The sequence below is a fragment of the Balaenoptera ricei genome, chromosome 7 (genome assembly GCF_028023285.1).
Source record: "Balaenoptera ricei isolate mBalRic1 chromosome 7, mBalRic1.hap2, whole genome shotgun sequence".
NCBI lineage: Eukaryota > Metazoa > Chordata > Mammalia > Artiodactyla > Balaenopteridae > Balaenoptera > Balaenoptera ricei.
The window spans coordinates 14,546,886-14,691,064 of NC_082645.1; the positions used below are offsets into that span (position 1 = coordinate 14,546,886).

The following is a 144,179-nucleotide window of genomic DNA, read 5'->3' on the forward strand; positions in this document are numbered from 1 at the left end:
AATTGTTAAGCAAAAAGGAGCCAGAATTTGAAGATTTGGAAAGTTCTCAGCCTATCCATTTGACAAATAACTAGAAAGGATACTCTGAAGAAAACACCAAGGGTGTGGCTGGACAACCATTTGCTAAAGAGATTAGGTTTGTGACTTGTGGATCCAATCAACGATCAGCAGAAACCCTGACCACTTGGAAGGACACAGAGCTGGGACAAAATGAAGAAAGGCTGGTAGACATCAGGTATTCTACAGGCAGGAAAAGGATTGATAGAGCTTTTCGGCTGCAAACGTGTTATCCTTGAAGAAAAGGGAAGAACGATTTGAGGGCAGTTCAGATGCCAGCAGGGCTGCTGTTGCCACCACAGGCCCAGAAGAGACAGGCCAGGGTGCAGGTCCGCTGACTCTGGGCCACCTTCTTGGTTCTGAGGGGGCAGTGCAACTACCCCAGTAGGTTCCTTAAGACAGGGCATGGAGCCAGTGAGGATTCTTCTCAAGTCTTAAAATCTAATGAAATGTGCCCTGCTAGCTTTCAGACCTGCTTGGGACTCGTGTCTCTTTTTTCCTTCGGACATCTCCTTTCTGGAATGAAAGTGTCTATCCTCTCTCTGCCTGCCCCACCACTGTGCTTTGGGAGCAGATAACCAGTCTGGTTTCACAGGTTCACAGATGGAAAGGAATTTTGCTCCAGCATGAATCATACCTCTTACCCATAATTGATTTGGATAATTTAGATGATGATATCCGAGTTGATGTGGTTTAGATGAGATACTGGACTTAGAGTTGACGCTGGAACGATTAAGACTTTGGGGGAAGTTGGGCTGGGGTGGAAGTATTCGGTACCTGGGAAAAATATGAATTTTCAGAGGCCACAGGGCAGACTGTGATGGGTTTGTGTTCCCCACAAAAAGGTATTTTGAAGTCCTAATCTCCAGTACCTCAGAATGTGGCCTTACTGGGAAATATAGTCTTTACAGAGGTAATCAAGTTACAGTGAGGTCAGTAGGGTGGGCCCTGATCCAATATGACTGGTGTCCTTATTTTAAAAAAGGGAAACACACAGAGGGAGACCACCACATGAACACAGGAGGTAGAGACGGGAGTTACAGCCACATGCAAGGAATGCCTGGGGCTACCAGAAGCTAGGAAGAGGCAAGGAAGGACTCCTCTACAGGTTTCAGAGGGAGCACGGCCCTGCTGGCACCTTAATTTTGGTCTTATAGCTTCTAGAGCTGAGGCAATAAATTTGTTACAAGCCACCCAGTTGTAGTACTTTGTTGGACATGTAGAACCTCAATTTTGGGCTTTTATGGATATATTTTAGCACATCTGCAATCATATTCCTACACACAAAACTGTTGTGTCAGAGGATATACAAGATTGAGGCAGTTGACTTGCATTGCTAAGTTGCCCTCTTCAGCGTTCCCCAACCTTTTTGGCACCAGGGACCGGTTTCATGGAAGACGATTTTTCCACGGACGGGGGGGGGGGGAGGGGGGGCGGGGGGGATGGTCCAGGCGGTAATGTGAGCGATGGGGAGCCTCCGATGAAGCTTCGCTCGCTCACCCGCTGCTCACCTCCTGCTGTGCGGCCCAGTTTCTCACGGGCCGTGGACCGGTACCGGTCTGCGGCCCAGGGGTTGGGGACCCCTGCTCTATATGCGGCATTAACTTAAATGATCGCCAATACTGTGGGAGCATCCATTCCTTACCCTCTGACAACAGACTTTCTGTTTTTAATCACCGTTGATCTCTGATTTGGGTAATCAAAGTGTCCAGAGAAATATGCCAGAGTATGTTGGGTAGAACATTATAAACTTGTATCCTGGGAAGATTTAATTGCAGTGTTTCTAGGTTGGTCTGTTACTGGTCTCCTACAAAGTGATCAGCTCATGCAAAGTAAAGACAACCGTGAGGGCAATGTGTCCAAGAACCGATCTGGACAAAGCAGTCACAGTGGAAATAAATATCAGCTTTATTAACACTCAAAGTGCCATTCATTTATATTCATTCCATAGTCCAGAAGGTTACTTAGAGTAAGCCTTTGCACCACAATCTTTCAAAAAATGAACTAACATGTAAGAAAAAGCAATTTTCATTGTGCTAATTATTGCAGGCCTTCATGCACGATAAATCTAAACAAAGATGGGTGCCAACAATATACAAATTTCCATATAAACAAAGTCATTGATCACTAACAAAATATAAACATGGTTTCTTTCACATTAGATTAAAAAAAAAAAAGGCTATTTACCAGCAAGAAAAAACAAGTACATAAAAACCTGTAAAACTCAGAAATTTTATACATTTTTACAAGCACAATTTTGAATGAACACAAAGTCAAAATGTGCATGAAATGTGGCACACACCACACTGTATCTGGCTTCTGGTAGGTTTTTCTAATCATATCGGCTCCTTGTAACATAATAAGCTTAGTGACATTCAACTTCAACAGTGGACTTTATTCCTAACTTAAGTAATTTTACATGGTACCACATATTGAAAACAAGGTTTTCCTTAAGCACAACAACATTGTCAGATTGGAACTTTAATTCCCAATTCTTTTTCTGCCAGTTACTTAAAATACACAGTACGGTATAAAGACACAATGTATGTTTGGACATTTCTAAATCAATTTAGAGTCAATTACAGAGAATCAGAATTTGTCAATATATTGTTTTATGAATGAGGTCTGACCTTGCCCAGTAACAAAAAAACTGAAAGTTGAAATCTTTGGGGTAGAATAAAGGAAATATTCAAAAACAACAGTAGGACAGGCCAACAGCAACTGGAGATATAAAAACCTTGACATCTCTTCAAAATAATTTAGTTTCTCACAGTTTTTCATAGTTCTGAGAATTCAAAGACTGTTTTAGTGGACAGTGTTTTTGCTACTGCTTAAAACCTATTTTTTTCTCTTAATTTGCATTTCATAGAATTCTCAGAGAGAATTCAATGTTGTTCTTTCCAAGAGTATTTTAATTGATAGATATCTAAGTAAATCTGCATCCAATTGTGGAAATACAAATACATTTTGAATGGTTAAAAACAAAATTAAAAAAATATTTTTGATCAGCCAGCTGAAAATATATTCATATAGTAAATAATCTCTCAGAAAGCTTTATATATATTTAATTATTCTAACTAAACAGTACCCTTATAAAACAAGTTCATAAAAATGTAGAAGTGAAAATAAGAAATTACTGGGATATATACATGTACCTACAGACAGAAAAAGACATCTCCACACACACATCCCCTGATACACAGAGTTACAAGCATACTTTCCACTTAGTCATGGATTTTAGAATACACATAAAATCAGAAAGTGATGTTGAACTCCTGAGTTCTTCAACAAAGATAGAACCATAGATAAGTATACTTTGTAAAAGCAAGAAAGTCCATTTAAGTCAGTAATAGCAGTGCAGTTACTGACGGCTACATCTTGAAAGAAGTTTAAACGTAGAGACACAGACAGTAGTTCAATGCACGCATTCATGATGCTCATACACCCATCAACAATTATTGGTCAGAGTAGTAAATCAGTGTACAAATTAAACATTTCCAAAAATGTGCAAAAAAGTCAACCTTGATAGGAAAAGAACACCTTTGTACATAACTATAAACTGCCCAGCATTCAACTGAGGTTAAAAACGTTTAGAGAGAGAAACTAATGGATTAAATACAGAGAATTTAATGGCTACATTTAAAAATGTACATTAGGTCAAAGGGTAAATTTACAAATTGATAATCATAGTTTGCAACAATTAAAAGTTTATTCTCAGATTTATCCAAGTTTGCTTTTATTTACAATGATATTTGAATAAAAAGAACCATGTGAAATGTAAGAGATGTCAGACATTAAAAGTATTTTTGGTATTAACTCTTTTATAATGTTTCAGAATGCAGGGTAGCAAATTTTAAAACCAACAGCAATAGAAAAAATGTAAACCTTTTACTTACTAATTAAGATTGTATTAAAAACAACTGTTTGTTTTTAAAGAAGTATTCTTATCCTTAGACACTGTACTTTCACTTGAACAGGGTATATTGCAAGGGTTTGGCCCACTTTTTTTTTTGCCCATAAACCTTTCCAGCTCAAATGTTTCCACTAGTTCTCTCTTCATATTCCAGGTGGAAAAAAGTCTTTGGAAAAAATGAGAACATGACAAATCCATTTTGGAGCCTAAGTATCTAATAGAGTTAGGATGTAATTTTGTTACTTATCTCTCCCCTCCAAGTAATGCTAATGCTAAAGTCACCAATTGTTAGTTACATAAATAAGTGAACACAAAAGTGCTTTTCAGTATAGTCACCAACTTTACTGTTCTCAGCTGGCATGAAGGACTCAGAAACCCTACCTGGGGACAAATTCTGCATGTATGCTGGAGAGCAGACTCGTCCTTACGTTCCAAAGTGTCTATGGCACAAAAAGTCCATAACCTACTTTTCTTCACAGCTTTCCTGAAATGCCCCTCAAGTCAAACACAAGTTCATAAATGTTAAGACATTAGGAAGAAAGTACGCCACCAACCTGAGGCATCATATGTCAATGTACATGCGTTTATGGTCAAGTGACATTAATAAGATTGGCACGTGTACAAACTCAAGCTCGTAATGTCTATATAGTTCCATAATAGTTGAAGTAAATTCCTGCATGTCTAAATGCAAACACTGAGCACCTGTCTTTAACTTGAAGGATAGATTGAGATACAAATTCTACTAGTACCTGTTTTATCATTTTTATACTATTAGCTTACAGGTGGGCAGAAGTAACAGTGCTAATCATTTTGGCTGTGTGTGCAGAGAATATAAAAGCTTTGGTTTAAAGTGATTCTGATAATACAGATTGTAAATACAAACAAGAAGTCATCAGGCATAGGGAATAATAGTACTCACTGATTTAATGCCTTTGCTGTTTTTAACAAAAATATCATTACTGTCAATTAAAATGCACAATTATGAAAAATATGAAGAATTACGTAAGAGACTGTATACAGGCAACAGGTAAAATTTATTCTTTTCTTTACGATAGCTACGACTCCTCCCTCGACCTTCTGAAACGAAACCATGTCTGCTCTCACTATAACCTAGAGAAGGTTCTCTAGACTCCCCTGAGAGCTCACTACCATCTACAGCTCTGAAAGGTGAGTACAGAGAGATGGTTGGCCCTGATACTTTCACACCTATTATGGCATCCTGTCCAGACTGTGGCAGAAGTTAAAGTAAAGCTAAAGACGACTATGAAGTAGGAACAGTGGCTTCACAGCACGCCTTCCCTAGCCAACCAAAAAAGAGGTAAAATTTCCTTTTGAACACTTGGTAAGCTAAGGAAGCTTGTTTTGATAATGTCTGGCAGAATTTCTATTCCAAAGAGCTCATGAAGAACTATGCAAAACCAATTACTTTCTACTTAAGAATTATATATAAGCTATTATACACACATACAAATTCAATTTTAATCTACTTTTAGCAACCAAGAGCTTGGCAATTTACAATAAATACCTTTATTAAACAACCGTTTGTACTAGCTACTTGTGGAAAATGTGCTGGCATTCCATCATCAGTAGGTCACACACATTTGAGCTGTTCTTCCAAGAACAGAGGCTAATCTAACTGGACATTCACACCTTTCCTTCCTTCCCACCCCTGCCCCAACTCCAAACACACACACACACACACACACACACGCACACACACGCACACACACTTCACAGAAAAGTAAGGTGGAGTTTTAGTCAAAATGTTAGTTAGAAAGTAAGGATTAGAATTTGCTATCCCTGGATTTCTTGCTCATTGCCCTAAGTCTCATTGCCTTAACATCTGTAAACCACTTAAACGACCTCTTTAGGACAAAAGCCACCTTTCTAGTTCTGCTTTGAAAATCATAACTGAACCATGACATACAAAGAATTTGGATAGTGCCAGTGTGATTGAAAATCAAGTCATCAACCTGGAAAACAATTCACTATGTCTCTTTAGAATTAGAATACCTCTTTCTATCCTTATCTTAGGAATTTGTGTCTAGTAAAACTGCAATGTGTCTATCACAGAACAATGCTAATGTTTCTCTTCTAACATATTAAAAAAAAAAAAAAAGAGGTAGAAAAGGGTAGGAGGAAGAAGCAGGCGTTAAGAAACGTTTAAGGGCCAATACACAGTCTAAGGCCAAATCAACTCTTGAAGCCTACTGATTTTGGAAAAACCTTCATTTCGGTGGGTAACTTGAATTATTATTGACATAAAACAAAATTAAGGCATACAGAGAAAAAGGCACTACGAAAAATTAACAATTAAATTGCTTTCCATTGACATTTTAACCAATGTTAAAATTCAAATAAATATAAACAGTGCATTTGGAACTAAGGCCAAACTTCATATAAAACAATAAGATCTCAAGAAATTTTCCTGATCTTAGTACAAATAACACTGTTGACAGAATTCAATTTCTATCAAATGTTTTGGGTATTTTAACAATTTAGACCAAAAGAAAATATTTTTTTCTTTAAAGGAAAAAGCAGGAAAAAATACTATCTAATGGAATAAATGCCCCCCATCACTGGAACTGTTTGAGCAGAGGCTGGGTTTTATAAGAGGGAGTCCTGAGAGAGAGGCTGCTTGACCTACGCGGATCCCTCCAATCTGGGGATACTTTTAATTGCTGTTGTTAATGACATTTTAGTTTATAATAGCCAATGGTTACCCAAAATTGCTTTCCCTCACTTCATAAGAAATAACATTTTAAAACATCATTGCTGAACTTTCAGATTCAGGATATGCCATAAAAATAAGTAACTGCCCATTTTTCCTCCTAGACTGTGACCTCCTTAAGGATAAGTTAATTTAGTACCCGACATAATAAGCCACAATACTGAATAAGCAAATGAAAAGGATTCACCACATTAAAAAAAAAAAAATCAATAGATTCCTATACTTGGTTGACACCAGGTGATTTTATATTGCTATTGGTCCCAAATGAAATCAGTGACAAAGAATTCTGCGGTGGGCCAAGGAGTTTGCATCTGGTGAACATCTTGGCTTTTGCACCCAAGCTTAGTTGTCCTATAAACTATTCAGATTTGATTTTCTCAACGACTTCATGTATCTTATAACAACTCCATCTCAGAGATACGACACACCAGACCTGACATATATAAGAGCTGAAGTAGCGAAGAAAGCTACTCTAAAGAAATAGTTTCCTCTTTTTAATGCAGCTTCTACTGGGAATAAGATAAAGACTCCTTCAAGTGAAAGCCAATTCAATTTACTATGAAATAAGTTTTAATTTTTCTTTTATAGTTCAGCCTGTGCGTTAACATTCCAATCTCTTATATAAATTATGTAAGGTTGACTGTGCCTTTGAAAACTTTCTAAGGCAGTAGTCTTTCACCATTTTTCAGGTTAGAAACATATTTTGTAAATGAGGAAAATTAAAGATAGTCATACTGAAAATTTCAAAGTCTGTATATTTTTAAATACATTTTAAAGAATTATCATCAAAACTTCCATTAGTCATTATGATATTTTTCAACCCTTTTATTCAATACACTTTGTTTGCAATGTAAAAGATCTTATATTTGGTCCAAGCCTAAATCATGCCATTTTGAATCTCTCAAGGCCTAAGTAGAAAGATACTTCCTGAAAAGCACATACAAGACTGCTAGTGAATCTTCTCCAGCACCAAAAAGTCTGCCACTATCAAAGCAGAATGCATTTTAAAGGCACAAAGTTAGCAGTCTGGTCATTTTCCAGCCTCAGCAAAGAAACATTACAGTATAGAAGAATCAGTTGTGCATTTAAAAAACAAAATACATTTAGAGTCATCTTAAAAAGTTCAAATTTCATTTGTTGATCCATACCATTATTAGAAAGAAAAAATTGGAGTGTTATTTTAACTGCCCCTGATAGAGGTGGTTCCTGTGAAAATTTTCTGTTTTAAATTTAATTTTGGTCTTTCATACCTCACCCCACTTTAAGCTTTTTTGTTCTAGTAGTTTTTATATATATTAACTTTTACTGTGGTTTTTGGTACCTTTACAACTTGTCTGAAATAAATTCACATCACATTTTTATATAACTCTGTAAACTATTAGTCTATTCTTAAGTCTTTACAATAAAGAACAATACTTTTCCATAGCTAATAATATTTTTTCTTATAAAACAAAGGTCTTGTGCAGCAGTGTTAAAGTAGTAGTTTCTTTTCAGGTGATTTTATTTCCTATAGCATTTCAAAAAGAAAAAGAAGACTGAAAAAAAAGCAAACAATTTTGCTTTGGGTTTCACAGTCTCCCAGGATTTCTCTTTAAAGAGCATCTGTCTCATATTTTGCACTGCTGATTACCCTGACAGACCAAAAATGAGCCAAAAGGAAATCACAACCACACAATACAAAGAAACAAAGGAAAAGCCCACTGGTCCAGATACCATGATCTTGCTCAAGTAGAAGAGATGCCTTCACTCATAAAAGATAAAGAAATTATAATAGATCCACATCCTTGGGGACTATGTTTATAGCACAAGATTTGGCAGTTGATTTCCCAGGGGGAGGAGGCCAGTAATTCACGTTCTTCCTTGCAAGCTGCTTCCTTTCGTTGTAAGGGTAAGTGAGAAGCTTTAACAACTATATTTGTGCTTTGACTTCTTCTCAGACTAGCTAATGGAATTTCAAATACTCCTACAGGGAATGCCAGATAGGACCTTGATACAGTAAACCAAGATCTACTTAACTTCAGAAACAAAGTATTTTAAAAGAGTTCCTAAACGAGCATACCTTTTAGCAGGAAACAAAATACCTGAGTCCCTTATGAATCCCATGAAAGGCATCACAGTTAGGGCCTCCAAGAAGAATACTATTTTCTAGACCTTTAAAAATAAAGTACTTAGCATTTGCTTTAATACGTTGAAAAAAATTGCAAGTGGCCAAATTACTGATGTCATTCATGCTTTCCAGTAGCACAAGTCCCATCAGAGATAGTGGGAGTTTCCCAGCTGTCTCGTTCGCTTAATGTCCTTGCTCTTATGCTAGAAATACCTGGCAGTTTTTAACCTTCCTATAAAGTAGCTAATACTTTGTTTTAATATGCCTTTCTTTTCCCACAATTATGAATTGACTTTTGAGGAAAGAATACACACAGATGACTGAGTTCAATAGGCTCCGTGTTTAAGTTCATTTTGTGTCTAAAATGGAAGTTACTGATTTGGGTGCAATATGCAGCTGGAAGGGAAAGGATTGTTACTGGCTGTCTGTTGAGACCTTTCACCCTCGACTTGAAGTAGTGGTATCTTCTCTTGTAAAACCCTCATTATGCATTACATCACTCTCTGAAACTTACTTTTTGCAAGGAACCTGCTTTGTAAACGGCCATTTTCGTTTATAACTGGGGCTGGTATGTATATCAGGGTTTCTCAACTTCGGCACTTTTCACATTTGGGGCAGGATAATTCTTTGTCGGGGGGCTGGACGTGCTGTTCTTGTATATTTTACTTTCTTTAGCAGCATCCCTGGCCTCCAACCACTAGATGCCTCTAGCATCCTCCTGGTTGTGACAACCAAAAATGTTTCCAGGCATTGCCACATGCCAAGCAAAACTATCCTCACCCCAGCTATGAAAACCACTGTTTTACATGCTAACTGTTTTTTGAGGTGCTTTAGTAGTCTGTGATCCAAAGAACAAGAACAAGGGTTTCATATCATGACACTAGCTTTTAACACATGGCTACTCCAGGTTAAACTCTTACTTCCTAAACAATGTTATCTATGGGGAATCAGGAGCTAGAAACAGAAGGATATAGTATACATGATTTTGATTATTTCTCCTTCCCCTTGATTTTTGGGACTTTCCCCCTCGGGTAAAGAACACAGTTTAAAATACACTAAACAACACTTAGTTCTTCTTTTCATTATTTCTGTTGACTGGCAAATGTGGTCTCTTCTACTGCTTACACATTTAATTAGAGCCATCTCCTTTTGTCTTTTAATTTGGATTTGCTTATTGACTTCCCATATCTGTTTTAAAATAAAACAATATCTTTTCTTTTTTTAAGCAGAAAGCTATCCCTCAAGGTTTATAGATTCCAGTAACATGGATCTATTATAGTGTATTTGCTTATTATACTGGTTAGGATTAACAAACAAACATACCTCCTAGAGATTCATATTTTCTATCAAGAGTCCTACTGAGCAAAAAGCTTGGTAGACAGAGGTTAGGATCTAAAGAATACAGATACAAGAAGGAACCTATATTCTTTAAGCTGAGTACCTATCCTAAACTCAAGTTTAGGGCTCAACCCCACAAACAAGAATCTATTTTAAATACTATCACTAAAAACTACAAATTATACATCATTTTCTTCTCCTTGTTTTCCATGTCTCCCCATCACTGCCAATCTGTCAGTGACACAGGGAAAGACTCTACAATCTTTAGGTATTCCAAATGATCTTTTTGTACTAAAAAGAGTGACTATGTACTAAAGTGCTTTATGTCTCTGAACCACATCAGTACATTATAAAAATTAAAAAAAAAAAAAGTTTCAAGTTCTTGTAAGGGAAAAAAAGATTAAATATAAAAACTTTAGGATACTATTATTATTAATCAAATTTAACCAAGAATCAAGAGAAACACTTTCCCTCTTGTCTTTTTTTTCTCCCCCATCTCTCTTTTTTATAAAAAAGAAAAGTGCAGTCAGAGAGAAGGTGAACGAACAGATGGGAGCCGGGAAGAGGCACGGCAGAGGCTACTGGCTGCTAGTGATAGTGCACGAACATGTGCCTTAAAAGTTCGTCAGCGGAAGGTCTCAGTTTGGCCTCTACAAAGATCCGTTTGAGGAAGTCTCGAGTGTGGTCTGAGACGTGGGGTGGCAGCTTCGGGTTCGTTGGCTGAGTGGCGATTTTAAAGATGGCAGCCATTGCTTCAAATTCCGCCCAAGGAGGCTTCTCCGTTAGCATTTCCACCACAGTGCAGCCCACGCTCCTACGAAGAAATAAAAGAAAGACCTTACACAAACAGTATCATCATGAGGTCAGCTAACTAACCACAAAATGAGAAACAGGCGTGGAGTCCATATACATTTAAATACGGCTTGGTTTCAAATGTAAAGTTTCGTTAAAAGGCTGTAAAAATTGAGCTCTACGGAGCCTCTGGGGCCGGGGTCGGGGTCGGGGTCGGGGGCCGGGGCCGGGGCCGGGGTCGGGGTCGGGGGCCGGGGGCCAGGGCCGGGACCGGAGCCGGGCGGGCCACACGCCTCGGCAGCGGCTCCCTCGCCTCACTTCCGAGTTGCCGAGGCGCCGCCGCCGCCGCCTCCGCAACCCGGGCAGCCCCGCGGGGTCCCCGGGCCGCCGCAAAGCGCCAAAAAGACGCAGGGGTGCCCGAGGCTTCGGCGGGCCCGGCCCGCAGCGCGGCCAGCACCCGACGGCGGGGACACCTGCCCCGCGCCCCGCGCCCCCTCCCGGCACTGGAGGAGAATCCCCTCCGCTCCTGGCGTCGGGCGGACACTGAGGGCGCGAATGCAGACAACCTGAGAGAAGAAGGCTTCGCGGCAGGCATGAGGCGATTAAGATCGACTGACACGGAGACCTGACAGAAAGGGCTGGAGAAACGGGGTTTTCTGAATTTGAGGAGACATCTTTAAGTGAGTTTATGTATTCTTAAGGAAAAAATACGTCCATACTTGATGTGGTATCATTCCCACACCTGACAGATGAGGAAAGTCTGTTTTAAAGATAAATATGCCTGCAGACACTACTGGACCTCCCAACAGGGATTTGTCAAGGGCAGAGGGCACTCAGAGGGGAAGCATTTCATGTATGCAGCCTTGAAGAAAAATTTATGTTTGCAGTCTAGACTTCAATGAATTCTGACAGCTGTAGAAGCAGATGGGAAACACTCAAATATTCCTCTTGCTGCACAGAAAAGTTAATTTGTGGTACCTGAAATTAATATTGTTTTATAATAACTGTTATTAGTGAAATACTTTCTAGTGCATTTTATTGACTCTTCTTAGTTTAACAGTTTAAACACCTATGCAAACTTAAAATGTGCTTTTCTTTCTGAAAGCTGGTATTGTTTTGAAAGAGCTTTCTAAATGTAAAGTAGTGAGAATTTCAATTTGGGTAAAATGTTTGCATAACTTCCAATATTTGAGGTTTGTTAAACTCAACTCTGGGCAATCAAAAATGAATAAAAAAATAATGAGGAAATGAATAGGTGCTTCCCTCTTTTTCCCAGGATAAGGGGAAAGAAATTTACCATATTTCTTTTTTTTAACTTCTTCTTTTGAATTGCTTTGAAGGCATGGTTTTTATTGCTTATTACTTTAGGCCTGTAGTTCTCAATCCTGACAATACTTCAAAAATCTTTGCCTGGGCCCCACTCTTGAGAGATCCTCATATAACTGTTCTGATATGGGCTTTGGGTATAGCTAGTTTTTAAGCACCAATCCTCCTCCTTCCCTCCATTCCTCAAACGTGTGGATAGGTTTGAGAACCACTAGACTAACGGTGGTTTTTCCTGTTTAAAGGAGATAATCAATCTGAGCTTTGTTTTTATATTGCTCTGTTCATGGCTTTGTTACAACTAAATTACTGTTATTACTCTTTCATTGTTAAATAAAGTAAGCAGGGCTTCCCTGGTGGTGCAGTGGTTAAGAATCCACCTGCCCATGCAGGGGACACGGGTTCAAGCCCTGGTCTGGGAAGATCCCACGTGCCGCAGAGCAACTAAGCCCGTGTGCCACAACTTCTGAGCCCGCACACCACAACTACTGAAGCCCATGCGTGGAGAGCCCATGTTCCGCAACAAGAGAAGCCACTGCAATCAGAAGCCAGCATACCACAACGAAGGGTAGCCCCCGCTCACTGCAAGTAGAGAAAGCCCGCGTGCAGCAATGAAGACCCAACACAGCCAAAAATAAATAAATTTAAAAAAATAATAAACTAAGCAGCCTGTGTTTGAGTTAAAAAAAAAAACAAAAAAAAACAAACCTGTAGTTTAAACATAAAAATCAATGAAAATAAACTAAAATTTAAGCTCTCAAATTTGTTAGGCAAAGAATATTATTCATTTTATAATTTTTGCTTTATATAATTCTCTAACCTGACATTGAATATAATTGTTTTTTGTCTTTATCTTACAAAGAATACAAACGCTAGAAATTCTTTGTCTTTAGGTGTCTAAAATGCATATCTCTCAAAAAAATTTCTCGGGGCTTCCCTGGTGGTGCAGTGGTTGGGAATCTGCCTGCCATGCAGGGGACATGGGTTCAAGCCCTGGTCTGGGAAGATCCCACATGCCTTGGAGCAACTGGGCCCGTGCGCCAGAGCTGCTGAGCCTGTGCTCTGGAGCCCATGAGCCACAACTACTGAGCCGGAATGCCGCAACTGCTGGGGCCTGTGCACCTAGAGCCCATGCTCCGCAGCGGGAGAGGCCACTACGATGAGAGGCCTGCACACTGCAGCGAAGAGTGGCCCCCACTCGCCGCAACTAGAGAGAGCCCATGTGCAGCAGCGAAGACCCAATGCAACCAAAAATAAATAAATTTTAAAAAAAATTTCTCGGGGCTTCCCTGGTGGCGCAGTGGTTGAGAATCTGCCTGACAATGCAGGGGACACGGGTTCGAGCCCTGGTCTGGGAAGATCCCACATGCCGCGGAGCAACTAGGCCCGTGAGCCACAACTACTGAGCCTGCGCGTCTGAAGCCTGTGCTCCGCAACAAGAGAGGCCGCGATAATGAGAGGCCCGCGCACCGCGATGAAGAGTGGCCCCCACTTGCCACAACTAGAGAAAGCCCTCGCACAGAAACAAAGACCCAAACACAGCCATAAATAAAAATAAATAAATTAATTAATTTAAAAAAAATCATTAGAAAGGAGGGATTGCTGGTTTAAATTAGAATGACATTGACAGGCTTATAATTAATAGAAATGAAAATTGGTAATTAAAATTATAAAAAAAAAATTTCTCAGTGGGAAGTAGGAAATGGCCATTTTATGTTCTAACTTAGAATTATTAAGTAATTAAAGGTTAACTGAATTATAAGACTAATAATGAAGATTAATTACTTTTAAAGTTCTTCAGGGAAATAAAATGAAGATAGCTTTCTAATGCTGAAATTTGCTCAAGAGGAAATCCTTCCTGGGACTTCCCTGGTGGCGCAGTGGTTAAGAATCCGCCTGCCAATGCAGGGGACATGGGTTCGATCCCTGGTCTGGGAAGATCCCACATGCCGTGGAGCAACTAAGCCCGTGCGCCACAACTACTGAGCCCCTGTGCCACACCTACTGAAGCCCACGTGCCTAGAGCCCATGTTCCACAACAAGAGAAGCCACACCGCAGTGAGAAGCCCGTGCACTGCAACGAAGAGTAGCCCCCGCTCGCCACAGCTAGAGAAAGCCCGCACATAGCAAAGAAGATCCAACGCAACCAAAAATAAATACATTAATTAATTAAAATAAATAAAAATAAAAATAAGTTGTCCTCTGTTTAAAAAAAAAAAAAAAAAGAGATCCTTCCTAAAGAATGGAAGACAGGTTCAAAAGCTCTATTTAGTCACTTATTAAGCCTCAAACACACATAATTAAAATGATATTAATCCCTGTAATCCTGACATCCTATCTCAAAAGTACAAAAAATAAATTTACCTCAGTAAATTCCATCCTGGGTGGAAATATGTTAAGAAGGCATGTGCTTTTGGTCAAATCCCCCATCAAAACCTACCAGATATCTGCTTTTCTGCCATAGCCTTCTCCACTAATCACTTCGGGGCTCATCCAGTATGGTGTGCCTGTGACAGACTTCATTCCTGTCCCCGAAAGACAGATGGTTTGAAGCCGTTTGCTGGCCCCAAAATCTCCTAGTTTGACGTTGCCTGTTGAATCTCGCAGAATATTTGCGCCTAAAATAAGAAATATCCTCATTTCATTATTTTTATTGGCAATTTGGAATACAACATAAAAGAATGGCAGAAAGTTACTTAGCAGACTCTTCAATCTGTCTCCAAAATCAGGCTGCTTTTCACCTTCCGAGCAGTACCTGGCATAATGCCAGTCATACAGTCAGTGTGCGTTAAAAATTTATTACATGAACTCTGAATATTGAGAGTCACCTGTGTGATTCAAGACCTAAGAAGGTTCTCCCACCGAAAAGGACTGGTGCAAGTGGGAGGCGAGGATGAAAAAGAAGAGAAAGGGGGAAAGGACTAAGAATGTGAAGTTCAGAGAAGGATGAAGAGAGCAGTAGCAGGCTCTTGGCCCCAATTTCTCTGTCATAAAGTAAGAAGCCCATGTCTATAGATTGTTTCCCTGAGGACCTAGCATCTCCTCAGGATCCTCTTAAGGGACCTTCATAATCAAAATTTTTTCATTCTTCATTCTCAATTTCTGTACAGTATATTTTAAATCTAATCTAAGCAAGCTTTGAGGTTTCTGTTTTAAAATTTCATTTACTTCTATAGTAAACTTTTAATTTTATTTATTATAAACTGACCTTGATAGCCTGGCTGAGGTGGTGTTTGCAGAGTCCTCCCCTGTAAAGTTACTCTTTCCCCTTTTCCATACTTAGCTCTTTGGAAGAAGTTCACTATGTGTAAAGGAGTGAGAAGTTATGCTCCAGGCTTAGTAGTTACATATATTGGGAATTATTCTGCATGGGAGATTTGTCTCTTCTCTCCCATTTATTTATTCAACCATCCATTTCTATCAGTCTGAACACATGGATATTTGTTTTATACTTTGGGTTATAATCCAATGACTTTTTGCTCAAGCTATTCCAGCTTTGGTCATTGGGAGCTCTCTCTATTGGCTCCTGTGTCCCTCTGCTATACCTCAATCATTGTGTTCTTGCTTGATCTGATTTCTGGATTGTTTGTTTGTTTCTTAGTATCGTCTTACGTTCTGGTACTAGAAGATGCTCCAGGCTCACCTTGTGTATCTCCTGTACCGCTTCTAGAATCAGCCATTTCTCCAAGGAGCACTAGTTCCGTTTACTGAAGAATGGTATCAGAAACCAAGATCTAGGAGCTAGGTTCATTTATTTTTATTCTCTATTTTCCCCCCTTTATCATTCTTTAAACTCAATCTTTTTTCTGGGATTGTAAGTCTAGTTTCTTCATACATAAATTATTTCTATTCTCATTTTTAGCTTTTTCTATAAACTACCTGTTTTTAAATGAGCGACTTATTAGCTTATCTAATTTTAGTTTCTAAATTTTACCTCAATTATTTTTAAGTCTTCCTAACCTTAATCATATTTTATATTAAAAAAAAAAGATTCCCTATTTGTCTTTTTTTTTTTTTTTTAATGGCCTCTAAGAAGGAGAGTGAATAGTGGAAAAAATCTGTATTATAGACTGGAGAGACTACCGACTGTCCATCCCCGCCATGAACTTCTGTACCTGTCTTCCTGTTCTCCCAGCAAATTTCCCAGTCTAGTCAATGAAGGCTTTCCAAAGCCTCTCTCCGGGGAGGGTTAAGGATCCATTCTCTGCTTGCCATAAGCCTAAGTATGCCGTGGTACCAGTGATTCTCTAAGACAGCACTGCCTTTTTAACATCTCCCGCTGTCCAATTCTTAAAGAAGGACTCTGTCAAAAAAAGCCACCGTGTCTAAAATATTTAACCTGGGGAAGGACAAGAAACAAGCCAGTTTTTACTGGTTACCAGCTGGGAAGGAACAGGCCCAGGCAGGTCACAGACAGAGAGAGCTATCTCCGGGGAGTAATCACCAATGCTGAACCAACGGCCAACCATACAAAGGGCTGAGGAGAAAATGTATAGCCAGGTTCCCAATACAGTTATCTAATTTTTTAAAAACTTACTTTGGATATGTTAAAAGTAAGCTATGAAGGAGAGTTTTCAAATATACACAAAAGCAGACCGAACCGCATATGAACCCCTCACACAGCCCCAACCTCTTCCAGCCACTCTACCAGCCACTCCTCTTCCCCTCTCATACTATCTGAATCAGATGGAAGACGTTGAGATCAATCAATAGTTCAGTCCATATCTTTAAAAGATAAAGACTCTTATCACACCTAAGAGAATGGACAGTAACTCCTTCAATATTATTAAATATACACTCAGTGGTTTTTTCAATTTTTCTTTAAAAACAAAAAGTCAGAATCCAAATAAGGTCCTTACACTGAGAATCACTAATACATCTTTTAAGTCTTTCCTAAAGTTCCCTCCAACCTTTTTTTTTTCCTTTGCAGTTTATGAAGAGTCTAAGCTGTCTGCCTATAGCTTTCTTATTGTCTAGATTTTGCTGAGTCCATCCCAAGGAGTCATTTAACATGTTCATCTGTTCTATATATATGTTCTATAACTCTCCAATTTGGTAGCTGAATCTAGAGGCTTGATCAGATTCAGGTTCAAAATTTTTTTTTTTGGCAAAACTACTTTGTAGATAATGATATAGTCTATGAATAGGAAGTATGTAATGATAGACTGTCTGTGTGAAGTGATGTTAACAGCTATTAATATTTAGTGCTTATGTCTACTAATCTGTTAGTCGTTGTAAAATGGTACTATTCTATCATTCCTGCTTCATTTGTTAGCCAAAATATTTTTATAAAGGTAAGTTTCCTTTCATCCACTATTTAGTCCTCAGTACAGTTCATAAAAGAAAGGTCCAATAAAGAAACCCTATTATGAAATAGTGAGTTGGTTCCCTAGCAACAATGATCAATTAATTTTTACCCTAGGTTTCATTATGAACTCATAAGTCTAAACTTAAAAGTAATCAACTAGCTTTCCTTTGCCCTCGCCATTTAAAAACTGCTCATTATAAAAATTTAGGAAATACATAAAAAGTAAAAAGTATGCAGGAGAAAAACAACTATCACTCATTCTGCCACTTGGAAATAACCACTGTTAATCATGTAGAGATTGTTCTTCTAAGTCATACTTTAATTTTACAAACTTGAGATCATACTGCTTTATCCAATTTTATACCTTACATTTTTCTTATCAATATATTTCCCCTATAATGTTTTTAAATCAGCTTGTTTCCAACCTCCTCATTTTACTGGCAAGGTTAGAGGAGGATCCACTTGGGGGGTAGCTCCCCTCGGTTCCTTTACCTTATTATCAGGGGTAAAGAGAAACTGGCTTGAATAGATTATTCCTAATAGAATAATTCACAATCAAATCATTTTCCTATATGTTTTTTTTTTAATTGAAGTATGCTTGACCTACAACACTATGTTAGTTGCAAGGTGTACAACATTGTGATTCAATATTTCCGTACATTACAAAATGGTCACCACCTTATGTGGTTCTTTAAGCTTTCGGGTTTTGAACTTGATAGCTGAGGTCTGCCTAAGCTGGGTAGACCCTGAGGTGAAAGACAGGCTCCTGTTTCTTTCAGATCATGAGCCATGCTGTCATCCTCTAAGACTCACTAGTAAGGTCCATTCGTTACATGTGATCTGGCTCAGGCATTCTGCAGCAGATCCCACTCTATGACCAGACACTGGTTAGGAATGTTCTCTTTAGCCTGAATATGGCCATATTCAGGGTGTGACATACCACAGAAAGGAAGTAAATTCCTGGTAACTCATAAGAGCCCCTAGAAAGACCAATGAAAAAAAAATTGTCAATTTATTATTTATAAATGTGTGTTGTGTATTTGTTCATTATTCTCGTCAAATGATTGAATAAAGTGATCTTTATATTCGGGTCACAACCTGGTTTTTACAGAATGAAGCCTATCAGTGTGCTTTGCAGTACAGAGTTTTATGACTCTCAAACTTACATACCTCCACCACTATTTTGTCTCACTTCATGCAGTTACCTTATGTAACTGATCCATGAAAACAGTTGAGTTTTTGAGTTTTAAAATGTGAGCTTAACTGAGTTGCAGTTTATCAAAGCTCAGTCTTGGTCTCTCTTCTCATTCTCTCCCTTAGGTAATGAGGTCCATTCCCTCAGCTTTAAATATGATCTCAGCATAAAGTACGTCATCACCGTAACTAACTTTTGAGTGCTTTCTAGGTACCAAGAACAGTTTTAAGCATGTTATACGCATGAACTCATTTAATCCTTGTAAGAATCCTGTGAGCTGTTCACTATCACCACCCTCCTTAAAAATGAGGAACTGAGGCATAGAGAGATTGTCTCGTCTAAGGTCACACATCTGGTGATGGATAAAGCCTGAATCTGATTCAGGTCAAATTCAGAGCCCCTATTCTTAACCGCTATGTTCGAATGCCTGTGCGCTATGTGTGAAAACATGTCTCATTTTCATGCTCATTTGAACTTTACTGATTCTGTGAGCCCCAACAGGGGAGCTTCCCTCTTGTGGCGACCTGAACAACACGACTAGCTGGAACTGTTTTCCCCTGGTATTTTAAAGGTGCATGTATTAAATGTTGAATTTCTTAACCACAGCACATGTTTTGTTAAAAGAACTGTGTACTTAAAAAATACCTCATTACTTACCTTTTATATCTCTATGAACAATCATATTACTGTGCAAATAATGGACTCCCTCCAGAATCTGACGGGTGTATTTCCTAGTCACATTCTCAGTAAGAGCTCCATATGCTTTTAGTTGGTCCTTAATTGAACCCTAGGATAAAAGAAAACGAAAGAAAACTATAGTATGGTTTGAAATGAAAACTACTAGTAAATCTTTATCTTTAAAGATGTGTACATGTATATTTATCTGTTATTCTTATCGACTGAATAAAGTGATCTTTATTTTATTTTTAACATCTTTATTGGAGTATAACTGCTTTACAATATTTTATTTATTTTTAATTGAAGTGTAGTTGACATACAATGTCATGTTAGCTTCAGGTGTATAACATAGTGATTCGACATTTAAATGCATTACAAAATGATCACCACGATGAGTCTGGTAACCATCTATCTCTGTACAAAGTTATTACAGTATTATTGACTATATTCCTTATGCTGTATATTACATTCCCATGACTTATTTATCTTAAAACTAGACATTTTAATTTGGAGAGTCCTAGTTCATGACTGGGAGGCTTTAATTGGAGAGCACAGGAATTCTCAGGAAGGACATTATATGCTATTAATTTAACATAAAACTCTACTATATTCCCTGACTAGAACTGTGGAAGGAAGCCTTTAAAACTATTCTTTGACTGATACCCTTGTTTCTATGACTATGCTGGTTCTATCTCCTGTTCCTTGCAACTGTATTTTTTAAAATTCTCCAGTACTTTTATCTTGCATTGTTTTTGCCCCGAATACATTTTTGATTTTCCTACTTGCTCTTCTATATACGTCCTACTTTAATTTTATTTATTTTGTTCTTACTCTGCTTTTAAAACACAGTTTTATTGATACCTGCAAACTTACTTCTCAGGAGAAAGAATGGGTATGATTAGAAGATCTGAATACACATGAGATTTTAAAGTTTTTCTTTTATATACTCACCACTTTAGTTCAAAACATGAGAAAAATATATTAAAAAGGAATTTCTAATTTTCTTACATGTTTTAGGCAGGATGAGGTACCATCTCTGAGAATAGGGAATCAATCTGAAGTGAGACATAGGCACTTGAATTTTGAAAAAGCTTCCCTGATGATTCCAATGTGCAAATTTGATAAATAATCACGACTTTAAAAGATGGAAATAAAATGCTTCCTGAGGGACAAAATCTTTTAGAGATAACATATCCAAATGTTCCTGTGTTTCCTTGAATACTGGTAAACTGTGTACTTTGTCATATAAAAATAGATCCTTGGATTTTACAGGTTTAGCCATTTGCTGTTTCCACTATTCATGAGCAATCCCTGAAGGGACAGCAAGATGCAATTCTGCTGACCCCAACTTGCAAACACGTGTGGAAAGCCTTAGGCAGTGAGTGAACCCAGACAACCAGTCATACGTATAACTCAATGCGGCTTGTTCTTCAGTCAACTTATTATGTCTCTACTTGTAGTAATGCACAAAATAACACAGCTAGAACTGAGCTTTCCAAACCGTAAGCCCCCAGATACTTGTAGGCTGCAAATGAGTGTCAGACTTACAGATCCTCTGGGCCCTCAGGCAGCTGGGCCAGTGGCCCATGGTGCTAACAGCTCCATCAGTGTAGTCTGTTTACTGCTGTATAACATGAAAATATTATCTTCTTCAGTGTGAACAACTGGAATGGGCTGGAAAGCACTGTGTCAGATAAAAACTGTGTGTGTGTGTGTGTGTGTGTGTGTGTGTGTGTGTAAGAGTAACAGAGAGAAGTCAACTGCTAGGTCAGGTATTGGAAATAAAAGAAAGTTATGGTTCCGGTGTGAAAGTAGTTCTAGATAGACTAAGGAATGGAATGTTATGTTGGGAAAAACTGAAGAATGGAATGACAATTTCGGCAAAGCTTGAATCTAGGGCATAAAGGGGTCCATTATACCAAATTTAATGAAAGAAATTATATAGCATCATTTACAGACTTGGAGATTCACGGAAGTCTAGGAACATCTATGTCCATCCCATATATGCCATGGGCTTGCCGTACACATAATTCATTTAGATTGTCAGTGAACTATCATTAATTTAGTAACATGCTTTTCAAATTCAAGGAGTGATAACCTAGACTTTGAAAAGACAGCTGCCTTTACAAAACCTAATGAGAAACATGATCTAATGCCTTTTTCTGAATAGTCCTAGTTTAGTCTTAAGATTGCTAAATATATAAAGATTACCCATATCTCTATTTGCGATGTAAACTGGTTCTAACCAATGAGCCATTTTAATTAATTTTATCTTCAACAATCTGGGTCTCTATTCACATTTATTCATAGTTATTTCCTTATTTTTAATTTAAATATTTGTTGCACAAACAGTAATGGGAATCTGAATAAGAGAAAAGTCAATCACAATCCCAACATAATACATTTTCATTTTTCTAAGTTTCTTCTGTTCTTGTCCAAATACAGATACTTTTAAAATATCATTACCAATATTAAAAAGCATCTTATATTCTTTTTCTCTAAGTACTTCCTCCAACTTTGCTACATTGCTTCACAATTTTAATTTTTAATATATACTCTCTTGGACAATGCCATCATAATTTACTTCCACTGGGGGAATTGATATTTCCACTTTTTCCATCACAGATAGTACTAAAATAAAGGTTCACAGCTTTCTCCTTCTTTTGGATTACTTCTGTAGACTAAATTTTTTTTTTTTTTTGTAGACTGAATTTTAAAAAACAATTTACACTGCCAACATAATCTTTGAAAATAAAAAAGTAGCAATGATGAATAACAGTGGTGTCCCTATAAACAATTATTCATGAAGATAAAAATCAAAGTAAAATTTACTGTTGCTGTTGTAAGACCGAGGATGGTTTAAGACCATTACAATCGGCCTGTATTCGCAGGCCTCACGTCTGGGGATTCAACCAACTGCTGACTGAAAATATCTGGAAAAAAAAATTCCAGAAAGTTCCAAAAAGCAAAACTTGAATTTGCTGCACTGGCAACTATTTACATAGCATTTACATTGTAGTTGTAACTATTTACATAGCATTTACAGTGTATTAGTTATTATGAGTAATTAAGAGATGACAAAGTATATGGGAGGATATGCGTAGCTTATATGCAAATACTACACCATTATATAAAGGACTTGAGCATCTTTGGATTTTGATAGCCGTGGGAGGTCCTGGAACCAATTCCCTGGGGATACTGAGGGACAACTGTACTATGAGATACTGATCCACAGTTTTATTGATCCATAAGATTAAACTGCAACCTGTACATTCTACATACAATTCTAATAAGCTATTTCCTTAAAGACCCATAAATCAAGCCTTTTTCTAACATATACTGCCTATTATGAGAATGAATGTATTTTTAAGGGAGTAAATATACCACCATCTTGAAAATCATTAGTATTAGAATGTACTCTACAAATACTAAAAATAATGAAGAAGGAATGACAGAGTTTTTTGCAAATCACATTTTTCACCTCCCAATGAAATTACTGACTCAGGCAATGACTATCAATCTGTGTTAAAAACATTAGATGGATGGTTGAAAAGGAACTGGATATTCCTATGTGCCACTGCTGTAAGCCCAGATTACTTTCTGGTCTTCAGGAAAAAGAAAACTTTACAATGGAAGAATCAGGACATCAATCACCCTAGTCAAGCAGTCAACCTTAGCATCACTACCAGTAGAACAACCAGAAATTGTATGTCTCCTAATGGGATGCACAGCATCATTTAGGATGCATGCGAATAAATGTTGAATTTGAATATAATTTAGATTTTAGATCTAACTTGGAGTTTACAGGAAATACGGGGGTAAACGAACAAACTAAACACCACCACGAGGATGCAAGGGGAGAAATCTATGAGATGAGACTGTCAACAGAACAACTAGTTTGGTCTCTTTCTTTTTTTTCTTCTTAATGTCTTTATTGGAATATAATTGCTTTACAATGGTGTGTTAGTTTCTGCTTTATAACAAAGTGAATCAGCTATACCTATATGTATATCCCCATATCTCCTCCCTCTTGCATCTTCCTCCCACCCTCTCTATCCCACCCCTCTAGGTGGTCACAAAGCACCAATAGCTTGGTCTCTTTGTCGAATCTGTCACCTAAAACTGTTCTAGATTAAAAGAGGAATAAGAGACATAGTAGCAAAATGTAATGTGTGGTCCTGGACTGAGTCCTGGTTTGGATAAGCCAGTTATTACAGGTTATTTTTAGGGCACTTAGGGAAATCTGAGTATAGACTGCTATGATGTCTGTAACCTATTTTAGTATAATTTAGTATTTTTAAAAACGAGTTAAAAAATACAAAGATAGATGAAGAAGACAGAAAATAAAATTATATTACCCATTTCTCATTTAAAACTCTTCCAAAATGTCCTTAACATTTTACAATCAAAGTTTTGTTGTTTTTCTTTATTCTCAACTAAGACTTTAAATAGAATATCTCTATTTTCAAAGGATGTACTAACTTACCCCTGGCATATATTCCATAAATATGGAAAGTGTTTTTTCTTGGGGATCCCTCAAACAGCCATAATACTGAACAATTCGCTCATGCAGCAAGTTTTTCAACAACTGAATTTCACACTCAAGTGCATTTACTTCCTGAAAGACAGAACTCACTGTTAAGTCTTTACAGCATGGCTAGTAAAAGCAAAAAAATTCTAACTTCATGGACCATCAAGGTGATTTCACTCTGAAATTTTCACTTCCCAAGGAATAAACATTTTAAAGTCTCTAAACAATAATAACTTTTGTAACAGTCCTTGATGGTATGCTAAAGCAACACTAAATCACATTAGGAATATAACTGAGTACTAAAAGAGAAAAATCCACAGTACAAAGTAAACAAACATATCTAGTTATCTATTTTTTTTGCAAATAATTTGTATTGAGGAAAAACAAAAAATTCTATTATGTGTTATATTTATTTTAGTAAAAATGCTTCTTATAATGTGACAAAGTAGCTTATGCAGTGATTCTTACCTTGCTGGTCTCAGGGCTATCTGGGTCAAACTGAACTTGCTTAACAGCCAATTCTCTTCCTGTATCAACATCATAACAGAGGTAGACCCTGCCAAAGGCTCCCTGGCCAAGCAGTTTGCCCAATCTCCAGTTGGTTGGAGCGCGAGGTGCTAAAAAAGAACATTTTCTTAAAATGGAATAGCCCAATGGCACACAATGGTTAAGGACTACTGCATTAGTGATATCCTTAATTGAATATGCTTGGATATTAAGGGAAAATCATGTTCATCCAAATTCATAACGATCATCATCTTTGAAAACTATAAGAACTCTAAACCCAAACAAGGTTCAGATCCCTACGACTAATTTTTTCCAATGAGATTTTTTTTCACCTGATTATAAACGTAATAGCATTTTTCACTCAATTTAAGATGCCACTGATTATGTAAGATGCACTACTTCTAATCTTTATTGCAGTAATATCTGTAATTAGTTTTTCAACTGCCTACAATGTAGAAAGCTGGAAAGACCATCTCTCTCATTCTAACAAGAGGAAATCTTGAAAGCAGCCAGCGGGGGGAAAAGCACACTATATACAGAGGAACAAAGATAAGAAATACAGCAGACTTCTCCTCAGAAATTATACAAGCCAGAAGACAATGGAGAAATAACTTTAAAGTGCTGAAAGAAAAAAAACTGCCCAGAACTCTATACCCAGAAAAATATATCTTTCAAAAATAAAGGAGAAATATGAGTTTTTCAAACAAACAAAAGCTGAAAGAATTTATTACTAGTAGACTCGTACTACAAGAAAAGGTTAAAAACAATTCTTTGGGCAAAAGGAATTTGATACCTGACAGAATCTTGGATCTACATAAAGATCTACAGAAATAAACTGGAGGTATATTTAAAAGACATTCTTCTCCTATTTTTAATCACTTTAAAATATAGTTGTCTAAGGCAAAAATAGCAGCAATGTAGTGAGAGTCACAGATGTGAAAGTAAAATATGACAACACTAGCACAAAAGGGCGGAATTCAGAGTATAAAAATATTGCTGCAATAAATATCTTTGAGCATGAATCTTTTATACACTGCTTACATGATAAAGTTCAAATACTTCACAATCCGGCCTTAGTTACCATTCTAATTCTACTTCGACTGTTTCAAGTATGATACCCTCTACTTCAGCCAAAAATGAACTATTCCCCATTTTCAGAATATATCATGGCCTCTTGCACATGTCACCTCCTTAACTGGTGAATTCCTATGCACATCATTCTCCCCATTAGATTACATCTTAGAGGCCATATTTGAAATCTCAGAGCTAAGCACTCAATAAGGATATGTGGAATGAATGAATGAATGACTTAATTGGTAACAATTTTCCTAATAAAAGCAAAGGACAGAATCATTTAAAGTAATAGCAGTAATACCATGCTTATACCTGACATTACAACCACCTTTAGAAATACCATTTTTACCTCTTTTGAGATTCTGGTCTCACCCTGAAGACTGGCTTGGTATTTATTCTTTTTTAATACTATAAAATTCTGCAAAGGCTCTGCTACACATTTCACTACGCCAATTTCTATTACTCACAGCGGCTGGGTGGGCTGATGTCCATTACAGTCAAAGTAGGATTGTCTATGTCACTTCCCCTTCTTCTTATTCGACTCTCATCATACTCTGGGGTAAAGATACTGCTTCCACTACTAGTGCTTAAGGAGTGGTCTGTAGGACTGAAACTCACAGGAGACCGGAAGCTGGTCCCCTGGGTCCTTCTAGCTCTTGGAAAAGTTTTACGACCTACAAAGTGAAAACAGAATTACCTTGCAACTTTTATTAATATATTATAATTAAAAGTATTTAAAATTTGTAACATAAGGAACAGAAATTTGTTCTGTGACTAGGCTAAGAAACTAAAACAGCAATTATTTGATTATATGTTTTAAACTTAAGAATAGTATTTTTTAAGAGTGCAAAGAAATATCTTTGTTAACACTGAATCATGAAGTAAAAAATAAAAATACAAAGAAGAGAAAAGTGAAAGCAGAAATGAAAAGTGGGGAAAAAAGAAACAGAATCTGAATATAAATTCAAATAACCTCTTATGTTAACACACACACATTCATAAAAGCATAGAACTCCCTCAGTTTTGTATAAAAAGGAGAAAAAATATATTTTATTCTCATTTCCAATAATGATTTAAAATACAAAATAAAAATTGGAAAGTTTATAGGCAGCAATTTTTTTTCCTTAAAAGGACAATGCAAATAGGCATTTCAACATCAAGGAATAGTTTTCTAGTTAATACCATTTTTAACTACTCCTTTTTTTTTCCTAAGGGAAAGATAAGTATTATGAGGTAAGTTGGCATAAAGCTAAGATGTTATTGTAGTTTTAATTATGATCCAATATCTTTAAAAAAAGTTTTAAGCAGAAAACTAAGTGATATAGGAACAAGTTTATTTTTATTGTTTCTGAGATTTTTAACAAACTGTTCTTTGATCTAATAAACTTACCATCATTATAGTCTTGATGATGATATGAAACATGATACCTTCTTGGATATGTTCCTCCTTTTCCAAATTTCTCAAAGATAGGGTTATCATAGTCTATTAAGACACACAAGAAAGTTGTATACAAGTTATACAAAAGTCAAATATTTCCAATGATGAACAACACATTTACTCATTTTTATTTGATTTTTTTAAAAAAGTTCCCTCGCCCTCCCAGCCAAAAGATTATTCAATGGCGTAACATTTAAACATTTAGAATGTGAACAGTCTAACCTGAAAATTCCTGATGATTATCTGGGTAGCTCTGGGCCCTAGGCATTCGTGATTTTGGATAGCTCTCTCTAAAAGTAGAAAAAGTCTTGTTATTTCAAGACAAAATATTTAAGACATTTAAAAAATCTTTATGCAATACCAATATCTATCTGTATGTATGTGTATATATACATACATATATAAAATAACATATATTTTTATATATACATACATATATACACACACACATACATATATATACACATATATACGCTCTCTCTGAAACATTAACTGAGAAAGGGGGAACTTCTTTTCAAACACTCATTTGGTACATGCATCGCAAAAAGCCTGGCTTTTAAAATTAACCCACAGAGTACAGTGGTAAGAATGATACATTTTGGAATTACAGATGCATGGAAACACCTGTGTTTCAATCCTAGCTCTGCCACTTAAACTAGCTATTGCAACCTTGGCAAATCACCTTTCTGAGACTATTTCCGCATTTATAAGAAGGAGATAATAATGTCTAACTCATCAATTTTATACTTATCTACCTCAGGACAGTGTCTTTCAAGTATTAAGTACTCAATATATAGCTTTCACAACACAATTTCCCTGAATTTCTTAAATGTTTTAAATATCTATCTTGAGACAGACATGGGCACAGACAAAGGTTTCATGTATATGGGTAACAAAAAATTAAATGTAAAGTTCCATACAATATTAGTTATATTTTCCAAATTTGCTTTCATAAAGCAATTCCAGAGGAGATTAAATAGGTCATGATCTTAATAAAGATACTGACTTTGCATGCTACAGGTGAACACTGTCCGATTGAGACCAAGAGAGAGGGAGCACTTGTAACCAAAAATTCACAGATGCAACTTGCCCCAGCTTATATTCCTGAACAGTTGTCTCACAAAAGTACTTAAACTTTAATTGACCAAAATACTGGGACATAATTATCAAGAATATATGTTATTTATAATTTGGTGCCAGAATGAACATAATCCTGAACAGGTGCAACAACTCAAGAATCTCCAAAACAAAACCTATTATGAAAAATTTGACAGCAGTTTCACCAACACATGTTTAAAAGTAAACGTACATAAATTCTAAGTTTGCCTTTAGTTTCAAACACAATTTAGCAAGCAGGAAACTCAAAATATTATAATCAGATATCATTTTAACTAAAAAAGATACCGAGCCCATGAAGTTAAGAAATTTGTCCAAACTGAAAAAATCAATTTGCCGTAAGTATAGATGAGTATCAACTACATTCCTCTGAATGCAGCACAAAAGAGTTGATACTTCGACACGTTATATATATGCATATTTACCCATATATATTAAAAAACAAAAACTACAATCAACATTACCCATCCAGAGGGCTATCAAGTGATGGACAACTCCCTGAGCCAGAATTTTCAGGGCTGCTTAAAGATAATGGGTCCAGCATCTAGAAAAATAAATGGGTCCACCTTGAGTCTGCATGATATAACCAGAAGTTACTGTTTTTTAAAAACAGCTTTATTGAGATATAATTCATGTATCATAAAATTCACCCATTTAAAGCATACAGTGCAGTTCAGTGGTTAATATTGAGAATGTATAACCCTCACCATAATCTCAGAACACTTTCAGTACCCAAAAAAGAAACTCCATATCCAACAGCAGTCATCCCCAGAGTTATTCATTTTTAAATGTTTTAAAAGTAGTTGTCCTTGTAGGTAGGCTACAACTTCAAAATTTACAAACAGAAAAATAGGAATTTTCTATCTCTTTCTCTCTGGATTATTATCTAAATAATTAAAAGCTAAAACACTTCACATAATTTTATTTACTGAAAACTGAACAAAGGGGCCACCCAAATGGAAACAAATGACACCATGACTGCTACATGATTAGAAAATGTAAACTCCTGCAATAATATAAGCAGCCAATGTAATGTTAAGAAAACAATAGCAAATCCATGAAAATACTTCAATACCACAAAACTTTAAAAAACATTTTTAAATGTTTTAGAAAGTAGACAAACCTCAGCTTCACAAAGTTAAATATTTATAGTTTTACTGTGTCTTTCAAATGTTAATTTAAAAAAATCCGAATGTTAATCTCAGGATTATAAGCAAATGCATTCATTCACTTATGGATGAGCGAAGTAAGAGAATCAGCCTCATTCCACCTTCTTTATACGTGAATGCACACAGACACATGTAAATTAGTGGGGTTTTTCTATAGTTCTACTACTTTGTTCGCTTATAAAGGAAGATATGGGATTGGAGAAGAGGTAAAACAAATACCCCCTCCTCCATATACCTGCCAAACCACACTATTCCCTGACAACATCCCTTTAAATGAAATTAAAAACCACATCCAAATTTTGCTTACTTGGTCCATGCTCTCTGGAATGAACTCTCCTTCACTGTTGATACTGGTAAATGACCCATTCCGGGCAACCTGGTGTAATTCATCTGGAATGTATCCAGGGGGAGGGGAGCTTCTATCTCTACTAGTGGGACCTCAAAGGAGAAAAATTATATGATTTTATAAATTCCAGCAGGGAACCAATTCTTGTTTTAATTAAATATACACTCAAAATTTCTGGACTATAATACGAATGCTTTTAGCAACTGAAATCTAGTTTTTATTAAAGCTTATCAGAGCACTCATGTCTGTAAAACTTCAAATGTTTTTATTCCTTTCTAAACTCCCACCTACTGTAATTATTAACCTTATTGTAATATTCACTTACATTTTTTAGGTGGTATGTTCTTCTGACTGCTGGCAACTGCATTATGAGTATTGTATTGATAATACAATAAAGATTTTTAGACAAATGCCACTGCTTCTGCACTTTCAAAGGTCACTTGTACCCTGGTATATGTTACCCTTTAATGTAATTTATGGAAGGCATCATGATGTAGTGGAAAGAATATGGGCTTTACAGTCCAACCTCAATTTAAATCTCAGTTCCAGTTATTTACCAGCTCTGCGTCTTTGGGAAAGTTATCCAATCGCCATGAACCTGTTTCCTCATCTGTAAACATGGGACTAAATCTCTCCTTTGCAAGGGTGTTGTGATGGCAAAATTATTCATAATGAACATATGCTGTGCACATCTGTCTACATGATGTTCTTTCCATTGCCACTCTTTAATCTTTAGAAACCTAAAGTGAGGTTACTTCTTAGTCATTTAGTCAACATTAGAATGTTTCCAATTTGGAATCCTGGATTTTATTCTTGGGTACTTAAAATTAGGCTTTTGGCGGCAAGCCATATTCCTGGAATTTAAATTTCTTCATAGTTTAGAAAATTAGAGAATCTAATATAGTTCATCTAATTATGCTATGCTTGTTAACACAGTTTCTCAGCTTTCCTCCTTATTTTTTGAAATTAAACTATAAAAAAGATATGATGAAATCATGTGAGCATTTGAGTTCTGGTCAGATTTAAAGCAAAAAAGGCTTTTGCCTCATGTAAAGGGGTCACTGTAAATACGTGGCGGCATTTGTTAGTGAAGAGATAGGGAGAAAGAGAACAAAATGATTATCAAGAGATATGCATGAAAAAGATAATTTTTCTACACGGGACTCCAAAATTATTAGGAACTACTGAGCCAGTGGTTGATTTGGGCTTTGTAACAACTATGATCACAATGTCCCTAATATTTTTATTTCTTCCATATGACCCTATTTATAAACGAAGATAAATATACTCATTATTCGAAGCAGATAGGGAAGAAAAAAAGCTTAGAAAATTTCTTCATCTTCTTAATTGATAACCCATTTTTTTGAACCTTTGTTATTAATAGGTATGCCAATGCACTCCTGGTCAAAACCTCCACACCAGCATATACTCCCATCCCAAAAGAAGTTCTTCCTCTATCTTTTGTAAAAATAATTGAAGGAGATAATGATCAATAAATAAGGAAAAAAGATAATGGTCATATCTATCAAAGCCATTTCAAGTTTAAAGAGGTGCCAAGAAAAGACTAGTAAATTTTATACTTTACAATTTCCAGTTTCTTCTTATGCTGGCACTGAAGTCAAACAAGAATATTTATTAGTAGAATAAGAGTGAGACATTCAGTACAGTTTTAAATCAAAATGAATTTAAAATGTCAATTTAACTAATGTATTTAGCTTGTTCTGTCTAATGCAACTAAGATGAATTAGCAATTTTTTACTTTAAAATGATAGGTACTATAATGATAAGAAAAAGGATAAAGAAATAAATGTATGATTAATAATAGTCATGCTTTCTAGTTTGAAAAGCAAAATGTAGTTTAAAAGTGTTCTCTCAGGGACTTCCCTGGTGGTGCAGTGGTTAAGAATCTGCCTGCCAATGCAGGGGACACAGGTTCGAGCCCGGGTCTGGGAAGATCCCACATGCCACAGAGCAACTAAGCCCGTGCACCACAACTACTGAGCCTACGCTCTAGAGCCTGTGAGCCACAACTACTGAGCCCTTGCGCCACAACTACTGAAGCCCGTGCACCTAGAGCCCGTGCTCTGCAACAAGAGAAGCCACCATGATGAGAAGCCCAGGCACCACAAGGAAGAGTAGCCCCCGCTCACCGCAACTAGAGAAAGCCCATGCGCAGCAATGAAGACCCAACGCAGCCAAAAATAAATAAATAAATAAATAAATTTATTAAAAAGAAAAAAAAGTGTTCTCTCAATTGACTGCTACAACAATCCCATGATTAAAGATGAGGACAATGTTAGTGGTCTCAGGTTAATTATAGAGCTGGCATTTGAATTCAGGTACCCCTAATGTTCTTTCATCAAAAATTTAAATTATATCAAAATACATCCAAATGAAGACAAGCAATTTTTATTTTACTTGTATATTATCTCTGCTGCTCATACTTACAACACTTCTCAAACCCAAAGTAAGACAAAAGACAGACACTTAGAAGGAAGTAGTCATAAAAAAAGCTTTTGGGTAACAAAACAGAAGATGAATAACAGATTTTTTGGTTGGTTCACATGCTAATTTAATCTTTTCTTTCATTACTAACAATCCTCTTCTATCACCAGTCTTAGATTCCCTTCCTGCTTCCTCCTTATTCATCTGTTTTATGTCTCCTACTTCCCCCTTTAAATCCATCCCTCACATATGTTTTCATGCTACCTTTAATACCCATATTCACTGCCCTGTTAAAAAGATTTATAAGTGTTTTTCGAGCAATGAAATGTTTTTATCATATAAAAATGTAGATTATCAATGTTTTATACAAATTGAAGAAGATACACAGAACTGGGGAGTTCAGAGCACCTCTGCCCAGCCTATGCCTCTCTAATAGGCCCTCCTTTAAAAAAAGAAAAAAGAGGCACACAGGATCCATTTTTCTTTTTACCATAAACTTAAATATAAGTGTATTTTTAATGACTAATAAAGTAATTATAAAACATAATCTGGAAATTCTTAGCAATCTTTATTTTGGTAGCATTCTTGGCAATAACTAAAACTTAGAGAAAGGTTTATGAACTTAGTCCATCCATTAATTTTAATATGTTAGAATTACTTCATTTAATTTTTTTCCCTTCAGCTTATTTGTACAATTAAAACGCTTTTGAGGTTTTCTTTTAACTTGTTAAACATCAAAATACCCTGGGTATATAAAGAAAGGAAATATTTAAACTGGAGACTGCTAATCGTGTAATACTTGACATTAACTTTTCAAGGGACATCAGATACCAGAACATAGTTAACTGAACTAAATTACAAAGAGTACAGAGATAGGCTGCTATTTATCAGGATTATGTTTAGGTGTTGCCCTACCTTAAAGGATGGAGATGAAACCAAGAAATCACCCATTTCATGATTTCGACACTAGCTTTCTTACCTACTACAGAAAGTCTTTTTTTCCTCTCTGCTCCAAATACTGTGTTATCCAAATCTTCTAGTGATGGCAATGGCTCTAAATTAGTAGCCTACGAAGAAAAAAAGAAGATTCATGCTATTCTTCCCCTTTAGGGCTTTAATCAGAATCCTTTCCCCTACCAAATATAACCCAGGCATTCTGTGTAACTATGTTTCATATATTGACTTTTACAAGCATAAATCCTATAATCCTCACGGAAAAAAAAAAAATCCCAATTCATACCTGTGTACTTCCGTTTATTACAAGTAATATTTTGAGGCTCTTCATATGAATACTGCGATCCAGCAGTTCCACAGCTTTGTCCAAGTCATCTTGGGTGGTTAATGGAATCACCAACTAAACAAACGGGAACAGAATTATGTAGCCATCTCACCAGGTCAAGTCCTCCCGGGAGCATCTCCATTACTATGGAATTATAAACCTCAAAATACCTTGCTCTTTGATTTGTCAGTATAATGAAATTCTGAACGAATACATGTATCTAGATTGTTTTGCTCTTCCCATCCTACCATCGCTAAAATCATAAAATGAGTATGGATTAATAAATTTTTTTGCTTTACTGAACATTAAATTCTTCTAGAAAACACATTTAAAGATTAAAGATCAATTTTCTAGGATATTTCCATAATATTATTAAACCTAAGTTATAATATCTTCACCTCAAAACAGCATTAAGGAACATACACAGAAACTACGTAAAATAACAGTACTACCGTTTATCTGCATGATGAAGGGTTTACTTGTCTTACAGCAACACAGATTCTCGCCCTCACCCGGAATGCTTACCAACATACAAAATACAATGAGCATCAGGGACGGACGCCATGGAGGGGTGCCTCCACTAACGTACCTGCAATCTACAGCCTACCTGGCGCTCTTATCTCTGACTTGACCACTACAGTCTAAAACAAGTAAGCTAAATGGGTGAGCCATCCTACAGTAACGCCTGAATGTTGAAATCTGCTTTCATTAGTCCTCTCATGGATCAGATGTTATAAGGGACAAAAGCACCTGAACAGCCTGTGAGGAAAAAGCATGATTCATACTACTTAACAAAATACTTCTTTTTTTAAAAATGTAAACTTAGTAGCTTAAGATGACTTTGTCAATAATCTTCAAAGTACATTCCGTTTCACTGAAAGGACAGAATAAAAACAAGTGAACATATTCCATACTTGTGAGCCGGCACTAACTAACACAGTATATAAGCCAATCAAACGTAAAGGCCTAGTTAGTTAAGGGTCCTCTACAGTACAAATATCTTGCAGGTAAGGACTCCCCCTAAGCCAGCAATGAACACAGAGCACATCAAAAACCAAATACTTGGTAAATATTGTTTAATAAATATCATAGGGTAAAAGCTTCATCTGCACCCAAACCCACTAGCTGACATGGTGTGCATTCATTCCCCGTAGATTTCTTTATGAAAACTATTCCTTGTTTTAAGAAAGGCTGCCAGACACAAATACAAAGCAGAACTAATGTGAATTACATCATACAATCTGCTTACATTTACTTACTCTGTACTTGAAATTATATTCCCAATTTCTGTTCATATAGCTAGTTTTATACTGTCACAATTTAGCTACTATCAGGCCTTTTTTTCCCTGTGATAATTTTTTTCTAATAAAAAAAAGAATATTAACTGTTTGGTATCATAGCACAAGTCTGATCTACTTAAATTCCTTTCATTTTCCTATCAATCATGAACCATATTGGTACACCTTGTTCCCATCTTTAACAGTTTTTAAATTATATTTTAAGCACTAGAAAACATTTTAAAGCAATGAAGAGGATTGTTTTGCCAACTTTTCATTTAGGGGGAAACCTGAATGTTTACTTTAACTACACATTATTTATAATTGGATTGTTTACTTCTCCAAGATACTGCTGCTTTGGAAGTAAAAAAGCACTAATTTAAATCACAGCAACAAAGTATGAACATAAATGATTCCGCTCTTCTTTAGCTTACGAAAGTGAAATCTGGCCATTCTGGAGTACCTGCGGTGGCAGCCTGGACTACTGTCTATATATCACTGATGTAATCCCTCATATGTGCTGAGATCACTCATTACAAATTTTAAAACAAAGACTAAGAGTCACGAACAAGTCCCACCCTACCTAAATTATACTCAATAAGTCACCCAATATTTCCCAGCTTGGTGAATTCATTTTGGCCTCATTCATAAAATCTATTTGCCTCTGGCTTATTACTGATAAATCCAGTTGTATGTTAATAAAAATCATTTCTGGAAAGGAAACTAAAAATTAAGTCCAAAACCCCGTTAAATAGAACCTAAATTTGAAATAAGTTAATTATCTTCCTAACTTTACATAGTGAAACATGAAAACTGTCTATAAAAAGCCTTGTCCTCCTCTACCCATCTAAAATGGGAAAGGTCTTAGAAAACCCACTTACTTTTGCCTGCACACCCCCATTTATCTCCTGTGACAATACACACACACCCGACACTTTATTAGATAAAGAGTAGCCTAACTCACAGATCCAACCAATCCCAGCTTAAATTTGCTTGTTTCCATTCTGGCAAACCAGAAGTTATAGTCTTTTAGAACAGAGGATTTTATATTACAGGAGAAAAAAAAAATTTATAGAACTGGAAAAACAAGCAGTCTAAATGAGTTTTTAGCTTGTCTACAAGTCCACGAAACTAATAACCCTTGTTAAGTCTTTCCCTAGTGCCCCCAATGTCCAAGGACATGCCCTGGGCTTGTCATGATGTGAATCAGGACATGGTTAACTCACAGAATCTCACAGAAACTCAGAGTTGCAAGACAATTTTAAACAATGTAATGTTACCCCAATGCCTCCTCCACCACATTTCTGCCAAGAGGCCACCCAGCGTAATGGCAAAACCACTCTCAGAAATCCTTTAGAAAGCATGAGAAAAAGAAACTGAAATGGAGACATTTTCCAATTTTTAGACAATGGGAGAGGGTTCCTAAAACTACAGATCAATTAGCTTGATGTCAATGCTCAAGAAAACCCTAGAAAAAATTACACGCAGGCACCCCTTGTTTTAGTGTGCTTCACTTTACTGCACTTCACAGATACCGTGTTTTTTACAAATTGAAGGTCTGTGGCACCCCTGCCGCAAGTCTACTGGCACCATTTCTCCAATAGCATTTACTCCCCTTATGTCTCTGTGTCACATTTTGGTAATTCTTCCTAATATTTCAAACTTTGTCATTATTATTACAATTGTTATGGTGATCTATGATCAGTGATCTTTGATGTTACTATTACAAAAAGATTACAGTTTGCTGAAGGCTAAGATGATGGTTAGAATTTTTTAGCAATAAAAGTATTTTTAAGTAAGATTTTTTTTTAGACATAATGCTATTGCACATTTAAGAGACTATATTATAATGTAAGCTTAACTTTTATATGCACTGGGAAACCAAACAATTCATGTGACTAGTTGTATTACAATAGTCACTTTATTGTAGTGGTCTGGAACTGAACCTGCAGTATCTCCAAGGTATGCCTATAAACAAATTGGGAGAACTCAGAAAATAAACAGTAATTTTAGGAGCTCAGACAGGTACAATAGGAACAAATCATGTCAAACTAACTTCATTTTTCTTGATAGAACTACTAAGTTCACAGATTAAGACAATATTGTAGTCAATGTATCTTGGCATTTGAAAGTTTTCCATGATACAATTTTAGACCAAACAAAACCAAAACAAAGATATAACTGGGTTCCTTAGAATCATACCATGAGATAAAGATTCAAGTATGTTTATAAAAGATACTAGGAAACACTGATAGGGGAATGGGGAAGACAGGGAAGAGAAGGAGCCCCATAAAGGGTATACTATCCAGCACTTACCACAGTTGGTAAGTGGGGCCCATCCATCTCCACCTCCCACCACATCCTTGAGCCTCATATCGCCAATCCCAATTCCCCACCACCACCATATGTACTTCAGCTTACACCCTATAGCCATACCTCTGAAAAGCCCTCAGAGTCTCAGGGGCTGGCAGATGGAAATCAGGCCAGCACAAACAGAAATAAATATCAAGATAGGGCCAGGCAACAAGAGGTGTTCATGGCTAACTGAAAACCCAAAAAAGTATTTGAAAAATAACATTTTAAGGTATTACCACAGTATAGTACTCATCACTTTGTTCAGAAATATTATTTGGATATGGATTTTTACTTTATCAAAATATTTTCCACTTTCAGCTATAAGTGGTTTCTTTAGACAAGCTACATTAGCATGTTCTTTTGCTTTAAAATAACAGTAATTCATTTGAAAATCTAATATTTCAAATATTTTTATTAGCACAATGCTTTAATATTTGCAAAGTACTTTCACACTTTCTCAAATTAATTTTTACTGAACTTTCCACTGTCACTCCATTCCCGCTGACACTTTTTCTATTCCTGACACACAAGTCTTTTCCATCTTAGGATCTCTGTATGCTCTGCTCTCAAGCTGCTCTCTCTGTCAGGAATGTTGTTCCCCTCAAACTCTTTGCAGGGTTGGCTTTTCATACTTCAAATCTCAACAACTAAATAGTACCACCTCATTCAGCTCTTCCTTAGTACCACCTAAATAGGACACCTACTGCCCTTGCCTTTATCCTTTATCATAACACTTTATGCATTTCCTTCAAAGAACTTCACATATTTAAACAATTCAATTGTTAACTGTCTGCTTCTACCACAAGTCTATAAACTCCATGAGGGGTTGTAATTCATAAATCATAGCCATCATGCCTGGCAAATTCAACAGTATTTTTCGACAGGGAAAAAAACCAAATTAACCAATTAACTAAATTGTCCCTAAAATTTTTTAAATCTCAAGATCTTGATCTGAGATCACAGGACTTGAAAGAAATCTCAGAGATTTGCAATCCAAATTTTACAGAAGGTTCAAAAGGGATTCCCCAGAACACAGAGCTCCTGAATGTCATAGTGAGCCCTTAAGATTACAAGTACTGACTCCCAAACATAAACATGATGATCTAATCACGTCCTTACAAACATGAAAGTAATCCTTTAAGCTTTAACTAAACTGTCCAACTACCAAAGCTCGGTTGACTCTGTAGACAAGTATACATATATAACTGGGTTCCTTAGAACTCCTTAGAGAGTTCATCAATAAAGAACAAAGAGTAAAAATAAAACACAAATAAGCAGCAAACCTCTAAGTAATACATATATTTCCTCCTTTAATAGATTCTCAATTATTTGCACAGTAGCACCTTTCAATATCTTCCACAATGAAAAAACTCATTTTAATAAGTTAAACTTTACTTCTGTTATCTTATTCTTCTCTAAAATACCATATCCTTATCAAGCCCCAAATAAAAGCACAACCATCCTAAAACAATCTCTTAAATAAACACACTGTTTTCCAAAATAAGAACTATTGAAAGTTAAACTGTACATGTTTACCTCATTATTTGTATAATGTAGGTCCATAGACTGTCCAAAGGCAATTTTAGCTTTAGACCTCAGATCTTCCAGTTTAACTGGTCTGGGAAACTGAAGGATTCTATATAGACAGAATTTTTATATATTTTATTTTCTTAGGCATAGTTAAACAACTTACTTGCAACAGTTATCGCTTGGATAGAGAAATATAAAATTAAGTTAAAATGTAAACATTCACTTAAACACTACAATGGCACATTTTTGATCAAGTGCACCAATATTTCAATACAAAGTTCAAGAACTCTGAAGTTTGTTCTATCTTAATAAAAATTATAAAAAGGAAATTCTCTAAATGTTCTGCACTTTATAATTTGTGCTGCAAGTGTTATATGAACATAAAAGAGCAATGTAAAATGTTCATTGAGGAAAGTGATTAAACTTAACTATGTTGACATCCATACGATGAAATACATCGAAACTGTTAAAAAGAATAAAGCTGTTCTCCAGGGATCCAAATTTTGATTCCTGTACCCTTATCAACTCAACATTTCTGAGCACATATATATATCATGTAAGCATATCTCCCCCAGATAAATATCTTTAAAGGGTTAAAATTTTTAAATTCTAGAATTTTCTTCGTATTTCACAAAGGATTGACTTGTGTTGCCCCTGGGGACCATGCACCTAAGCTTGGAGACTATTCTACTAGACCGTAGGTTTTGTAACAGGAGGGATCATGTCTATTTCACTTACTTTATTCCCTTCATAGCCTAGCATATAGTAAGTACTCAATAAATAGTGCTCAATGAATAAAAAAAAAAATTGAGAAAATATCCATAAAGAATTGTAAATAGGAAAAAAGTAGATTGGACAATACACGTATGGTATATCTGGTATGTTCCCCCCCCTCCTTTTTTTAAACATCTCCGTGTAAAACATTTTTACATCTTCAGGTTGTATGATTTATGAGCCTTTTAAAATTCCTTAAAATGGTTAGATCTTTCATTAAATTAATTTAATGAGACACTAATAATAGAAATAAAATCCCATCTTCTCTAACTCCTATTAGGTCTTGTTTAGCAATTCTGTTGTCAACCACCACTACTACGACTTCCACCATTCCACTGAGATACAGATACCCAGTTGAAGGCTAGGCTTCCACCTCCGCTAAGTAATTTGTAGTCACCATTCCAACTCACTTTCCTCAATGTTATTAATTAAATACAGGTCATATGATTAAAGTCTCTTGAGAATAATCAAAATTGTGAATTTAAGTCCATGCACCTAAATTCTATATGGTATCTGAAGGGCTGATACAATTATAATAAGGAGAAATATATTTAATTTCCACTGAGTAAAAATTTTTTAAAATGGTTATATTTAAAACTGCATTATGCAATGACCTTATTTATTTCCTAGTACTGCAAAGTAAAAACATTAATCATTTCTGATGTTTAGCCTGAATTTTGACAGGTTCTATCTTAAGTCCAAGTACACATTACAGTTACCAAGGACTATTCCATTCTCAATTTGTAAGCCATGAACCTTCATTAAAATTCTAAAAACAACCTCTAATGGTCTTAACTAGGACATGCATTTGATTATATCAATAAACCAACATATAATGTTTCCTTCCTTACCTTTTTTCTCCTCTGTGTTCAAATTTGACTCGGACATCATTCTGTAATGAAATAATAAATCATTTCAGAGATCAGATAAAATTTCCAGAATTTCTAAACCACTTTTTTCTTAGTCACTCATTTAAAATAGAGCAGAGGGGGAAGAAGGTTTCATTTTCAGTGTCAACTCCAATCAATTGATAGTGTCTACCAAAGAGCTGAGCTGAGAACTAGGTTGCTGAATCTGGGCTCAACAGGAAAGAGCACCAAGGTCTATTAGTGATGGCATCATGGGTCTGCGACATTTGCTAATTCTGTTAGAGGGCAATATAGAATACTATATTTCCACTTTTTATGTTAGACATCCCAAACAAATTTTATATTATACTCCAATAAAAATTAATTAAAAAAAGAATCAAAATGATCTTCATCTGTAAATATACAGAATAATAGACTATTTTAAATAAAAACCACTTGGTTGTGTTACGTGCCTTAAGAATTGGATGAAACATCAACTCTAGAGAGAAGTTACCACATTAAATGAAACTACCATTTAACAAAACAAAACAAAACAGACACCCTATGGAAAAATGTATGACAAACAACAAAATACTTGATTCGAAAGTGTAAAAGCTAATCACTTTAAACAAACCCTCTATACGATTAGGATATTCAAAGAAAGTAATTCATAGAATAACAATATATATTTATTAAAATATTATTGAGACAAATACCTGCTTTTTTGGTGATAAGGATTTTGCTTTTCTGGTTTCCTGTAAGGATAATGCTGGTCGACTGGCCTTATGAAGAACAGCCAAATCTTGCATGATTGAGTTCAAAGCTTGCTGATCATCTAGGTATTTTTAAAATAACATATACACAGAATTGTAATTTCAATATGTATTTATCATAGACATCAATACAAAATTTATAGTAAAATTTAATGCAAAAATACATTAATTTAATGCAAAAAAATGCATCTAGAACATTTTCAATGCCTACATTCCTGCTATTTTGGTGAAATAAAAATTTAGTTATTTAAAAACTGAAGACAAGTAACATTAAAACTGCACTAGACTCAAGCACCTGCATCATACTTGCACAGGTGTTCACACGAGACATTTATAAGGCAAGTAAAGTCATTCTGATGCTTCTAATGATGTAACATCCTAGCATATGGGTCAAAACAGCCCTGTTATGACAATTTCTTTTCTATGACTCCTAAACAAAACATCAACAAGACATCTAAAATCTTAATTAAAACAAGTGGGGGAAAAATAAACAACTTTCTGTAAATACCATCATTATTTAACATTTATGTTCAAAGTATGGAATTCCTTTTAGAGTTTTTCTCTTTCATCGATACTTTAAGTCAGAAACAAAGAAACGCTTTATAGGTGGATGAAGACCTACTGATACTTGAAAGTGTTTTTTTTTTTAACTTCTCCACCATAACGTTCAACAAGACTACATTTAACAGACAAACTAATGGTCTCAGCCACTAACAACTTAAAAGGTATCAATGCAAGAAAAAAGTAATGAATCCATAAAACTGAATGAAAGGATCATGAACCATGAACTTTTAATCTCTTCCAAACACATCAAAGATTTCTTTCTAAGACTATAAGCATAAGCCTCCTAGTAATGTCAATTATATGATCTCTGGAAAACTTCAGAGACAATTTAATTGATTTTCACTAGTAAATCAACTCTACTAATGATAATCAACAATTGGTAAATAAAGAAACTGAGGAACTTTACAGCTTACATTTTAAAATGTAACCATTTTGGTGAAGAATAATTTATGTTCCAGAGCAGTAGTAATTAAAACATGCTTTATCCTGTAAAGGGAGATCATTAAAAAGAATGTGGCAATGGGGCTTCCCTGGTGGCGCAGTGGTTGAGAATCCGCCTGCCAATGCAGGGGACACGGGTTCGAGCCCTGGTCTGGGAAGATCCCACATGCCGTGGAGCAACTAAGCCCGTGCGCCACAACTACTGAGCCTGCGCGTCTGGAGCCTGTGCTCCACAACAAGAGAGGCCGCGATAGTGAGAGGCCCGCGCACCGCAATGAAGAGTGGCCCCCGCTTGCCGCAACTAGAGAAAGCCCTCACACAGAAATGAAGAACCAACACAGCCAAAAATAAATAAATAAAATTAAAAAAGAAAAAAGAATGTGGCAAGTCAATGGCTTCATCAGTCTTTCAAAGACACAAATAGCTGACTTCTCTAACGTGTAAATTTTTTATAACACTCAATATATTGTTCTACAGTGAAAAAACTTGCATATTAAAATTAAAATAATGGCTCCAAAGGTTTTGTTAATAAATTCCAGGTCTGGAGAAAATTTTAATCCTTCACAAAGTATTCTTTGTAAAATAAAATTTCTATATAATATTAGCTTAGCCAAACAGTAACTGAGCCAGATGGGTATAATGTAATCACAACATGTGTACTGTATATGGGTCCAAGCCAGATTATGTCATTTATTGATAAAAATAAATCCTCCCTTAGGAAAAGAATAAGCTGAAAATGATCTGAACTGGAATAAAATTATCTGATGTAGCCTTAAGAAAAGTAAGACCCTTAATTCTATACTGGGGAAAGGAAAACTCTTAAACATATCTATGTTTTAATTATTTTCTTCATTAAACACTTGAATTTAGGCATTTTCACAATATTTAATGTTTAACATTACATGTTTAATATTATAACACCAAAATAAATAAATGCCTGGGAAGGCTTTGGCTTAAATCTCTTATCACATTTACATATACTAACTTCCTTGTTTAAAAAAATGAATACCGTTTTCTATAGTACATGTAAAGAAGTAAAGAGAGCCATTTGAATAAAAGTAACTTCTTAGGGAGATGACATACAACTGAAGGGTTATTTAATTGAATTCCTTCTTTTTCTGGAATGAAGGAGAATCAGATGGTAAATAAGTACCCAGCAGGCAGATTCTTAATCACTGCACCAACCAGGGAAATCCGAGTGACTAATATTGATACATTTGTTAAGCAAGTGGTAGGAAAAGTGTGACAAAGACAAACATTGGCAAATACATGTCAGCATTAAGATATCGTTATAAGATACTGGTCTAAGTTTAAAACCTTAGCTTCCAACTACCCAGTCCATTTTTCCCCATTTAAGATCGGACAGGCCAGTTGCTCCATTTGTTTCTAGTGTTTCACTGTCCAGTCCCTGCCTCATATTGGAATGCTCAACCCCAAGGAGAAAAGAGAAGAAAAGAAAGAAAAGAGAGTAAAGAAGAAAACAAAATGATATATAAACTGAACACCCACAATCCATTCCCATACTTTAGCCTCTCTTTCCATTAACATTACGACACCATAGGAAATTCACAAGAGTTGTAAAACATATCCTCTTCGAGCATCAATGATTTACTGCTCTATTCTTTTATAAAGTTTTATGATTTATTATTTTTATGCAGCTATTTTCCTTAGCCTATCTATATTATTACACTGTTGAGTAATTAAAACAATTCATTCTTCAGCATTTATTCAACCTTTAAAAGTCAGGTTTCTTTACTAAGTATTCTCTCTGGCCATCAGGTTCTAAGAAAATCACAATCCATCTTAACAGTTTATTTTGAATGTCCATACTCTGTCCTGCATAAACTGGTTATCCCAAAACTGTAAAAGTCAACACAAAAAGTGCTTTAATTGAAAATCTATTAAGTAAATAAATGTAAATATTACATAAATCTACTTAATCATAAAATTTCTTCATAAAAAGCTTATCATACACACAGAGAAAAAGTTTTCCTTCCCATTTTATCCTTTAATTATAGATGAGAAATGCTTTTAGTTGGAACTCACCCATCATTGGCAACCAGCTTGACTATTTGAAAATTAGGGAAATGGTTCTCTCATCAGCATTCTCTATTGCCTAAGAATATAAAAAGATGAACACGTTAATAAGATGAAGAAAGAGAAGAGACAGCCACAAAAAGAAAAAAGTCAGTATAAATAACACTAATGTGAATGTACAATAGTAATACTTTACACATTTTGCTGGGGAGAAGTGCTTTCTTTTTTCCAGATATTCAATTATTGAGAAGGAACTGAAAATCATTATTATTTTAAATTAAATTTACCTCAGTATTTTTCAGGTTCCCATCTATCTAAGCTAAAGCAAAACAAAACGACACGTTTTTTGAGAGTCAAAAAACTTAAGAGATAATCTAATAAACTCAAGTTCCGGGACTTCCCTGTTGATCCAGTGGATAAGAATCCGCCTTCCAATGCAGGGGACGCAGGTTTGATCCCTGGTCGGGGAACCAGGATCCCACGTGCAGCGGGGTGACTAAGCCCGCGTGCCACAACGACTGAGCCCACGCATCACAACCAGAGAGAAGTTCGCACACCGCAGCTAAGACCCAACGCAGCCAAAAATAAATAAATAAATATCAAAGCAAAAACAAAAACAAAACTGAAGTTCCCACAGGGCAATGGCAGATATAAAGACTGAGTGGCAAATGTCATACTTAGAGACATCAACAAAATAGTAAAGGCCTACAAATCTCCATAAAAGAAAATATTATCACAATCAACAAAAAGGAATTAACCAAAAGCTTGCAGCAATCTGGGCAGCATTTAGGAGTCACAGTAAAAAGAGAACCTTGTGGCATTCTGACCTTCCCTATTCCTATCTTCCTGCCCCTTACTCCCAGCTCCAAAGTAGCAATCTAAACCAACAGCCCACAGTCACCATGAAAATGAGCAGCCTGGCAGCAACTGGAAAGGGCAGAATGTAACCGGAATGCCTTCAAAGTCTGATTCCAAAAAAACTGTCATTATTTGACCTATCTAATGGTTGGTTGATGGACCCCATTTGAAAGGCTGTCTTTATTTAACCTGACTCAAAGCTTTTCCATTGCAAAGAACTTGGAGTGTTTGCTGAAATCAATCAGGGACAACATACCTCAACTGTCTGAGGAAGGGGAAAATAGTTGGGCAAACAATAGGTTAAGAAAAAAATTTTTTAGAAAAGCTGAGGAATGAGATGTCAACAGGGAACTCTGAAAAGCTCCAACAGACTCCTGGGACTCTAGAAGGTACACAAATGCCCAAGGCTGTTGCTTACTCAAGAAAGGCCTAAGAAGGCCCTCAGCTTTCACCTATGACTAACTCTGAGGCTCTGTGTAGCAGTAAGTAAAGGATAAGGTGGAGTTGTAAATGCCTGGGAGAATGTTAAAGGCCAGCCCCAACACACACAGAAAACCACTCAAAAAAGGCTTCAAGACGAGACTTATCTGTTCCAAGTATCTAAGGAAATCTCTGTCTTATCATTAGCTGACAGCTAAACTAAGAGCAGTCTTCAGTGACCATATATGACAAAGAATACAGACTTTAAAAAGTGAGTTCTGAAATGTCACTAAACAAACAAATAAGAACAATAAATAAAAAACACTGGGGAGGGGACTTCCCTGGTGGTCCAGTGGTTAAGACTCCATGTTACCAATGCAGGGGGCAGAGGTTTAATCCCTGGTCAGGGAACTAAGATCCGGCATGCTGCGTGGTACAGCCAAAAAACAAACAAACAAACAAAAAAACACTGGGGAGGGAGAAGAATCTGATTTCCAGAGGTGGCCCATTATAGTATTTTAAATGTCCAGTTTTCAAGAAAAAAATGAGACATACAAAGATATTAGTCCATACACAGAGAAAAAGCAATCAACAGAAACTGACCCTGAGGAAGCCTAAATGTCAGACTAACTAGACCCATGCCAAAATTCCAGATTCCCAGATGAAAAGCAAGTGTTCAGCATAAACTATATTGTTTGTATAAGCAGCTTAGGCACAATAAGCCATTCTTATCAGTTAGGCAGGTGGGGAACTCTCCTGAAATCCAAGTTCTCAGATGCCAGCCAATGATAAGCAGTTCATTCCAAGGATAAGCAGTGAGGCTATGTTAACTCTTTTCTATACAAACAGCAGAAGGAAATTGATAGACAAGTTTAAAGAAACTGCATAAAGCAATAATTATAAGCATGTTGTTGGGTGTACAATATATAGATATATTTTGTACAACAATATACACAAATTTCCCTTTGTATAGTACAAAGGAAAGAGGAGGGATGGAGTTAAAAGGAAAGTTTTGTATGCCACTCTAATTAAGTGGCATTAACTCAAACTACATTGTTTTAAGTTGAGATGTTAATTTTAATCCCCAGGTCAAGGACTGAAGAATACATTTTTTTTAACATCTTTATTGGAGTATAATTGCTTTACAATGGTGTGTTAGTTTCTGCTTTATAACAAAGTGAATCAGTTATACATATACATATGTTCCCATATCTCGTCTCTCTTGTGTCTCCCTCCCTCCCACCCTACCTATCCCACCCCTCTAGGTGGTCACAAAGCACCGAGCTGATCTCCCTGTGCTATGCGGCTGCTTCCCACTATATACACTACCAAATGTAAGAATACATTTTTTTAAATGGCAAAAGAAATGAGAGAATTAAAATAGCACACAACAAAATATCTATTTAACACAAAGAAGGCAGTAATGGAGGAATGAGGAAAAACAACAACAAAAAAGATACAAAACACATAGAACACAAACATAAAATGGCAGATGTAATCTTACCTTATGTGTAATTATATTAAATATAAGAGGAATGAACAAACCAGTTAAAAGGCAGAGATTAGCAGACTAGGTTAAAAAACATGATCTAACTATATGTTGTCTACATCAGACACATTATAGATTCAGGCACAAAACAGGTTGAAAGTAAAAGACTGTAAAAAGATATACCATGCAAACAGTAGACAAAGGAGACATAGCTATACTAATAGCAGACAAAATAGAATATATTATACACAAGCACTGAATATGAAACTGTGATTAAAAATCTTCCAACAAACAAAAGCCCAGGACCAGATGGCTTCACAGGCAAATTCTATCAAACATTTACAGAAGAGCTAACACCTATCTTTCTCAAACTCTTCCAAAATTTGGCAGAGGGAGGAACACTCCCAACCTCATTCTACAGGGCCACCATCACCCTGATACCAAAACCAGACAAAGATGTCACAAAGAAAGAAAACGACAGGCCAATATCACTGATGAACATAGAGGCCAATATCACTGATGAACATAGATGCAAAAATCCTCAACAGAATACTAGCAAACAGAGTCCAACAGCACATTAAAAGGATCATACACCCTGATTAAGTAGGGTTTATCCCAGGAATGCAAGTATTCTTCAATATACGCAAATCAATCAATGTGATACACCATATTAACAAATTGAAGGAGAAAAACCATATGATCATCAAAATAGATGCAGAAAAAGCTTTTGACAAAATTCAACACCCATTTATGATAAAAACCCTCCAGAAAGTACGCATAGAGAGAACTTACCTCAACATAAAAAAGGCCATATATGACAAACCCACAGCCAATATCGTTCTCAATGGTGAAAACTGAAACCATTTCCACTAAGATCAGAAACAAGACAAGGTTGCCCACTCTCACCACTATTATTCAACATAGTCTTGGAAGTTTTAGCCACAGCAATCAGAGAAGAAAAAGAAATAAAAGGAATCCAAATCAAAAAAGAAGAAGTAAAACTGTCACTGTTTGCGGATGACATGATACTATACATAGAGAATCCTAAAGATGCTACCAGAAAACTACTAGAGCTAATCAATGAATTTCGTAAAGTAGCAGGATACAAAATTAATGCACAGAAATCTCTGGCATTCCTATACACTAATGACGAAAAATCTGAAAGAGAAATTAAGGAAACACTCCCATTTGCCACTGCAACAAAAAGAATAAAATATCTAGGAATAAACCTACCTAAGGAGACAAAAGACCTGTATGCAGAAAACTATAAGACACTGATGAAAGAAATTAAAGATGATACAAATAGATGGAGAGATACACCATGTCCTTGGATTGGAAGAATCAACATTGTGAAAATGACTATACCTCTCAAAACAATCTACACATTCAGTGCAATCCCTATCAAACTACCAATGGCATTTTTCACAGAACTAGAACAAAAAATTGCACAGTTTGTATGGAAACACAAAAGACCCCGAATAGCAAAAGCAATCTTGAGAAAGAAAAACGGAGCTGGAGGAATCAGACTCCCTGACTTCAGACTATACTACAAAGCTACAGTAATCAAGACTGTATGGTACTGGCACAAAACGGGAAATATAGATCAATGGAACAGGATAGAAAGCCCAGAGATAAACTCACGCACATATGGTCACCTTATCTTTGATAAAGGAGGCAAGAATATACAATGGAGAAAAGACAGCCTCTTCAATAAGTGGTGCTGGGAAAATTGGACAGCTACATGTAAAAGAATGACATTAGAACACTCCCTAACACCATACACAAAAATAAACTCAAAATGGATTAAAGACCTAAATGTAAGGCCAGACACTATAGAACTCTTAGAGGAAAACATAGGAAGAACACTCTATGACATAAATCACAGCGAGATTCTTTTTGACCCACATCCTAGAGAAAGGGAAATGAAAACACAAATAAACAAATGGGACCTAATGAAACTTCAAAGCTTTTGCACAGCAAAGGAAACCATAAACAAGACGAAAAGACAACCCTCAGAATGGGAGAAAATATTTGCACATGAAGCAACTGACAAAGGATTAATCTCCAAAATTTACAAGCAGCTCATGCAGCTCAATATCAAAAAAAACAAACAACAATCCAGAAATGGGCAGAAGACCTAAACAGACATTTCTCCAAAGAAGATATACAGATTGCCAACAAATACATGAAAGGATGCTCAACATCACTAATCATTAGAGAAACGCAAATCAAAACTACAATGAAGTTTCACCTCACACCAGTCAGAATGGCCATCATCAAAAAGTCTACAAACAATAAATGCTGGAGAGGGTGTGGAGAAAAGGGGACCCTCTTGCACTGTTGGTGGGAATGTAAATTGATACAGCCACTATGGAGAACATTATGGAGGTTCCTTAAAAAACTAAAAATAGAACCACCATATGACCCAGCAATCTCCCACTACTGGACATATACCCTGAGAAAACCATAATTCAAAAAAAATCATGTACCACAGTATTCACTGCAGCACTATTTACAATAGCCAGGACATGGAAGCAACCTAAGTGTCCATTGACAGATGAATGGATAAAGAAGATATGGCACATATATACAATGGAATATTACTTAGCCATAAAAAGAAACAAAATTGAGTTATTTGTAGTGAGGTGGATGGACCTAGAGTCTGTCATACCGAGTAAGTCAGAAAGAGAAAAACAAATACCGTATGCTAACACATATATATGGAATCTTAAAAAAAGAAAAAATGGTTCTGAAGAACCTACGGGCAGAACAGGAATAAAGACGTAGATGTGGAGAGTGGACTTGAGGACATAGGGATGCCGGGGTGAGCTGGGACAAGGTGAGAGAGTGGCATGGACATATATACACTACCAAATGTAGAATGGATGGCTGGTGGGAAGCAGCTGCATAGAACAGCGAGATCAGCTTGGTGCTTTGTGACCACCTAGAGAGGTGGGATAGGGACGGTGGGAGGGTGACACAAGAGGAAGGGGGGATATGGGGTATGTGTATATGTATGGCTGATTCACTTTGTTATACAGCAGAAGCTAATGCACCACTGTAGAGCAATTATATTCCAATAAAGATGTTGGGGGAAAAAAAGCATCATTATGATGTGAGAGCCACCATCATCCATTTTAAAAGTACAAGACAAGCTCTTTCATAATCAGACATTTTACATCATTCCTTTTACTCCTTGAAATTATATTTCCATTTCACTTCCCCCACAGAATTTTATCCTGATGTAATACATTGATATTTTTATGCTTGACAGTCTTTTATTGATCAGTCTCTCATGTATCACAGCAACAAAACATGTATGCAAATTTGTTTAAAATTTGTTTCCTATAACTGCAAATAATAAATAATTATTAAATATAAAAAAGAATATATTACAAAATCATTATTAGTGGCAAATAAGGACATTTATAGTGAAAAAATTACCAACTTATCAACACGATATAGTAATTATGAACATGTATGCACCTAACAACAGACTCTCAAAATGCATGGGAAAAAAAAAGATAGACTTGAAATAAACAATTCAAATAGAACAGTTGGAGATTTCAATGCCTCATTTTCAATACTGGATAAAACAAGTAAACAGAAAATCAATGAAAAACGAAGACTTAAGTAATGCTATAATATGCTATACAGATAAAATAATGCTATATAGATATAGAGCACTATATCTATAGAACACTCAACCCCAAAACAGAAAAATACACATTTTTCTCAAATACATGTACAACATTTTCCAGGACAGACCACTTGTTAGGCAATAAAACTGATCTCAGTAAGTATAAATAGATTTAAGAAATATGATGTATGTTCCCTGACAACAATGCAATGAAATGAGAAACTGATAATAGAAGGAAATTTGGGGAATTTACAAATATGTGAAAATTAAACAACACATTCCTGAAGAACCAATGGAACAAAAAAGAAGTCACATGGAAAATTAGAAAATGCTTTGAGAAGAATGAAAATAAGAACAAAACATACTGAAAATTATTGGATACACCTAAAGTACAACTTAAAGATAAATTTATAACTGTTGGGAACTCCCTGGCAGTCCAGTGGTTAGGACTCAGCACTTCCACTGCCGTGGCCCGGGTTCAATCCCTGGTGGGGGAACTAAGATCTCACAAGCCATGCAGCATGGCCCCCTCCAAAAAAAAGAGACAGAGAGAGAAATTTGTAACTGTTAGTGTTTATATTAAAAAAAAAAGAAAGATCTCAAATCAATAAACTAAACTTCTACCTTAAAACACCAAAAAAAGACGAGCATGTTAAACCAAAAGCAAGTAGAAAGAAAGAAACAATAAGGATGGAAACAAACCAAAAAAATAAAAACACAATCGAAATTTTTTGAATCAATGAAACAATGGTTCTTTGAAAAGATCAATAAAATTGACAAAACTTTAGCTAGATTAACCAATGAAAAAAAGAGGGAAGATACAAATATCTAAATGCAGGAATTAAAGGAGAATTACTACCAACCTTACAGAAATAAAAAGGATAAGGGAATACTATAAAGAACTGTATATCAATGGATTAGATCACCTGGATGAAATAAAGAGATTGAATTAGAAATTTTAAAACTTTTCACAAATAAAAAGTCCTAACCCAGATAGATGGCTTCAAACATTTAAGAAAGAATTACCACCAATTATTAAAAAAAAAAAAAATACTGAACCTAGTATTACTCTGATAACCAAACCAGACAAACACATTACAAGAGAAAACTACAGATTGGTAACTTTGTGAATATAGAAAAATCCTCAACAAAATACTAGCAAACCTAATCCAGAACATTAAAAAAGGGGACTCTACACCATGAACATTTAGGATATATCCCACAAAAGCAAGGTAGGTTCAGCATACAAAAATCAATGTAATAAACCACACTGATAGAATAAAAGACAGAAAGATACATGATCATCTCAACAGACAAAGAAAATGCAAGTGCCAAAATCCAACTGCCTACTCAAAAGACTAGGAAGAAAAGGAAATTTCCTCCAGCTGATAAAGGGGATCCATGAAAAACCCACAGCTAATATCATACTTAATGATGAAAAACTGCATATGTGCCCCCTAAGATCAGGGACAAGCAAGGATGTCCAGTCTTGCCGCTCATATTTAATACTGTACTGGAGGTCCTAGTCAGAATATGAGGCAAGAAAATGAAATCAAAGGAATCCAGACTGGATAAGAAGCAAAACTATCCCTATTTGCAGTTGACAATCTTGTATACAGAAAATCTAAGAAGTTCACATAAACAATATTAGAGCTAATGAATGAGTTCAGCACAGTTGCAGGAAACAAGATCAACACTGAAAAATCAGTTGTATTTCTATACACTAGCACTGAACAATACAGAAATAAAATTTAGAAATAAATTCCATTTATAACAGCATCAAAAGAATATCAAAAAGTCTGTACACTGGAAACTATAAAACATTATTGAAAGAAACTGAAACAGATCTAAATATATGGAAAGACATCCCATGTTCATGGATTGGAACAAAATATTTTTAAGGTGACAAAACTCTCAAAGTGATCTACAGATTCATTATAAAGCAGAAACTAACACACCACTGTAAAGCAATTATACTCTAAAAAAAAAAAAAGTGATCTACAGATTCAATGCAATCTCTATCAAAATCCTCTATCAAAATTCCAATGGCCTTTCTTTGCAGAAATGGAAAAGCTGATCTTTAAATTCATATGGAGCTACAAGAGACCCTGAAGAGCTAAAACAATATTGAAAAAGAAAAATAAAGTTGGAGGACTCACACTTCCTGATTTTAAAAATTACTACAAAATTATAGCAATCAAAACAGTGGGGGTACTGACGTAAGGAGAGAGACTGGTGGAATAGAAATGAGAGTCCAGAAATAAACCCAAACATCTATAGTCAAATGATTTTTGACAAGGGTGACAAGACAACGGGGGAAAGAACATTCTTCAATAACAGGTGCTGGACAACTGGATATCCACATGCCAAAGCATGAAGTTGGACCCCTACTTCAAATGATATGTAAAAATTAATTCAAAATGGATCAAAGATTAAATGGAAAAGCTAAATCTATAAAACTCTTAGAAGGGAACAGAGGTATAAACATCATTTTCTACCAACCACCCTTAGTTTTTAAATGCAGAACTTACCTAAAGTGAACAAATTTTAAATATACATTTTACATATGCATTTACCCACATAACCACCAAACAGATAAAAATATAGACATTTCTGGGACCCATAAAGGCTCCTTTGTACCCATTCCCAGTCACCCTTTCCCCACAAGGGTAACCATCATCTTGACATTTATTGCCATAGATTAGTTTTGCCTTTTAAAATTTCATGTTAGTTGAATCATACAAGACAAACTCTTTGTATTTTTTTCTTTTTTGGCCACACTGTGCAGCTTGCAGGATCTTAGTTCCCCGACGAGCGACTGAACCCATGACCTTGGCAGTGAAAGCATGGATTCCTAACCAATGGACCACCAGGGAATTCCCTGTATTTATTTTCACTTGATATATTATGTCTCTGAAATTCTTCCACATTATCTGTATAAGTATTTTGTTCACTTTCATTGCTGTGTAATATTCCATTATAAGCCTATACCTCAACTAATTTACCCATTCTACTACTGATGGACATGAAGGTTGTTTCCAGTTATTGGCTATTACAAATAAAACTTCTATGAACCTCTTTGAACATGCCTTTTGGTAAACATAAATACATATTTCTGTTGGATATATACCCAAGGAGGGAACTGCTAGATCTCTAAGACATGCATATAGTTAGCTTTAGCAGTTATGGCCGAACATTTCTTCAAAGTGATTGTGTTAAATATATATACTCTCACGAGCAATGTAAGAGAGTTCCAGTTCTTCCACATCCTCAGCAACACTATTAGCCATTCTGGTGGTTGTGTAATATCTCACTATAGTTTTAATTTACATTTATCTGATGATTAATGATGTTGAGTACCATTTTCATTGGTTTACTGGCCACTTTGATATCCTCTTTTGTAAAATGACTGCTTACGTATTTTGCACATTTTAAAATTTTAGATACAAAAACTTTGTTGGATATGTTCATTATGGTCTGTGTCTTCTCCTTACACTCTGTTTATGATATCTTCACTCTAACAAATTTAACGGAGTCAGTAAATATATAGTGGAGAATTTGGGCAAGTCCTTGATGAGGTGATCAAAATTAACATCACATATAAAGGACGGATGAACATCCTGTGTCTCTAGATGTGATACTCTGAGAAGGACACAACATAAACTAAGCAGTTTTCTGAGAATGTATAACCTAAATACAATTCATAAAGAAACTTTAGACAAATAAAAAATAAGAAACATTGTATTTAAACAAAAAGGGAGATTGCATTCCTCAAAAATGCCAGTGAGACAGAAGTCAAAGAAGGGCTATGGAAATGTTGCAGATTCAAGGAGAGTAAAGAGACATGGCAACTTAATCCATCCTGACCCTAGACTGGATCCTGTACTAGAGGGGAACAATGCTATAAAGACCATTATTAGGTCAACTGACAAAACTGGAATACGCACAGTTACTATTTATTCAGAAAGGCTACATTCCAGTTACTACTGTCTCTGCTATCCTTTTTCATTTTATTCCCAACATCAGAGCCTTTATTATTTGCATAATAAATGATAAAAATGTGCATGTGTGTTCTGGTGGTGATTAACTGGCATGAAAGATATTAGAAATGAGTTTTCATTCATGAAACTGGTGGGGTTCAAATAAGTAGACCGGCTAAAATACCAAAGAAACACTCCTCTACTCTTGCATGAACAACATATTCTTCACTCTCTTTTTAAAATTTTTAGAATGTTTTTACTGAATTATAGTTGATTTACGCCGCTAGTTTCTGGTGTACAGCAAAGGGATTCAGTTACACATATATATATACATATTCTTTTTCATATTCTTTTGGTTTATTACAGGATACTGATTATAGTTTATTATGGTTCCCTGTGCTATACAGAACCTTTTTTAAAATCTATTTTATATAGATTAGCTTGAATCTGCTAATCCCAAACTCCTAATTTATCCCTCTCCACCCCCTTTCCCGTTTAGTAACCACAAGTTTGTTTTCTATGTCTGTGAGCCTGTTTCTGTTTCGTAAGTACGTTCGTTTGTGTCATATTTTAGATTCCACATATAAGTAATACCACATGATATCTGTCTTTCTCTGCCTAACTTACTTCACTTAATATGATAATCTCTAGGTCCATCCATGTTGCTGCAAATGGCATTATTTCACTTTTTTTATGGCTGAGTAGTATTCCAGTGTGTATATATACCACATCTTCTTTATCCATTCATCTGTCAATGGACATTTAGGTTGTTTCCATGTCTTGGCTGTTGTAAATAGTGCTACTATGAACACTGGGGTGCATGCATCTTTTTGTCCCAATGTATGTCCAGGAATGGGATTGCAGGATCATATGGCAATTCTATTTTTAGTTTTTAAAGGAACTCCATACTGTTTTCCATAGTGGCTGCACCAATTTACATTCCCACCAACAGTGTAGGAGGGCTCCCTTTTCTTCACACCCTCTCTAGCATTTGTTATTTGTAGACTTTTTTTTTTTTTTTTTTAATGGCTGTGTTGGGTCCTCGTTTCTGTGTGAGGGCCTTCTCCAGTTGTGGCAAACGGGGGCCACTCTTCACCGCAGTGCGCGGGCCTCTCACTATCACAGCCTCTCTTGTTGCGGAGCACAGGCTCCAGACGCGCAGGCTCAGTAATTGTGGCTCACAGGCCTAGTTGCTCCGCGGCATGTGGGATCTTCCCAGACCAGGGCTCGAACCCGTGTCCCCTGCATTGGCAGGCAGACTCTCAACCACTGTGCCACCAGGGAAGCCCCTGTAGACTTTTTAACGATGGCCATTCTGACCGGTGTGAGGTGGTACCTCATTGTAGTTTTGATTTGCATTTCTCTAATAATTAGCAATTTGAGCATCTTTTTATGTGCCTGTTGGCCATCTGTACGTCTTCTTTGGAGAAATGTCTATTTAGGTCTTCTGCCCACTTTCTGATTGGGTTGTTTCTTTTCTTGTTATTGAGCTGTATGAGCTGTTTGTATATTTTGGAAATTAAGCACTGGTAGGTCGCATCATTTGCAAATATTTTCTCCCAGTCCATAGGTTGTCTTTTCATTCTGTTTATGGTTTCCTTTGCTGTGCAAAAGCTTATAAGTTTGATTACATCACATTTGTTTATTTTTGCTTTTATTTCTATTGCCTTGGGAGACTGACCTAAACATTGGTATGATTTATGTCAGACAATGTTTTGCCTGTGTTCTCTTATAGGAGTTTCATGGTGTTATATCTTATATTTAAGTCTTTAAGCCATCTTGAGTTTATTTTTGTGTGTGGTGTGAGGGTGTGTTCTAACTTCATTGATTTACATACGGCTGTCCAGTTTTCCCAACACCACTTGCTGAACAGACTGTCTTTTTCCCACTGTATATTCTTGCCTTCTTTGTCGAAGATTAACTGACCGTAGGTGTGTTGGTTTATTTCTGTAAAAGCCTATATTCTTAAAGATAGTGCCAAGGTCAGTCATTCATTTTGAGGATTCTGGTTATTTGATGCCACCAATAAGATTAACCAACTCCTGCCTCTACAATTTTGTTGCATCTATATATCAAGTGAATCTTTCATGCAAGGTATGGCTGAAGTAACTTAAGGAGAGAAAGTTGGGAAGTTAACATGTTTACAAAGCAAATGGCACTTACTATTTTTGAACTTGCTTGCTAATAAATGTTGGTGAAATAAAAGTCTATTATATTTGACAGAATTTAGTCTAAGGTTTACTGTCATTATAAGCCAATAAATTACAAGGAAGCAGCTGATCTTCACTTAACTTCATTGACTGGTAGCTACTTTTATTTACCTAAAAGAACACAATAATTGTGCATAATCAATTTGACTCTGTTCAATTCACAACACCCAACTTAGGGCCTCTGCACTTGCTTTTTCTACATCTAAGAGTCTTTCCCCAAGTCCTTAAATGGCTGCTCATGTCTACTGACCATCCAATATAAAATATTTCTCCCACTCACTCAATTATTTTTTTTACATCATCCTATTTTTGCTTCTTGATAGAACTTATCATGACACAAAAATACTTCTAATTTAGTTAATTTACTTATTTATTGTATCTCCACCCCCAATGGCACACAAGAGCCTTAAGAACAGAGACTTTATTGATATGGTTGATTACTGCATCTCCTATGCACAGGACAGTGCCTGGCTCATAGAAGGTGTTGAGTATTTTAGAATGAAAGACAGAAAGCAAAAAGGTGGGAGGTGGGGGATAAGAGAAGAGAGAAGTTAGCTTGCAAAGATAAAAACCTAAATCTAAAAGAACAGGGAAAAAAATAATAATAAAAGAACAGGGGAAAAAAGGTCTACACAAATACACTATAAGAAAATAAGCAAGACATTAGTAAGACAGTTTTGCACTCCACACTCAAAAAGCCCATGGACCAATAAAGAAAAGAGGAAAAGACACTGCTGTAGTGTCATGCATGTTAACAGAGATATGTCACTAAAATATAGGTAAGAAATACCCAACTGTGTGACAGTATTTTGCCATACTGTACTATGACTAATTATTTAAAGTGCATTTCATTATAATTAAGCACACCCCCATCCGCAAGCAGATCATGAATTCACTGAGATCAAACCAAATGTTATGTAACTCTTTATCCTCACCAACAAACAACAGTCAAAACTGGTACTCAATCTAAATTTGTTAAACTGTTCTAACAAGATTTTAATGATTTCACGTTTATAGGAAACTAATAATGATTAGAAGACTCTGTCCTGATATGAATAAATTACAAGTTAAATGAGATCTATGAAAGTGGTGTATGAGAAGCTGACAGTAAATTGAGAGCATCTCATGACATTTCAGCCTATAAAGATTCAGTCTAAGCAAAGATGACCTATATTCTATGTATCATGTAAAAAAGTTTTTAAAAATTTTTATCGTATGTGGCTTTATTTTCCAAAATACATCCTTTGTCCTGGAATCATTCTCATTCCAGGATCTAATCAAAATACACTTAAAACAAAGTAACCTATTTCTGAAACTCAATAATTCAAACAACTTTCTCAAACACTAAACCCACAAAAATATATGCTAAAAATGAAAACTATAATTTATATTAAAATATCATTAACACTCTATAATCTTCTGAAGCTTTCCAAACAAAATAATTTACACTGACCGCACATTTCATGTCACTCACAACCTATCTAAGGTCTTTATCTAAAATCATTTAGGCTTAGACTAGGGAAAAGCCTTTATATCACAGTGTTCCTCACTGTCCAAAACCTCACTTATAAGCATTCACTTCAACAAGGTGGCATACTGAAAACTTGTATTCATGTTCTTGTGTAATGTCCTCCTGTTAAGCACAACTGGACCTAGTGACTCTCTTTTTAACAAAAAGAACAGGAAAAAAATGATGAGATGTCGTCTCTGAAATTAGGTTACAAGAAGACTGACTTCTATCTTGCTCTCTCTCTCTCGGTAGCACCCTCTGAAGAAAGCCAGACAACATTCTGTAAGCTGCCCTATGGAAAGGCTCACATGGCAAAGAAACAGTATCTCGCCCAACATCCAACAGGGACTTAAGCCTGCCAATAGCCAACTGAATGAGGAAGCAGGTCACACCCCAAGTGAGCCTTAAAATGACTACAGCATGGCCAAAAACCTCACTGCAGCCTTGTAAGGAATCCAGAGCCAAAAGTACCCAGATAAGCTGTGCTCTGATTCCTGCTCCACATAAACTGTGAGATAACAAATGCTTTCTGTTTTAAACCCCTGAGTTTTGAGGAAACTTCTCATGCAGAATAGATAATTAACACAGAGGCAAAAATTAACTTTTTATATCTATGTAAATGTTGATTGATATTTCCAGACAAAAATAAAATACTAACTAAACAGAGATGTATGAGCTATAAAGTGATGTCATTCTAATACAAATGCCATTCTGCCTATACATATATACTTATATACTTTAAATCTTTAAAGTATATTTAAAATACTTACACTTTTATTTAATATGTTATTACTTAAGATTCATAAAATGGAGAGGACATTTTTGATGCATGGAGTGTCTTTCCATCAAAACTAAATGGATTCACTGCAGCATTATTTGTAGGAGTAAAAAGTGGAACCAACCCAAATATCCATCACCTGAGGAACTGATAAGAAAAATGTGGTATATCTATACAGTAGACTATTATTAGGCAATATAAAGAAATAAGATACTCAGGAGTGACATCAGCAACATGATGGACTATGAAGCTCCAAGCCCTTATTCCCCCACAGAACATTTAAAATCAGCCGAAAGCTGGTGAAATAAGAGCTCTGGAAAACAGTTAAACTAGGAGCTCTGGAAAACAGTTAAACAACTACAACAACCAAGTAAATATCTAATCAAGTAAACGCTACATTCAAAATAGAAACAAATTTTGGGGCTTCCCTGGTGGCGCAGTGGTTGAGAATCTGCCTGCCAATGCAGGGGACACACAGGTTCGAGCCCTGGTCCGGGAAGATCCCACATGCTGTAGAGCAGCTGAGCCTGTGTGCCACAACTACTGAGCCTGCACTCTAGGGCCTGCAAGCCACAACTACTGAAGCCCGTGCACCTAGGGCCCGTGCTCCGCAACAAGAGAAACTATCACAATGAGAAACCCGCACACCGCAACGAAGAGTAGCCCCTGCTCACCGCAACTAGAGAAAGCCCGTGCACAGCAACAAAGACCCAACACAGCCAAAAATAAATAAATAAATAAAATTATTTTAAAAAAAAATTTTTTTTTGTGGCATTTTTATTTGACCTTGCTCCACCCCCTCCCTACACAGTCTTGGTCTGGAGCAAACAGCCTGGTTCCCAAATCCCTCCCCCAAACTAGAGGGAACAAAGCAAATTTCTTTGCAGTGTTCTAAGCTGCTGGGAGCTGCCTGAAGGACTGACTGCTCTCTGTTGTACCTAACTCAGAACTCAGATGGAAAAGATGCCAGTACTATGTGGGTAAACTGCAGGGGGCCTACAGACCTGCAGATGCCTGGAACAAAAGATTATGATACATACAACAGATCATCTAGGGCCCTGAGGAGAAGATTCAAGGGGAAGATTCTTTGGAAATTTAAGACCTTTAAAAGCAGTTGTGGGGACTTCCTTGGCAGTCCAGTGGTTAAGAGTCTGCACTTCCACTGCAGGAGACGCAGGTTCAATCCCTGGTCAGGCAACTAAGACCGCACATGTGGTGTGGCCAAAATAAATAAATTTTTTTTAAAAAAGGAGTGTCAGATACAGCAGAAAGGTCAGAATTTGGGGTACAAGATGCGGGACAGTGGGACCCTGTTAACCTCTGTTGGAGGTTAATGGTAGAGAGACTGGGATCAGCATTTAAAAAAAAAAAAAAAAAAAGCAGTTGTGGATATGGGGGAACTGAAGACATCACATGGAGATTTAGCAAAAGGTATGCCCAGAAAAGGCCTGAGAAGACAAAAAGCCTTCACACTGGGCTGATCCTAAGCCCCAAAGCACACTCGGCTTCTTAGTGAAAGACTGGTCTGACAGACACAGAACAAGTCTGCAAAGGCAGGGAGAAGTGATCATTTTTTCAAATGATTAATTTTCAACATAAAATGACAAAGCATACAAAAAACAGGAGAACATGGCCCATTCAAAGGAAGAAAAATAAAGTAAGTGGCAAAACCAGCCCCAGAGAAGCATAGGTGATGAACTTACTGGATAAAGACTTTAAAACAACTGTCCTAAATATGTTTAAAAAGCTAAAAGAAAACACAAAGAAAAAAAGAAACAAGGAAAACAATATATAAACAAAATTACATTATCAACAAAAAAAAAAAATTACAAAAGGGAACCAAACAAATTCCAGAGCTGAAAAATAAAATAAAGGGGTTCAACAGTAGACTTGAGTAAAAAGACAAATCAGCAAACTTAAATATAGAACATTTGAAATTATCAAGGCTGAGGAACAGAAAAATATAATAAAGAAAAGTGAACAGAGCCTAAGGAACTTATGGGACACCATCAAGCAGACCAATATATCCATATAAACATTATAGGAGTCTGAGAAGAAAAGAGAGTGAAAGGGGCAGAGAGATTACCTGAAGAAGTAATGGCCAAAAACTTGCCAAATGTGATAGAAGACACGAATTTACAAATCCAAGGAGTTCAATAAATTCCAAGTAGGACAACCCAGGCAGATCTACACCAAGACACAATATAATCAAACTGTTGAAAGACAGACAGAATCTTGAAAGCAGCTAGAGAAAATTCACTCATCATGTAGATCCTCAAAAAGATTACCAGTAGAAACTGTGGAGGCCACAAGACAGTGGGATAATACATTAAAAGTGCTAAAAGAAAAAAAATGCCAACAAAGAATTCTGTATCTACCAAGAGCTAAGGAAGTTCATTACTATTAGTACTGCCCTACAAGAAATGCTATGGAATTTCTTCATATTCAAATGAAAAAACACCAGACAGTAACTCTAAGATATATGAAGATAAAGACCTCCTGTAAAGGTAAATACATGGGCAAATATAAAAACCGGCATTACTGCAATATTGGTCTGTAACTTCACTTTTTATTTTCTACAGGATATAAAAGACAAATGCACAAAAATAATTTTAAATCTACGTTAATGGGAACACAATGCATAAAAATGTAATTTGTGACACTGACAATAAACAGGGATGAACAGAGCTATATAGAAGTAGAGTTTTCATATGTGATTGAAGTTAAGTTGATTTCGATTCAAAACAAACTGTTATAACTTTAGGATGTTATATGCAACCTCATGGTAACCACACACAAACACACACACACACACACACACACAAACCCAACAGAACATAGATTTTAAAAAAAAAAAAGGTGAGAAAAATCAAACTGCATCACTACAGAAAAATCAACTAAACACAAAGATAGGCAGAGATGGAGGAAATGAGGGACAAAAAAATACAAAAATACAAAAAACAAAATGCCTTCTCTATCAGTAATTACTTTATTTGTAAAGTAATTAAGCATTCCAATCAACAGGCACAGATTGGCAGAACGAACTTAAAAAGCATGATGCTCCTGTATGCTGTCTACAAGAGACTCACTTTAGATGTAACGACACAATAGGTTTAATGTGAAAGGACAGAAAAAGATATTCCGTGCAAATAGAAAGAGAAGAAAACCAGAGTGGCTATACTAATATCAAACAGAACAGACTGCAAGTCAAAAATTGTTACAAGAGACAAAGAAGAACATTAAACACTAACAAAAAGGTCAATTCATGAAAAAGATATAACAATGATAAACATCAGCACTCCAAAATATATGAAGCAAACTGATAGAATTGAAGAAACAAATAGACATACTTAAACAACAACAACAGTTCACTCAATACCCCACTTTCAATAATGGATAGAACAACCACACAGATCAATAAGCCAACAGAAGACTTAAACAATACTACAAGCAATTAGACCTAACAGACATATACAGAACACTCCACCCCAAAACAGAATATATATTCTTCTCAACTCCACATGGAATATTCTCTAGGATAGATCATATGTTAGTCCACAAAAAAAGTCTTAAAAATTTAGTAAGATTGAACTCAAAATATTTTTTCCAAGCACAATGAATGAAACTAGAAATCAATAGCAGAAGAAAAACTGGAAAAGTAACAAATATGTAGAAATTAAACAGCAAACTCTTAATCAGCCAAAGAAGTCAAAGGAGAAATCATAAGGGAAATTAGAAAATATCCAGAAACAAGTGAAAATGAAAACACAACATACCAACACTTTTGGGATGCAGTAAAAGCAATGCTAAGGGAGAAATTTACAGCTGTAAACACACACATTAAAAAAAAAGATTTCAAGGGACTTCCCTGGTGGCACAGTGGTTAAGAATCTGCCTGCCAATGCAGGAGACACAGGTTCAAGCCCTGGTCCAGGAAGATCCCACATGCCACAGAGCAACTGAGCCCGTGCGCCACAACTACTGAGCCTGTGCCCTAGAGCCCACAAGCCACAACTACTGAGCCTGCGTGCTGCAACTACTGAAGCCCATGCGCCTAGAGCCTGTGCTCCGCAACAAGAGAAGCCACCACAGTGAGAAGCCCGCGGACCGCAACGAAGAGCAGCCCCCGCTCACCGAGCAACAAAGACCCAACACAGCCAAAAATTAAATTAATTAATTAATTAATTAAAAAAAATAAAGATTTCAAATCAATGACCTAACTCTACATCCTGAGGAACTAGAAAAAGAACAAACTAAACCCAAAGCTAGCAAAAGGAAAGAAATAATAAAGATCAGAGCAGAGAGAAGCAAAATAGAGAAGAAATAAACAACAGAGAAAAATCAATAAAACCAAGAGTTGATTCTTCAAAAAGATCAACAAAATGGACAAATCTTTAGCTAGACAAAGAAAAAAGAAAAGATTCGAATAACTAGAATCAAAAATGGAAGAGGGAACACTACAGAAATAAAAAGGATCAGGGAATTCCCTGGCAGTCCAGTGGTTAGGACTCCATGCTTGCACTGCAGGGAGTGCAAGGGTCTGATCCCTGGTTGGGGAACTAAGATCCCACATGCCATGTACCATTGCCAAAAAAAAAAAAAAACCCTCCAAACAAGAGAAGCCCAGGGACTTCCCTGGTGGCACAGTGGTTAAGAATCTGCCTGCCAACGCAGGGGACACGGGTTCGAGCCCTGGTCCAGGAAGATCCCACATACCGCGGAGCAACTAGGCCCGTGAGCCACAACTACTGAGCCTGCGCGTCTGGAGCCTGTGCTCCGCAACAAGAGAGGCAGCGATAGTGAGAGGCCCGCGTACCGCGATGAAGAGTGGCCCCCGCTTGCCGCAACTAGAGAAAGCCCTCACACAGAAACGAAGACCCAACACAGCCAAAAAGAAATTAATTAATTAATTAATTTAAAAGCCTTTAAAAAAAAAAAGGCAGGATGGTTCAACAAATGAAAAGTCAATGTAATATATCACATCAGTGGAAGAAGGGGAAAAAACACACAATCATCTCAACTGATGCAGAAAAAAAAAAATTCAATACTCTTTCATGATAAAAACACTCAACAAACTAGCAACAGAAGGAAACTTCCTAAACATAATAAACATCATATAAGAAAAACCTATACCCAACATCACACTCAATTGTGAAAGACTGAAAGCATTTCCCCTTAGCTTTTCCTGGTTGAGATCAGGAACAAGACACAGATGCCCACTTTGCCACTTTTATTCAACATAGCATTGGAAGTTGTAGTAAGAGCAATTAGGCATGAAAAGAAATAGGCCTCCAAATCGGAATGAAGTAAGTAAAATGATCTCTGTTTGAAGGTGACATGATCTTATATGTAGAAATACCTAAAGACTGTACACACACACACACACACACACACACACACACAAACACACACACAGTGCTGGAGCTAATAAACAAATTCAACAACACTGCAGGATACAAAATCAACACACAAAAATCAGTTACATTTCGATACACTATGAACAATCTGAAAACAAAATTAAGAAAATTCCATTTACAATAGCATCAAAAAGAATAAAATACTTAGAAATTAACTTAACCAAGGCAGTGAAAGACTTATACAATGAAAACTACCGAATGCTGCTGAAATAAATTAAAAAGACATAAATAAATGGAAACACATCCCATGTTCATGGATGAGAAAACTTAATACTAAGATGTCAATACTATCCAAAGTGATCTACATATTCAAAGCAATCCTTATCAAAATCCCAATGATTTTTTTTTTTGTGGAAATAGAAAACCCATACAAAAGTTCATAAGGAATCTCAAAGGATGCCAAATAGCCAAAACAATCCTGAAAGAGAACAAAATAGGAGGACTCACACTTCCTGATTTCAAAACGCACTACAAAGTTACAGTAATCAAAACAACACGTGGTGCTGGCATAAAGACCAATGGAATAGAGTCCAGAATTAAACCCTTGTATATTTGGTCAAATAACTTTTGACAAGGGTGCCAAGACTATGTAACAGGGAAAGAACAGTTTTTTAAACATTTGGTGATGGGAAAACTAGACATTCACATGCAAAAAAAAAAAAAAAGTAGCCTTACTTTACACCAAATACAAAAATTACCTTAAAATGGATCATAAACCTAAATGTAAGAGCTAAAACTATAAAACTCTTAAAAGAAAATATAGAGGGAAAGCTTCATTTTTGCAACAATGTCTTGGATGTGACACCAAAAGCACAGTCAACAAAAGAAAAAATAGATAAACTGAAGTTCATCAAAATTTAAAACATCTCATGGATGAACCTGGAGGACACTATGTTAAGTGAAACAATCCAGTCATAGAAAGACAAATAACGCATGATTCCGCTTATATGAGGTATCTAAAACAGTCAAATTCATAGAAGCAGAGAATAAAGTAGTTGTGGGGTTGGGGGGCCAGCAGGTGGTGAAAATGGGGCATTGTTATTCAATGTATATAAAGTTTCAGTTATGCTGATGATTAAGTTCTAGAGATCTGCTGTACAACACCTGAAGTTATTAATATGGTATTGTGCACTTAAAATTTTGTTAAAAAGGTAAATATGTTAAGTGCTCTTACCACCACCAAAAAAAGGGGGGGGAGGGGGACACAAGGAATTTGGGGGAGGTATTGGATATGTCTATTACTCTGATAGTGGTGATGGTATCATGGGTGTTCATATATGTCCAAACTCATAAAATTGTATACATTAAATACATGCAGTTATATTTTATCAATTACACCTCAATATAACTGTTTAAAAAATTTTAAACTTCTGTGCCTCAAAGGACACAATCAGCAGGGTGAAAAGGAATGCGAGAAACTATTTGCAAACCATTTATCTGATAAGAGGTTAACGTCCAAATATATAAAGAACTCTTACAATTCAACAACAAAAAAACAAATAACATGATTAAAAAGTGGGCAAAGGACTTGAATAGACATTTCTCCAAAGAAGGTATACAAATGGCCAATAAGAATATGAAAAGATGCTCAATATCACTAATCATTAGGGAAACTAATGCAAATCAAAACCACAATGAAATACCATCTCACACCCATTACAATGGCTACTATCAAGAGAAAAGAAAATAATAAATGTTGGCAAAGATGTGGAGAAACTGGAACTCTTATGTACTGTTGGTGGGAATGTAAAATGGTGCAGTCACTACGGAAAACAGTATGGTGGTTCCTCAAAAAATTAAAAACTAAGTTACCATATGATCCAGCAATTCCACTTCTGGGTATATACCCACAAGAATTGAAAGCAGGGACTCAAACAGGTTTTTATACTTCCATTTTCATAGGAGCATTATTTACAATAGCCAAAATGTTAAAAGCAACCCAAGCGCTCACTGACAGATGAATGGATAAACAAAACATGGTGTATATGTATACAATGAAGTATTATTCAGCCTTAAAAAGGAAGTAGATTTTGACATATGCTACAACATGGATAAACTTTAAGGACATGTTACTAAGTGAAATAAGCCAGCCAACAAAAATACAAATACTGTATGATTCTACTTATTTGAGGTACCTAGAGTAATCAAATTCATACAGACATAAATGAGAAAGGTGGTTGTCAGGGGCTGGGGTCAGAAGAAAAGGAGGAGTTTTTGTTTAATGGGTCTAGAGTTTCAGTTTTGCAAGATGAAAAGAGTTCTAGAAAAGGACAGTGGTGATGGTTGTACAACAATGCTAATATATTTAATGCCACTGCACTGTACACTTAAAAAAATAGCGAAGACAGTAAATTTTAAGTTATTTTTATTTTACTACAATTTTAAAAATACCAAAGAAACACCCCAAAACACTTACTTCTTGCAAAATCCCAACAAGACTCAAATCTAAACTTAATGATCCTACACTGTGCTTTCCTTCAAATGCAACCTTTTTTTTTTTTTTGGCTGCATTGGATCTTTGTTGCTGCGTGCGGGCTTTCTCTAGTTGTGGCGAGTGAGGACTACTCTTCATTGCAGTGCGTGGGCTTCTCATTGTGGTGGCTTCTCTTGTTGCAGAGCATGGGCTCTAGGCGCGCGGGCTTCAGTAGTTGTGGCACACGGGCTTAGTAGTTGTGGCGCATGGGCTTAGTTGCTCCGCGGCATGTGGGATCTTCCTGGACCAAGGCTCGAACCTGTGTCCCCTGCATTGGCAGGCAGATTCTTAACTACTGCACCACCAGGGAAGTCCCGCAACCATTTACTTTTAAAATGTAGGGTTTTATTTTTTATTTTAAATGATCTACTAACATTGTAAATACCTCCATTTCGTATGCTTTGAGGACTACCATTCACTAATGTCTTAAAAAAAACTGTTAAGCGTCCACTCACTATGTGCCACATATACTGTAGTAAACAAAGTCCCTGTACTCTTGGGACTTTGTATACAAGTGAATACAAAGTGCCAATGAAGAAAACAAACTCAGTGAATGAGTAAATAGGTAAGCTCTCTAAAAACAGAGAAGGTATCAGTCTGAAGAAGAGTCAGTGGGAAAACTCTCAAGGCTAAAGAATAGCACACACAAATGCCCAAAAAGCTTAGCATGCTCCAGGAACTGTAGGAAGGACTGTGTGGTCAGTATTTTACAAAGCAAAGGGGGAGTGGCAAGAAATAAACTGAAAATGTAAGCTACAGCCACTACCAAGAAAGTTCATAAAGGAGTTTGACTATCATATATAATACAGTAGAAAGCCAATAAGTGGTTTTAAGCAAAGATATGATTTGATACGGGGTTTTTTCTTTGTTTGGTTGCATTTGTTTTTGTTTTGATTTGTTTTTAAATATCACATTGGGGGACCTCCCTGGTGGTCCAGTGGTTAAGACTCCACGGTCCCGATGCAGGGGGCCCAGGTTCGATCCCTGGTCAGGGAACTAGATCCCACATGCCACAACTAAAGATCCCGCATGCCGCAACGAAGATCCCGCGTGTAGCAACAAAATATCTCGTGTGCCACAACTAAAGACCCCGTGCAGCCAAATAAATATAAATAAATAAATAAATATTAAAAATAAATAAATATCACATTGGCTGCTGAATAAATGTAACAGCCAAAGTGTGTATCACTCATAGAATGGACACACTATAAATTCAGGCACTGAATGTTATTTAGTTGGTTCATTTGCATTACTACAGATACAGGTAACAAAACATGGATATTTATTCATATTGAGCAAACAATGCTTGAAGTTAAAAACATATGTTGAGCAAAAAAGCAAACAAAAAAGAATGCTTACAGTGTGTTTTCATTTGTAAAAGAGGGGAGGAATGACTTTACAGTGCCGATATATAACAAGTACTACCTCAGCCAGGTGACCAAGGTCAACATTACAGTGATAAATCAAGTTTATACTCAACCTTTAATATGATGTTATCAAATATGATGAAAATGGCACTTTACCTTTGTGGTGTTCCTCCAAGAACTCATAAACTAAGTAATATGAGAAAACATCAGTCAAAATGAAATTTGAGAGACAGTCTATGAAATACCTGATCAATATTCTTCAAATCTGTCAAGGTCATTAAAAACAAGGAATGTTTGAGAAACTACCACAATCCAGAGGAATTAAGGCATTATAAAATCCAAATGTAATCTGGCATCCTAGATGGGATCCTGGAATGGAGAAAGGACAACAAAATCTGAATATGAGATTAATAATGATGTATCAATATTGATTCCTTACTTGTGACAAATGTATCATAATAACATAAGATGTTAACAATATGGAAACTGGGTGCAGAATACAAGAACCCTCTGAACTACCTAAAAGTTTCCTGTAAAACTAAAACCCCAAACTCAAAAAATTATTTAAAGAATGAACTGTAAGAGAAACAGAAGCAGCAAAAACAGTTATAAGGTTACTTAAGGTCCAGAAGGAGACGACAGTATATTAAAGTGTTTAGAATAATATGGCAGCAGGGAAGATGGAGGACAAAAAAAGGATTCATGGTATATTTTGAGGACAAAATAAAAAGAGCTTGGACTGCCAGTTAATGCGGAATAAAAAGGTCAGCAAATCCTCTTCTCCAAAAATAAGAATAAAACTGGACAAATTGCCAAAAATAACTATTTCAGGGATTTGGAAATTGCCAAAAGATAAACAACAAATTGAGAAGTATTTATTCAGGGAAAACTACCAGAACTTCAGGTAAAGCAGTGGGAGTCAGCAGATTCCCAACACTAGCCCAGTTTGGTCTACATAAGAACTTTCAACAGGGCAGAGCTGGCCCTGAAATTCAGCAACTCTTGCTAAAGGGCTTGACTTGATCTGGTGTGAAAGATGAAAAGTCACGCTGAGTGACACTGTCAATAAAAGGAAAAAACAGGGTAAAAATGAACAGGGAAAACCAGTAGCTCTGCTAGGAGGAGGAAGAAAGGCTCTCAGCTGGGGGCAAAGGCAGACCAGTCAAAAATTTAATGGGAAGATCTTGAAAATGAGAGAGCCACAGAAGTGCTGGATGAACTCTACAAATCCCTGGCTGACCAGGAAACTATGGGCATATGTAGACAGAGGAAACCCAAGAGGGCCAGGTACAAAGTAAAAAGTAAGGTCCACTTGGCTACTGCCTTAAATTTGCACTCTCCAATTCACACACATCCACCAGAAGATGGCTGAAGCCTTACAGGCTTGAGGTATTTGAGTGTAACCTCTGCCCAATCACTGACTGACCACTAAGTTATGCAGTCACAGGGCAACCCTTAGGAAGCCTGGCTTTAAAAATACAAACAGAAAAACAAACAAAAATAACTAAGCAAATACAATAACAGCCAAACAAGCATGGGCAACAATGTATTCCACGGATTAAGTAGAAGCAAGTTGGTTTAAAAAAAAAAAATCCCAATCCAGAGATCCTACAATGTATTTATCTAATATGTCTAGTTCTCAAAAAAAAAAAAGTGAAGCAAGCAAAGAAAGAGAAAAGTGGGACCCATACTTAAGATTTAAAAAAAAAAAAGCTATCAGTAGAAATGGACTCTGGGTAGGCTAAAATGTTGGAATTAGCAAAGACTTCAAGGCAGCTATTATAAATATATTTAAAAGAATTAAAGGAAAATCTGGTGAAAATTATTCCATAAATAGGAAACATCAATAAATAGAAACTATAAAAAAAGAACTAAAATGGAAATTCTAGAGGTGAAAAATACCATATCCAAACGTAAAGTGTATCAGATGGACTCAACGGTAAATCTGAGATGGCAGAAGAAAGAATTAAACTCCACAAAGAGATCAATAGTAGTCATCTAATCTGAAGAACAGAGAGAAAAAAGACTGAAGGAAAATTAGCAGTTTCAGAGACCTGTGAGACATTAAGCAGACAAACACATTTTAATGCATGTCCCACAAGGAAAGAAGAAGAAAAAAGTGGACAGAAAAAAATATCTGAAGAAGCAATGGCTGAAAAGTTTCCAAATTTCTTGAAAAACAGGAATCTACAGATCCAAGAAGCTCAATAAACTCTAAACACAATAAATATCAAGAGATCAACACCTAAAGTTTTTTTTAAAGTCATTTGAAAAATCTTTAAAAAAAAGAGATTCACACCTAGACACACATTATAATTAAACTACAGAAAGCCAAACATAAAGAACATCTTAAAAGCTGAAAGAGAAAATAACTCATTTTGCTAGAGAGGAAAAATACAACTACTAACTTCTATCACAAATAACTGAGTCAGAAGAAGGTGGAACAGCATGTGTAATGAGAAAAATAAAACAAGAACACAAATATCAAGCAAGAATCATATATTCAGCAAGACTATGCTTCAAAATGGAAGGTGAAATAAAGACATTCTTAGACAAACAAACACTGAGAGAATTCACTGCAAGAAGAATTGCTTTATAAGAGTAAGGGGGGACTTCCCTGGTGGTCCAGTGGTAAAGAATCCACCTTCCAATGCAGGGAATGCAGGTTTCATCCCTGGCTGGGGAACTAAGATCCCACATGCTGCAGGGCAACTAAGCCCACGCACCACAACTACTGAGCTCGCATGCCTCAACAAGAGAGCCCACGTGCCACAAACTACAGAGCCCACGCGCTCTGGAGCTTAAGCACAACTAGAGAGAGAAAATCTGCCCGCCACAACTAGAGAGAAGCCCACACGCCACAACGAAGAGCCCACACCACAACGAAAGATCCCACACACCTCAATGAAGATCCCGTATACTGCAACTAAGACCCGATGCAGCCAAAAAAAAAAAAAAGGCAATAAATTAAAAAAAAGAAAAGAAAGAAATACTAAGGTGAGTTTTTCAGACTGAGAAGTGACATCAGATGAGGTAACTCAAATCCAATAGACAAAACGAAGCACACTAGAAAGAAATATGAGAGTAAGTTTGAGGATTATTAAAATGTTTCCTTTTTTTCTTCTCTTAAGCTCCTTAAAAAACATATGATTGTATTAAGCTAATTCACACATACGTGTGTGTGTGTGCACGCACACACACACACGCACACACACAGACCATTCCACCCATTAATGGCAGATTACACATTCTTTTCAAGCACCCATGGTACATTCACCAAGGTAGACCTGGGCCATATCCTGGGCCACAGAATAAATTTCAACACACTTAAAAGAATTAAAATCATATAAACCATGTTCTCTGACCACAGTGGAAGCAATCCAGAAAGTAATAACAGAAAGACAACAAGAAAATCTTCAAACATTTGGAAGTGAAACAACATACTTGAAGAATAATCTGCAGCTAAAAGAGAAAGTCTCAACAAATTTTTAAGTATATAGAACTAAACGGAAATACAACATGTAAAACTATGTAAAACACAGGCAAAGAAGTGGTGAGAGGAAAAATTATAGCACCATGCTGGGCTGCTATTACACCTGCCTCTGCCCACCCAACAACTGCTCCATCTAATGTCTTTGGGGGTCTTGCAAATATGGAAAGGGGTAAGGCAAGAATGAACCTTGTGGTGTGGAATTGGGATTGAAGGTATCATCATAAGTCACGGTTTTGAAATATGTCAAAAAACAGATATAGATGTACACAAACACACACATTTGTACCTATATATGTTTTAAAGCTTTGTCTATGGAGACCTGGAAGCAGTGACATCCTACTCACAATAAGTACACCTGCTAGATGTTGGTTTCTAAATACCAATCTCCACTAAGAGGAATGAAGCCTCCTTGAAAATACGGGTTATTTCCATGTATGAATCAGGTAACTGCAAAGGAAGACTAGAACATCTTACTGTGCCAGGAAGAAAGTATGCAAAGAATCATGGGACATGTCAAAAGGACACAGGAACGACCTTGAAGGGGCTCCCACTAGCCAAATATGGGACAATTTGGGTTTCAAAATAAATAATGATCGATTACAACCCACTGAACAAAAAAGGAATCCATGAGTCCACAGACACATCATTAAAAAATGAATCAATAAATGGGAGAAGAGGAAGAAGACTTTCCTTTTTCCTGACATTCAAAGCATGGGTTATTGAATGTAGACTTATAAATTATAATAATGAAATTACAAGATCATTATTTGGCAGTCATCAGTAGTAATAATTCAGCCAAGAAAAATCAATAAATGCTAAAACTAGTGGGTGAAGTGATGAGGAATGAGATACTTAGTCTCAAAATATCTTTCCCCCCAATGTTTATTAATTATAAAGGAAAAAAGTACCTTTTTTAGTAGAAATCTGGCAGAAAGCTTAGTTAAGTGATCAATTAACATCACCAGTAATGGGCAAATTAAAATCATTTACACCTGATGGGATGCATTGAGAAGACTATCACATCACCTCTGTGATGTTCCTGCCAAAAATACATAACCTAAATTGAATCATAGGGGAAGCATCAGACAAACCTCAACTGAGGAATATTTTAAGAGTCAACTATTCTATAAATTTCAAAACTATCAAGATCATGAAAGTCAAGGAAACATGGAAGAATTGTTCCAGACAGAAAAACACTAAATACAAAATGTGATCCTCGATTGAATTGTGTTGCTAAAAAGGACATTACTGAGACCACTGGCAAAACCTGAATGGGTTCTGTGGATTAGATGATACTATTCTATCAGTGATAACTTCATGATTTTGATGGCTGTATTCCAGATATGTAAGAAAATGCCCTTGCTGAGAGCAATTACAAACTAAAGTGTTCTGGAGTGATGGAGCCTCATGCTGGCAACTCAGTCTCAAATGATTAGAAAAGAAACTTCTTTACAACCATTTCTGCAACTTTTGAAAATTTAGAAAGAAAAAATTTTAAACTAACAAAGTTGGGAAAATATAAACATTACTGTTCCTCCCCAGTCTTCACTATCTCATCAAAAAAGCATCTCTATTTTTCCAGCTGTTCAAGACAAAAATTTGGGGATAGCCCTGATTCCTTTCATTTTTTCATTCTACATTCCAACCCGTCAGCATATCCTGTTAGCTTGTCCTTAAATATATATCTCCACAACTACCATTCCATTCCAAGGCATGATCATCTCTTGTGTGGGTTACTGCAATACCTTCACATCTAACCAGCCTGTTTTCACTCCAAACCCTCATACAGCAATGAGAGTGATTTTTTTTTTTAAGTCAGTGGATAAATATACTATGACACATTCAAGCAATAGAATATTCAGTGCTAAAAGAAATGAGCTCTCAAGCCATGAAAAAGACATGGAGGAAGCTTAAATGCATATTATAACTGAAAAAAGCCAATCTGAAAGGGCTATATACTGTATGACTCCAACATATGACATTCTGGATAAGGCAAAACTATGGAGACAGTAAAAAGATCTGTGGCTGCCAGTGGCAGCCAGGGAGGGAGGGAGGAAGGGATAAATAGGCAGACCACAGAAGATTTTTAGACCACAGAAGATTCTGTAGGGTATTGTAATAATAGTAGATATATGTCATTATAAATTTGTCAGGACTCATTCAATAAATAACACAAAGAGTGAACCCCAATGTAAGCTATGGACTTCAATGAATAAGAATGTATTGGGACTTCCCTGGTGGTCCAGTGGTTAAGACTCCACAATGCAGGGGGCCCGGGTTCGATCCCTGGTCAGGGAACTAGAACCCGCATGCCGCAACTAAAGATCCCGCATACCTCAACGAAAGATCCCGCACATGCTGCCACTAAGACCCGGCGCAGCCAAATATAAACAAACAAATAAATAAATATTTTTTAAAAAAGAATGTATCAATACAGGCTCATCAAATGTAACAAATGTATCAATATCACACTAATGCAAAATGTTAATAATAGGGAAAACTGGGAGGGGGTGAGGAGGTAAATGGGAACTCTGTACTTTATGATCAATTTTTCTGTAAACCTAAAACTGCTCAAAAAAAAAAAAAAGTAAAATTCCTTCCTTTTCACATTCGGAAAGGAGGGGGGTAAAATACAATGAGATTCCAAAAGAATGGCCATATGAAGTGTTGGCAAGCACGTTGTGCAACAAAAACATCCACACTGCTGGTAAGAATGTCAAACGGTACAACCACCTTATGAAACAGTTTGGCAAAATCTTACAACCCATCCATTCCACTCCTACGTACTTACTCAAGAAAAATGAAAGCGTATGTCCACACAAATACTAGTACACAAATGCTCATAGAAGCGTTATGTGTAATAGCCCCAAACTGGAAACTCAAATGTCCACCACCAGGTGTATAGTTAATTTATGGTGACAAAAAACAGATCATTGGTTGCCTAAGGACAATGGAAAGAGGCAAGACAGTGATGGGACTACAAAAGGGCATGAAGAAGCTTCTGGGGGTGGTGGATATGTTCACTATCTTGATGGGGTGATGGTTTTACAGGTGTGTATGTCCAATTTTACCAAATCACATACTTTAAATGTGTAGTCTGTCAATTATCTCAATCCAGCTACAAATTTTATTCTATAATGCTACTAGCACTGCAACTCTGACCACTGACTTTAAGCCAATTTATAAGTTACACAAGTCTCACTACCTTATAGACACCCTTGCTTTTGATTTTTAAAAAATTACGCAGACTGGTGGCCCCTTTATTTGCCAGACTACAAATGAATTCTGACTCGAAAAAAATAAAATCTGCCATCATTTGTCAGACACAGCCCAATTTCAGGTATTCAAAAATTTGGAAGACAATTTCAAAGGAGTACTTCCCCAGTAATATTGGTCACTTCCAGTTAGGAAGAACTGGGTAGCTGGGGGGTGAGAGTTGCACTGTATATCTTTTCATAGTTTCTGAACTTTGTACCATATTATCTACTCAAAACCATATAAAGATCAAATTTAAAGAGAACTTTAAAAGTGTCCCCAAAACATCTTAAGTACTGATATAATAACAATACGTAGCCTCCTAGAATGATTAAAGAAAGTACTTACCTAGATGCAATAAATTTGGTTACTTCTTAATAACTTAATAGCGCTAGCTCTAATGTAATTTCAAACTGGTTGAATGATCATCCTCATGTGCAGGCAATCATTTGTAAACAGGCCTGCACATCCTCAGAAAGGCAGAGAAAAATCTAATGTCCATCTAGTGGTCCCTGTTGTCATGATAATCATCATGTTTAGGATGTTTTTGCTTCCTTTCTGTTATCAAGTTCTAAAAGACTTTTTCGTTAAGAAAATGTTTTATTATTTCTTGAACTGACATTTCAAAAGAACGTGTAGTTTATCTGGCAAATCAAATTTGAGTTTTCACATTTCCTTGGGAAGCAGAGTATTGTAGTAGAATGTTTTAGAGTCACACAGGGACCTGCATTCATAACTCTGGCCATTCTGAATACAATCAGAGTATTCATGGTCTTGTTTATAAAATGAAGATATCAGAGGTCATATTCCAGGTTTGTTTTAAGCACTGAATAAGATGATACGTATAGCACCTAACACAAATACCTAACATAGAGATTCTAACTTAATAGATGTCAGTTGCCTTCTCTTCCACCAAACAACTCAGAGCTAAAGGCAGGTTAAATTCTAAAAAGCAAATTATAATTTTTCTCCTTTTTTAAGTATAACACAGTAACAATATATTTGTGATCTGTAACATTATGTCATACTCACCTGCATTTTAACATTCAACAGGTCATGCTCCCTATAAAAATAAAAATAGCAAGCACAGTGGTTAGGAGCTCAGACTGTGGAGCCAAACTGCCTGGGTTTGAAATCTGCATCTGCCACTCACTAGCTGTGTAATCTTAGGCAAATGACTCTATCTCTCTTTGCCTTTATTTTCTTATCTGTAACAGGAAGATTTATATAGGTATAATCATCACCAGATTGCCATGGAAATTAAACAAGTTAATGTTCGTAAAGTGCTAAGAATGGGCCTAGCATATAGTAATAATTATGTAAATGTTTGTTAAAATTAAGTTGATATAGTAAGGTTTTTTTTTTTCTCTTTCTTAGTTCTTAAATCATACTAAGAATGTTGGGGAATTTATTTTAAATGTCTACAAAGCTTAAGTCTTTTCTACATTTTATTAAATGGATCTTAAAGGAGAATGGGGTAGCTCTTCAGTCAATACTCTAAGAAATTTGGGCCTTTTAAAAACTTTCGGGACTTCCCTGGTGGCGCAGTGGTTAAGAATCTGCCTGCAATGCAGGGGACACGGGTTCGAGCCCTGGTCCGGGAAGATCCCACATGCCACAGAGCAACTAAGCCCGGGAGCCACAACTACTGAGCCTGCTCTCTAGAGCCTGCGTGCCACAACTACTGAGCCTGCGTGCCACAACTACTGAAGCCCATGCACCTAGAACCTGTGCTCCGCAACAAGAGAAGCCACCTCAATGAGAAGCCCACGCATCGCAACAAAGAGTAGCCCCCGCTCGCGGCAACCAGAGAAAGCCCGCAGGCAGCAACGAAAACCCAACACAGCCAAAAAAAATAATAACATCTCTCAAATCACTGTAGGCTGATGTAGATGTATCTGTACCCTGACTGGCATTCCCTGATATTTCTATTATGCACTAGAGAGGAAAAAACTCAACATTAGTTCACCAAAAATGTCACAAAATTCCCTGACAATAATGATAATGATGGCTCTCAAAGCCCACTTCCTCATCTATGAAATGGGGACAGTAACTGTGCCTACTTCATGTGATTATTATAAGGCTTAAATGGAACATCTGTAAAGCACCCAGAACAATACCAAAGCATAGCGAACACTCAAAAAAATAAGAAGTTTACTTATTAAGTTCAGCTTTGGAACTCACACAACCTAATTCAGAATCCACTCTTACATGCTACATTATATTGCCTCTCATTTGTCCACCAACACTTAGCCCCTGCCTACTGTGTACCAATATGCTCCCCTCGCTAATCTCCTGGATTTTAAAAATGACAAAACACCAAATTCTAAAATACTGATGTCTTTTTAAAATTCTAAAATCTATCCAAAGCTTAAAAAATAAGCAAATACGTATACCTTATACTGGTATAATAAAATCACGGCCAGGGTTATATTCAAACTAGGATTATGCTGAGCACACTCATTTTGCTGGTAGCAGTCGGACACTTTCTATTGCTTACATAAAACAAAACTGCCAAATAATATGAAACGCAGTACTTCTCAGTCAGAACTCTGAATTCAATATATATTGCCAGAACCTCAAACTCCAACATAAAACCCCAAGGCTGGCCAATTTTCATCAAATCAATTCCCATAATCCCTTTCATTTCATGCTTTGTAAAAAAGTTTTGTGTACCGGGCTGTGTCCTCATGATACAGTAAGCTCCTGGAGGGCAAGAAACATTACTTACAAATCTTTGTATCTCCTGAAGCACCTAAAAGCACTTTGTAAATAGCTAGGCCATTAACAAATACCTTAAACCTCAAATTTGAATCTCTTTACTACCACAACATAACACAGCACACACCTGTTTCAGTCAATCCAATCTACCTGCCTTCCCCAAAGGACTTGATAGATCCTACTTCCTGGGCCTTGGCTTCTGTTCATCCCCTGAACGCCCATTTCCCCCTCCTCTTTAGGAATTCTTACTCCTAACATTCATCTCAAAACAACTTATTCATGAAACCTTTTCCAATTAACTTAATTGCCACTCTGAGCACTTTGCCCCCTATTTCCCCGATTTCTGGGCATGATCTCCTACATATCCAATTTGAAAATTCTAAAATTTTTGTCCACTGTGGCTTTTGCCATGTTTTCATTAGGCTAAGCTGACATTTAGGTATCCTTCATTCCTGTAAGAGCAAGAGTATTATGACTATCACTATTTAATTAAATACAGCTTCAGTATTTCAATATTATATTACTATCTATACTTTTGTACTTAATTTTATTTTTATATTTTATAATATATTATCTGTGATATTCCCATGGTACTTTGTATTTGCACATATGTATAGTAAACCGTTAAGTCTCAGGTTGCTAAGGACAGTCCCAGTTTATTTTTTAACATCTTTATTGGAGTATAATTGCTTTACAATAGTGTGTTAGTTTCTGCTTTATAACAAAGTGAATCAGATATACATATACATATATCCCCAAATCTCCTCCCTCTTGAGTCTCCCTCCCACCCTCCCTATCCCACCCCTCTAGGTGGAGACAAAGCACCGAGCTGATCTCCCTGTGCTATGTGGCTGCTTCCCACTAGCTATCTATTTTACATTTGGTAGTGTATATATGTCCATGCCACTCTCTTCATCCCAGCATACCCTTCCCCATCCCCATGTCCTCAAGTCCATTCTCTATGTCTGCGTCTTTATTCCTGTTCTTCCCCTAGTTCTTCAGTAGCTTTCTTTTCTTTTTTAAGATTTTATATATATGTGTTAGCATACGGTATTTGTTTTTCTGACTTACTTCACTCTGTATGACAGACTCTAGGTCCATTCACCTCACTACAAATAACTCAATTTTGTTTCCTTTTATGGCTAAGTAATATTCCACGGTATATATGTGCCACATCTTCTATATCCATTCATCTGTCGCTGGACACTTAGGTTGCTTCCATGTCCTGGCTATTGTAAATAGAGCTGCAATGAACATTGTGGTACATGACTCTTTTTGAATTATGGCTTTCTCAGGGTATATGCCCAGTAGTGGGATTGCTGGGTCGTATGGTAGTTCTATTTTTAGTTTTTTTAAGGAACCTCCATAATGTTCTCCATAGTGCCTGTATCAATTTACATTCCCACCAACAGTGCAAGAGGGTTCCCTTTTCTCCACACCCTCTCCAGCATTTATTGTTTGTAGATTTTTTGACGATGGCCATTCTGACTGGTGTGAGGTGAAACCTCATTGTAGTTGTGATTTGCATTTCTCTAATGATTAGTGATGTTGAGCATCCTTTCATGTGTTTGTTGGCAATCTATATATCTTCTTTGGAGAAATCTCTATTTAGGTCTTCTGCCCATTTTAGGATTGGGTTGTTTGTTTTTTTGATATTGACTGCATGACCTGATTGTAAATTTTGGAGATTAATGCTTTGTCAGTTGCTTCATTTGCAAATATTTTCTCCCATTCTGAGGACTATCTTTTTGTCTTGCTTATGTTATCCTTTCCTGTGCAAAAGCTTTTAAGTTTCATTAGGTCCCACTTGTTTATTTTTGGTTTTATTTCTATTTCTCTACGAGGTGGGTCAAAAAGGATCTTGCTGTGATTTATGTCATAGAGTGTTCTGCCCATGTTTTCCTCTAAGAGTTTTATAGTGTCTGGCCTTACATTTAGGTCTTTAATCCATTTTGAGTTTATACTTATGTATGGTGTTAGGCAGTGTTCTAACTTCACTCTTTTACATGTAGCTGTCCAGTTTTCCCAGCACCACTTATTGAAGAGACTGTCTTTTCTCCAATGTATATTCTTGCCTCCTTTATCAAAAATAACATAACCATATGTGCGTGGGTTTATCTCTGGGCTTTCTATCCTGCTCCATTTATCTATATTTCTGTTTTTGTGCCAGTACCATACTCTCTTGATTACTGTAACTTTGTAGTATAGTCTGAAGTCAGGGAGCCTGATTCCTCCAGCTCCGTTTTTCTTTCTCAAGATTGCTTTGGCTATTCAGGGACTTTTGTGTTTCCATACAAACTGTGCAATTTTTTGTTCTAGTTCTGTGAAAAATGCCATTGGTAGTTTGATAGGGATTGCACTGAATGTGTAGATTGTTTTGAGAGGTATAGTCATTTTCACAATGTTGATTCTTCCAATCCAAGGACATGGTGTATCTCTCCATCTGTTTGTATCATCTTTAATTTCTTTCATCAGTGTCTTATAGTTTTCTGCATACAGGTCTTTTGTCTCCTTAGGTAGGTTTATTCCTAGGTATCTTATTCTTTTTGTTGCAATGGTAAATGGGAGTGTTTCCTTAATTTCTCCTTCAGATTTTTCATCACTAGTGTATAGGAATGCAAGAGATTTCTGTGCATTAATTTTGTATCCTGCTACTTCACCAAATTCACTGATTAGCTCTAGTATTTTTCTGGTAGCATCTTTAGGATTCTCTATGTATAGTATCATGTCATCTGCAAACAGTGACAGCTTTACTTCTTGTTTTCCACCTTGGATTCCTTTTATTTCTTTTTCTTCTCTGATCGCCATGTGTAAAACTTCTAAAACTATGTTGAATAATAATGGTGAGAGTGGACAACCTTGTCTTGTTACTGATCTTAGAGAAAATGGTTTCAGTTTTTCACCACTGAGAACAATGCTGGCTGTGGGTTTGTCATATATGGCCTTTATCATGTTGAGGTAAGTTCCCGCTATGCCTACTTTCTGGAGGGTTTTATCATAAATGGGTGTTAAATTTTGTCAAAAGCTTTTTCTGCATCTATTGAAATGATCATACGGTTTTTCCCCTTCAATTTTTTAATATGGTGTATCACATTGATTGATTTGCATATATTGAAGAATCCTTGCACTCCTGGGATAAACCCCACTTGATCATGGTGTATGATCCTTTTAATGCGCTGTTGGATTCTGTTTGCTAGTATTTTGTTGAGGATTTTTTGCATCTATGTTCATCAGTGATATTGGCTTGTAGTATTCTTTCTTTGTGACATCTTTGTCTGGTTTTGGTATCAGGGTGATGGTGGCCTTGCCAAATGAGTTTGCGAGTGTTCCTCCCTCTGCTATACTGTGGAAGAGTTTGAGAAGGATAGGTGTTAGCTCTTCTCTAAATGTTTGATAGAATTCGCCTGTGAAGCCATCTGGTCCTGGGCTTTTGTTTGTTGGAAGATTTTTAATCACAGTTTCAATTTCAGTGCTTGTGATTGGTCTGTTTATATTTTCTATTTCTTCCTGGTTCAGTCTCGGAAGGTTGTGCTTTTCTAAGAATTTATCCAATTCTTCCAGGTTGTCCATTTTATTGGCATATAGTCGCTTGTAGTAATCTCTCATGATCCTTTGTATTTCTGCAGTGTCAGTTGTTACTTCTCCGTTTTCAGTTCTAATTCTATTGATTTGAGTGTTCTCCCTTTTTTTCTTGATGAGTCTGGCTAATGGTTTATCAATTTTGTTTATCTTCTCAAAGAACCAGCTTTTAGTTTTACTGATCTTTGCTATTGTTTCCTTCATTTCTTTTTCATTTATTTCTGATCTGACCTTTATGATTTCTTTCCTTCTGCTAACTTTGGGGTTTTTTTGTTCTTCTTTCTCTAACTGCTTTAGGCGTAAGTTTAGGTTGTCTGAGATGTTTTTTGTTTCTTGAGGTAGGACTGTATTGCTATAAACTTCCCTCTTGGAACTGCCTTTGCTCCATCGCATAGGTTTTGGGTCATCGTGTTTTGTCATTTGTTTCTAGGTATTTTTTGATTTCCTCTTTGATTTCTTCAGTGATCTCTTGGTTATTTAGTAGTGTATTGTTTAGCCTCCATGTGTTTGTATTTTTTACATTTTCCTGTAATTGATATCTAGTCTCATAGCGTTGTGGTCGGAAAAGATACTTGATATGATTTCAATTTTCTTAAATTTCCCAAGGCTTGATTTGTGTCCCAAGATATGATCTATCCTGGAGAATGTTCCATGAGCACTTGAGAAGAAAGTGTATTGTGTGGTTTTTGGATGGAATGTCCTATAAATATCAATTAAGTCCATCTTGTTTAATGTATCATTTAATGCTTGTGTTTCCTTATTTATTTTCATTTTGGATGATCTGTCCATTGGTGAAAGTGGGGTGTTAAAGTCCCCTACTATGATTGTGTTGATTTCCCCTTTTATGGTCATTAGCATTTGCCTTATGTATTGAAGTGTTTCTATGTTGGGTGCATAAATATTTACAATTGTTATATCTTCTTCTTGGATTGATCCCTTGATCATTCTGTAGCGTCCTTCTTTGTCTCTTGTAATAGTCTTTACCTTAAAGTCTATTTTATCTGATATGAGAATGGCTACTCCAGCTTTCTTTTGATTTCCATTTGCAGGGAATATCTTTTTCCATCCCCTCACTTTCAGTCTATATGTGTCCCTTGGTCTGAAGTGGGTCTCTTGTAGACAGCATATATGTGGGTCTTTTTTTTGTATCCATTCAGCCACTCTGTGTCTTTTGGTTGGAGCATTTAATCCATTTACATTTAAGGTAGTTATCGATATGTATTACTATTTTCTTAATTGTTTTGGCTTTGTTATTATAGGTCTTTTCCTTCTCTTGTGCTTCCTGCTTAGAGAAGTTCCTTTAGCATTTGTTGTAAAGCTGGTTTGGTGGTACTGAATTCTCGCAGCTTTTGCTTGTCTGTAAAGGTTTTAATTTCTCCATCAAATCTGAATGAGATCCTTGCTGGGTAGAGTAATCTTGGTTGTAGGTTTTTCCCTTTCATCACTTTAAATATGTCCTGCCACTCTCTTCTGGCTTGCAGAGTTTCTGCTGAAAGATCAGCTTTTAACCTCACGGGGAGTCCCTTGTACGTTATTTTTTGTTTCTCCCTTGCTGCTTTTAATATTTTTTCTTTCTATTTAATTTTTGATAGGTTGATTAATATGTGTCTTGGAGTATTTCTCCTTGGATTTACCCTGTATGGGACTCTCTGCACTTTCTGGACTTGATTAACTATTTCCTTTCCCATATTAGGGAAGTTTTCAACTATAATCTCTTCAAATATTTTCTCAGTCCCTTTCTTTTCCTCTTCTTCTACTGGGCCCCGTATAATTTGAATGTTGGTCCGTTGAATGTTGTCCCAGAGGTCTCTGAGACTGCCCTCAATTCTTTTCATTCTTTTTTCTTTATTCTGCTCTGCAGTAGTTATTTCCACTATTTTATCTTCCAGGTCACTTATCCATTCTTCTCCCTCAGTTATTCTGCTATTGATTCCATCTAGAGAATTTTTAATTTCATTTCTTGTGTTGTTCATTATTGTTTGTTTGCTCTTTAGTTCTTCTAGCTCCTTGTTAAACGTTTATTGTATTTTCTCCATTCTATTTCCAAGATTTGGAATCATCTTTACTATCACTACTCTGAAATCTTTTTCAGGTAGAGTGCCTATTTCCTCTTCATTTGTTTAGTCTGGTGGGTTTTCACCTTGCTCCTTCATCTGCTGTGTTTCTCTGTCTCCTCATTTTGTTTAACTTACTGTTTGGGGTCTCCTTTTCACAGGCTGCAGGTTTGTAGTTCCTGTAGTTTTTGGTGTCTGCCCCCAGTGGCTAAGGTTGGTTCAGTGGGTTGTGTAGGCTTCCTGGTGGAGGAGACTGGTGCCTGTGTTCTGGTGGGTAAGGCTGGATCTTGTCTTTATGGTGGGCAGGACTGCGTCCAGTGGTGTGTTTTGGGGAGTCTGTGACCTTATTATGATTTTAGGCAGCCTCTCTGCTAATGAGTGGGGTTGTGTTCCTGTCTTGCTAGTTGTTTGGTGTAAGGTGTCCAGCACTGTAGTTGCTGGTCGTTGAGTGGACCTGGGTCTTAGCGTTGTGATGGAGATCTCTGAAAGAGCTTTCGCTGTTTGATATTATGTGGAGCCGGGAAGCCTCTGGTGGACCAATGTCCTGAACTTGGCTCTCCCACCTCAGAGGCACAGGCCTGACACCCAGCCAGAGCACCAAGACTCTGTCAGCCACATGGCTCAGAGGAAAAGGGAGGGAGGGAGGGAGAGAGAAGAAAAAAAGAAAGAGAAGGAGAGAAGGAAGGAAGGGAGAGAGAGAGAGAGAAAGAAAAAAAGGAAGATTAGGAAGGAAGGAAGGAGAGAAAGGAAAAAAGGAAGGAAGAGAAAGAAAGAAGAGAAAGGAAAAAAGAAAGGAATGAAGAGAAAGAAAGAAGAGAAAGGAAAAAAGAAAGGAAAGAAGAGAAAGAAAGAAAGAAGAGAAAGGAAAAAAGAAAGAAAGAAGAGAGAGAAAGGAAAAAGGAAAGAAGGAAGAAAGAAAGGAAGGAAGGAAGAGAGAGAGAAAAAAAGGAAGGAAGAGAAAGAAAGAAAAAGAAAGAAGGAGAGAAGGAAGGAAGGGAGAGAGCAAGAAAGAAAGGAAGGAAGGAAGGAGAGAAAGGAAAAAAGGAAGGAAGGAAGAGAAAGAAAGAAGAGAAAGGAAAAAAGAAAGGAAGAGAAAGAAACAAAGAAAAGAAAGAAAAAGAAAAGAAAGTTATTAAAATAAAAAAATAAACAAAGTAATAAAAAAAAAAAGACAAGAAGAGAGCAACCAAACCAAAAAACAAATCCACCAATGATAACAAGCGCTAAAAAACTATACTTAAAAAGAAAAAAAAAAAAAAAAACCAACATGGACAGACAGAACCCTAGGACAAATGGTAAAAGCAAAGCTACACAGATAAAATCACACGAAGTCCACCAACTCAATTTTCGGATGATCTGTTGTCTATTCAGGTATTCCAGACATGCAGAATTCATCAGGTTGACTGTGGAGATTTAATCCACTGCTCCTGAGTCTCCTGGAAGAGATTTCCCTTTCTCTTCTTTGTTCACACAGCTCCTGAGGTTCAGCTTTGGATTTGGCCCCGCCTCTGCATGTAGGTCGCCTGAGGGCATCTGTTCTTTGCTCAGACAGGACGGGGTTAAAGTGTGGCAGAGGCCGACGTGATGGTGCAACAGTCTGAGGCGCGCCGTGCGTCCTCCCGGGGAAGTTGTCCCTGGATCATGGGACCCTGGCAGTGGAGGGCTGCACAGGCTCCCGGGAGGGGAGGTGTGGATAGTGACCTGGGCTTGCACACAGGCTTCTTAGTGGCTGCAGCAGCAGCCTTAGCGTTTCATGCCCGCCGCTGGTGTCCGCGCTGATAGCCGCAGCTCGCAACCGTCTCTGGAGCTCGTTTAGGCGGTGCTCTGAATCCCCTCTCCTCACACACCCCAAAGCAATGGCCTCTTCTTGCCTCTTAGGCAGGTCCAGACTTTTTCCCGGACTTCCTCCCAGCTAGCTGTGGCGCACTAGTTCCCTTCAGGCTGTGTTCACGCAGCCAACCCCGGTCCTCTCCCTGGGATCTGAACTCCGAAGGCAAAGCCTCAGCTCCCAGCTCCCACCCGCCCCGGCGGGTGAGCAGACAAGCCTCTCGGGCTGGTGAGTGCTGGTTGGCACCGATCCTCTATGCGGGAATCTCTCTGCTTTGCCCTCTGCACGTCTGTTGCTGTGCTCTCTTCCGTGGCTCCAAAGCTTCCCCCCGTCACCACCCATCTCCACCAGTGAAGGGGCTTCCTAGTGTGTCGAAACTTTTCCTCCTTCACAGCTCCCTCCCAGAGGTGCGGGTCCCATCCCTATTCTTTGGTCTCTGTTTTTTTCTTTTTTCTTTTGCCCTACCCAGGTACGTAGGGAGTTTCTTGCCTTTTGGGAAGTCTGAGGTCTTCTGCCAGCGTTCAGTAGGTGTTCTGTAGGAATTGTTCCACATGTAGATGTATTTCTGATGTATTTGTGGGGAGGAACGTGACCTCCACGTCTTACTCCTCTGTCATCTTGCAGGTCTTTCCCAGTTTATTTTTGTTGCTCCAAGATCATTATTAAAATACCATCCTTTCACTCTTAAAAGTAGCCCAGTTTGGATAACTAATTATGAGGTCACCCTAATATGTCTGTCTCTCCCCAACCAGAATGGAGTCTATGACTACAGGAACAATGATCAATTTATTTACCTTCAGTGTTAACACAGAGAAGGTAGTCAAACATTTTAGTAATAACTGCGCACATGAACAACTAGATAACAAACTTATTAAAAGCTTATTTTACTGATTCCTAAGACATTCCTAAGATTTTTCAATAAACATTCAGTGAATTTAAAAATTAAAATAGAAAGAAAAAAAAATGTGAATACTTCCATTAAAAAATCACTTATATACTCCAACAACACAATGAAAAAATTATCATTAATAAAACATCCGTACAGCCTTTTAGGTCTGATTATACAAGAGAAAACAGACTGGAATACTATCTTCAAAATGCTGAGGGAAAAATAACTGCCAATCTAGACTTTCACTCACAACTAAAACGTCATTCAAGAACAAGAGTTAAAAATTCCCAACAAACAGAAATCGTAATTTATCACCAACAGACCCTTCTTAGTTGAGGAACTTCTAAAGGATATACTTTGTGAAGAAGGAAAGTGATTCCAGGAGAACAAAAGCTGGCAAAAAATTGGTAAACATGGTTAACTTACACAAATATTAATTGTATTAAAAGAATAAAATGCTTAATTCGAGGAACTAAAAAATAACAAGGTAGAATTATTGTACCAAATGACTATAACAAAAGGAGGGACTCATCCATAGTGGCCTTCTTCTGGAAGCTTGTCCCTTCTACCACCACCACCTCCAACCACCCACTTGATTACTAAGTGTCACCAAATTAGCTCAGTGTGGTCCCACACCATAACTGATGGTCCAGAGGTGGGCAACTGGCCCAAGCAGAAGCAAACACGGACAATCTTTAGAAACTATAAACAGATTACCAAAAGCAAAGACTGGAGTCAACAGGTCCCAAATTGTGTTAATGAAGTGCTACCTGCCTTGTCCATGTCTCCTATTTCTGCTGTCTGAAATGCTTCCTCCCTTTTTCTACTTGTCTAAACAAGGACCCAGCTTAAGCCTCCCCTACCCCCCTCATCTGGGCATCTTTCCTTCTATAAATAAGAAGTGGAAAATAATTAACCTCTGTGGACTGCCAGTGTACTAGGAATTTCACATACATTACCGCTTAACCTTAACTGCCCTGGAATGACAGCACTTGCTGTCTCTCCGCTCATCGCAGCAGTCATTCTTCTTAAAGGATATTACCTTATTTAACAGCTTCTCAACCATGCTTTATGTTTACATGTGTTCTCTGCAGCTTGACTATAACATTCTCAAATACAGGAACCATGTCTTCTACTTCATTCTTATCTCCACTCATCTGCTCTACTTCTCCCCTTTCGAAATACACCCTTCCTATTTCTCAATCCCTTCTCATTACTACCGCAACTACTACTAACAACAAAAGCTACTATTTACAATATTTTACATTGTGCTGACACTGCTAAATGCTTTACAAACATTTCATTTAATCCTCACAATAATCCTGTAAAGTAGGTATTATCTCCCCATTTCACAGAGGAAGAAAAAGGCCTGGAGATTTTAAAGAACTTGCTCTCTCACAGGAGGATGAACCTAGATCTATAAAATATCACTGTGGACTCCCGCGACTACCACATTCCCGACTGTGGTTTCCCACCCCCCACTCTCACCTGCAGTGACAGTTTGTACCATGTCAACTTTTAAGTTCAAACTACATTTCCCAGAATCCTCTTCCCACATGGTTCCAGGTTAGAGCTGGCCAAAGATGGAAATTACTCTCGGAAGATTATGGTTAGATGCAGAGTTGCCAGAAGATTGCACCGTGTCTCTGCTCTCCCCTGTACTGCATGCAGCTCTTCGTCCTGATTGCCAACCCTGCTGACCAAACAGCACCCTCAGCCCCACCACCAAAAGCCTGACAGAAGACCACAGAAGAGGTAGCTATGCAGAGGCAACAGCTTTCCATACCTTCCACCAGCTCTACTGTGCAGTCCCACTCCAGCAGCTGGGCATACCTAGCTTCTCAGATTCACCTGCAAACTCTGACTTGCCCACTGCACCACTGCTTCAGGAAGACTGATTAGTGACTTCTCTGATCTGCCGATTCCTCCTTACAGACTCTGGTTTCCAAGTTTCTCCCACAACTCCGTAAGGTCTTCCTCCTTTCATAAATCCCTTAATTCCATAATACCATAGCAGTTCTTCTTCTGTGATTGACTCCTAACCCATGCAACTGCTCAAGCCTCCCCCCATCTACTGACCAAGATCTCTGCAACTTTCCCTTTTGAAATCTTCCTGCATAACCAAATCTAGGCCACTCAGTCCTTTCATAATCTCCAATCAAGCCTTCTTTTATAGGTTCTGAGCTGCCCATCTTTGAAAACAGGCTGAAGTGTCCCTCATTCTAAAGAAGCTGTATCTCCCTTACTTGATCCTCCCATTTGCAAAAGAGCAAGATTTACATGAGAGAAAACACTAGAGTTTAGTGTTAATCAGATTAACAAAAGCCAATACCAATTTATTAACTAAGGATAAAATAAGCTAAGCACTCTTAAGGTACTTCTGTGCTTTGGTTAGAGATGTGAAGATGGAGAAAGAAAGAATAAGGATACAGAAAGATTCTGAGGGAAAAAAAAAATTTGCTGAGGTATAATTTGTCCCAAATGTTTTTTCCACTGGGAAGTAGAAAGCTTCATTCTTTTATGTAATCGTTTTGGGCTTATCCAAGTACATCCATAAATTATTTTAAAATTTCTAGTGGGCATAAAAGACTGCATGTACAAGTTTTCCAATACTTTTTTTTTTCCTTTTCCAGAAAGATCTTCCCTCCCTTTTGGCTAAAGTATTTCCAAAAATGTATTTCACTAGTCTTGGCTCCCCATTCATGAGAATAATGTAGTTCTTCTCTGTTATTTTCTAGGGTTCAATGCTTACTATCCTGGATTTTATCACTAAACTGATCTATGAGTGATTCTGATTTCTATCGCATCAGTCCTGAAGTTATTCATTCACTCTTTCAACAAGTATTTACTGAGAGCCTACTATAGGGTACCATAGTTCAACACAAGGTACTTGGCTATAAACTACCTTTAAGTAAAAAATCTCATTCTGACAAATTAATCACATTTAAAGAGAGCTATTTATCTTCCAAATGCTGCCCTATAACTAACCTTCCCTGGACTATTGTCATCTTAACAACCTCCTAACCAAAAAAACTTAAATCTCTTTTGACTCTTTACTATTTTCTATTATGTTGTGGATCTCACAGAATCAGAGACTAGACAGGTCCTTAAGAAATTAACTAGGGCAACTTTTTCAAATTCAGAAATGTTGAAGTGGGCTTCCCTGGTGGCGCAGTGGTTAAGAATCCACCTGCCAATGCAGGGGACAGGGGTTCGAGCCCTGGCCGGAAGATCCTACATGCCACAGAGCAACTAAGCCCATGTGCCACAACTACTGAGCCTGCGCTCTAGAGCCCGTGAGCCACAACTACTGAGCCTGTGCACCACAACTACTGAAGCCCACGTGCCTAGAGCCCGTGCTCCGCAACGAGAAGCCACCGCAATGAGAAGCCTGCGCTCCGCAATGAAGAGTAGCCCCCGCTCGCCACGACTAGACAAAGTCCGCACGCAGCAACGAAGACCCAATGCAGCCAAAAATAAACAAAAATTTAAAATAAAAGTTTTTTTTTAAAAAAGAAATGTTGAAGTCACTTTATCACAGTCTATTTCTAATTAATGGCAGATTTAAGACTGAACTCAGGCTTCCTACCTACCATCAGTGTTCAACAAACAGCATGAAATACAGTTTGTAGTTTGTGGTACTCACTTCAGGAACACTAGGCAAGATACATCCCTGAGTAAACCTTCTAACCCTAAGGCAGTATGCAACAGTCCATGATTATGGGACATAACTTTGAGATGCTGATTAATATATATTACATGATCTTAAGAACACATAACTCATCTATTCTTTCTCATATCATGGGGCAAGATTTATATATGCAGGTACATGGTGGTTTGGGGGTGAAGTCAATAGAATGCAGGCAGTTACTGCTCACAGGTCAGACGGTTAATGTTGCACCATCTCTCAAAGTAGATCTTCATCAACACTAAGGTGAGCTACCTTCTACTTCTTTCATTTCCTTTTAATGTCTAAGCAAATCAGAAAGTTTGTAAATATAGTTTGACATTATTTCATACTATACAATAAAATATTTCTAATTTTACAAAGCAGTCAACAGGCTACTTAAAAATGCCTAAACTGATTTAAAAATACATTAAAGTCATCATATAAATCATGATATTAATTCTCCTTAAAGTTAGGCAGAGGACATTGGTCTCATTTCTTTCATATTAAAACAAAAGAACAAAATATTTTGGGTTAACTTAAAACTCCACAAATACGATTAAAATGTAGCCAAGTCAGTCAAACTTAAGAGTAATCACAAACTTATCAAATAATGATAATGATAATGAAGCATCTTCAAGTCACAAATCTAAAATACAATATGAGTTGGAAGTATTTAACAATAGCACAGAAACAACTAAAAACTGGCTTCACCTTAGACTGCAGATCTGTTCTCAAAGACTTAAAAAAATAATAAATATTATCTCATATTCTCCCACTAGCTCCTATTAATAATTTTCAAAAACTTTTCGAGGGACTTCCCCCGTGGCGCAAGTCTCTGTGCTCCCAATGCAGGGGGCCTGGGTTCAATTCCCTGGTCAAGGAAATAGATCCCACATGCATGCCACAACTAAGAGTTCACATACCACAACTAAGGAGCCCGCGTGCCGCAACTAAGGATCCCGCCTGCCACAACTAAGACCTGGTGCAACCAAATAAATAAATAAAATTTTTTTAAAAAAACAACAACTTTGGGCTTCCCTGGTGGCGCAGTGGTTGAGAATCTGCCTGCTAATGCAGGGGACACGGGTTCGAGCCCTGGTCTGGGAAGATCCCACATGCCGCGGAGCAACTGGGCCCATGAGCCACAACTACTGAGCCTGTGAGTCTGGAGCCCGTGCTCCGCAACAAGAGAGGCCGCGATAGTGAGAGGCCCGCGCACCGCGATGAAGAGTGGCTCCCGCTTGCCACAACTAGAGAAAGCCCTAGCACAGAAACGAAGACCCAACATAGCAATCAATCAATCAATCAATCAATAAATAAATCTTTAATAAAGAAGGCTAAAATTTAAAAAAAAAAAAAAAAAAACAACTTTTCCACAGCCTTGCCTCTGTGGTAGAGCTGTTCACAAACACTTAATTTTCTCCTGGGCATATGGAAGTATTTTATTGAACTTCCCCACCCTGTTCAACTCAGGCAGGCACCACCTGTTAAGACTCCTATAACAGTGCAAAAGGAGGTCTCTTCTGTCAACTCCCTATTCATTTAATAAACATTTGGCAACAGGCATTGTGCTCGGTGTTGGGGCACCAAAATCAACAAAACACTGCCTCTGCCCTTGAAGAGCCAACTTCCCAGTGGAAGGCACAGAGATGTGCACAGTGCAATGCGGTCAGTGGGTGGTCGAGGCAGGTGCAGAGTGCTCAGGGAGCGTTCTGCCTGAGGTAGTAGCGCTGAGGGGACCCCATCTGGGAATTATCAAAAGAATACTGATAAAATCATATCTTAAACTATTCTTTTAATTGGTCATTATTAATAATTAAAGTCCACACTAAATGACTAACTGCACAACTGGGGGAAAAACTCTAGAAAAAACTTCTGAAGTTTATAAACCCCACAGCGCTTTTTAAATTTATGGTACTATGAATCTCAAGCGTAACACTCTTGAACACTTATAAGAAAGGTGGTGAGCTAGTTACCAGAGGAACTCCAAAGAAGATTCCACCCCTATCCTCCTGACAAAGTATGCATAACAAAAAAAGTAAGCAACAAGGGTTAAATAACAATAAAGGCAACAACACAAGAGATGTTACAAAGCAAATATGTGATTAACCAGAATGAGAAACAGTCAGCCAATGTTCCTAATAAATCCCAAGGATATCCTAGATAAAAGACGAAATTATACAGACATGTTTCTTATAAATGTGTGTGTATAAAGAGGTATACCTCTGTACAACGCTTGAGAATAAGGGAGAAGTTTTTTAACTTCCATATATACAGTTCATCCTGTTTATAAAAGAGATGTGTGGAAAACCTTCATGTAAACTTGCTTCATGAATTAAATCATTAAATCATACTTTTAATGAGAAAATGTGTTACTTAAGTAAGTTCTATTATGAACCCTTCATTAAAACAATCACCTACTAAATGTCAGTTAATTCGTTGGGAAATAAATTCAATTTTATATTACACACAGTTGATTTATTTCTATGTGGCTTAATTGAAGTGAGGTTTGCCTCTAAATGTAACCAACATGTCTCATTATCAGAAATTCACAAATGTTTACTAACAATCATTATGATGTAAGAATACAGGGTGAAATTTAAAAACTTATAATCCTTGCACTTCACAGAATGGTAGAATTAGGCCTAGAGTTTAGATCTTCTGATTCTCAATCCAGTGCTCCTTTGTATTACACCAGAAAACAGACAGTTTTGTCAAAACGTTTTCTAGTAAAGCCATTCTCCCTTTATTGTATTTCTGGCTATTCCTGTGCAACAAATACTGGCTAAGAAAAACTGAAAAGAAACACTCTCCTTGAGGGAATTCCCTGGTGGTCCAGTGGTTAGGATTCCACGCTTTTACTGCCAAGGGCCTGGGTTCAATCCCTTGCCGAGGAGCTAAGATCTCACAAGCCACACAAGCTACGTGGCACAGCCAAAAACAAAAAAAAACAACACACACACACACTCACTCACACTCCTCGAGACAGACAAAAGAGTACAGGAAAGGACAGGCATTGAATTTTTCCCATTTTTCTGGGGCCAGGTTTCTTTTCATTCATAAGAGGAGATACCTTGAATTCATGATTAAAAATCTTTAAAATCCTAGAAATCAGAACCTAATATAGCTGCATAGATTTTTACAATTCCTGTGATGTTGTTACTATCTATAGACCAACAAAAGATTGTTAACATTGAAATTCAAAAGTTACCTTGACAAGGATCAGCAATAGATGCAGCAATACATAAAACTATTAGGTGAAAGATTACTGGAGAACAGGCCAGCACTAGAGTGCTAATTTATCATGCCAGCCTACTTGCCAACTGCAATGGGGAAAATATACCTCACCTTAACCCCCATAACCAAGTGATCAAACTCAGCATCACAAATAACAGGACTTGACAATATACATCCCCTGATGGGAAGCAATATAAAGTACACAGCAACACTCAGTAGTTATTCTTGCCCAAAATATTTAATTTGAAACTAATCAATCCTTTAAACCTAACTTACAGTTAGTGTAGGGGGAAAAGAGGAACATGCTAAATGACACGAGGGAAGAATATCAGACAAATCCAGAATGCGACTCATTTTATAAGGTAACTGGCTTGATCTCTGAAACAAAACAAAACAAACAAAAAAACCCACCATTTTAAAAGGGAGAGGTAATGGGACTTCCCTGGCATTCCAGTGGTTAAGACTCCGCACTTCCACTGCAGGGGGCACGGGTTCGATCCCTGGCCAGGGAACTAAGATCCCACATACCATGTGGCACAGCCAAAAAACAGATCGACAGATAAATAAAAAATAAAAATAAATAAAAGGGGGAGGTGAGGCTGTTCTAGATTCAAAGAGATCAAAGAGACTTAACCAAATGCAGTGAATAAACCTTGATGGGATCCTGGTTTGGTGGGATTGAGTATAAAAAGCCGTAAAAGACCGTGCAGCACAAATGGGGAGATTTAAACATGGATAGATACTAGATTACATTAAAAAATGATCAATAAGAAACTATTAACTACCAATAAAAAGTATTAACTAAGAAAGTTAACAATAATGGTATTTTGGCTATGTAAGAAAATGTCCTTATCTTTGGAGATGCAAGCCGACATATTTAGGGGTAAAGTGTCATAATGTCTACAGCTTAGTTTTCAAATGGTATGGCCAAAAATAATATACGCGTATTTATACACAAAACAAATACGGCAAGATGTCAACAAATGAAACTAGAGAGTTATCATACGGATGTTCAATATTACCAACTTCCTGTGTACTTGAAATTGTTTTATAATAAAAAGTTGGGGCTGGGTTTGGGGGTGGTGGTGGGAGGGAGCCTAGAGAGCTCCAATTCTACAGGGGGAAAAAAAAAAATCAACCTGAAACCAAAGCTGTGGGCACTGCCTAGAACCAAACATGATTTCATTTTAATATAGCATCTATTAAATATAGTTTACCCCTTTGGTAGCAATAAGGTAAACTAGGAATGAAAGTTCCAACTAAAACACTGCTTAAAAGATTGAATCTATAATGTAATACAATTATTTAAGATAAATCTTTAATAGTTATTTCTTTCAAGAGAGACACATGGAGAGCATGACTGGATAAGCATTCTACAATGATATTATATTCAACAAGACTCACCATACATTTATATTTTAACCAAACAACAAATCAATCTGTGAACCATCCACTTCTTAACTATATAATTCGACCTTTTCTCTACAGACATTACAAAGACATTCAACTACAAATTTTCTTAAACCTGATAATATACTAAAAGAAATTATAAAGTACTACAATTTTGGGCATCAATAGATTTCTTAAACATTTACAACTATGCATGAAGCTTTAACTACTCAAAGGGATTTATGAACACTTTCTTCTGTAAAGAGAAATGTAAAGAACTTTAGTTTTTCCCTAACCATAACCAAAGAAACAGTACAGGCCAATGTTAAAATGAGAATTTCAGTTAGTTTATAAACACTCATTAGTTGCTACATATAAAGGAAAGAAAAAAATCACACCATTAAAAGATAACTTTTTACAATATTCTACACATTAAATTTTGACACTCCACTCAGAAATATTGCACAAATTAACGCACAAATTACTAAGCGTGTTGCCATTGCCACATAATCCAGCAACAAATTTTGCAATAAGGAAATCTCAAGGAAATCACCCAACTGCGAGTTCCCTGTACGCATCAAGAATTACACAAGTAAAATTGTAACTTTTCAAGAAACATGGAGTTTTACCAAATCTATTTCTTCTTTTTGATAAGAGAGGAAATATTTTCTGCTCATTCAGTCCCACTGCAAAAAAACAAGGTAAAGGTGCATGGAGTCACCTTTCAAAAGTAATTTTTTAAAAAAAGAGCCAAGAAAATCATCTGGCTAGGCTGCAGCAAAACACATCGAACAGCCTACATTACGGGCAAATGAACTCTACCTATGTATTTAGAATTTACTCCCAAGAAGAAACTTTCCAGCTATTCTCATTTTCCTCACAAATTTATTTTCGCAAGACCCAGAAATACGGTTCTACAGAAAAGACATCACATTCGAATCAAGACTTTCCCAGATTACCAAACTGCACGACCTTGGGCAAGTTCCTGAATCTGAGCCTCGATTTTTTCAACTGTAAAATGGGGAGACACGTACCCACCTCACTGGGCTTCGAAGGTGAAGTGAGAGAAAGCACGACAGATACCGGGCGCGCATTAAGTGGTAAGTGCTAGCTAAACGGTCCGTAAACAGAAAGGGGCCTCGACCCTAACCACTAGTGAAGCACGCGGTAACAGGGCAAAGACAAGCACTTTCTCGCTCACTGCATATAACATTTCTGCTTCTGCCAAGGACCAGGGACAATCTTCCTTCCCAAAGCCCTGCAGAGTACGCGTCTGACAGCTCCACCGCCCAGCAGTCTAGTTCGCTCAGACCTGGACTTCAGGACAGGATGCAGGGGGCCCGAAGCCCGCCCACCCGGAGCGAGGCAACCACCTAGCGAAACCTCCGCCCCGGGAGCAGCGCACAGGCCGGCGGCGGCCCCCTCCCCACGTCCGGCCCGCACCCCCACCCCCGCCCCCGCCCCCGCCCCCACACACATGCGCGCGCCCGAGCACACGTACCGGCCGCTCCGCGGGGACATAGGGAGCCACAGGCCCACCCCTCCGCCCCCGCGCGGCCTGTCACCGCGCCCCCCGGTCGGGGGAGGCTGCGGGCCCCCGGGAGCCGGAGGGGCGCACGAGGAGTCGGGCGCGGGCCGGGGGGCCAGGCCCGTCCCTCCTTCACATGGAGCCCGGGCCGGGCGCGTGGACCGTGGCGGCCGGCCGGAGCCTCTCGGAGCCCCTCGGTGCTTCTCACCGCCGCGGCCCGGAGGCCCGCGGGAAGCTGGGTAGGAAAGGAGGAAGCCGCGGCCGGGCGCCGCCGAGGCCGGAGAAGGGGCGGGAGCGGCGACTCCGCGGCTGGGAGCGCCGGGCCTCCCGGTCGTGGTCGCCGCCGCCGCCGCCGCGGGCCGCAGGACCCCCGAACGCCGCACCCAGCGGCCGCACCGCCCTCGTCAGGAGCCGCTGCTGAGGGCAGCCCGGCCGCCACTACACACGGACCCGTGACGTCGGGCGTAGCGCGGCACACGTCACGGCCGGCTCGCTCGTGCGCGCGCAGCCCTCCGCCTGTCGGGAGCGGAACCCGCCGTGGGCGCGCGCCCGCCTGGAGCGCCGCGCGCAGACCGAGGAGAGCGTGTCCGCGCCTGCGCAGTGGCCGGTTGCGTCCACGCACGTCCCGCTGCCCACGCCCGCTCCGCCGTGCGGAGATGCCCGGCCCGGGCCCGGCTGCCGCGCCCCCTAGTACTTAGGTCGTAGCTACCGGTTCCCGGCCGGTGAGCCGCGCGCACACACACGCGCGCACGCATCTCGGTCCCCTCGCATCTGCGGGAGTCTTCGGCGCCGAGATTCCAAAGCAAACCTCGAAAAGGGTCTCCCGCGTGGCTTCGGGCAGAGCGGGGGCAGCAGAGCAAGAGGAGGCTGCGACCCACTTCGAGTCCATGGCAAGTCGTTTGCAGGCGAAAAGCCATCTGCCTCTTCATTTTTGGATCTGGTTTCAGAATTTTTTCCTAAAGGACTTACGAAATTCTTGTCGGCTTGTCACCTGACCGTAAACCACCCCCCTGGAGATCAGCCTTCTAAGTTTTATAGTTGTTTTCTGTTTAGTTATTACATGTATGTATTTGAGGTCGGCCTAGCAAGTATTACTTTTTCAGTTTAACAGATGTGGAAATCTCGGCCCAGAGAGATGAGTTGACACCCCACCCCCAGAACTCGTGGCAGGGTCTAAACCCCAATCTCTTTCACCGAATCCATTTTCACTCCCTCTCGCCCCGCGGGATAAAATACAAATTCATCGTGCTAGCGTTGGAGGCCTCTGTGATGTGACTAACGTACATTCCGGTTGTTTTCAGCCCACACTACTCTGATCCGGAAAGTATCTGTCCCGCCCCATCTCTTCTTTCCTCAAATACCCCCTTAACAACTTCCTGTGCCATTTCTTCTCTCTCTCAGCATCTGCTTGGTTTCTCGTTACGTTGTGGGTCCCACCCGCTTCTTGACTTTTCCAGACCGAGAGTTGGGGGCGGCACCCACCCAGAGGTAAGCAACTGCCCCAACTCAGGGCCCTAGAGGGCAGGGGAGCTGGCATCCGTGGGGCAGGGACTGAGGAGGAGGATGTTATGTAATAAAATATCTGGATCCCCTTCGTGGAATTTTTATTACAGGCCCATTAGCGGTGTTGTCAAAGGAGCAGGAACAGAGATGTTCATTGGCAGGTTTTTGTAACAGTGAAAGCCTGGAAACCTAAATGACTATAAGACTGAGCTGACAGTGGTTCATCTGCTCTGCGGAGGATTAGGCAGCCAACACAAAGAAGGGCTAATGCTGAAGGACTTCAAAAATACACAGCTAAATAGAAAAGCAGACTGCTCCCACTAATTTAAGAAGTGGAGGAATTTTAAGCTTACATACGCATAAAATCAGTCTTTAAGATTGCTTTTGGTTCTAACATCTAAGCCTGGTAGACCACAGAAAAAAAGGATCTCAGTATGCTTGGGCAGGATTTAAATCTTAAACTTCTATATTGTTTTGAACAATTCCTGGCCTGACCACATAGCAGGCGCTCAATAAATACTTGTTTACTAAATAATCTAGAGATGGAGATGGATTTTTCTTCACACCTCTGCTCACTCCTTCCCTCCCTACCTGGGGACTTCATCCACCACTGGTTCCTTAGAAACACCCCATGTGTACATTAATAATAGTCTCTTTTTTCTTTTTCTCCAGTCTCTTTTTACATTGGTGAGACTCTTGCTTAGACGTTAAATTTCTGGCATCCTGGGTTACTGTAGTATATATGATTACAAATTAGTGATCTCAGGCTTTCTTTTCCTGGATGAAACCTTCATCGCACAAATATTTGTTGCTTTTGCCTCCCTGCTCTGTGCCTGGGATTACAATGATAAAGTGGTAGTCCCCATCCTCTCCCAGGAACTCAGAATCTTGTGAGGAGAGCAGACTGGTAAACGAATCATTATAATACCGAGTGACATGCCCTATAGCAGGATGTTTATGAGGTGCCACAGCAGTGGAGAGGAAGATGGCACAGGGGTACCCAAGAAGTGAAGGAAAACTTGCGAGAGGAGGCATGATGTGTTTGTTTTCTGTTGCTGCATAACAAACGACCAGAGACTTAGTGGCTTCAAACAACACCTGTTTATTCGCTCACGGTTCTGTAGGTCAGAAGTTTGCACAGCATCCTGCCTGGGTCTCTGGTCAGCATCACAGGCTGAAAGCAAGATGTCAGCTGGGCTGAGTGCTCATCTGAAGTCCCTGGGAAAGATCTGCTTCCAACCTCATTCTTGTTGGCAGAATTTGGTTCCTGGTGGTTGTAGGGTCGAGGTCCCCATTTCCTTGCAGGCAGTCAGCCAGAGCTTGCTGTGGGCTCCTAGAGCCCACTGGCATTCCTTGCCGTGTGATCCCCTCCATCCTGAAAGCCAACAGCAGAGGATGTCTTGCACACCAGATCCCCCTATACATGTTGAATATCTGACTTTCTCTTTTGCTACCAGCCAGAGGAAACTGTCTGCCTTTAAAGAGTTCATATGATTAGATCAGGCCCACCCAGACCCACTGTCCTACAACATAACAACCATAGGAGTACAGCTCATTGTATTCACAGTAGCCGGGGGTTATGCAGGCCACGTCCACCAATGGGCAGGAATTTTCAGGGACACAGGAGAATCCTGCGCACCACACACGGTGAGCTAAAACTTGGTTCAGGGTAGTTATTTGCTGGGAGAAATAAGGATGGAGGAGTGGGAGTTCCCAAGCAGAGGGAATCAAGTCTGCACAAGCTTGGAAGTGTAAAAGAACATGCCCTGTCCAGGGAATGGCAAGAGTTGCTGGCCTTGGGGTGTTGGAAGAGATGCAGGCAGGGGGTAAGGCAGAGAAGGAAGAGAGCAAAGGCAAGGGTGTTGGAGCGGGCTAAAGATCTTAAGTAAGGAGGTGAAGGTGTAAACCACAGCAGTGGCTGTGAAAGTGATTTGAAGAATGTCGGTTGAGATGCATTCAGCTGCAAGGAACAAAACACCCGGACCAAAAACAGCTTAAGCAGTGAAGTTTATGTTCTCACCTAACAGAAATCCAATAGATGGGTCCAAAGTTGGTTAGGGCTGTGAATTGTTATCTCTGCAGTCAGAAAGTGGCTGCCTCAGCTTCAAACATTATGACCTCCCACTCAGAAAAGAGGGTAAAGCGTCTTTCTCTCGTCTCTCTCTCTCTGTCTTCATTTTTTGTTTTTGTTTTGTTTTGGCCACACTGTGCAGCTTGCGGGATCTTAGTTCCCTGACCAGGGATTGAACCTGGCACCATGGTAGTGAAAGTGCCAAGTCCTAACCACTGGACCGCCAGGGAAGTCCCTCTCTCTTTTTAATAAACATTTAATTTTAGAATAGTTTTAGATTTACAGAAAAATTAAGAAGATAGTACAGAGAGTTCCCATATACCCCACACCCAGTTTCCTCTATTTTTCATATCTTACATTAAAATGGTACATTTGTCACAATTAGGGAACCAATATTGATACATTATCATTAACTAAAGTCCGTACTTTATTCAGATTTCCTTAGTTTTTACTTAATGTCCCTTTTCTGTTTCAGAATCCCATCCGGGACACCACGTTACTCTTAGTCATCATGCCTCCTTAGGCTCCTCTTGGCCATGACTTCCCTTGTTTTGGATGACCTTGACAGTTCTGCAGAGTACTAGTCAGGTGTTTTGTAGAATATCCCTTCACTGTGGTATGTCTGCTGTTTTTCTAGTGATTAGACCAGGGTTATGGGTTTGGGGGATGCAGAGCACAGAGGTAACGTGCCATTCTCACCACAGCCTGTCAAGGATACATCCTATCCACATGATTTATGACTGTTGAGCTTGACCTTGATTGCCTGTTTGAGGTCTGGTTTGTCAGGTTTCTACAGTCTTTTTGCCCCCCTTTCCATACTGTACTCTCTGCAGAGGAGTCACCGTGCTCACACCTGAGGAGTGGGGAGATATGCTCTACGCCCTGGAATGCAGAGTATCGGACATGAGTTCCATAGAATTCTTCTGCGTGGGAGATGTGTCCCTTCTACCTCAGTTACTGACTTATACAGTCATTTATTTACATTACTATGAACTCACGGGTATTTATGTTTTACTCTGGTTTATAACCCAGTACCACATTATTTTGTTCAAGTAGCTCCAGGTTTGGGCATTAGGAGATCTTTCCATCAACTCCTGTGACCCTTTGACATACCCCCATCACTGTGCAGGTTTTGTTTTGTTTTTGTTTTTGTTTTACTTTTTTGAGCACTCCCTTACTTTCTTGCCTTAACAGATGTGCCAGATTCATCTTGATTATTTCCTGCCCCAGTCCTAGATTCAGCCATTTCTCCAAGGAGCCCTGTTTCCTTTTATTGGGGGATGACATTAGAAACAAAGATCTGAGGCTGGGTATGCTTGGGACTCTTTTTTCATTAAGGATGATCTCACATCAGCCCCCCTCCCCCCCAGAAGACTGCCTCTTTTGTTTTTGCAGCAAGGTCAGCTAATGGTGGCCCCAAATTCATCCTTTTCTTTCCCAAGTCATCAGATTTTAGCTGAGTACATAGGCCCCCCATAATAAAGAGTTCATTTCCCAGTCTCCCTTGCAGCTAAATGTGGCTGTGTGACTAAGTAAGTACTGGCTAAAGGGAAATCAGTGGAGGTGTCTATTCCAAGTACTTGCCTTGAGAGACCCTTCCTCGGCAGACCACTGCTTTTGCCCCTCCGTCTTCATCCTCTCCTCCATTCTGGAATACCTCCTGGCCATCTTGGAGAGTGAGGACAAGGGGCCACACACAGGAATGGTGGAGCTGGAAGCAGAGCCCCCTTCCCAGTCTGTACTTTCTCATGAGAGAGGAGTAAATACCTGTCACCAGTAGCAGAATCTACTCCTAATAGCATCTCATTGGCAGGAGCTGGGCCATGTGCCTGTGCCTGCAAAGGACTCGGCTTTGCTGGGATGGGTTCAGCCCACATGAGGCCCACACTGGGGCTGGGCACACTGCCAGGCCACATCTGGACAGAAAGCCAGGTTAGGTTACAGGGGAGCCAAGGGATGGATGGCTGTTGCGTAGCGGCCAACAGTGTCTGCCTGAGAAGCGCGTGGAGAGTCAGGACTCGGGGAACCAGGGCAGGACCCCTGAGCGTATCTCGTACTCTGTAAATGATCTGTGGCATGTCTATTATTCTCATCATCCTCAAGGCAGTCGCGGTGGAAACTCACTTTGCTGTTTCAAAAAGCAAAACATTAGTAAGGTAAATCTCCTGATCGAAGCGCACAGTGCTTCCACAACCAGAGAAAAGTCATTTCTGGGATTTCTGCTGCTTGGAACTGCCCGAGAAGTTTTCTGAGTTTGGTAAAAGGCCATATGAAGGATTTCTAACAGAGGATTATCTTGAATTTTCTGTGATCTTGATCATTTCCAATTCTTTTGTTTATCTGTTGCTAATACATACATTTCTTTAAAATTATATTTGTTACATATTTTCTGCTACACATAGTAATAGAAAATGTGGAAAGCACAAGAGAAAAAACCCTCTAGTTCCTTCTGTAGCTGTATTTCCATCCAATCTTTTCTCTTTGCGCAGATCTTTGTTGAGGGGGTGTTTTTTTATTTTTAGATACATTTTTAGATAGTTTTCAGGTAGTTGTGCGTGTAATTTTATATCCTGCTTTTTTCACTTAACACAGCGTTAAGTAGTTTGACTTTATTTTCCTTATACTTGCAAACAGAAATTTGAATCGCTGGTATATATACTTAAAACTCTGCCTTTATTCTCATCTTTTTAATGAAAAATGTTCGTAAAATGGATATATGTGGAGCCAATGATAGCTTCTTGGCTGCTGTGGAACACATTAGAGAGAGATTTCTTTTTGCCCTTAGTGTTTGAGGCCAAGAGAGAGCGACCACGGGAGATCCCAATGCTAACCTAAGCCTGAGAAGTGAACCTCACACTCCAGGGAATGACTGTCCCTTTCGCATCCCCTTAGCCCTTGTCCCAGCCTGAGCTAATTTTGCTTACGGTGCCAAAGGAATATTACGGATTACCGTTGGGGGAGAACTTCCTATTTTGGAAAAGGACCCATAGGTATTTAAATCATATGGTTTATCCGCATTAGTGCATTCTAAGACTTTATAGTAAAAGATATGCTTTTAAGACATCAAACTGTGAACAATAATAACCAGATTTTTTAGCAGGTGGCTGTTTGCTTGGGGCCTCCTGGTGGCCCCGCCACTGCGGCAGCCACTGCCCCCCGTCACACACACACACCACGGGCTCCTCGCTTCTGACTTCTGTCAGCACGAGGACTGGCTGCTCTTTCCCTTCCTCCTGTTTGTACCGTCTCCTTATTCTCTTCCTGTTCCTCTTTCTCCTTCTCTTTCTGCCTCTTCCCCACTCTCTTTAATTCACCAAGTATTATTAGTTATTTTTCACAAACATCCTGAGTAGCTCAGCAGAATTATTATTCTCATTTGCCTCTGAGGAAAAAGTGGCAGAGAAAGGTTGGGGTTACTGTCACCACGCCCCTGGGACACCTCATGAAGCAGCCCTGAACTGGAGTCCACCTGTCCGGCCCTCGCTCGTGCCTGATGTCTCACGTGGCTCCCTGATGCCAGGTCCCTCCCTGATTGCCTAACACCCGGGGGTTCCTCCCAGCACCGCGGCTCTGCTCTCCAGATTCAGCCTCATCATCCCTGAAACCACTGGTCCTTCACTCCAAGCCTTCCCAGCCCCCTCTCAGAGCTGCTCTGCAGGACTCAAAGCCCCCGCGGTGCACCATCAAGGAGGCTGGCACCAGCATAGGTGAGTTAAGGGTCAGCCATCTTCATCCTTAGGGCTCATCACACCCCTCAACCCAGTGTGACGTAGCTCCTTCGGCAGATGGTTTCTACAAGTCAAATCACAAGGGTTGGGGTCCTTTCTTCCACTGGTTCTTCATCAGAGGCCAGCCTAGCTGAAGCTGAGCGGGGCAGGGTTCAGTGTCCCAAGAGACAGCAGTGCCACTGGACCTTCAGGCCCTCCAGACTGCTCAGACCAGTCTCAGAGAGCGGGGCTCCCTGGGCCCTCAAACAGTGGCCGCCCTGCCGTGGCCAGGCCTGGTGGTTCTGGCCAGGCTGAGCCACACAGAACCCTGGAGCTAGCAGACACCGGTGCCCGCTCCTCTGAGCCCACCTTGCTCAGCATCCTCATCTGAAGACAGAAGAAGGCATCCTGCCCCAGGACTGTGGTGGACACCGCGGGGTAAGGCATGTGGAAGCCACTGGAAACGGACAGCACTTGTCCCCACCTGCTGCCCACAGAAAGCCCAGCACTGCCCCCTCCCCACTAGACTAAGAGCCGGCGAGCCCTTCAGAATGGAGGGCTTCCAGCACGACCGGCACGCACGGCCATTTTCAGGGAGACCAACTCTGAGATTGTGTCCCCACGAGATGAGTCACCACCTCTCATTCCTGGAGTCACGCGGATAATCAGGCTCTCATGAGCCAGCTGACAGTCAGCCTTAAGCACAGCACAGGGTCCGTGCCAGGAGAAATCTGGGCAGCTTTCTGTCGCCATGGGAGACACAACCTACCACCTGGAGTCCCTGAGACGACCCTTCCCCCGCTGGGCCTGCCCCCGCTCTCCCTGACCCTCTACCACCGTCCTTGAGAACCAGCCTCTCAGGTCCTCTGCCCTGGAAGTAATTCACGCCAAAGCAAGAAGACCTGAACGATGTTATCCCTGGAGGTTTATAAAATTATGAAGTTGTAGAGAGATTGCTGAGCAGAGAAACTGCACTGTGATTGGTCTGGCTTGGATTCCCGCAGCCAGCGAACCTGGCTCTTCCTACAGATTCCCTTACAGGCCGATGCCTGACTTCGCTGAGCCCTCACTTGCAAGTCCAGTCTCTGGTCCACACCTTTCACCTAACCCTGCTGCCTTAAGATCCCTTAGCTTGGGGGGGCCTAGAAGTCAGATATCCCAGTGATGATGAATATGTCTAATGCCCTGGTCTTGGTTTCTGTTTGCCATTCTCCACTAAGGGGACCAGGGCTGGTGCAGAAGTGTGAGAGCCTGGACCATCGTACACCAGAGAGTAAGGAAGCGCTCAGAAAACCCTGAGGGTGTGTTAAAAGGACTCAGGAGTCAGCTTAAAGGGACTGCTTCTGGCCAAATGTGGGACATGGTGAACATTAAAACATTGATAGTAATGAATTCTATCCCATATCATAAGATAACCCACGGGGCATACTGACACATGAAGGACCAGCAGAAGAATGTCAACCAACAAATGTAAAACGAATGGTGGAGTCAGGAAATTCACGTTGGATATTCAGACTGGTGGGTGAAAGCTTGATGAGGGACAGGATACTTATTTCAAAGTCTCTCCTCTCAAACTATTAATTACAAAGGGGAAATGGTCACTTTACAGTGGAGAAATCCGGCAAACACCACCTTTACCAAACACCCTGCAGCCCTGCCGTTTAAGCTTCCAGAAGTCACCTGCTGAAGTGCCCTCCAGGAGCGACCTTTGTCCCTGTGCATATGGTGTGCTCAGCAACTTGTGCTCAGTGTCAGGCTATGACTTGAATGCAGCTGAATTCAGCCCACGTACACGTCACTACAGTGATTACTAACCAAAGAGGTACTTTCAACTCAAAAAATACCTGCTTTCTATGGGTGGCCACTTGGCATACAGGTCAGACTTGACTTTGAATTTCTGCCAAACTGTGGGAGCGCAGGCAAGTTGCTTCACCTCTCTGAGCTTCACTCCTCCATCTATATAATGGAGATGATAATAATAATACCTATTGAATGAATCAGCAATTCCACTCCTAGTATTTCCTCAAGAGAAATGAAATCGTATGTCCTCACAAAGGCTTGTACATGTTATGTTCATAGCTGCTTTTTTCATGATAGCCCCAAACCAGAAACAATCCAACTATTCATCAACTGGTTAGCAAAGAAAGGAACAAACCAAGGCTCGTATGAATGAATTTCAAATGCGGTATGCTAAGTGAAAGAAGCCAGACAGAAGACTTCAGAGTACGGGATTCCATTTATATGAAAGTCTAGAGGTAAAGCTATAGTGGTCAGTGGTTGCCAGGGGCCAAGAGGGGAGGATTGTCTACAGAGGGGTGATGGGAATGCTCTATGTCATGAACATTGTGGTGACGGTGATTAAAAGCTTGTATACTTTTGTCAAAACTCATCAAATTGTACACAAAATTGCTGAATTTTGTTGTATGTCAATTAAGCCTAATAAAACTGATTTTAAAATACCTGCATTACAATGTCGCTGTGAGGGTTAATGGAATGATATCTATGCAGCCCCAAGTTCAGTGCCTGAGTAGGACAGGAGTCCTAAAATAATAGCTGCTAACTGCGCGCGCAGTCTTCGGACAAGCAGGCAAGTGTGCAGACAAGAGGCCGCCCAGGGAACCACCCTCTCAAGACGTTCTCAGCTAAACTGAGTAACCGGGTGATGCGAGGTGGAGTAAGGAAAGCGCGGGTGCGCAGGTCCGAGGAGAGGAGCCGCGGAGTCCTGCAGACCCACGCAGGGCGCTGTCACCGCCCTCGGGGCACCAAGAGCAGCAGAAGCCCCTCGTGCCCCTGGGAAATGGGCACGCGCTCTCATCGTGGAGCCGTCCTGTGTCCACCGATTCGGCCTCAGGGAGCCCTGCCCGGGCACCACCTCACCCAGCCGAAATGGTGAAAGTCCACGCTGCCTGCCGCCGCCCACGCCTTGGGCCGCCCGCCCCTCCCTCCACCCTGCCCCTCGTAGCCTCGTCCCATTCGTCGCCCGGGCAGAGCCCCGCATCCACCCCGGGAAGTCCGCATCACTCCGGTCTGGAAGCTCTTAGCCCGAGGGTCAAACCTTCTGCCCCAGGAAAAGCCGGAGGGAAGGCTGCGGGGCCGGGGCTGGAGGGGAGGGGCAGGGGAAAGACAGCGGCGCCATAGACAGCCTCACTGTTAACAGCGAGGGATCCCAGAGTGTTTATGTGTGTTGTGTCTTGTTGCTTGGCAACCAGGTCTGGGCCGCGAGCAGGCTGGGGAGGAGGGGGTCTCCTTGCTGGAGTGGGTTGCTGTGACTCATCCCTGCACGCTGTGGCCCCTGGGACTAGGTTGCCAGGTACACGTCGTTTCAGGCCGGGTGCAGCCAGCCAGGGCTCTCTTCCTGTGGAACCGAGTCTGGAGCAGCACCAGCTCCTGGGAGGAACATGGGCCGCATAGTCAGACCACCACTGGGCCCCGGGTTCTGCCAGCTGTGTAGCGTTGGGCAAGTCCCTTAACCTCTCTGACCTCAGCCTGCTCATCTGTAAATGAAGAGTATGAGATCACATTTAGAGTGACTCCTAACTGGGGGCTTACAACAGACTTTAAATACATGACCTCATTCACACTTACCCCTCCCCCCACTTGACAATGAGGAAACTGTTGTCCAGGGCAAAGTTGACTAACTTTCCTAAAATCACCTAATTTGTAGGTGGAAGAAGCAGGATTCCAATTGGACCTGTGTGGTTCAGCACCCTGCCTTTTCACTGTGACACCCCACCTCAAGTGCTCAGATACCTGGCCCCTCCAAGGGGTTCAGGGACTGAGTTCCTGGGCTCAGCCTGAAGCGATTCTCCAGGGCAGACCCTCAGAGGATGGAGGGCTGGAGAATTCCCTCTGACGTCAGGGCCAGGTCTCAGACTAGCACGGATGGTCCCTGCACTTGGCCGGGAGAGGCTGCAGCTGCCTTCAGGCCTCAGCCTGCCTCCTCTCACCGGAAAGCCGGCTTCTCATTGCGGTGGCTTCTCTTGTTGCGGCACCAGGGATCGAACCCGTGTCCCCTGCACTGGCAGGCGGATTCCCAACCACTGTGCCACCAGGGAAGTCCCCCCTTTTCTATTCTTGAGTCACCTTACCGGGTGTCTTCCAAGTGCTGCAGGTTTTCAGATTTTGACCAGTTTCCTTAGAGCTGCAGGAATCTCTTGAGTCAGGGTAAAGGATACAGATCTGGCCATGTCACTCTGTTACAGACCAGGGTTCTTGGCCTCCTTAATAAATAGAAATTGATAAGAGGCCAGGCAAGGCTTTATTGGGGCCCCTGCTAGAGCAGGAGGGAGCAAGAACAAGTAACAGGTTCCCTTGCTTGCTCGCTCCCCAAGGTGAGGGGGGCGAGCTGGTTCCTTATATGGGGTGAGGGTAGGGGTGTGTCCAGGGGTCGGGCCGGAGGGGTGGCTGAGGTGGTCTGCCCACCCCTTTGGTGGTGGTGTGTGCAGGGGGCATGCGCAGTACCCTACTTTTACTCCCAGCTCTTCAGAAGTGGCAGCTGGGATTTTGGTCTTTTTGTATCCTATTGTCCATAATTTGCCCCAGCTGCCCATGCACACAGTTATTTTTAGTTTCTTTGTATTTAGTTTCTCATAGTTTCTTTGTATCTGTTGCAAACATCACTGAGGAGATGTTTGTCCAGGTGCAAGCACTGCAGCAAAGTGTCCCAGGTCCCAGGTCCCAGCCTGTTTCAATTCCCCTTCACAGAGCACCTCGGTGGCCTCCTTGCCCACAGGATGAAGTTTAAACTCCATCGTGTGGCAGGCGGACAAGGCTTCCATCCTGGGGCTTCAGCATCTCCAGCCCGTCTTGTCATTCTCATCACGCCCTGCTCTCCAGACCCCAAATCCTCAACCAGTCCCACCTCTCAGGCCTGCATGTCCCCCACAGACTGTCTCCTCTCCTCCCTCTCCCTCGGCAGGCCTCCCCGCCATGCTCTCCTGAAGCCCTCCCCAGCCTCCCTGTGCTGGATGCTTCCCAGGCTCACTAGGACTCAGGCAGGTAGGTCTTAGCTGCCCCATTTTACAGGGGAGGAAACTGAGGCTCAGGAAGATGACTTTCCAACGGTCACACTCCCGTCCTGCCAGGTTGACAGCCCTCACTCCCACCCCGTTCATCTCTGTCACTGCAAGGTCCCCTGTGGCTGCTTCTACGGCTGCCTCCCGATGAGACCGAAAGCACCCCAATGGCAAAGTACCCCACCTCCATCGTGCATGCCTGCTTCTGCCTAGGACCAGCTGTGCGTATTTGCTGAGTAAGTGGTTGCATGGGTAGGTGAAGGACAAAATGTTTGTTTTATCTTAAAGAGCCTAAAGCCTCCAACATTAGGAATTTGAGGCTATCGATATAAGGGCAGGAAATCTCTGGTTCATGACCCTTAGGCTAATTTCATCCAGCTCTGGACACTTTTTAAAAATCTACTCTTATTATTCAGACCTATTTCTCCCCAGTAGCTGTAAAAATGTAGCATTGTTTTAAAGGCCATAAGCAAATGTATCCTGAAAAGGCGCAGCAGTTTGGGCCCTCACTCCCCTTCTTAGGGCCTCAGTTTCCCTGTTTGCACAACAAGAAGCTGGCCTAGAGGGGTGTTTTTCAAACTGCAGGTCCTGATCCATTCATTGGTATGTTGTGAAATCAAAGTAGGGGGAAATAACCTGCATGGGGTAGAAAGTATCACACATGACAAGAGTGACTACTGTCTTGTGAAATTTTAAGTTGAATGTGTGTCTCTATGGTAGGACATCTTGTAAAATATATTTTTTATTTTTTACTGTGGGTGACAATCAGAAGAGTTTGAAAGCCCCTCTCCCTCTGAGACCCGAGGCTTTCATCATTCGGAACTGGAGTGCAGGTGGACCGCTCCCCGCCCCCCCCCCACACACACAAACACTTTTTGTGGTGGGTGAACCCCACTGTAACAATCCATCCACAACCCCTCCGCTGTTCTTCAGTTTGAGAAAAAGGAAACAATATAGACATTGTTAAAGAAAAAAACAGAATAGATCTTTTCTGTTCTGTTTTAAAAATAATAGATGCTGTGGTTTAAAAAAACAAAAACAATTCAAGCAGTACTGATGCAAGGGAAAAAAGAAAAATCATCCTCTCCCTTTCAACTCCTGGCCCCAGGTGCACCCCAGAGGCAAGCTCTGCTGCGTGGAGCCCACTGGAGGGACACTGCTGCTCTGAATCCATCCTTTTATCTGAATGGAGGCCAGGTCCCCACAGGTGCTCCCAGCCAAGGACTGAGGGACCAAGCTGCCCTCCCTCGCTCTGGTTCGCTCTCAGTCTCACGGTCTGTGTGCCCCCTGCCTCTCTTCTCGGCCCTGCACAGTTTGCCCCTCGCCTTCCCAAGCTGCCCCAATGGCAGCCCAGTTCTGCATTTTCATTTAACCAAGTTAAATCTGACTCATGCTTAGATCTTACTTTCTAAATACGTTTTCCAGTGAAACAAACCAGGGCTCCTAGAGAAAGGGTTGATCGCAGCGCTGGAGCAGGGAAAGTACAAGATGAACCTGCAACATCTTATGTCAGACAATAAGGAAGTGCTCCAAGGAATGATGGGGGCACATCATAGACACAGGGACCAACTCAAAGGAGCTCCCGATAGCCAAATGTGGTGCAATCTGAGCAAAAATAAAAAGGTAATAGTAATGGACTATAAGCTGTAGAATGAAATAAACATCCACAAGTCCATACAGATATACAAATAATGGAATAAATACATAAATGGGGGAAGGAGACAGCTCTTTTCTACAGCAGAATTCCAAAGAACAAATGTAGAAAGAACAGTGGTAATAGGAAAATCACCATTTGGTAAAAAACAAAAACAAAAACAAAAACACAGTAATAACTCTTGCAAACAAGAATCACTGATGGGGGACTTCCTGGTGGCACAGTGGTTAAAAATCCGCCTGCCAATGCAGGGGACACAGGTTCGATCCCTGGTCCGGGAAGATCCCACATGCCGTGAAGCAACTAAGCCCATGCGCCACAACTACTGCGCCTGCGCTCTAGAGACCGCGAGCCACAACTACTGAGCCCACATGCCGCAACTACTGAAGCCCATGCACCTAGAGCCCATGCTCCGCAACAAGAGAAGCCACCGCAATGAGAAGCCCGTGCACCGCTACGAAGAGTAGCCCCCGCTCGCCGCAACTAGAGAAAGCCTGCGCACAGCAATGAAGACCCAATGCAGCTATAAATAAATAAATTTTAAAAAAAATCACTGATGGATGCTAAAATTAGGAGGAAAATGTAAGAGGAGAAACAGGATATTTACATAGTCATAAAGCTTCTCCCCACAGGATGTTTATTAATTACAAAGGAAAACAGTAACTTTACAGTGGAGAAACCTCAGGAAGACATCACTTTAACTAAGTGATCAAAGTTACCATGACTAGTACAGGTGTACCTGGGAGATATTTTGGTTTGGGTTGCAGACCGCTGCAACAAAGCGAATATTGCTATAAAGCGAGTCACACTTTATTTTCCCAGTGCATACAAACGTTATGTTTACACTATACCTTAGTCAATTAAGCGTGCAATAGCATTGTCTAAAAAAAACAATGTACATACCTTAATTTAAACATACTTCATTGTTAAAAAAGTGCTATCTTCTGGGCTTTCAGCGAGTGGTAGTAGGAACATGAAAGGTCAATGACCACAGACAACCATAACAAATATAATAGTAAGGAAAAGTCTGAACTATTGTGAGAATTGCCAAAACGTGACACAGAGACACAAAGTGAGCAAATGCTGTTGGAAAAATGGTGCCACAAGACTTACTTGATGCTGGCTTGCCACAAACTTTCAGTTTGTGAAAAATGCAATAAAGGGCAATACAGCAAAGAGCAATAAAACGAGGTATTCCTGTAATTAGACACATCAACAAGACTTGATGTGGTGTCCTGAGACAGGCACAACATTGCTTCCATGGCAATGCATATTGCCCAAAATGCATAACCTCAATCTATGAATGAAAAAACATCAGACAAACCCAAAGTGAGGAATGTCTTACAAAACAACTGGCCAAAGTGCCACAGTGACAAGGACTGTGGAACTGTCCCAGATGGGAGGAGACCCAGGAGACATGACATGTGGGATTTTCAAAATAAAAAGACTGAGTGCTGGTAGCCAGCATCAGAAGGGTACAGCCTACAGGATGGCAAATCACTCAACTCAGGGCTGCCCCGAATGCTAATTCTTTGGCTTCATCCCAGGGGCAGAGCTGAGGGTGGTCGAGTTGTCCATGGGGAGGGGAGGGAAGGGGGAGTGGGAGGAAGCCCAAGTACGTGAACTTGGTGGTGGGTACAGGACTGTTACATTTGTTCCTGACACCTCGGTGTAGGTTTGAAATGTTTTTAAATAAAAATTTTGAAGTAACATATATACAACAGAATTCAAACACCACAGTGAAAAGTCTTCTTCCCATCCCCAAGTTCCTCCCCTCCCCCACCCCACCTCCCTTCCCCCCTCCTAGGTTATCACAGTTACAGAGGATTCGATGCACATCAGATAATAACAAACAGGTATGTGTATTTATTGCCTGTAGAGGTTGGGGGCTCTGTCTTCGGTCACAGGAAGTCAAGGAGGGTCATGACGGGTGAGAGCCAGGAAGCTTCTGCCAACAGGTGAGGAAGGTCCTTTCCTGCTGCTGTGTTTTGTATTGCAGACAGAAAAGACAGATATGTCTGGATACCATCAAACACATTGGTGTTGCACTAATAGGTAGGTCAAAACATCAACTGAGTGTTTCATGATCATCAATTTTTAAAAATAGGAAATATATTCTAAGAAAAAAGGGGAATACAGTAGATGAAACAAGATGGACAAAACGTTCATTGTGAAGCTGAGGGACGGGTACATGGAAGCAGATTACATTATTCTACTTTTCTGTGTTTGAGACTTCCCACAATAGTTTCTGTATATCTCCTAGGCAGCTTTTCTTTCCATTAAAAAAAAATAAAAAGTGAGAGAGAGAGAGAGAAAGGAATAGACAATGGCGAGAGTGCATCACTGTATTAAGGGTCGTTTTTGTGAAACTTTGTTACCATGTAAAACGTATTTCTTACTGAGGGTTGAGGGCTTGTCGTTATTTTTTTAAAGTTTGAAAAAGACTGCCTTAAGCCACAACTGTCAGAAGGCTAGAACCTGGATCACCAAGACAGTTTGCCCCAGGCTGCAAGCCATAGGGCATGTCACGTTCCTGGGATCCACCAGGCAATACATGCGCAGGCCTGACTTCCTTGAAACTTGATTCGAAGACTAGTTGTTTAATGGGTAACCAGGGACGACAACCACTCAGCTTGGGGGTGTGTGGTCCCATGGGGGACCCTGCCACACCGCAGGGTACAGGGCTCCCAGGGGTGGTGTGGGACTGCCCCAGGGCCTAGCAAGTTCAACCACAGAGGAGGCTAAGGGCGCCTGTGCCGAGGGCTCTCCCGCCAGCTGACAAACCCTGGGGTAGCTTAGCTGGGCTGGAACGGTTCCCAGCGTGGGCATCCCCCTCAGGCCGGAGCCGCCCACCCCAGACCAGGACGTGCTCTCTGCAGACCAAGCTGCCTTCTTAACAGCCGGGCGGGGCGCGCCTTCTGTGAAAGGTGCGGAGTCTAGGCTCTGGGGGCCACACAGCCCCTCACAACTGCTCCGTCCTGCAGCTGTCGTGCAAAGCAGTCATGGAAAATACATAAACAAATAAGCACTGTTGTTCCAATAAAATTTTTCATGGACGCTGAGGTTTGAATTTTATATAATTTTGTTTCTTACAAAATAAATCATTTGGGGGGACTTAACCATGAAAATATGTAAAAATCAATTTAGCTCCTGGGCTGAACAGAAACATGAGATGCTGGATTTGGCCCGCAGGCCACAGGTTGCAAACCCTTGCTTTGGAAGTGGCCCTCCTTTCCTCCCTCTCCCCCATCCCTCCCTCCCTCCTCCCCCGCTCTCCGCTCCGGGTCCCCGACTACAGCCCAGACGCGGCGGCCGGCGGTCAGGGGGCGCTGACTCACAGGCTGACTCAGCGGCAGGCGAGCAGCCAGCACACGCCCGGACTGGGCGGCGGGGCGCCGGGCGGGCTGGCGGCCGGCCGGCCGGCGGCGCTGCCCTCGGAGGTAGGGGCGTGGCGGCGGCCGCGCAGGGGACGGAGCGGCGCGGGCCCGGGCGCACGCCCCGCCGCAGGAGCAGCCTTGCGGGGCCGGACAACCCGCGCTGCCGGGCGCGGTGGCCTCGCCAGAGCCTGCGCCCCGAAGGACGACGGCCCCCGGCGCAGGACAGGCCCGGAAGACGCCGGGCGCACGGGGGCGGTGACCGGGAGGGAGGCCCGGCCTGCGCAGGTCCCTTGGGGCCAGTCCCCGGCCGGGAGAGGGTGGGGCGCCGGCTCCGCCCACCTCTTCACACGCCCCCTCCCGGAATTCCAGCCACGCCCCCGCCCCCGTCCTCCACCCCGCCCCGGTCCTTCGCCCCCGCGGTCCAGCCTGGGCTGGCCTCCTCCAGGCAACCTTCCCACGGGGCCTCCTCGGGGCTAGGTAGGGCCCGCTCCAGGGTTGCCTGGGGAACCTCCCTCCTGGCACCTTCGACGTCGCTGTCCGCCTGCCTGTTTTGTGACAGGCTTCATCAGCAGACTGTGAGCCCCTGGAGGGCAGCGACCGGGTCTCTGTTGACTCTGCATCCCTGGGGCTTAAACAGAGCCCAGGCAGAGGAGGAGGTGGACTTCTATTCAAGTGACCAACTTTAGAGATCCCACCTGAGACACATCCATACCAGATCCCCCAAACCGATAATAATATAATAGGTGAAAAATGAGACACTTATTTGTTATACCCAGAGTAATATAATATGTAAGAAAATTCTACACGTACATATCTGTATTACTTTAACATAGAAATATGAACAAAGCGTTTATTTGAAATGATATCTATTAGAATTACACATTTTATATGTGTAATATGAAAAATAGGTGTCTATTTGAAATGATATATTCTGTATTTACTTTTCTGTTACATAACTGCTATTGTTTATACAAAACAATAGGATTAGTAACAATTAATAATTAAGAGTAGGACGAATTAAGCAAATAATATGTATGAGAAAGAAATAGGAAAATAGTTTTATAATGTTTCTTTCCTCTGACAGGGAAATTTATTTTAACCCATTATAGGTTACTTAAATTTTGTATTAAGATACATACATATGAAAGGCTATGTACTATATGATTGCAACCATATGACATTCTGGAAAAGGCAGAACCATGAGCAGAATGAAAAGATCAGTAGCTTCCAGGGGTTGGGTTAGTGCCAGGGATGAATAGGTGAAGCACAACATCAAGAGTGAATCCTAATGTAAGCTATGGGTTTTGGCTGATGATGTTATGTCAATGCAGGTTCATAGTTGTAACAGATGCACCACTGCTGTGGGGATGTTGATAATGGGAGGGGCTGCACATGTGTAGGGACAGGGGGGTATATGAGAAATCTCTGTACTTTCCCCCTTGATTTTGCTGTGAACCTAAAACTGCTCTACAAAATAAATTTTTTAAAAATACATGTAAGACTTTTAAAAGGGAGAATGTAAATATAATAGGACTAATTAAACAGATATTACCAGTATTTAATTTTTAAAAATAACGACATTTCTGTTCTATGATACAAAGGCTCTTTTTACCTCTTTCTATTTCCTTGCCTGCAGCCTTTAGGAAACCCGTCTTTTGTGTAGTGATCAAACTGAATGTGGTCAAACATAAAATTCTTTGACTTGCAACCCTGCTGTTATTAAGCGCACTTTGCACTGATTCCAGCTGTCAGTCCAATGTGATGGCACCAAGCTAACGATTCTCTCAACAAAATCATTTGAGCTTGGAATACTTAGGGTCTTACTAACAGCAGCAAGTTTTTAGACTGTAGGGATTAGTTTCCAGATCTCCAAAAATGTCCATCCGCTTCGTACCTACAGGCTGGTTTTGGTAGATACGTTGTTTGTCAGCTCCTTTGCATCTATAAATTCATTATGTAGGATATTCGTGTCTAAAATGTCCTTTTTAGACATTTTGAAGCACTCTGGATGTCGTAAGTTAAACCTCTCAGGGAAAATGATTTTAAAGCACAGTGGTATTTGAACTTAGGAAATTAAAGTTGAACGACAAATAATTTCCAGTTTTAGTAAAGAAATGATAAAATCCTGTTTAAATTCGTTGTCCTTTTCTGGTGACATTTTGTTTTATTTCCCCCAAGGTGAGTCACTTTTCATTATATGAGTTTTTGTCACTACCTACACATCACATTGAACAACTCAGGGGCAGTCAGCTCACGCATTTTTAGGGTCCACATGGCCTCTTCAAACATCATCAGTTTTAGAGGAACAGTTTTTTAAATTAATTAACTTATTTATTTATTTATTTTTGGCTGTGTTGGGTCTTCGTTGCTGTGCGCAGGCTTCCTCTAATTGCGGTGAGCGGGGGCTACTCTTCGTTGCAGTGCACAGGCTTCTCATGGGCTCTTGGTGTGCGGGCTTCAATAGTTGTGGCATGTGGTCTCAGTAGTTGTGGCATGCCGGCTGCAGAAAGTGTGATTGTTGGTAGTGTCTGATAGATTCAGCTCTACATCATAAAGAGCCAACACATTTGTTATCAAAATTTTTCTCCTTTTTTTCACTCATAGGATATTTCAGTTACAGCCTCTGAATGAGGAAATGTAACTTTACTCAGTTTCATTGAACAGTGAAAGGAGCAATACGTTCATTCTTGTGGCAGGCCCAAGCTAATTAAATGGCCACTGTTTTTCTTTTTTTTCTATTGAGGTATAGTTTTGTTTTGTTTCGTTTTTTGGTCGTGCGGCATGCAGGATCTTAGTTCCCTGACCAGGGATAGAACCTGTGCGCCCTGCAGTGGAAGTGCGGAGTCTTAACCACTGGACCACCAGGGAAGTCCTATTGAGGTATAGTTGATATACAATATTTATAAGTTTCAGATGTACAACATAATAATTCACAATTTTAAAGGTTATATTCCATTTATAGTTATCATAAAATATTGGCTGTATTCCATGTGTTGTACAATATATTCTTTTTTTTTAATGGTATTAATTTTTTTTTTTTTACAAATTTATTTATTGATTGATTTTTGGCTGTGTTGGTCTTCGTTGCTGCATGCAGGCTTTCTCTAGTTGTGGTGAGCGGGGGCTGCTCTTTGTTGCGGTGCACGGGCTTCTCATTGTGGTGGCTTCTCTTGTTGCAGAGCACGGGCTCTAGGCGCGTGGGCTTCAGTAGTTGTAGCACGCGGGCTCAGTAGTTGTGGCTCACAGGCTCCAGAGCGCAGGCTCAGTAGTTGTGGCGCACAGGCTTAGTTGCTCTGCGGCATGTGGGATCTTCCCGGACCAGGGCTCGAACCCATGTCCCCTGCATTGGCAGGCGGATTCTTAACCACTGCGCCACCAGGGAAGCCCTGTACAATATATTCTTGGAGCTTATTTATTTTATACATAGTGGTTTGTGCTTCTTAATCCCCTATCCCTAGCATGCCCCTTCCCCATTCCCTCTCCCCACTGGTAACCACTAGTTTGTTCTCTACATCTGAGAGTCTGTTTCTTTTTTGTTATATTCACTAGTTTGTTGTATTTCTTAGATTCCACATATAAGTGATATATACAGTATTTGTCTTTTTCTGTCTGACTTGTTTCACTTAGCATAATGCCCTCCAAGTCCATCCATGTTGTTTCAAATGGCATTATTTCATTCTTTTTTATAGCTGAGTAATATTCCATTGTGTATATATATATATATATATATATATATATATATATATATATATATACCACATCTTCTTTATTCATTCATCTGTCGATGGACACTTAGGTTACTTCCATGTCTTGGCTATTGTAAATAATGCTGCTATGAACATAATGGTGCATGTGTTTTTTCAAAGTGTGGTTTCCTTTGGATATATGCCCAGGAGTGGGATTGCTGAGTCATATGGTAGCTCTATTTTTAGTTTTTTGAGAAACTGCCATACTGTTTTCCATAATGGCTTCACCAGTTTACATTCCCACCAACAAGTGTACAAAGGTTCCCTTTTCTTCATATCCTCACCAACATTTGTTATTTGTGTTCTTGTTGATGATAGCCATTCTGACAAGTGTGAGGTAACATCTCACAGTGGTTTTAATTTGGGTTTCTCTGATGATTAATGATGTTGAGCATTTTTTCATGTGCCTGTTGGCCATCTGTTTGTCTTCTTTGGAGAAATGTCTATTTAGGTCTCCTGCCCATTTTTTTAATCAGGTTTTTTTTTTTTTGATGTTGAGTTGTATAAGCTGTTTATATATTTTGGATATTAACCCCTTATCTGTCATATCACTTTCAAATATTTTCTCCATTCAGGTTGTCTTTTTATTTTGTTGATGGTTTCCTTTGCTGCACAAAAGCTTCTAAGTTTAATTAGGTCCCATTTGTTTATTTTTACCTTTATTTCCTTTGCTTTAGGAGACAGATTCAAAAAAATATTGCTATGATTTATGTCAAAGAGTGTTCTGCCTATGTTTTCTTCTAGGAGCTGTATGGTTTCTGGTCTTACATTTAGGTCTTTGAGCTTATTTTTGTATATGGTGTTAGAGAATGTTCTAATTTCATACTCTTACATGTAGCTGTCCAATTTTCCCAGCACCTCTTATTTTTTAAATTAATTAATTAATTAGGTTGTGCTGGGTCTTAGTTGCAGCAGGTGGGCTCATTAGTTGCAGCTCACAGGTTCCTTAGTTGCGGCTCGCAGTCTTCTTAGTTGCAGCACATGGGCTCCTTAGTTGTGGCATGCAAACTCTTAGTTGCAGCATGCATGTGGGATCTAGTTCCCTGACCAGGGATCAAACCTGGGTCCCCCTCATTGGGAGCGCAGAGTCTTAACCACTGCGCCACCAGGGATGTCCTTTCCCAGTACCTCTTATTGAAGAGACTGTCTTTTCTCCATTGTATATTCTTGCCTCCTTTGTCATAGATTAATTGAAAATAAATGAATGGGTTTATTTATTTATTTATTTTTTTAATTTTATAGCTACTTTTATTTATTTATTTATTTTTGGCTGTGTTGGGTCTTCAGTTCGTGCGAGGGCTTTCTCTAGTTGTGGCAAGCGGGGGCCACTCTTCATCGCGGTGCGGGGACCGCTCTTCATCGCGGTGCGCGGGCCTTTCACTATCGCGGCCCCTCCCGTTGCGGGGCACAGGCTCCAGACGCACAGGCTCAGCAGTTGTGGCTCACGGGCCCAGCTGCTCCGTGGCATGTGGGATCTTCCCAGACCAGGGCTCGAACCCGTGTCCCCTGCATTAGCAGGCAGATTCTCAACCACTGCGCCACCAGGGAAGCCCCTGAATGGGTTTATTTTTGAGCTCTCTATTCTGTTTCATTGATCTATGTGCCTGTTTTTGTGCCAGTACCATGCTGTTTTGATTACTGTAGCTTTGTGGTATAGTCTGAAGTCAGGGAGCGTGATTCCTCCAGCAGCCACTATTTTCAACTGCGAATTGTTGTTTTTGGGGGAGGCCAAAAAACCCTTTTGATTAATTCAGAAGCACTTGCCTGTCTCATTGGGGACTTGTGAGAATCAGTTTCTACATGTGCTTTCACATTCCTTTTTCCATCATGCCCATCCCAAATTCTTTTCTGCATACTGTGCAGTATGCTCTTTTTGATTTTTTACCTCCCTAACCCAGTTGTATGTGTTATGCCAGCTGTCATTAAAGTAACATAGTCATTTAGCCTTCTAAATGACCATCATGTCTGGTTCCTGCTGGCATTGACTGGTATTGTCATCATTTTCATTTTCATTATTCAAACTCTTAAAAAACATGGCCACAATATTCACCATGTTAAAAATTAAACTAGCACTGTCTCGACACAAATCATAACAGTCAGTCCACAGGCAAAGTGGATGTTCATGCTTTAGATTACAGTGCACTTAAGTTGAATCACTAGGTAGCGGGGGTGGTGGTGGTTTATAATGGATGACCTGCTATCAGGAACTGCAAATCGTGGTTGCCATCATCAGCAACAGAGACTAGGGAAAGTGCTATGTCCATTTGGCACTAAAACCATTGTGGCTTTCAGCCTCTCTTTTGGGGGTCACCTTTGGGTTTTGTACCTTTCCCCTAACCTTCTGTGAGTTTACCCAATGTAGGACTTTTAGTGCTAAAATCAGGACAGTCCCAGACAAACCAGGTTGGTTGGTCACTCTAGCAAATGCTTGCAGGATCAGGAGCTCAGTCTCAATATAAATACTGTATGACATCACTAATGAGTGAAAAAAAAAAAACAACCAGCTCATAGACTAAGGAAACAGACTGGTGATTGCCAGAAGGTGGGGGCTGGGCGGGGGAAATGGGTGAAGGTGGTCAGTTATAAGATAAATAAGTTCTGGGGATGTAATGTACAGCATGGTAACTATAGTTAACAATGATGTATTGCATATATGAAAGTTGCAATGAGAGTAGATCTTAAAAGTTCACATCACAAGACAAAAATTGTAACTAGGTGAGGTGACAGATATTAACTAAACTTATTGTGGTGATCATTTTGCAATATACACATATCTCAAATCATTATGTTGTATACCTTATATTAATACGTTATATGTTAATTGCATCTCAATAAAACTGCAAAAAGAGAAATGTCTCCATATTAAAAAATCAATTGTATTTCTATATACTAGCAACAAACAATTGTAAATTGTAATCTGTAAAATGCCATTTACAATAGCATTTTAAAAACATGAGTTAAGTAGGGATAAATTTAACAGAATATATTCAAGACTGACGCACTGAAAGCTATCAAACTTTGGTGAGAGAAATTAACAAAGACCTAAAAAAAAAAAATGGAGAGAAATACCATGTTAATAGATCAGAAGACTCAATACTGATATGTCTTTTCTCCCCAGATTGTTCTATAGCATCAACTCAACCCCAATCAAAATTCCAGCAAGCATTTTTTTTGGTAGAAATTGACAAGCTGATCCTAAAATGTGTGTAGAAATGCAAAGGACCTAGAATAGCCAAAACAATTTTGAAAAAGAACAAAGAGGATTTACACTGCCTGATTTCATGACTCACTGGAATCTTGTAACAGTGGTCAAGCAATTAAGACAGTATGATGCAGGCATAAGGAGGAACAGATAGATCAATAGAATAAAATAAAGTGCAGACGTAGACACGTGCATATATGGTCAATTGATTTTTGACAAAGTACTGAGGCAATTCAATGGGGAAATGATAGTGTTTGCCACAAATGGTGCTGGAACAACTAGATATCCATAGGGAAAAAAAAAAAAAGAACCAATCCCTGCCTCACACCATATATAAAAATTAAGAAATTCAAAATGGGTTGGAGATCCAAATGTAAAAGCTAAAACCATAAAGCTTCTAGAAGAAAACGTAAGAGAAAACCTTTGTGACCTATGTGATCTAAGGCAAAGATTTCTTTGGTAGGACACAAAAACACAAACTATAAAAAATATTGATAGTTGGACTTCATCAAAATTAAAAATATTTGCTCATGAAAAGACACTGTTAAGTAATAAAAGACAAACCATCAACTGAAAGAAAATTTTACTTATGTGACAAAGGACTTGTTGCCAGAATATATAAAAATTCTCAAAACTCAGTTTAAAAAATAGGTCAAAGATTTAAACAGTAACATAACCAAAGAAGATATATGAATGGCAAGTAAGCACATGAAAAGATGCTTAACATCATTAGTGATTAGGGAAATAAAAATTCAAGCTACAATGCGATACTACAATTCACCTATTAGAATAGCTAACAGTTAATAAACAAAACCCAAAGAACTGACCACACCAAATGCTGGCAGGATGCCGAGCAGTTAGAACATTTGTATGTTGCTGGTGGGAATGCAAAATAATATAAGCCACTTTCGATAACAGTTTTGCTCTCTTTCTTTTTTTTTTAACAAAAGTAAACATGTACTTACCACATGACTCAGCAATCCCATTCCTAGATATTTGCCCACAAGAAATGAAAACATATACCCACACAAAGACCTGTGCGTGAATGTTCTAGCAGTTTTATTTAATAATAGCCAAGAAGTGGCAAATGGATAACAAATTGTGGTACCTCCGTATAATGGAAACTACTCAGCAATAAAAAGAAACTGCTGATACACACATCAACATGGATAAATCTGAAAAGCTTCATGTTGAATGAAAGAAGCCAGTTTTAAAAAGGCTACATACTGTAAGGATTCCATTTATATGCCATTCTACAAAAAACAACAGAAATCAGATCAGTGGTTGCCAGGGGCTGTGGGTGTTAGAAATGTCCCATTTAATTATTGTGCTGGTGGTTACACTATTACAGACATCTGTCAAAACAAACAGAACTGTTCATTCAAGAAGAGTGAATTTTACTGCATGTAAATTATACCTCAAACCTATTTTTTAAAAAAAGAATGAAATAATGCCATTTGCAGCAACATGGATGGACCTAAGTGAGTCCGTGGATGGACTCACTAAGTGGAGTGAGTCAGCCAGAGAAAGACAAATATCATATGATATCACTTATATGTGGAATCTAAAGAAATGATGCAGATGAACTTGTTTATAGAACAGAAACCGACTCACAGACTTAGAGGGCAGGCTTGTGGTTGCCAAGGGGGAGAGGCGGGGGAGGGATGAAGTGGGAGGTTAAGACTGGCATATGCACGCTACCATATGTAAAACAGATAATCAACAAGGGCCTACTGTATAGCACAGGGAACTATACTCAAGACTCTGTAGTAACCTATTTGGGGAAAAAATCTGAAAAAGAATAGATATATGAATATGTATAACTAAATCACTTTGCTGTGCACCTGAAACTAACACAACATTGTGAATCAACTATACTCCAATATAAAATTTAAAAAAAAAGAATCAATGTGTCCTTGTGCTGTTGACATCATTTCCCCTGGGGGGTTTGATCCTCACCTTCTCTCTGGGATATTTGGGGAGCCACAAGAGAAAATTGTTGTCGATTAATCGATCACCTGTTAAGTCTCAGGCCCACCTTGTAGAAACTATTTGATCCTCATAACAACCACCTGAGGTGGATGCTATTCTTGGCCTCGTTTACAGAGTAGAAATTGGGGCCCAGGGAAGTTAAACAGCCCAGCCAGGAAGGAGCCAAGATGAGGCTTAAACCTGCGTAAGCCTGACCCCGAAGATGAGTTTTTGAACACCCCACTGCTGGATGCCGTCTGATAATTGTGACTTTCTGTTTCCCCCCATACACACCTTTGCTTCTTGTTCCTTCACCTGGGTCCTCACAAATTCAGGGAATTCCCTGCACACAGACGTCCTTCCTGTCTCTCAATCACCTCTGGCTGGGATGCCTAAATTCTGCTCTAGCATCTGGAGTCGACCTGACTGAATTCGGGCCCATGTGGGGTGACTCACACCTGGGAAGAGAAACCCCAGAGTCAGACAAGGTCAGTCATCCGCGCCCACCAAGCCCGGTGAAGCTGCACCTTGGAGCAGCGGTCTGGACCCTTCTGTGGGACCAGAGCAGCGCCCCCTGCTGGAAGCCTGTTGCAGGTGAGCAGAGACGCCGGATTCCAAGCTGCACCTGGACTCTCCAGGTGATGCCAGGCTTTCAGAGCCAGCAGAACTCGGCAATGGCTGGTGGCGTGGACCTTCCCTGCTTCAGGGAGGTGAGCCGGGCCTCCTGCGCCGGCAGCCAATGCGGAGGCGGTGATGCAGGCACCCGCGCTGCAGCGCCCCAGGAGGCCAACAGCAGAAAGGGCAAGAGGAGCCCTCCTGACCTCCGGACGGCCTTCCAGGCCTTTGCGGACCCCAGCACTGGTCACTCCTCCCACTGCAGGCGCTCTGGCTCTTCTGGGTGCCAGTGGGCATCTGGGCTGGTTTGGAAGGGGGTGCCTCGGGCAGAGTCCCTTATTCTTGGTCAGGGTCTGTGGTGGACCCTACATAGACGTCACATGGAGCTGATCTCCTGGGCTAGGCTGGGGAGCAGGTGGGAGGCGAGGAGGTGGTGGGGAAGGGAATATGCGCAGGAGTCCCTGTGAACACACACAGCGCCTGGCACTTGGCAGGCGGGGTGACGGGTGGCAGGCGGTGGAGTGGAGGCGATGCCGCAGACCCATGGGGGAGGACCCTGGAGCAAACACAGGGGTGCAGGAGGCATTTTCACACATTCCTCAGCTTGCAAGCCTCCCCTCTTGCGTGGTCAGGCACGTCGTCTCCATGCTTCCTACCCGAGTCGACAGGACCGTGACTTCCCTTCTCCAAGCAGTGGCCCCAGACCCTACAAACAGCCGCTGGCTCCCCACTTCCTAGAGGCTCCATCCCAAACTCTGTCCCCTCCCCCTCCCCACCTGAGGGCCCTTCCTCTTTTACCTGGGTCCTGCCTGCCCTCTGATGTCCAGCTGAAGCTCTGCGTCCTCCCGGCAGCCTTCCCTGACCATCCCACTTGTGCTGATTTCCCGCTCCTCGGAATTCCATAAGCATCGCCATCCGCACCTGTCACCTGGCCTCCGCCCAGTGGGTCTGCCTTGTTAGACGTTCACCCTGTTCCTCTGGTCTTCTCCAGTGGGCCGTGTGGGCAGCACAAGGGCTTTGTACTTCACAGCCGGGGCACGGTGCTGTACCCCAGTAGGAGGCGTCTGGTTGCAAAGAGACTTAAGGAAAGAGGGGGTTTCCCAGGAGCGCAGGGGGACCACCATGAAGCCAGAGGCAGGATACGCCCCAGTCATGACGAGGTAAGCTGCTACCGCCCGCCCGCAGCCCGCCCGAGACTCTCAGCCTCTGTCTGCACGTTCTACATCTTCCTCCTCATCGGCCTCGTCTGCTTTAGTCTGAAATGTCAGTGCCCAGCCTCTGGCTTCAAAATCTGAGCCCAGGGACTTGCCTGGTGGTCCAGTGGTTAAGACTCCGTGCTTCCACTGCAGGGGGCATAGGTTTGATCCCTGGTCGGGGAACTAAGATCCCGCATGCCGCACGGTGTGGCCAAAAAATTAAAAAATTAAAAAATCTGTGAGTCCAGTGCTCACAGTGGAATAAGGCTCTAATGCCCTACGCCTGGGGGCTGAGGGGGAGAATCTGATGGACTCCTGGGTCAGGGGACTTCCTGGTGCCGTCACCAGAGGCCAGCAGGGCAGGGTCACATGAGCCGTTCAGGGGCTGGGACTTTGAGGAGTTTGGTCAAGTCCTCCAAGGAGGGAGTGGGGTTTGCAAGAAGTGGGGACATCCCCGGTACAGGAAGGAAGATACGGAATAAATGCTCACGGACCACAGGGCCAGGGCAGAGGCTCCAGGTCGACCCCTTTACTTCTGCTCCTGCCCTTTCTGGCAAACCGGTCAAGAACTGACTGCAGCCTTTTCGGAATCCTGTTTATTTTTCTCACTTGCTCACAGAAGTGGCCAAGAGGTGCTGGGAAGACCTGAGTTCTAATCCAGGCCCGCCGCTTACCAGCTCCGTGAATTTGGGCAAGTGACAAAAGATTTCTGAGCGTCATCTGCAAAATCGAGGTTACGGGAACAGTCGTGTGCAGTCGTGTGTGCGTGTGTGTGTGTGTGTGTGGGCTTGGGGGGCAGTTACCAGAGCGGCTGGAGCTGAGAGTTTAGCCAAGTGCTTGGCACCCATGTGGTAGGGACCCTGAGAGGCATATCTTTTCATGTTTTACATCAAACCTTCATGATGTAATCAAGATGGCCGGCCGGCCACTGAGTAATTAACAATGTTTCTTTTCTTTTACGCTGACACATAAAATAGATGCATCTTATAACTAATGGCATCCTAGATTTGGTGAAATATCATTACCGGTTGTGCTGATCTGAGGCAAACTGCAGTATCTCCGGGTAAAAATGTCCCCATCAGCTAAAGGGGGACAATGTCCCTCCTTCAGCCAGCCGCTATGAGGCTAAAATGAGGCCACGTCCGTAGACAGTTTTGACGTTGCCCGGCCCTTCCCTCCTTCCCTCCTGCAGGCACCACTGATGGGCACAGGTGGGCTTGGGGCAGACAGAGCGGTCCCAAGCTGGGAACTTGTTTGTTTATCTGTGGAGAGGGAGGCCTCAGCACCGAGGGCCAAGCAAATATTTGCAGTTATGGATTAACTCGAGGTCCAGGCTGTCATGGCGGCAGGAGGGCGACCTTGCAGTTTCTCGGCGGTCCACCCCAGTAAGTCCCCTTCGAGGCAGGTCTGTGAGGGGGGCCGCGGGAGGGTGAGCAGGGCTGAAGGTGGACTCTTCTAGCCAGGGTCTGAGAGGCTGGCTGGAGCTTGGGGTAAAGGAAATCTGGGCTCTGCCACCGGCCAGGCCAAGGCTCTGGCTGGCATTCCTCAGGCTGGGGTGCCATGGTTCCCAGGGGCCTTCCTCCCAGACTTTGAGGGAAGTGGAAGTCGGCTGAGGGCCTCCAGACCCCAGAGCCATCGCCAGAGGCAGCTTGGAGCCCGGGGCCCTCCAGGCTCCCCACCACAGCCTCACCTCTGCTTCTAAACCCTTTAAACAAATGTCAGAATCAGCCTCAGAGGGAGTCGGCAAAGTGGAACATGAGGTTAGACGGGGAGGGGGGTGCCGGTGGGGAACCCACTCAGCCTGGGGGGCAGCGGGGGCTCCTAGGTTTCCGGCCAGCAGGGCTACCTCTGTGGCCTTGTGGTGCGCCTGGTGGTTTGCGGCAGGGGTTAAGGTTCCAGGCCTGGAGCCACACAGGCCTGAGCTCAGGCACTAGCTCTTCCGCTTCCTGGCTGCGGGTGTTTAATAAGCGATTTCTCTCCTGTGAGCCTCAATCCCCCACTCTGTGAAATGGGGTGACAACATTAATACCTACCTCTCGGGTGGTGGTGAGCCTTCGCTGAGATAGTAGTAGCTCATGCTTACTGAGCATTTGCTATGTGCAAACCTATTCAACAGCTTTATGTAGATTAACTCATTTAATTCTCGCAATAACCCTCTGAGGCAGCAATACAGTTTTTCCATCCATTTTACAAATGAGGCAGCTGAGGAGCAGTTAGGGGTCTTGCCCAACAATCCTGTCCTGGCGCTGGGATTTGCACCAGGCGCTCTGACTTGGTGGCCTGTCCTCTGAACCATGTACAAATTTCTTGAAAGACACCGGGACTGTCCAATAAATGTCAGTTATTATTCTTAACCTGGCCTTTAGCTTAGCAGAGGCGTCACCCCCGAATCCTCACCGAGGGAGGGCAGGAACATTGTGGGTGCACCTGCCCATCACCCTTCTGTGCCGAGTCCCCTTTGATCTTCACCAGGTCACTGCCCCTTCCACTTCCTCTCTTCACCCTGCAGGCTCGGGTCGTGTGACCTTAGCCCCATATAGACAAGGGGACTGAGGCGCCACGTGGGTGTCTGAATAGTGAACAGGGACCCCCTCACCCCAGCTTTTGCCCTGGCGATCAGCACACACAGGAGGCCGGTTCATTCAGCTCCCACCCGGGGCCGGGGGAGGGGGCAGAGCGGGGGGCTGGCGGGGCTGCCGGAAGCTCAGAAGTCCTCCTCAGACAGGTGGCAGCAACTTCAGAATGTGGCAGCTTACAAGCCTCTTATTGTTCGTGACCATCTGGGGAATTTCCAGCACACCAGTTCCTCCTGGTAAGGCCACTCTCCCACCCCCCTCCTCGGGGACCCTCGGGGTCTTCACACCTTTCACCATCTCCCCTGAGCCTCAGGGCGAGAGGAGATGAGAGGCGGACTTGAGGGCACAGGGATAAATTAACTGAGGGGAACACAGCAGCAGGCCGCAGCTCAGGGGCTGAGTCCTGTGGTGATGGCAGGGAGCCCCCGGGGTCACGTCCTTCCTCCTACCTGGGGGGTGGGTCACAGAGTCCCCTGGGGTCTTCCCACTCCACCGCTCCCTCCCTCAACTGTGAGAGCGCCAGGCCCCGCGGCCATGCAAACTGCCCCAGAGCGGCCCGTCCTCCTAAAATGCTCACCTGCTGGCCGCTACCCTGCCCCAACCCCTCCCCTGGTGCCCACGGCCAGGGGACCGGGATGTGGAGAGGAGGAGGCCAGGATGCTGGGGGAGGGGGCCTGCGGGACAGACGTGCCACCTGGTTTCTTAGGCGGCCCTCCCCCCACACCGCCTGCAGCCACCATGGGCTGTTCCTTCCACATACGCCTGGCAGCCCTTCCTGCCCTCCCCCAGCCCCGGTTCCCACCTGCGGTCCTCTTGGCTCCTACGTCCAGACTCAGTCAGGCACATCTTCCCTTCCTGAGGATGCCCTTCCTGGCCTTGGCATCCTCGAGCCTCTCTTGCTCACTCCCCTGCCTTGGTCCCTCCACCCCAGCTGTCCCCCTGCCCCCAAGGCAGACACCTCTCAGAGCCCAGGAGACATTTGGTGATGCTCCCTGGGTGGTAGGTCTGCCGTTGCCCAGGTGTGCCTGCCCTAGGGGAAGGGCGTGGGAAATGCTCCATGAGGGGGCGGGGGAGGAGGAGAGCGCAGGGGGGATGGAGGGGCGGCGTCACGATGGGCTTGCACAAGGTGTATTTGGAGAGCAACGAGACCTGTTTACCGTTGCAGTATAATAATAACAACAGCAGCAGCACGTGGCGTTTGTCACTGGCTGCTCATTTCTGCGCCAGGCACTGTACTAAGTGTTTTACATGATTATCTCATCCTCATTTTTTCATGAATAAACTGAAGTTTAGAGAGGTAAAGACATGGGCTTAAGGTCACACGGAGGTCGGGCTGGGTTCAGAGGGAGGGAGGTCTGTTGGTCTCAGTGCACGCACTGTGAATGGTCAAGTGTCCTGTCCTCCGATGGCCGGCCACCTGCTTCGGGAGGAGGAGGAGAGCAGGGGAGGAGGAGAGGGTATCGGTACCTGGAATTATAATCCCGAGGGACCCAAGACGAAAACCTCCCCAGGGACTCCCCAGCCGGGCCCCCTCACTGCGGGCCCCCCACCAACGCGAGCTCCCTGTAACCCTCCCAGACTCAGTGTTCTCCAGCCACCAGCGTGCCCACCAGGTGCTGCGGATCCGCAAACGCGCCAACAACTTCCTGGAGGAGCTGCGGCCCGGCAGCCTGGAGCGCGAGTGCAGAGAGGAGACCTGTGAATTTGAGGAGGCTCGGGAGATTTTCCAAAACATGGAAGACACAGTACGGCCGCCCGACTGGGTGCAGAGCGTGAGGCTCAGGGGTGGGACCTGGAAGAGCAGCCGGGGGCCCCTTGGGAGTCCTGGAAAGCAGTGGGCACCAGCCCCTTACCCTCACAGCTTGCCAGGGGTGCAGCAGTGGAGTGAACGGCCCTATGGTCTTGGTCAGGGCACATGGGACTCCGAGAAACAGAACTCTGCAATGAGCGTGAGAAGCGTCTGGGGAAGCCTTAGGCTGGGATTCCCACCCAATCCCACTGGAGGTAGTTCAGTCCCCCTTTCCACCTGCAACTGGCCACCACGGCCTCCCCTCTTCTCTCTCCCTCTGATCAGAAGGCCACCACCCCTGCTTCCACCCTGCACCTGCTGACCAGGTGACCCAAGACTCCCTGATGTCTGGGCACACACACTCACTCTGTGCCTTAGATACTCCAGGGGTGAAATCTGACTGCTCAGGGGATCCAAGGAAAGGGTCTGTGTCCTCTCTGGCCCCCAGGGCCCTGTGGCAGTGGCCCTGAGGTGGTAGGATGCACTCGGTAAGCGAGGTGGCTTCCTGATACGAGGTTCAGACCCCCTCCAGCACCCAGAGCTCACTTTAACGACCAGGACCTGGGGGTTGTGCCACCACCTGGATCCCCTTCAAGCTGTCTGTAGGCGTGCCCTTCCCACTCAGCTCTCACGGCTGAAGGGGGAGCTCTGGGTGGCCTCCTCTCTTGCCCTCAGCCACCATCTCCACTGCCTCTTTCCCCAAATGGCCTCCTCAGCAGATGCCAAGATGATTTTCTGCAGGCACAGCCTGGGCACATCACACCCCTCCCGGGCCTCCCCCCCACCCCGCCCAGGGTCTCCCAGGCCAGCAGGGGGGCTTTCGGCCTGGGCATCAAGCAGTGGATCTCAGGGACTGGTGGTCCCAGCCCAGTAGCAGAAGTGCCACCAGAGAGCTGGTTAGAAAAGCAGACTTTCTGAACCGGCAAGCTGTGCCTCACGCACGACGTCCTGCTGCACACTCAGCTCTGAGGACACGGGCTCAGGGAAAGACCAGACGCCCAGCGCCTGGAGGGATGGAGCTGGAAGCAGGCAGAGCACCCTGGCGGGGGGTGGGGGATTGGGGTCCCTTCCTTTGCAGAGGCTGCTGTGGTAGCAGCCAGTGCCCAGAGGACGCTTCCAGCTGCACGGGCGGGGGAGGGGGGGCGCGTATGGGATGTGGGGTGGAGATGGGCAGAGGGGCGAGGAGCCTGGCCTTTCGCAGGGTGCAGCTGCCCAGAGGCTGGGGTTGACCCCTCTTTGTGTGGAAGCCCTTGCCTTCCCTGCCCGCTTAGATGCTGCCTGCCGGACCTGGGCCAGCCCGGGGAGGGGCCCCCGGGGCTCCCCATCTACATAGGTGGGCTGACGGCCCCTGACGCCGCCCCTTCTCTCCGCAGCTGGCCTTCTGGTCCAAGTACCACGGTGAGTGCGCTCCAGACCCCTGGCCGCGGTGCCCGTGCCCCTCGAGGTCTCTGGGCCGCTGGGGGGACGGGGACGCGGCCGGCGGACCCCCGTGATCCCCTCCTTACCCCTCGTCGCAGACGGGGACCAGTGCGCGGCCCCGCCGCCGGCGCACCCGTGCGACAGCCCGTGCTGCGGGCGCGGCACGTGCATCGACGGCCTGGGCGGCTTCCGCTGCGACTGCGCGCAGGGCTGGGAGGGCCGCTTCTGCCTTCAAGGTGAGGGGCGGCGGGCGGCGGGCCGGGGAGCTCCCCGGGGCCGGGGGCGGGGCCGGGCGCGCAGAGCGCCGCGCTCTCTCGGCGCCCTCCTGCCGGTCCCCCGCAGAGGCTCGCTTCTCCAACTGCTCGGCGGAGAACGGCGGCTGCGCGCACTATTGCTTGGAGGAGGAGGACAGGCGCCACTGCCGCTGCGCGCCCGGCTACCGCCTGGGGGACGACCACCTGCTCTGCGAGCCCAAGGGTGAGCCGCAGATGGGGGACAGCGCGGGGCGCCCGGGCGGTGAGCAAGCCACAGTGCCGAGTCCCAGGCGAAGGAGACGGGCCGCCCCGACGGAGAGGGAGGGTGCCCTCGGCGGGTGTCCTGCCCGCTCTTGCCCTCGCTTGCCCGCCTTCCTCCATGGGGCCGCTGCTCACGTTGGGGGCGTCGCCTGGAGCAGGAGCCCAGAGGTAGCGCATCTCCCCAGGCCGGAGCGGATGGGGAGGGCACGCCTCCAGCATCCTCCTCATCTCTCTTGCCGGCTTATTTCCGCCTTCACCTCTGGCTTCTGCGAGGAGAGACAGGAACCGTGATTCTGCCTTCTTTTCTACTTTCCTTTTTATACGTTTAAATTTCTATCAGATTTATATACTTACACAACAGTCGGAGTTTCACAACTCTTACCATGATTTCAGCAGGTTGTTCCTGCGTGTGGATCTTCTTGCATTCACTGTGCAGCGCCCTTTTCATGTGGAAATGGCGTGTCTTCTATCTCTAGGAACATTTCTTTAGTTATTTCCTTGATGGCCTGCCCTGTGCTTTCTCTGTTCTCTCTTTCTGCACCTCCTAATCAGATCTCTTTCCCCGGATTGATCTTCTAGTTTTATTATCTCATTATCTCTTCTATTTTCCATATCTTGGACTTTGTGTTCTTCTTTCAGAGAACTTTCCACAACTCTATATTCCAGTCCTTTTACTGAAAAAAAAAAAATCTTACTATTCCTTTTAAAGTAATTAGACATTCACAGGAAGTTGCAAAGAAATGCCTGGTGGACCTGTTGGCTGGTGGGCTTTCCTGTGAGACCATCTGAAGGCCCAGGTCACTGGCAGAACCCCTATTGCCCAGATTCTTAGGTCTTTAGGCCATTTTCTGAGAGGAATCCTCCAAGCTCATGCTTGGGTGGTCCCAGCCTGGCTTCCAGCCCCCTGGGGAGAGTAGGGGGAAGAGGAACTGGCATCTGCCCCGTCTGCAGATGTCTGCATGACTCCCTCTGGCCAGCCTTGCGTGTCACTCTTTCCTGTGGCGGTGCCTGGAGTCCCCAGGCCTCTGGTTCACCCTCTGCGGAGAATACACCTAGGGTCTTCTGCAGGGGTCAGAGAGGAGAGTCAAGCCACCGATGAGGGGTCGAGACAGAAGCCTAGGGCTCTAGCAGTTTCTCTGACAAGCTCTCAACATTCCTGCTGTAGCCCCACCTGCACAGCTTCTTCAGAGACACATGGAGGCTTCCTGGGCGTTTGCGTTGCCAAGCAGCGTGCTCCCAGCGTCTCCTACTACTGGATGAGGTTTCGGCTTTCTCAGTCGGCCAAGTCAGTTACCGTGTCCCTCTGCTGTCCAGCTTCTGGAATCTTGTCACTGATGTTTCATCTCCATTTTCTGTCACTATGCAATCCCCCTGCTGATGGTTTCCCACTGCTTCTTGCGAGTCTAAATCTCCCAACCCAGCCTGAATGGCCCTGGCCCACCTCCCAGCCCTCAGTTCTGCTCAGTGCTCTCTCCTCTGGGCTCAGGAGCCATTCGGAGGCTCTCTGGGCATGCCCACCTCCTCCTCCCCATAAGTCCTTACCTCTGTTAGGAGCTCGGCAGTGTCCCAGCACGAGACCTTACTTGTGCATCTCAGGGATTACTCCCAACAGCCCTGGGGTGTCCCAACTCTGAGAACTTTAACGACCTGCCTAAGGGCACACCGCTAGGTAGAGATGCTGCTTGGTCTGACTCTTGCCATTAAGTGGCGCTGTTCGTTACCCGACTGACCAACCTGAGGGGCTTTGCAAGTTGATAGAATTGAGTGTCTGGGCATCATTTATCCTACAAGGCAGCAAAGGAGGCTGCTGGCAGGAGGGGGACAGAGATGGGAGGGCAGTCTCGGGAACAGTGCCCAGCGGGCACTCAGCAGCCTCCCCCTGCCTTCAGTGACGTTCCCTTGTGGGAGGCCAGGGAAGCGAATGGAGAAGAAACGCAAGAACTTGAAACGTGACACAGACCAAGTAGACCAAGAAGGCCAACTAGATCCACGGCTCATCAGTGGGCAGGAGGCCGGATGGGGAGAGAGCCCCTGGCAGGTGAGAGGAGAGAGAGGCAGCGGCTCACCAGCTGGGTCAGGAGTCACTGCGCCCAGTTCCCGCTCAGGAGGCACCAGTGGGAAGGGAAGTGCAGCCTTTGCTTGGGGGGTGGGGGGGGTGGCAGTGCTAAGGGTAGAGGGTTCCAGGGAAAGATGGTTCTAACCCGATGGGAGAGGGCAGGGTGGGGTGGGCACCGGGGACTGAGGGGGAATATGCAGGAAGGAGAGGTATAGCTTTTAAAAAGAGCTGGAAAGATAATGCTCTGCTGGTGGTATTGGAGGCAGAGACCTGGCTGAGGGGAGCAGTGTTTTGCGTGGGAAAGGGCTGGGAGGCAGGGTTGACCTCTGAGTACCTCTCCAGCCCCCCCATGGGAACTAACACTTATTTGGTCCCCATCTCTGCCAGGCACTGGGGTGGGGGGATTGCCCAGAGATCAATAAGCAGGAGACTGGCAGGTCTTGGGGAGCTCACAGCCCCCAGGAGGTTCAGGCTCCTGAACACTCGGCAACCCAATGGGACCAGAGCCGGCCAGCAGGACAGGGACAGAGGGAACCCGGAGAGGACTCCCAAGGCAGCCTGGGGGCCCCAAAGGCTTCTCAAAGGACTTGAGGACCAGCCTGAGCCCCCGAGGGTGAGAAGAGCTCTCTGGAGGCTGCTGAGGATGATTATAGGAACAGCACAGGCAAAGGCGGGGAGATACCCTGGAACAGGCAAACTCCACCAAACATGCAGGAAAGAAAATGCCAAAAAAGTCCACGCGCGTGTGACCAGGGAACCCAGGGAAGACCTATTTATGCAGCTAGTGCCCGGGGCTGTGCTGAGACCGGGGGCCCTGACACGGAGCTGCCCGAAGGCCGCGTGGTGCCGTCACTGCCCACCCCCCATCACAGGTGGTCCTGCTGGACTCGAAGAAGAAGCTGGCCTGCGGGGCGGTGCTCGTCCACGTCTCCTGGGTGCTGACAGCGGCCCACTGCTTGGAAGACCGCAAGAAGCTCATCGTCAGGCTCGGTGCGGGCTGGAACCAGGCCGGAGGGGTGGCCCAGAGGGCTGGCCGGGTGTGGGGAGCCTGGTCTCCGGGGTCCTTGAGCAACAGGACACCAGAGCCGCACAGAAGGCATCTGGGGGGAAGAGGCCCGTGTGCTCCCTCCCCGCCGCTCCTGTGGCGGCATTTTAGACACAGTGACACCAGGTAGTTTGCATGTAAGGGCTTCTCTTCGAATCTGGTGCCCAGGTGCTTACACACGTGTGTTTGCCAGTGAGGAGGTTGCACACATACTTGTGTCTTCGCTCTCACTATGTGGAGTGGCTGTGTGTGTGGATCTGCGGCACCCTGGGGTGCAGAGACCCAGAAGGCATCCTCAGGGCCACGCTTCCCACAGATGGACAGGGATGGACTGCGCGGGGGGCCCTGGCATCTGGCACAGCAGCCAGCTGGTCCCCTGCAACAGCCCGGGGCTCCCCGAGCCTAGGCCCCACTCTCTACCAATTTCTGGGGGGCAGGGTTCTCTCACTCCAATCTTTATGCAAAAAAAAGAAGGCAAAGATATGTACTGAGAGTGAATGACCAGATTCACACACCCTGCCTTCACGCCCAGCACAACCAGAGGCCAGTGGCCTCCAGCGGGGCTGGGCTTGGAGGCAGAGCCCTCACCCCCCCTTTCCAGGAACCAACAGCCTCGCCTGAGAAGACCTCGTGTCTTGTATGTGGTCCAGATCTTTCCTCCCTGGTGGAGCCTGTGTCCGGCTGGCCCTCCTCTCTGGGTCCTGCTATTCCTGCCCCGCCCCCATCTCGGCAGGTGTCCCATGTTCTCTCTGCGGCTCTGGTCTGTGTCCCAGGTCTCCAGGGAGCTTCAGGCTTCCCTGCTGACTTCCCACCGCTGGTCACTTCCCAGGCCTCACTGCTCCGTCTATGAGCCAGTCCTGAATTCAGACCAGCGTTGTACCCCTTTAGGACTGACACTCACGGGCTGTTACCCTTGATAGGGACCAGAGGCACAGCCCCGTGGCCCAGGACAGTGCCGGGCATACGCGGTGACCACTCCTGCGATCCCTCCACGAGGGCCTGCAGGAGCATGGCAGCCACGTTGGCTTCAGGGGGCCCCAGGGGAGCGGGGCTCCCGCAAGCCCACTGTGACAGCCCCTCTGCCCTGCAGGGGAGTATGACCTGCGGCGCTGGGAGAAGTGGGAGGTGGACCTGGACATCAAGGAGGTCTTTGTCCACCCCAACTACACCAAGAGCACCAGCGACAATGACATCGCCCTGCTCCACCTGGCCCAGCCCGCCACTCTCTCGCAGACCATTGTGCCCATCTGCCTCCCAGACAGTGGCCTGTCGGAGCGCGAGCTCACCCAGGTTGGCCAGGAGACGGTGGTGACAGGCTGGGGCTACCGCAGCGAGGCCAAGAGAAACCGCACCTTCGTCCTCAACTTCGTCAAGGTCCCCCTGGTCCCGCACAACGTGTGCGTCCTGGCCATGCAAAACAAGATCTCCGAGAACATGCTGTGCGCTGGCATCCTGGGGGACCCGCGGGATGCCTGTGAGGGCGACAGCGGGGGGCCTATGGTCGTCTCCTTCCGCGGCACCTGGTTCCTGGTGGGCCTGGTGAGCTGGGGTGAGGGCTGCGGGCGCCTCAACAACTACGGTGTTTACACCAAAGTCAGCCGTTACCTCGACTGGATCCACGGCTACATCAACCCTAAGGAGGCCCCCCTCGAGAGCCAGGTGCCTTAGCATCTCCCCTACTTGTGTCTGGACCCCAGAGGACACCCTTGGACGGGGGCTGGGTTGTTGAATGGCCAAGATGTTGGACATTAAAAAGGGCATGCCTCAAGCACAGCAGCTATGGCTCTGTCTGTCTTTCCAACCCTTTTCTGGGCTGTTCTGGAGGGAAGTATTTTTGGAGCATCTACTGCACGCCCCACACTTTATGAACTGAATCTTATAGCAACTACTCTGTGGGGTAGGGAGGAGAAGACCCAAGGTTTGTGGCATCTAAAGCCGGTAAAATTTGGGGGAGCTCGCTTTATGAAAAAGAATAAAAAATGGGACTACAAAACTGGGAGAGCCCCTCCCAGGGCTTTGGAAGGGGCCTGTGTGAGTCAGGGGTCCTGACAGTAAAGCCAGCTCTGAAGGTAGAGACTGCAGCTCATATTATGGGGGAAGAAACTGAGCTTCAGGAAGGTTTGCATTGTGGAGCCAAAACTCAAACTAGGTTTGACTCCCAAGCCAGGGCCCTTCAGGCCATCCCCCACTCTTCCTGCTGGCTCTGGAGGCCAGCATCGGCCTGTGCGGGGAGGAGCCAGAGACCCAGAGGGGTTGGTTCAGCCCAGAATGAACTCATGCTGTAGGTGGGGAAGCTGTTTAAGAACAATGCCACACAATCGTGAATAGCGGTAAGCTATTGACTCTGTCTTGACCCGGCCTTATAGGCATAACTGGATGAGCGAGAGAAATCAGTTAGGATGCACCCGACAAAAGGGGAGAGTGGTGAGACAGATCCGAGGCAATTAGTCTAAAGTCATTAAATTAGTCTAACCCTCCGTGTGCCTCGGCCAGTCACTTCTGTTCTCTGGGCGTCAGTAAAATGAAAAGATTAGATTGAGAGCAGTGGTTCTCAACCTTCACTGTACTTTAGAATCTCCTGGGGGCTGGGGGTGTGGGTGAGGGCTTTCAAAGACATCTACATCCAGTTTCACCCACAGAGATTCTGGCTTAGATGATTTAGGGTGGGGAACCAAAACACTGATATTTTTTAAACTCCCCAGGTCATTTTAATGTGTGACTAGGGGTTGAAAGCCACTGGACAAAAGGAACTTTAAGGACCTTTTCTGCTTGTGGTGCCAAGATGCTCAGGGCCAATGAGGATAAAGAAAGTACAGCACAAATCAGTCAATGGTACAGGAGGCCTTGACTTATGATTACATCCTGCTTGTTGGAACCACAGCTGCTGCTTATAGACCGGGGGGGACACCAGGACCCACTGAGTTCTATACGTGCAACACAAGGAAAGAGGCATGGCTGAGAAGGAGGCTGCAGGATCTGTCTCCTTAGGGCCTGGGAAAGGGTAGGTGGGACTGCTTGGAGGTGGAAGGAAGCCAGGTCTGGGGCTGGAACCATCTGCTGATCAGTGCCTAAGGCCAGTGTCCCCAACACTTGCAGTGGGACATGATGGATTGAAAGAGTGACAGCATGCTGAGGTCTTTGCCCTTGTTAAAGATTCCCCAGGTGAGTCTCCTGTCAAGGTGGTAAACTAGTGTGGGAGAGAGAACTTCAGGCATCCCAGCCTGAAGAGATCTGCTCACCTGCTCTCCGGTGAAACTAGTGAAAATTATTAAAACAAACAAACAAATAAACAAAGTCTCTGGAAACGGTCCTAAGAGCAAACAAAACAAGAACAAAAATACAACTTTTAAACCAACATAAGAAAACTTGATCTGTCCGCAGAAAGCAAAGAAGGAGAATAAAAGTAAATGAGCAGCACGTAAAAATCAATGGTATTTCTACATGTTAACGATGAACATGTGGAAGCCAAAATTAAAACCACAATACCACTTCCAATCACTCTAAAGAAAATGAAGTACTTAGATATAAACATAACAAACATGTACCAGATATGTGTGATGACACAAAATGCTAATGAAAGAAGTTAAAGAAGACCTAAATACATAGAGAAACAATGGAAGCCTCAACACAGTAAAGATGTCAATTTTCCCAAAATTGAGCTATAGGTTTAACACAATTCATAGAAAAATCTCAACATGATTTTTTTGTAAACAAGCTTACTATTTTATATATATATATATATGTTATATATATGGAAAGGCAAATGACCTTGAGTAGCTAAAACACTTTAGAAAAAGAAGAACAAATTAGGAGAAATCATTCTACACAGTGTCATGGATTATAATCTAACTACAGTGAACAAGATTGTGTGGTATTGGGGGAGGGAGAGACACATAGCTGAATGGAATGGAATAGAGAATCCGGAAATAGACTCACACAGCCATGGCCATCTGATTTTTTTACAAAGATGCAAAAGCAATTCGATGGAGGAAGGAGACCCTTGTCAACACATGGTGCTGGTACAATGGGGCATTGACAGGCCAAAAAATGAACACAAAAATTATACAAAAATTAACTCAATATGGACTTACATATAAAAACTATAAAATGAAACAAGAAGAAAGTACAGTTAATGGAAACTATGGAGTAAGATGGAAATAATAAGGATAAATGTAACTGGGTTAAACTTATCAATAAAAACAAAGAACTTTCAGAATAAAAAATAAACCTGACAATATATTATTTACAGACAGCATAAAAACAAAAAACACTGAAAGACTGAAAATGATATTAGAAATTCCACATTGATTTGAATGAAAAGAAAGCTAAGATAGTGATTTTAATAACTGATAATATGGCAATCAAGGAAAAAATATCACAAACAACAAGGATGGACATTAAATACTGATAAAAGAATCAATCATGTATAAAGGTATAATCATGATAAAATAATATATGCCTCTAACAATATAATCTCAAAATATTTATAAGCCAACAATTGACAGAAGTGCAGGGAGAAATAAGCAATTGTATTTGGAAATTTAAAAGAACTCTCTCACAACCAATAAACAGATTAAAAAATAAATGGATATATAGAAGATTTTGGACAATAAAATTAACATGCTTTTTTTTAGCCTGCTAGGAGCATTTACAAAAATATACTGGACCATGAAGGAAGCCTCAATAAATTCCAGGGGCTCAATGTGATATAAAACATATCCTCTAGTAAAAAGGCAATGAAAATAGAAATTAATAACAAAAAGTAGTTTTAATTTATTTAGACCCTCCCCTTTTTTTCTTGATGAGTCTGGCTAAAGGTTCATCAATTTTGTTTATCTTTTCAAAGAATTAGCTTTTAGTTTCATTGATCTTTCTATTGTGTTTTTTAAAAAGTCTCTCATTTATTTCTGCTCTGATTTTTATGATTTATTTACTTTTACTAACTTCGTGTTTTTTCATTCTTCTTTTCCTAATTCCTTTAGGTGTAAGGTTAGATTGTTTATTTGAGATTTTTCTTTTTCCCTGAGGTATGCTTGTATCTCTATAAACTTCCCTTTTAGAACTGCTTTTGCTGTATCCCATAGATTTTGGATCATTTGGCTTCAGGTATTTTTTTATTTCTTCTTTGATTTTTTCAGTGATCCATTGGTGAGCATATTGTTTAGTCTCCACATGTGTGTGTTTGTGTGTGTGTGTGTTTGTAATTGATTTGTAGTCTCATAGTGTTGTGGTTGGAAAATATACTTGGTATGATTTCAGTTTTCTTAAATTTACTGAGACTTGTTTTGTGGCCTAGCATGTGATCTATCCTGGAGAATGTTCTATGTGCACTTGAAAAGAATGTGTATTCTGCTGCTTTTGGATGGAATATTCTGTATATGACTGTTAAGTTCATCTAATCTAATGTATTGTTTAAGGCCAATGTTTTCATATTGATTTTCTGTCCAGATGATCTGTCCATTGATGTAAGTGGGGTGTGCAAGTCCCCCACTATGACTGTGTTACTGCCAGTTTCTCCTTTTATGTCTGTTAACATTTGCCTTATATATTGAGGTGCTCCTATGCTGGGTGCATATATATTTACGATTGTTATATCTTCTTGGATTGATCCCTTGAGCATTACATAATATCCTTCTTTGTCTCATGTTACAGTCTTTTAAAGTCTATTTTGTCTGATGTAAGTATTGCTGAATGGATGAAAACTCAAGCCTCATCTATATGCTGTCTACAAGAGACACTTCAGCTTTAAGGACACAGCATAGATCGAAAGCAAAGGGATGGAAAAAGATATTCCATGCAAATGGAAACCCCCCCCAAAAAAAAATTATAAGCTGGGGTAACTTTACCTATATTAGACAAAATGGACTTTTTTCTTTTTTGGCTGCACTGCATGGCTTGCAGAATCTTAGTTCCCTGACCAAGGATCGAACCCATGCCCTCTGCAGTGACAGCAGGGAGTCCTAACCACTGGACTGCCAGGGAATTCCCAGCAAAATAGACTTTTTAAGACAAAAACTGTAAAAAGGTCATTACATAATGATAAAGGGGCCAATCCAACAAGAGGATATAATGTTTGTAAGTATTTCTGCACCAACATTGGAGGTCCTAAAGATATAAAGCAAATATTAACAGACCTAAAGGGAGAAAGAGACAGCAATAAAATAATAGTAGGGGACTTTAATACCACACTTTCATTAAAGTAATAGATCCTCTAGACAGAAAATCAATAAGAAAACATTGACCTTAAACAACACATTAGACAAGATGAACTTAACAGATGTATACAGAGTATTCCAACCAAAAGCAACAGAATACACATTTTTCTCAAGCGTACAAGTGAACATTCTCCAGGATAGGTTACACATTAGGCCACAAAACAAGTCCTAATAAATTCAAGAAGATTGAAATCATACCAAGCAGATTTTCCAACCATAATTGTATGATACTAGAAATCAATTCCAAGAGGAAACCTGAAAAATTTACAAATATGTGGAGATTAAACAACATGCCAATCAACAACCAAGGGGTTAAAGAAGAAATCTAAAGAGAAAGCAAAAAATACCTTGAGACAAATGAAAATGGAGATACAAGACACCAAAACTTGTGGATGCAGCTTTTAAGAGGGAAGTTCATAACTAACTGTACACCTTAAGGAACAAGAAAAAGAAAACCAAACAAAGCCCAAATTTAGTAGAAGGAAGGAAATAACAAAGAATGGAAATAAATGAAACAGATACTTAAAAAAATAATAGAAAAGATCAATGAAAATTAAAGCTGTTTTTTTTAAAAAATAAATTTGACAAACCTTTAACTAGACTGCCCAAGAAGAGAGAGGACTCAAATAGATAAAATCAGAAATGGAAGAAAAGACATTACAACTGATACTATAGAAATACAAAGGAGTATAAGACACTACTATGAACAGTTATTCAACCACAAATTGGACAACCCATAAGAAGTGGATAAATTCCTAGAAACATATAAACTACCAAGACTGAATCATGAAGAAATAGAAAATCTGAACAGATCAATTACTAGTAAGGAGATTGAATCAGTAATCAAACCCCCCCCAACAAAGAAAAGTTCAAGGCCAGATGAGTTCACAGGTATCTCTACCAAACATTCAAAGGAGAATTAATAACAATCCTTCTCAAACCCATCCAAAAAACTGAAGAGAGCACTTTCAAATTCATTGCATGAGGTCAGCATTACCTAATACCAAAACCAGACGACACCACAAGAAAAGACCATTACAGACCAATATCTCTGATGAACACAGATGCAAAAACTTCAACAAAATATTAGCAAACTGAATTAAATAATACATTAAAAGGAGCATACACCATTATCAAGTGGGATTTTTTTTTTTTTTTTGGCCATGCCATGTGGCATGTTGGATCTTAATTCCCCAACCAGGGATTGAATCCACACCCCCTACACTGGAAGTGCAGAGTCTTAACCACTGCACTGCCAGGTTAAGTCCCTCAAGTGGGATTTAATTCCAGGTTGTAAGAATGGTTCCATCTGCAATTCAATCAATGTGTCACACCACACTAACAAAACGAAGGATAAATGATTATCTCAATAGATGCAGAAAAAAGCATTTGACAAAATTCAATATCCATTTATGATAAAAACTCTCAACAAAGTGGATATAGAGGGAATGTGCCTCAACATAATAAAGGCCACATATGACAAGCCCACAGCTAACATCATACTCAGGAGTGAAAATCTGAAAGCTTTTTGTTTAGATTTGGACTAAGACAAGGATGCCCACTCTCACCACTTTTATTCAACATAGTATTGGAAGTCCTAGCCCCAGCAATTAGGCAAGAAAAAGAAACAAAAGGCATCCAAATTGGAAAGGAAGAATTAAAACTGTTACTATTTGCAGATGACATGATATTATATATAGAAAACCTTAAAGACGTCACCAAAAAAAAAAAAAAAAAAACTGTTAAAACTAATCAACAAATTCAATAAAGTTGCAGGATAGAAAATGAACATACAAAAACCTGTTGCTATTATATATACTATCAGAAATGAACTATCAGAGAAATTAAGAAAACGGTCCCATTTATAATGTATCAAAAAGAATATTTCTTAGGAATAAATTTAACCCAGGAGGTGAAAGACATGTACACTGAAAACTATAAGACATTGATGAAAAAAACTGAAGACACAAATAAATGAAAAGATATTCTGTGCTCATGGATTGGAAAAATTAATATTGTTAAAATGCTCATACTACCCAAAGCAATCTACAGATTCCTATCAAAAATGAAATTCCCTTGGAAATTCCAAAGACATTTTTCACAGAAATAGAAAAAAAAACCCCAAAAACTTCCTAAAGTTTGTATGGAACAACAAAAGAACCCAAATAGCCAAAGCAATCTTGAGAAAGAAGAACAAAGCTGAAGGCATCATACTTCCTGATTTCGAACAGTATGGTATTGGCATAAATACAGACACAAAGATCAATGGAATAGAATAGAAAGCCCAGAAATGAACCCACAAATACATAGTCCATTAATTTATGACAAAGGAGCCAAGAATACACAATGGGGAAAGACAGTTTCTTCAATAAATGGTGTTGGAAAAATTGGACAGCCACATGAAAAGAATGAAACTGGACCACTGTCTTATACCTTACACAATATAAATTCAAAATGGATTAAAGACTTTAATGTAAGACCTGAAACCATAAAACTCATAGAAGAAAACATAGGCAGTAAGCTCCTTCACATGAGTCTTGGTGATGATTTTTTTGGATTTGATACCAAAAACAAAGGCAAGAAAAGCAAAAATAGGTGGAACTACATCAAACTAAAAAGCATCTGCACAGCAAAGGAAACAATCAACAAAATGAAAAGACAACTTACTGAATAGGAGAAAATATTTGCAAATCATATATCTGATAAGAGGTTAATATCCAAAATATGTAAAGAGCCCATACAACCCAATATCAAAAAACCAAACAATCTGATGTAAAAATGAGCAGAGGATCTGAATAGACATTTTTCCAAAGAAGACATACAGATCGCCAACAAGTACATGAAAATGTGCTCAACATTACTAAGCATCAGGGAAATGCAAATCAAAACCATAATGAGGTGTCACCTCATATCTGTTAGAATGGTTATTATCAAAAAGACAAGAAATAACATGTGTTGGCAAGGAGGTAAAGAAAAGGGAACACTTGTGCACTGTTGGTGGGAATGTAAATTGGTGCAGCCACTATGGCAAAACAGTATTGAGGATGTTCAAAAAATTAAAAATAGAACTACCATATGAGCCAGGAATCCCATTTCTGGGGATTTATCCAAAGGAAATGAAAACACTAACCCGAAAAGATACACACACCCCCAGGTTCATTGCAGCATTATTTACAATAGCCAAGACATGGAAACAACTTAATTTCCATCAGTGGATGAATAGATAGAGAAAATATGAGACAGGTAGGTAGATAGATAGATAGATATGAGATAGAAATATAAAATGTGAGATACACACACACACACACACACACACACACACCATGGGGATGTAATGTACAGCATGGTGACTATAGTTAATAATATGTATTGTGTATTTGAAAGTTGCTAAGAGAATAGATCTTAAATGTTCTCATCACAAGGAAAAAACATTGTAACTGTGTGGTGATGGATGTTAACTAGATTTATATATACTGCAAATATATACAAATATTGAATCATTATTTTGTACACCTGAAACTAATATAATGTTATACGTCAATTATATCTCAATAAAAAAATAAAGACAAAAAGAAAAGGGAGGGAATTAGGAAGTATTTTATTTTAAGCTAATAAATTTGAAAACATACATGAAATAGATACAATACTGAAAAAATACAAAGTACGAATGCTGATGCAAGAAGAAAATTGAAGTGGTGAAAGCCATTCCCACTTCCCCTCAAAAGCTTCAGCCACATGTTGTTTTGTGTGTGTGAGTTCTACCAAACTTTTTAAAAAATATTTATTTATTTATTTATTTGGTTGCATTGGGTCTTAGTTGCGGCAGGCGGGCTCCTTAGTTGCGGCAGGCGGGCTCCTTAGTTGCAGCTCACTGGCTCCTTAGTTGCGGCATGCAAACTCTTAGTTGAGGCATGCATGCGGGATCTAGTTCCTGGACCAGGGACTGAACCCGAGCCCCCTGCATTGGGAGCGTGGAGTCTTTACCACTGCACCACCAGGGAAGTCCCTAAGAAACTCTTAAAGAACAGAAAGTTCCCATCTTAAACAAGTTTGCTCCCCAAAATGAGCAAAAGGAGCAAAACAGTACAACAGGTGCGCAGCTCATTTTACATTTAGTGCCTTAGTCATTTCCCAGTTTATGGCCTAGGACTCGCTGAGGTAAGCGCCTCCCTCCCCTCCTTTCCTTCATGCAAATCCAGGACTGATGGTCACAGTAACTAAAACCTTTTCAGAGAAGGGAAAGGTCAGCCAAGGCTGAAGTCAGCTGTGAAAGTGGAAGAGTTCAGTTTTCCAGTGGAAGCTGGCCAGGCAGAGAACCCCACGCTGGGGATGCTGGAGCGAGGGGCTGGGGGTTCTGCCTCCTAGGAGCCCTCCAACCCAGCTTCACCTGGAAGGACAGATGGGAAACTGCTGACAAAAGTGAGGCCAAAGGACCACAGTGAGCTGGGGGGAGACCGCAGGGCGCTGGCAGGAGCTGGGAGGCAACGGTCCCAGGAACAGGTGGGCCAAGTCTCAGGGGAGGCCAGGAGAGCCTGGGTGGCAAGACGGGCCCCAAGAGCTGTCCCGGGAGAGGCCACAGGTCAGGGTGACGGTGGCCGTATTGAATACTTTCACTGCAGCTGACCGTGTGATGGAAATCTCACGGCAACCAGAGGGGCGAACTGCTGACTGTCCCCGTTTTGATGAGGAGGAAAGAGGCTAGAGGGGATGCCTAAGTTGTCCCTATCGGGGGAGTCCGTCTGGGGGCGTGGCTGGCTCCAAAGTCCCTGCTCTGTC

At 40.9% G+C, this 144,179-nt stretch overlaps 2 protein-coding genes across 4 annotated transcripts; one reads left to right on the forward strand and one right to left on the reverse strand.

Annotated features, from left to right (window-relative positions):
* Positions 1-7,253: 7,253 nt before the first annotated feature.
* Positions 7,254-96,032, reverse strand: MAP3K2 (mitogen-activated protein kinase kinase kinase 2). Its single transcript, XM_059927691.1, has 17 exons — positions 95,705-96,032; positions 43,956-44,025; positions 40,848-40,966; positions 40,135-40,175; positions 38,516-38,615; positions 33,309-33,422; positions 33,048-33,135; positions 29,585-29,715; positions 28,573-28,652; positions 27,215-27,282; positions 26,945-27,037; positions 26,022-26,228; positions 24,442-24,590; positions 23,929-24,060; positions 19,422-19,551; positions 14,702-14,879; positions 7,254-10,960 (listed from the first exon to the last, which is right to left on the reverse strand). Exons 2-17 carry the CDS (start codon positions 43,960-43,962, stop codon positions 10,735-10,737), a joined length of 1,863 nt encoding a protein of 620 aa, XP_059783674.1. The 5' UTR covers positions 43,963-44,025; positions 95,705-96,032; the 3' UTR covers positions 7,254-10,734.
* A 30,483-nt stretch (positions 96,033-126,515) lies between these two features.
* On the forward strand, positions 126,516-134,859 carry PROC (protein C, inactivator of coagulation factors Va and VIIIa). 3 transcript variants are annotated; one of them, XM_059927111.1, is made up of 8 exons: positions 126,516-126,600; positions 127,943-128,109; positions 129,527-129,551; positions 129,671-129,808; positions 129,915-130,049; positions 131,977-132,125; positions 133,016-133,133; positions 134,279-134,859. In XM_059927111.1, the coding sequence occupies exons 1-8, from the start codon at positions 126,531-126,533 to the stop codon at positions 134,854-134,856; spliced, it is 1,380 nt and encodes a 459-aa protein (XP_059783094.1). In that variant the 5' UTR covers positions 126,516-126,530; the 3' UTR covers positions 134,857-134,859. The 3 variants fall into 3 exon arrangements, with proteins under 3 accessions (XP_059783094.1, XP_059783096.1, XP_059783095.1); XM_059927113.1 differs by having other exon boundaries at positions 126,531-126,600; positions 129,671-129,818; positions 129,985-130,049; XM_059927112.1 differs by having other exon boundaries at positions 126,531-126,600; positions 127,949-128,109.
* Positions 134,860-144,179: the final 9,320 nt, after the last annotated feature.

Excerpts from the sequence above, each read along its gene's own strand:
- MAP3K2 (XM_059927691.1), bottom strand. Across the intron at positions 38,616-40,134 it reads GAACACAGAGGAGAAAAAAG|AATCCTTCAGTTTCCCAGAC; the intron begins GTAAGGAAGGAA and ends CTGTCTATATAG. Across the intron at positions 33,136-33,308 it reads TAATAAACGGAAGTACACAG|GCTACTAATTTAGAGCCATT; the intron begins GTATGAATTGGG and ends TTTTCTTCGTAG.
- PROC (XM_059927111.1), top strand. The coding sequence starts at position 126,531 with ATGTGGCAGCTTACAAGCCTCTTATTGTTCGTGACCATCTGGGGAATT. Across the intron at positions 128,110-129,526 it reads TCCAAAACATGGAAGACACA|CTGGCCTTCTGGTCCAAGTA; the intron begins GTACGGCCGCCC and ends TTCTCTCCGCAG. Across the intron at positions 132,126-133,015 it reads GGGGAGAGAGCCCCTGGCAG|GTGGTCCTGCTGGACTCGAA; the intron begins GTGAGAGGAGAG and ends CCCCCATCACAG.